The sequence below is a fragment of the Haliotis asinina genome, chromosome 12 (assembly GCF_037392515.1).
Source record: "Haliotis asinina isolate JCU_RB_2024 chromosome 12, JCU_Hal_asi_v2, whole genome shotgun sequence".
Taxonomy (NCBI): Eukaryota; Metazoa; Mollusca; class Gastropoda; order Lepetellida; family Haliotidae; genus Haliotis; species Haliotis asinina.
This window is the reverse complement of record NC_090291.1, coordinates 44,557,340-44,701,518: the sequence shown is the minus strand read 5'-3', so window position 1 is coordinate 44,701,518 and position 144,179 is coordinate 44,557,340. Positions and strand designations below refer to the sequence as shown.

The window sequence follows — 144,179 nt, the reverse complement described above, 5'->3', positions numbered from 1 at the left end:
TGTAAGTGACATGAAGTACGCTGTAAGTGACATGAAGAACGCTGTAAGTGACGTGAAGTAAGGTGTATGTGACGTGAAGTATGCTGTAAGTGACATGAAGTGAGCTGTATGTAACATGAAGTGAGCTGTATGTGACATGAAGTACGCTTTAAGTGACATGAAGAACGCTGTAAGTGACGTGAAGTAAGGTTTATGTGACGTGAAGTATGCTGTAAGTGACATGAAGTGAGCTGTATGTGACATGAAGTGAGCTGTATGTGACATGAAGTACGCTGTAAGTGATATGGAGTACGCTGTAAGTGACGTGAAGTGAGCTGTGACATGAAGTGAGCTGTATGTGACATGAAGTACGCTGTAAGTGACATGAAGTACGCTGTATGTGACATGAAGTGAGCTGGACATGAAGTACGCTGTAAGTGACGTGAAGTAAGGTGTAAGTGACATGAAGTGAGCTGTATGTGACATGAGGTGAGCTGTATGTGACATGAAGTACGCTGTAAGTGACATGAAGTGAGCTGTATGTGACATGAAGTACGTTGTAAGTGACATGAAGTACGCTGTAAGTGACATGAAGTACGCTGTAAGTGACGTGAAGTAAGGTGTAAGTGACATGAAGTGAGCTGTATGTGACATGAAGTGAGCTGTATGTAACATGAAGTGAGCTGTATGTGACATGAAGTACGCTGTAAGTGACGTGAAGTGAGCTGTGACATGAAGTAAGGTGTAAGTGACACGAAGTACGCTGTAAGTGACATGAAGTAAGGTGTAAGTGACGTCAGAGACCTTATAATAGATACTATAGATATTATATCTATTATATGGTCTCTGGTGACGTGAAGTGAGCTATAAGTGACGTGAAGTAAGGTGTAAGTGACGTCAGAGACCTTATGATAGAATATATAGATATTATGTCTATTATATGGTCTCTGGTGACGTGAAGTGAGCTGTAAGTGACATGAAGTAGCTGTAAAGTTCAAAGATGGAGGTTTGCAGAGGGATCAGAGCATTCCGGACACACTGGACACCTGATACCTATTGGAACTCAGTGGCATTTATTTTGTATAAAATTTTCCCCCTCAGCATATACCACTTTGGTAAAACCCATTAACAAGGGCCTGACCAGGTACTGTGCTGCGAACTCAGAAACGTCCAGAAACCCTGAAACATGATCCTGGGAAAATTGGATTCAAACTCACAATCATATGTCTCCGGTGCCTCTCTACACAATGGCATACCAAATACACACTAGCTGGAATCAAGTCATGTCCAGATTATGTGCTTGCAATGAAATGAATAACAGAACAGGAGAGGCAAATGTATTTCATGTGAACGTGTTGTCAGTCAGACATATATATCCTCTTAACAGTGATGTAGATTGTCACGGTTTTGAACGATATTTCGGTGAGCTTACTGTGTGGAAAGACTACCTGATGTGAATCTGGATAAAACGGTTTTACAGCTCCTAAAAGCGCATGAAACTAACTGGATGTAGTAAAGATCATCACGTATCTCTGAAATGAACGTATACAGAAAAAAGTGGTCATAGTAAGAGAGAGAGAGAGAGAGAGAGAGAGAGAGAGAGAGAGAGAGAGAGAGAGAGAGAGAGAGAGAGAGAGAGAGAGAGAGAGAGAGAGAGAGAGAGAGAGAGAGAGAGAGAGAGAGAGAGAGAGAGTTTTTACGTCGACCCAACGAATTACACTCTATGACACTCGTACCAAACCTGTGCAACATTTGATAGGTAAGGGCTATTACGAAGTAGTATATGTCCAGAACCGCTACGTCTGTGCATATTGCCAAGACATTTGAACACGGAGCAAAGCCTCTTCGTCGTCAGAGAAACTTACTGCTCACCCCTACAGCATAATGGACTACCCCATACAGCGATGCTCAGCAGTCAGGAGTTCAAGTTTGATAAGAAAATGTACTTGGTTTGACTATATCGTCGGGATACCGAATACCAGGTGTTTGGTCAGTTGTTCCAAGTTCATGATGGTGTCAAACAGGTAAGAATGTTGCGTTTAAAATAAGGCTTTGCATGTAAATGTATCGAAGGTCACAGCGCACCATTGTGCTTAAACTCCTGTACGTCTAGTTCAGTAACATCTGTTGAAATGTGATATCCTTCAGAGCGCCCTCCTTTCATCCTAAGCACCAGCGTCTTGGCACTGCCAACACTGAAACGTACGAATCAGACTGTAGACAGTAGGGCGTGAAACGCACTTACTCTACACGTCCCACACAACTTTCTCAGATAACAATTGCACCGTCATCCGCGACGGTTGATGAAGGCTTAGTCTCCGAATATATGTAATTTCGATAGGAACAAATAAAAATTGAATGGGAGCCCCAGTCTGATGGGAAATTGAACCTGGGGGAATTTAGACTTGCTTCATTTAGGGCTTTAGCATTGCATGGAGGCCCAGGAAGTAGGGAACATGTAGCTCAGTGACTATGAGACAGACTGGGCAAAACAGTTAATGGTTAATGCAGTTATATTACGAGTTTCGTTTAGTCTCAGGTATACAGATAATTTTGATAGACTTAACCAATTCACTTAAATTGATAAGTAGACATAGTGAACAGGGAGATTCCTGCCTGAACTGAGGAAATCTCGAGTAGTGCGATCGTATTCAACCAATGTTCTTGCTGCTGACATCAACAGCAATATGTTTCGTATAATCTGAACTGTCAAATATAGAAGACCAGTGCAAAAGAAAAATTAAAATCACTCTTAGGTAACTGAAGGAAAAAAAGAATGTTCTAAACTGTAAAGTGAAAAATAGTTGAAATTTCACGGACTGATCACTAAAATCGGTGATGACACCTGGTTTTCCGAAAAGGGTCACCCACCATTCACAAAATGTGTCTGAAACAAAAAGTGGAAGTACCAGCGCCATGCGACGTCCTTAAATTCCTTTACAGGCTAAATTTCTAACAACAGATGTTTGGTTAGTATATTAAAGTATATTACATTATTATAATAAGATATATAGCAAAATACGAGGTAGATTTACTGTCCAGACATGTACGCCATTCTTGTTCAAACATATGAACATTTCAGACGGAAAACAAACTCTGAAAGGAAAGCTTCAGCACAATCTACTTTTTGTCTGTCCCAAATATATCCAAAACCAGAAGGGATCTTACTGCTGAAGTCCATTTACATTTTCCGTTAACTGCAGCAATATATCATAACATTTTGGGGAAATCGGTAAACGGCCATATTAAGTAACTTTATCCAATACTTTGTACAAGTTTTATAGATGGTTATATAAAGTGGGTATCCACCACATTCTCCTCGCACAACATGGCTGTAAGTTGCGGATTAACACACAAAAAGCGTTTACACTCAAGAACTTGTACTGATTCAAGTTGCTTACAATATGACCTACCCCAGATCTCTACGCCATGCATTAAAATTGGCACCACCTTAGAATCAAAGATGTTAAAGAATTCCATCTGTTAAGCCCAAACCACATATAAATGCTTCTGAAAGATTATTACTAGCTTTAACACAGGCACGTGCTTTATCATAAATCGATTGTATACTACGGAACATTTTGGGTGAAATACCATCATGATTCAAAACCATCCGTAGCTTGGATAATTTATAAATAGAATCGAAAACATTTGAGAAATCCACAATAATGTGTGGATCATGAGGCAAAGAGGCAATGTTCTTGGTGTATACATGAAGCGAGAGTAAAATGTTCTTTGTGTGTACTTGAGGCAAAGAGAAAATGTTCTATGAGTGTACCTGTTGCAAAGAGACAATGTTCTTAGTGTGTACATGAGGTGAGGAGACAATGTTCTTAGTGTGTACATGAGGCAAAGAGAAAATGTTCTTGGTGTGCAACCGAAGCGAAGAGACAATATTCTTGGTTTAACCAGGGTCTGTTTATCGCCCTGAATTTCGTATTGTGATACCCTCTCCTACATTGCGATAGGTATTGCGATATATTGTAAAAGAACAGCTTTTGAGATGTGTCCTCTTTTTAACTTTCTTTTACCTTGAAATTGAATCACAGGATATGTGAGTAACCATTGTGGATTGTATGGCTTCCTTCAAAGTAAACACAGGGAAAACCAGAACATTCTTCTGTTTATATTTATATTTTAAAAACTTTGCAGAGATCGACACTCACTCTAAACTTTAAGTGGTCCTCTGGGCTAGTCGTTTTTTTTATATAGTCTTTATTTTTTATGTGATTAGTCCTTTCCAAAAAATAAATACCAGCCCAACACTGAAAGAACCCAAACCTGTCAAAAAGTCTTTTTTCAAATTGTGACTGCTTTCCAAATGAAAGTTAACACAGAAAACTGTATGAATTCTCATTTATGACAAATTCAACTGTATGATTTCTCATTTATGACAAATTCAACTGTATGATTTCTCATTTCATATATATGACAAATTAAGCTGTATGATTTCTCATTTCACATATATGACAAATTCAACAGTACTGTATGATTTCTCATTTCATATATATGACAAATTCAACTGAAACGAGCTTACACCATGTCCTCCATAAACCCACCCACACTATTTATATACTCTGGACAAAAATAGTTAGGGATACTTGTAAATTTTAAAATTATGATATGTATTTATTCATTGACATACAGATAAAACATCATCAGTATCCCTAATCTATTTTGTCCAGTATACTTGAACTTCTTTTAAGAGCAAAGGATGTGGAATTTCAAATAATTTAAAGAGTCTGTGCTACTTCTACCGACGAAACATTTATTTGCAGTCACGTTCATGTTCTTGAAGTGCACATTTAATGATATAAGCACCTGTGTCTTTGAATAAAAGATGTATTAACATGACCGATTTCATGAATGACGTTTGCCACACTTTTTCATAAAGAAATTTAACAAGACACTCAAGATAAGGAAAAGTCAAAGATTAGGTAAAGTGCACTTTCATAAGACCGAACGGAATAATGGAAAAAATTGAAAATGAGAAACATAGCTTTATAATATGATAGAAGCCTATGTTTATCAAGGAAAATATCAGCTCGTGGAACATAATTGCTACTATATGTCATACACAATTTAGAATTATAAATTTCTTTAGATAAATACGAAAGGTAATTTTATTCTGTATTTTTAAATAATACAACTTCAACTTACATACGCGTATGAAAAAAAATCGAATTATTTTTTACACTTTAATCTGCTTACAGTGTCCAGATAAACCCCGAAGTAATCCATTTGTAAGATGCCATAACACCCCCTTGCCTATTTCTGTTTTCATTTTCACGTAATCAGAAACAATTGCATAAAGATTAATTAAATCATATGAAAAGTCTCTTATTTTCCGACAGCCGTTATTTTTCGCCCGGTAACATGACACAACACCTCCGTTTTCAAAGCCCCGTATGATTATAAAGCACTCGAGAAGATTTATTTAATGGCCTGTATCGTCCGAAAGTACTAATCATAATATCACAGGAAGGTTGCCGGGAGTATTTTGGCAGTTGTAAGTGGCGATATTACTGGATAAAGATTAGTTTCTAAAGACGCTTTTTCGCGACAGTCTGCTATAAAGTTCATGATTGGTAAAAATCATACAAATAACCTGAGGCAGTCAATCATATTGCAGCAATGTCTACCTTCCTCATTAACGGAAACTTTTAGGCAAATGTTTTGGGCACAATAGTGCTATTCAGCAAATCACCTATCATTGGACCTATCATGCTAGATGTCCACCTATGACAAGTATTCTTATGCAATCGTTTTCGCCTTTAACATCGTGTCCGAGCTTGAAGATCGATGCGACGAAAGTGGAGATGTCACTTGACTTACATAACGTGATCGCACGAAAAGACGGAATTAGTGACGTTGAAGTAAACGAAACGACAAAAAAGGACAGGTCAACTTTAATTAACAGTGAAAAAGACACAACAAATGGCTTTGGTTAAATGTGCAATTTATGCTAGAGAATAATTATAGATCATCGTCTAATCACATTCTGACACATAACATGTGGGGATTTATGGAACAACGGTGGGGTCCGAAGTACCAATTTGCAGTGATATCTGAACAAGTGTACAAGATTTTTCAAGTTCACGAACAGTTCACCTTGGAACAATTTGAGTCTCAGCAGCGTGTGTGACCCCCCACGTGTCCCAATGTATGCTGTGATCCGTCGCCTCATCGATGACGTCAGACGTCTGATGCCGTGTGGTGGTATCCTTGGCCACTCTTCCCTCAGGGCACTTTCCAGCTCTTGTCTGTTCACAGGGGGTTGTTGGCGTCTTCTAATCCGTCTGTTTTAATGGTCCCACAGATGCTCCATCGGGTTCATGTCCGGTGAGCAAGAAGGCCATGAGAGAACGTGGACATTGTGACGCTTGAGGAAGTCCACAGTCAGTCTCGCTGTATGGGGCATGGCATTGTCGTGCTGAAACATCACCCCTTGTGGTTGGTTTTGCAGGAATGGAAACACACCTGGCTGTATGACGTGGTCTCGGTACTGTACAACATTCAGGTTCCCCTGCACAATCACCAGGCCAGTCTTCTGTTCCCCACAAATACCGCCCCACACCATGACACCTTCTCCACGGAATGGTTAGTCTTCTCGAACGCATCCTGGAGCTAATCTTTCACCTCTACGACGATAAACCCGTTCCCTGGCATCATTCTGAAACAACTTGAAGCGACTCTCGTCGGTAAACTGTCTCACTTGACAGACTCGAACTCTTCTTGCCCATCGCAGTCTCTGGAGTCGATGTTGTTCGGTTTGGGACATTCATCAGAAGGGACGATATGCTCTGATTCCTGCAGCACGAATTCGACGAAATACTGTGCGTTGGCTGATGCGATGTCCCAGGGCTGTTGCAGCCGTCACGAAGTGAATGATCCGTATTCGTCAGTCTTGTGTTGTGACTGGTGGTCTTCCTTTTCTGGGCCTGTCGTCTGTCCTTGCTGTCTGGCGGTATCGTTGTAGAAGCCTGGCTACTGTCAGTGGCTTTCATCCGAACCTTCCTGCAATTTGGACCTGTGTTGCTCCCATTTCCGCCATCCCGATGGCTCCTCCTCTCTCTCTCATCTCGTGTCAGTCTTGGCATATCTTTGTTGTGCTTTTATGAACTGTGTTATCATGCTATGAGATAACCATATTTATTTAACAATTTAGTATGTGCATCAGGTGCTGTATACTTAAAACATGATTTACCATTTTCCCGTGTTGGCACGGCACCATCATTTGAGCTGCGTTGGGGTGATGTTATTTTCTGGTCCCTGTGCCCGGACATTGATTGTCAGAATACTCACCGGTCACCAGGTATAACGTTTTTACAGAATGTTTAGTTTTGCCTACCTGTACTTTCTTTTGCCACCTAGCTTGACAACTTTTATGAAAACTTTTGATTTTTTTCATTAGCTTATTCGAATTTTATGATTTCCTCGAAACGTCCGTACTTTGACAACTTTAAAGTGGCCATGCTTGCCATGAAAGGCGACTATGCTTGTCGTAAGAGGCGACTAACGGGATGGGATGGTCAGGCTTGCTGACTTGGTTGGCATATGTCATCGGTTCCCAATTGCTCAGATGGATGCTCATGTTGTTGATCACTGGATTGTCTGGTTCAGACTCGATTATTTACAGACCGCCGCCATATAGCTGTATATTGCTGAGTGCAGCGTAAAACTAAACTCACTCACTCACTTTTAAGTAGATCCATTGCCAATCTTTTGGAAAGACTTCCGCCCAATTCCCACCCATCACCAACACCCCTATTACCTGAATATACATCAATATCTTTTTTCTCACCATTAAAATTTAGTGGTGTACGGACGGAAGTCGTCCGTGCGGTGTTAATTGAGTTAAAATTGGAGAGCTATTTTTGTCGGTATACCGGAACACCATAAATGTATCACGATACGTAATCGTTACAATTTCGCATTCTGGTATACCGGTATACCCATAATATGATGCAGCCTTATTGTGAACACGAGTTAAACAGACAATGTTGTCTGTGGGTACATGAGTTCAAGAGACGTATACACGAGGCAAAGAGACAATGTTCTTTTTTTGCACTTGAGGCGAATGTTACTACCCATAGTGTGTACATAGTGCAATTTTCTTAGTGTATGCATCAGGCGATGTGAGAGTGGTCTCATCAGACGATTTGAAATTACATGTAACCTTTGATAAACAATGTTGTTTAATATCTTTTTGTCTGGTTGAAACTCAGTTATTCACTCTCGCAAAATATACTTTCGATTGCTATTATCGGTTAAATATTTAGAACTGATTTACCTAGTTGATTCCTCGTTAACGTCAAGAAACTGTGAGTTCGCTTTAAATATTTGATGTTTTTCATCGAATGCAAGATAACTCAAAATAATTCTAATTTTAACATGTTACAGATGTCGTGTACGCCTTCTAAGACAAGTTTTCCTGTACGTCATTATACTTCTTGGGAGCATCGTGCTATGGATGACGTCACGGAGGTACCCACTAGTGGACAAATCTGACCAAATCACCACCAAGATCCCAGTAGCAAATCTCACGAACTACATCACATCTGATAAGCTGGGAAGTTTAAAATACACAATAGTGAGGGACTCCCACCCAATGACGTTAACTGACTATTTTAATCCAAGGGAAGAAATTGTAAATCCTTTACCGGACAAGTATGTGATAAAACCAAAGAATTTGTGTGACGACCCTCCTTTTCTGGTCATAATGGTCTGTTCCATGCACTCCCACACAAATGTCCGCGACGCTATCAGAGACACATGGGGAAGTGTAGGTCACGGCAGTGCGTGGCCCGGATCTGACGTCAGACTTCCGGTGAAGATATTGTTTCTGTTTGGAAAGGTCAAGATGCCAAGCATGGAGTATCTCATTCGGCGAGAAAGCAAAACATACAATGATGTATTGCAGGGTGACTTCATAGACAGCTACAAGAACCTTACCCAGAAAACATTGATGGGACTACATTTTGTGGCGACAGCATGCCCTGCGGCTGAATATGTTCTCAAGGCGGATGAAGACACATTCACGCATGTGCAATTGCTTTATCAATTCCTTCGAACAGCGCACCCTGTCAACAGTGTAATTGGGCACATTTACACAGCAAGTCCCGTACGGAGATACGGCGTTTGGGCTGTATCATTTGAAATGTATCCGTATCATGATTATCCGTATTATGCGTCGGGGACTACGTATGTGCTGTCACGTGACCTTATTGGATGCATCACTAATACCTCGAGTTATCTCCCTTACCTTCCGATAGAGGACGTGTTTGTGACAGGCGTCATGGGTGTTGTTTGTCGCGCCACTCTGGTTGATGTGGAAGGATTTACCTACTGGCTTCAGAATTCGCCGGACCCAGAGGAGTTTACCATTGGAAATAAGCTGTCGGGGAACAAAGTCTCTCCAGGACTGGCGAGGGAAATATGGAAGGAGCTGATAGATTTTGATGGAAAAATACCAGACAGGAATGTGTCATCTGTTTGATGTGTCTTTATTGTTCTTACTATTTTCATACTTAAAGATATAATTACAGCCAAGAGGAATCAGGCGATCCTATATTACTGTTGTTGTTCTCCAAGAGTTTAATAAAATATATTGAATCTCTTTTGGACTTGTTGAAATGGACGGAAAACCATTTCCCAGCATTCAGTTGTTTCCTTGTGGTAACGCCGGGTTCTGGGTAAGATGATTAAAATTAAAGAGTTGGGGTATTAATCGTAAAATGTTTTTTTAAGATATTTAGATAAAATGGTTAAACACGTCTATTTGACATGAAATAGATTGAATTGTACAAGCGCCTGTAAATAAACTAGCTGGAACTCGGCGCTATAGAAGTAGTTTAATTATAACACTATTAATATAGAATCCATTAATTAGCTTCTACAAACTAAGAAAATGCGATATCGTTTGTCTGGAATTCTCGGATTCATGGCTTAATTTTATGGCCCAGTGCTTGACTCTCTGGGGTTTTACAGCTAGTTTGAAATCCATTTAGGGGAAAATAAAAATATCTGCATAAGAAGGTTATCTGTATGAGATGGTTATCTGAGTAAGATGTTTACTTGTATAAGATAGTTGCTTGTATAAGATGGTTACCTCTATAAGAAGGTTACTTGTATAAGACAGTTGCTTGTATAAGATGGTCACCTCTATAATAAGGTTACTTGTATAAGATAGTTGCTTGTATAAGATGGTTACCTCTATAAGATGGTTACTTGTATAAGATAGTTGCTTGTATAAGATGGTTACCTCTATAAGATGGTTACTTGTATAAGATAGTTGTTTGTACAAGATGGTTACCTCTATAAGATGGTTACTTGTATAAGATAGTTGTTTGTACAAGATGGTTATCTGTATAAGATGGCTGCCTGTATAGGGTGGTTATATGTATAGGATGGATACCTGTATAAGATGGGTACCTGTATGTTGTGTGAAGTACCTAGGGGTGCACCTAGATCAATCACAAAGTGTCCATAACCGCATCACCATTGTATCACGTGCTTGCTTCCTTGAGATATACCGACTTGCTTTTATTAGACATTTCCCTGACGACGCAGCAGCCAGTCTTGTAAGTTGCTTTATCACTTCAAATTCAGGACCTACTGCCTTTCGGTTTTCTTTGGTCTACCTCTTGATCGCTCGACTCAAGCGAATACATCACAGTGCAGCTCGTCTTGTGATGAAGAGACGGAAGTATGATCATGTAACTCCCATGCTGCAGCATCTGCATTGGCTGCCTATCGCATTTCCATGCAAATACAAGATTGCAACACTTACCATACCATATCTGTCCAGAGAACTTTCTACTTACAAGGCTGCACGAACTTTCCTCTCTTCCAGTAAGAAAGTCCCCAAATACAACTTAAAGTCAACAGGACTGCGCTCTTTCAAATACAGTGCGCCCTCCGTTTGGAATGCTCTTCCAAATGAACTTCCCCTTCTCTAAGTTCATTCAAAACTGGTTTAAAAACAATCTATTTCAACAGGCTTTCCCTTAATGTGTAGCACTTTTCCATCCAGTTTTTTTGAGAAATGCGCAAAGAATATGTTTGAAGATTAGCGCTGTGTGAATGCTATCCATTACTATTGTTATATGAGATGGTCATCTGTGTAAGATGGCCACTTGTATGAGATAGTCATCTGTGTAAGATGGCCACTTGTATGAGATGGTCATCTGTGTAAGATGGTCACTTGTATGAGATGGTCACTTGTATGAGATGGTCATCTGTGTAAGATGGCCACTTGTGTGAGATGGTCATCTGTGTAAGATGGCCACTTGTGTGAGATGGTCATCTGTGTGAGATGGCCACTTGTATGAGATGGTCATCTGTGTAAGATGGCCACTTGTATGAGATGGTCATCTGTGTAAGATGGCCACTTGCGTGAGATGGTCACTTGTATGAGATGGTCATCTGTGTAAGATGGCCACTTGTGTGAGATGGTCATCTGTGTAAGATGGCCACTTGTGTGAGATGGTCATCTGTTTAAGATGGCCACTTGTATGAGATGGTCATCTGTGTAAGATGACCACTTGTATGAGATGGTCATCTGTGTGAGATGGCCACTTGCGTGAGATGGTCATCTGTGTGAGATGGCCACTTGTATGAGATGGTCACTTGTATGAGATGGTCATCTGTGTAAGATGGCCACTTGTATGAGATGGTCATCTGTGTGAGATGGCCACTTGTATGAGATGGTCATCTGTTTAAGATGGCCACTTGTATGAGATGGTCATCTGTTTAAGATGGCCACTTGTATGAGATGGTCATCTGTGTAAGATGACCACTTGTATGAGATGGTCATCTGTGTAAGATGGCCACTTGTATGAGATGGTCATCTGTTTAAGATGGCCACTTGTATGAGATGGGCATCTGTGTAAGATGGCCACTTGTATGAGATGGTCATCTGTGTGAGATGGCCACTTGTGTGAGATGGTCATCTGTGTGAGATGGCCACTTGTGTGAGATGGTCATCTGTGTGAGATGGCCACTTGTGTGAGATGGTCATCTGTTTAAGATGGCCACTTGTGTGAGATGGTCATCTGTGTAAGATGACCACTTGTATGAGATGGTCATCTGTGTGAGATGGCCACTTGCGTGAGATGGTCATCTGTGTGAGAGGGTCACTTGTATGAGATGGTCATCTGTGTGAGATGGCCACTTGTATGAGATGGTCATCTGTGTGAGATGGCCACTTGTATGAGATGGTCATCTGTGTGAGATGGCCACTTGTATGAGATGGTCATCTGTGTGAGATGGCCACTTGTGTGAGATGGTCATCTGTGTAAGATGGCCACTTGCGTGAGATGGTCATCTGTGTAAGATGGCCACTTGCGTGAGATGGTCATCTGTGTAAGATGGCCACTTGCGTGAGATGGTCACCTGTGTAAGATGGCCACTTGCGTGAGATGGTCACCTGTGTAAGATGGCCACTTGTATGAGATGGTCATCTGTGTAAGATGGCCACTTGTATGAGATGGTCACCTGTGTGAGATGGCCACTTGTATGAGATGGTCATCTGTGTGAGATGGCCACTTGTATGAGATGGTCATCTGTTTAAGATGGCCACTTGTATGAGATGGTCACTTGTATGAGATGGTCATCTGTGTAAGATGGCCACTTGTGTGAGATGGTCATCTGTGTAAGATGGCCACTTGCGTGAGATGGTTATCTATATAAGATGGTTCCTTGTATAAGATGGTTAAGATGGTTATATCTATAAGATGCCTGCTTGTACAAGGTGGTTAAGATAGTTAAGTATAATATGGTTGTCTGTATACGATGGTAACCGATAGTAGGTGGTTTTCTGGGTGGCATGGTTATTGAATAAGACTTGTATAAGATTGTTTTATGTATGGTATGGTCATGTGTATAAAATGATTACCGGCATAGGACGCTTGTACAAGATGGTTGAGATAGTTATCTATATAAGGTGTCTCTCTGTATAACATGGATATTGACAGCGAAATTGAAGTGGGCATGCTTAACTAACTTAAACTCTACAAGTAATGTGAATGGTTCAACCACTAAACAATTTACTCAGCTTCATTTAAACTTACTCTGTAAGTTTCTACCTTCCACAATAGAAGATAAATGCTTTCTTGAAGTATGCGTCCCCCCAAAAGGGGCGATAGGGATAAATGGGTTTATATCTTCAAAATGTGATGAAATATACTTGAAGTAACCATAAATATACCCATATATTTCGGGTTCTTCTATCTAAAATCGCATTATCTAATCATTATAATTATCTGGCATAACCTGCAGTTTTACAGGTTTCATCTTTGAAAAAGCTAGAACATTCCGGTAGAAACTATACAAATGTTTCCACATGGAAGCAGATATTTATCGAACAGCAGGAATATATGAATATTCTTGATAAATTTTACACCCCCGTGAAGACCCTTGTTTGATAAACTTTACACACCCGTGACGACCGTGGTTTGATAAACTTAACACATCTGTGAAAATCCTGGTTTGATAAACTTTATACACCCGTGAAGATCCTAGTTTGATAAACTTTACACACCCGTGAAGCTCCTGGTTTGATAAACTTTACACATCCGTGAAGCTCCTGGTTTGATAAACTTTACACACCTGTGAAGATCCTGGTTAGAAGAGATATCCAGAAACCCATGCTTGTCATAAGAGGCGACCAAGAGGATCAGATGGTGAGGCTCGCTGACTTGGTTGAAACATGGCATTGTATCCCGATTGCTTTGGTCGATGATGATGATGTCAATCACTGGATTGTCTGGTCCAGTCTCAATTACTGACAGATCGCCGTTATATAAAGGGAGAAATTCGGCGTCAAACAACAAACAAACGTGACAAGTCAGATTCTTATGTGTCATAACTCCTCCTGATATATTTCGTGCAGATGATCTCCTTGTCCCAGGCACAGCGAGCCTCCTGTGGTATGGGATCCGGGAAAATGAGAAATTGTCCTTATTATCCATGTTTCTGATCGGTGAAAATTATTCAATATTTTTGTTTAGATTTTTTTATTCAAAACATTTCCGCGCCCCTGTAAGATGCAGGTAGACTATTGGTCTTGTGTAAAGACGTATAACATATGATATATTAGGAATTGCACTTTCTTAGTAAAGTACAGATTCTATTACATTTTTGTTGGGTTGAGTCATATCCAGGATTCGAACCCAACCCTCAGAGTCAGGCACCTAATCGCCAGCACACAAATCAGCCGCCTGACCGCGGCGTAACTTTCGGTCATGGGAGCCATGCCATCTTACACTTCCCAGAAGCTTACAGTGGGTAGTCCAGACTACCAGCTACTGTTGTCCGACTTCCACCAGAGGATGTGGGTTCGATTCCTGATGACACTCATGGTGAAACACGGTCGGAAAAAAAGAAAAAAAGAATGTTTAATGTTCATCGTATATGAACAATGTTTCTGTATAGAGCCCATATTTTAACTGATCAAAGACGGCATTTTACGTCGCTTCCGGAACTCTCCTCAGTCGTAAAGGTCCCGCCGTCAACCAAGTTATCGAGCTTAACCACCCGACACATTTGATCGCTTCTCTGTTTTTATCACTGGATGTTCTGGCCCAGGTTCGATTATTTACAGACCGGCATTCCAAATAATTAAACAAACAAATACTATTTCCTGCTTGCATATTACAATTACACTTTGATAGTCGTGACAGTTTGGTCTAAAACTATAGTATGTCAACTTTACCCCTGATTTAACTTCATTCTCATCAAGAGGCTCAGAAATAGTGTCATGGGAGATAACTGTTTGCAGAGTTCTTTTGCAGATCTTGGTAGCATTAATTGTCTTTTTGTTTGTTTTTGTTTTGGTTAAACCACAGGCAAACTATTGCGCAAATGGGTTGCGCAGCATAGAGAAAATGACCAGTCTTCTTACATGCGAGCGAAGCGAGGAAAGGTTGGAAACGTACTTTTCCTCGCTTCGGTTCGAAACATATTTTTCATGTCAAAATGAAATATCGCCACCATCAAAGGCATACACCCATTTCTTCACTGGGTTGTGCTCTAACATTGCCAACCCCATGTTGAACAATTACTCACGTGAAATATGTTTTATTCAACAGTTTAAGCGCAACTCGTGGTAAATCAGACCGTTCTTCGCCTCCATTCCCTCTTCCAGCTTCCGTTTCAACGGAGTGAAGGAACAGGAGGATATAATTCTACAGGTTGGTTGATTTTACAGTTTTAGGGCGACTTGGGCCAGTACAAAGCCTGTTGCGCCCAACACATTGGCTTCATTTAAATAACAACCGTATGTAACTGCATTGTAATTTCAAAGGGAATCGTTTAATTAAAATAAAAGACACGGCAACAGTATCAATATTACTTTAGATAGATAAATAAGCATATCCAATAACCTCTGCTTAGTGTTACGGATTAAAAACCTTAAGTAACTACTTTCATTTATGAAAGACGAGATACTTGTTCATTAAAAAAGCAGTAGGTTCATATGACAGAGTGTTAAAATGTTTTACAAACCATAGACTTACATCAAAGCCATTCGAGAGCCTGTCTAGATAATATCATATTTTCCAGAAGACGAGACAAAATCTAAAACTGCCCGTTGCACAGACCCATACATGATATATTGGGCCCAAAACTGTTTCTAATGAAAATACATCAACAACCTCAAGTACAGCATTTCTGAGATTGTGTTGAAAGTTATTGTTCCCAGGGCATGTAATTAGAAAATGTTCGATATTCTGTGGCGTCTCCAAATTTCAATGGCCACATTCAGAACAAACCACCTTGCCTATAATACTCCTGTAAGCATTGAGTGTCCAAGTCTAAGAATAACCTCATCACGCCTTTAACGACGAGCTTTTATGACCAGCTTTCAAGGATGGTCTAAGTTTGTACATATGACGTCAGGTATTACCTGTATCCCACATCTGTTGCCAACTCATTGTAACAGATTTCAATAAAACATTTCAAAATCTTTGGGGACTGATTGAAATTCAGACAAATCAACTTGAGGTAACTGTAATCCAGATTTGGCTAAATTATCTGCCATCTCATTCCCATGAATTCCAACATGTGCTGGGACACACACAATATCGCATGCATTGTACTTCATGTTTAAAGACGTGTCTAACTGAAATATCTCATGAACATTGTCGTCTCTAGATCCATGTGCACCAGCTTCTATAGCTTTGATCGCTGCCATGGAATCTGTAAAGATAATCGCTTCATGATCATGTTCATCTACCCATCTCAATGTTTGCAAAATGGCCAAAAGTTCAGCTGCAAAGACAGAAAGATAATCAGGGAATCTAAACACCTTACCGATCAACATACTGGGAATCCAAAAAGCCCCAGCAGTACGACCATTTGATGGCTCTTCCGATGCATCTGTGTATATATGTGTTAAAATAGAATAGTTTTCAGAAAGAAAGTCTTGGGTCATCACTTTTATTATGTTTTGGTCCATTCTCTTATTCACTATTGAACTGAGTTCATAATTCAGTTCAGGTTTCAGTAGAAGCCACGGTGGTGTAACAGGAGGAGCAGAAGGATCAACTAGCTTACAGTTGAAAATACCATGTTGATCAGCCAATCTCTGTATATTCAAGCCAAAGGGTAATGTGCCATGAGTCCAGTCACACATGACAAATTCCACACAATCATTAACAATCTCAGTGACTGCATGGTGTTTGTTTTTGGTTTTCATTTTTTAAAAATATTTCAAAGATACCTGTTGTCTTCGAATGTGAAGGGGCATTTCTGAACACTCAACTTGAAACGCTGAGACTGGAGTTGTAACATACGCCCCAGTACATATTCTCAAAGCTTTAGACTGAATTCGGTCAAGCTTATTAAGGTGACACTTAGCTGCCGACATGTAGACCTGGCAACCATAATCAAGTCTTGACAAGATAAGGACTTTGTACAGCAATAACGTAGTTGACAACACATACACGGAAGCATCCCATACAGCAACCACTCCATGTAAGTAACCACTTTATACAGTAACCACCTTATACAGTGACCACCTAAAACAGTAACCACCATATACAGTGACCACCTTATACAGTGACCACTTTACAGAGTGACCACTTTATACAGTGACCACCTTATACAGTGACCACCTTATACAGTAACCACTTTATACAGTGACCACCTTATACAGTAACCACTTTATACAGTGACCACCTTATACAGTAACCACTTTATACAGTGACCACCTTATACAGTGACCACCTTATACAGTAACCACTTTATACAGTGACCACCTTATACAGTAACCACTTTATACAGTGACCACGTTATACAGTAACCACTTTATACAGTGACCACCTTATACAGTAACCACTTTATACAATAACCACATTTTACAGTGACCATCTTATACAGTAGCAACTTTATACAGTAAAAATATTACACTGCAGTATCTTCAACGGACGAGTAATAAATCCAGGTATTTACCACTGGCGGTTACCGTCAAGATTGCGGGATTTTACAGGACGCTTTAATCTCTCTCGCTGAGTTCTCACCCGATCGAACATTCGTCACCACCCGCCCCTATTGGTAATCTCGCAGAAGCTGCTTGTTCCGAAATTGCATAAGTTGGTCACGAACTCTGATCGAGTAGGTTAAATTGTTTATTTGGACTCGGACGGCATATTGATCTGTGGTATCAGGCTAAGGCTGACTAGCCCCGGACAACTGCCCCCGGACAAATGCCCCCCGACAACTGCCCCCAAGATCCCCCGGACAACTACCTTTCCCCCTCCCCCCAATCATAACAAAACACACAAACAAACTAAATGTTATGATGTTATTTTTATTTATAGCACTGCATAATACCACAACACATCATCTTTAGATTCAATACGAGTATCAATTCATGTAAAAGGACAGATTGTGGATCTGGATTCAGGGATGGTAGCTGTGTGAAAAACTGCTCATAACTCCACCCTGTAATCTGCATTAGGTGTATGTTGGTCAGTAAGGTCATTAGAATGTTTTTTCTATGACATCCTGTGGTTTTGAAGATGTGACTCCAGATTAAATGAAAGTTTTCACAGCAATTAATGATTTCAGCTCAACTGAACAACCTTCACCAAGATTAACTTTCTCCATATTACTGAACAACCATCTCCAAGATTAACTTTCTCCAAGATAACATGAGATTTCTAAACATTTTGAACATATGAACTCTAAATGAATCTGAAAACTGATATATTGTGTGGTATATAGGGCTATCAATTACATGTATTAGTTGGTGTTTTGTACAGTCAAAGCACAGTGTACATATATGCACAGTGTTATGAATAGTGTGCTGTGTGCTATGAGCTATGTACAGACTGTACTGAGTGAGGGAGTGAATTTAGTTTAGTTATATTCCAGGTATATTGCGGCGGTGTCTAAATTATCGAGTGGTGTTAAGTGACATGTCTTTACCGCCGAAATTGTGAATGGACAAATATTAGAATGTGTATTTGGCAGTGCAGAATTCTGTAAACAAATAGGTGGCACGACATTGTGTAGCATGTATGCAAGCATGTATAAATGCATGTGAGTTGACATGTATGTATGTATGTATGTATGTATGTATGTATGTATGTATGTATGTATGTATGTATGTATGTATGTATGTATGTATGTATGTATGTATGTATGTATGTATGTATGTATGTATGTCCGTACGTAAATTTACACCGTAAAGCAAAATGAACAGAATCACTATCAGTAAAATAACCTCTTTAAAGCAACAGTTCATGAACTATGCAGGCATAGTTCTTTATGATTCACCTTTTCTGCATTTAGTAACAATATAACACCGGAATCCGCACCATTCGACTCTTTCCGATACTTTCACGACATGTCACGAAAATATACGAATGATGGCAACTGAGATGTATAGAAGTTGTCCCTTGAATCTTATTCTGTAATCTGTCGTCTTTAGATACAATGGCCGTTAACACTCAGGCATATGACACGCACACTCATGTTTCATGACGGCTGTGACAGCTTTGTTGTACGGAAGCGTATTAGGGCCACGGTGAAAAAATTCTTTAGTCTCATTATCTCCTACGTAGGACTTAGTATCTCCTACGTAGGACTTAGTATCTCTACGTAGGACTTAGTATCTCCTACGTAGGACTTAGTATCTCTACGTAGGACTTAGTATCTCCTACGTAGGACTTAGTATCTCTACGTAGGACTTAGTATCTCCTACGTAGGACTTAGTATCTCCTACGTATGACTTAGTATCTCTACGTAGGACTTAGTATCTCCGACGTAGGACTTAGTATCTCCTACGTACAGTACATTTGATTCCATTGAGACCGATGAATTGCTCACTAACACAAAATCTAATTATTGCAACAAAACCAAATTTTGCACAGCCACATGAAATCGGCAGACCAACTCTGATGATGTTTCTCATAATTTGGGACACCCGAATAAAAAAGTTGTTTAACAAACGATCATCATTGTCTTGTCACCTTTCGCTAGTTTGTACGAGGGGAGCCTCTTGCTGGTAGAACAGCCAGGTGGGCAAGGTGCACGTGTGAAATTGACACGTGTGATTTGCTCGGCAAACCAGACATTCGTGATTGCAGTACCTGAAACAATGAGATTATCACACGATGCTAAGTCAATTATTTGCAGAGTATTTAGCTTTTAAAAAACGAAGGTGAAAGGGGTAGGCCTCAATATGCTTTGTCTACGTATTGTTCACGAACTGCACGTGCTGTTGGGATGACGGAAGGGAAGTTAAAAATTATCTTGAAAAACTGTACCGCGATTCCTGTTTCCTGTGAAACCCGACAACAATGGCAGACCTCGGTGTATAGCTAAAGGCGATCCAAGACTCTATCAGCACCCTCAATAGAAAATTTGATGATTTTACGAGTGAGTTTACTGAGAAACTCAATTTCTTGAAAAAGTGAAAACACTAACTTAACTGAGAAAATTGCGGTTTTTTTTTTGGTTTTTTTTTTTTGGGGGGGGGGGGAGATTGACAGACTTGAAGCTCATTCAAGACGCAACAACCTGATCTGCTATGAATTGACAAGGGTGAAACATGGGAACAAACAGAATCTAAAGTGAGATCATTCTGTAAAGATAAAGAAGTTATTGAAGATATTGACACAGTTCCAATCGAGAGGGCACATAGATTGAGTACTAAAGGAAACAACAGACCATTTATTTGTTAAATTTGCAAATTATAAAGACAAACAATGAGTCGTAAAATAATCCAGACAAATTCTTAAAGGTGACAAGCAATATCGTGTGTCCAAAGATCCACAGATATTACACAGAATGAACAGACTAAGCTGTATAACCCAGCCTTTACTAACTATAGTTGTTGTGTCACAACACAAACTGAGCAAATGCTAAATGATAAAACGTATAGGCAGTCACATGATACGGACAACACACAAACTAGTCACAGTGACGCCGGTTTATTATCTTTTCTCTCTTGGAATATTCATGGCCTACAATCAAAGATAGAAAACTATGACATATGTAAAACATTTGACATATTTTGCTTTATAGAAACCATGTGTCCACATTCATTTGACTTATCAGTTAAACTTAATGATATATTCCAGCATTATGAATGCTTTATTTCAGACGCTAGCCGTGTGGGTGATGTGGCAGATTCTCAGGAGGGATCAGTGTGTGTGTTAAACAAAATATTTTTTCTTACTTCCAGAGATTCTATGATCAATGGTCCAACATAATTGTTCTCAAAATACGTGCATTTTCTGAAAATACATTTATTTTGTTTTTGTATGTACACCCAGAATATGCAAATGAGCACGCAGATTCAAATGATGATGGTATTTCGTGTCTCGAGAAAAAGATACTACACATTATGTCAGACTTCGGAGATGATGTGAAATTTATAATTATTTGTGATTTTAATGCACGGACTGCTGAAGACCCAGATTTTACTTCAAACAATCATACTCAACATTTGCCACTCCAGGAAGACTATAGAGAAGACAGTTTTGACATGAAAAGAGTATAAACAAACAAATAATTTTGGTAGAGGTCTCCTCAACTTGTGCAAAGTTTTCAGCCTTCATATTACCAACGGAAGGAAGCCTGGTGATAAACTTGGTAATTTCACATGCATCACCCATTCTGGAGCCAGCGTGGTTGACTATGTACTGGTATCGAGTGAACCATTTACTAGAGTCCACGATATGAATGTAATACCGAGATCAGAGTCTGATCATCTCCCGATATCATGTCATCTTAGTGACGTCATCAAGCTTATGACAAGACAAGCTAAGCCTTCTTGAAAGTGCCAAGATATATTTATAGCAATAGTGATAGACAACATTTCACTGATGTGTATACTTCTGACAAAGCGATGGGGATGATCTCGGAATTCCTGAAGTATTTAGATGGTGATATCAATCACCAAACTGTCCACTATTGTTGCTGATACAGGGAGATACTCAGACCGACCTTCTTTAATGTTCGAACAACTCTCAAACAACCACCCTGGCTTGATAACAATTGCCAACAACTAAAAACCATTAAATATAGATGCCCTCACATTTTTAGGAAATTCAACTGTGACGATAATCGAAGGAAGTACTTAGAATCAAAAAGAGCCTTTAAAAAGTTGTGCTCTCTCAAGAACACTGAATTTGATAAGAAAGAAGACAGACGAGATCGCCTATGCAGCAAAACATGGAGATTGCAAAGAATTTTGGAAAAAGATAAAACAAGCATTTTGGCACAAGTAATGACACATGGATTCAAGCCCAGGACAGACAGTGTTACTTTAAGACGTTATTGAATCCTACATTATCCGAAACTACCTCTGTCTTTGATGAACATGTTAAATACTTTCTTCAACACCATTCGTGCCATGACAGTGATGGGTTAGCTAACCAGGACATCTATCTCGTTGAGGAAATTTCTGAAGCAGAGATCAAAAATGCAATTTCTAACCTCAAAAATGGGAAGGCACCTGGTACAGATGGGGTACCTCCGGAACTTTACAAACTGTCATCGGAACTGATAATCCCATATCTGAAGCTGCTATTCAATAAGATCCTAGATGAGGGTATATTCCCATCACACAGGAATATTGGAATGATCTTGCCTATATTTAGGTCTGGTGATAAGACTGAGCCATCAAATTACAGATATTTACTAAATATCATGGGAAAAGTCTTTACAACAAATATCGAGTCACGACTTAGAAAATGGATTAAACTTAATGAATTAATATCTGAATGTCAAGCCGGATTCCGTCCACAATATTCTACTACAGATCATTTATTTACACTACAGGCATTGTATTCCACGTATTTGGGTGAAACAAAAGGTCGTTTCTACTGTGGATTCACTGACTTAAAAAAAACCATTTGACTTTTAGGCAGAGATAAATTATTATATGAGCTCGTGCAACGTGGATGTCATGGAAAGTTATAATTTATCTTACTCAAAAGTATGTACGCATCGGTGAAGGCCTGTGTTAAAGTTGGTAATTCAAGAACAGTAGCGTTTGATACCTCCCGTGGAGTACGACTAGGATGTATCTTAAGTCCCGTATTCTTTATTCTGTTTAGTAATGAATTTGCCAACGAACTGTATAAGTCTTGTAACAGTGGAGTGTTCGTTACTCAGTATATACGAGATCTACTGCTACTAATGTTTGCCGACGACGTCGTCCTTTTCGCCACGAGTGTTACTGGTCTGCAACGGCAACTAAGGATCCTAGATTCATTCTGTTTAAAATGGGAACTGGAGTTGAACTTAAAAAAGTCAATATCACCGTATTTCGAAATGGCGGAATTCTGACGAAATAGGAGAGATGGTTCTATGGTAATCAACCTATGGAGGTTGTTACTTACTATAAATATCTTGGAATTGTGTTTTCATCACGATTAATATGGACAAAAGTGTGTGAAACCTTTGCACAACACAAACAAAGCCTGTCTTTCATTGTTTAGAATCTTTAGGAAAATCAGGAAATAACATACGCTACGGCACGGATGATATTTGACACGAAGATAGCACCAATACTACTCCATGGAGCTGAAATTTGGGGACACAAGTATTCAGATTCAAATGATGTATTTTAAAAGATTTCTCAAAATTGGAAAATTTGCCTCCAACAAGGCCATCCTCGGTGAACTTGGACGTTATCCAATGTATGTCTTCAGTCAGATCAAAGTAATCAAGTTTTGGTTCAGACTGTTACACATGAATCCACAGCGTTATCCCATACAGTGTTATAAGATGCTCAAAGTGTTTGACGATTTGGGCAAAATTAATTGGGTGTCGAGTGTAAGATCTATTTTATTCAGAAACGGGTTTTCACTTGTATGGCTAAACCAAGGCGTTGGCGACGTACAGTTATTCATCCTAACCTTCGAACAACGCATCAAAGATATAGCCAACCAGACTTGGCATAATGATGTTTGCAGCTCAACATTTCTAAAACACTATTCACAGTGCAAATATAACCTTCACTTAGAACCATATATCACTGAATTGAAAAACAAACACCTAATACGTGCACACTGCGAATTCCTAATTTCCCATAACAATCTGAAGATAAACAAATTTTGATGTAAGAAAGATGCCACCACAACAGACTTTTTGTGTACAGTATGTAATGCCGTGGCAGCTGAAGATGAGAATCATGTCTTTTTCAAATGTAAATATTACGAATGTTGGCGTGAACAGTATTTCGTACAACTTTGAAAAGCGTATAGAGGTCCATCAATCCTCAAATCAAGAAACAGTCGGGTAATATATTTTACTGCCGTATTTTTGCATAATATACTAGTATTCCAAACAAGATCTGCACCCAGTTGACCACTGTACATCGGTTAAATAAATTGTATAACTGCATTATTGGCCACAAGGCCGATATTACTCAAATAAATAAGCTGTCTGTCTAAAAACTGTCTAAGAATATTGAATGCACCGTTCCAGAGCAAGCAAATACAAAGGATGTACTTCAAAGCAAACTTTATTTCCGACTTTCTTATGGATGTCACTGACGGGTACACATGTTGGACAAGTAAATATGAAAATATTAAACACAACAAATCATGTCCTACTGACTGTTTTTGGTTTTCAACAAAATTCAGAATGCAGTCTGGAAAATCTACTTTTGAAGGACTTTTTTGTTCAAGGTCTGTGAAGTCACATGGGAAGCTTAAGCTGCTTCCTCTTCACCTTCTTCCTCGTCAAACTCTCCCTCTTCCTCGGCGGTGGCGTCCTGGTACTGCTGGTACTCAGACACCAAGTCGTTCATGTTGGACTCGGCCTCAGTGAACTCCATCTCATCCATGCCCTCGCCAGTGTACCAATGGAGGAAAGCCTTTCTCCTGAACATGGCCGTGAACTGCTCGGAGATGCGCTTGAACAGCTCCTGGATAGCAGTGCTGTTGCCGATGAAGGTAGCAGACATCTTGAGACCACGTGGGGGAATGTCACAGACAGCTGTCTTGACGTTGTTGGGGATCCATTCAACGAAGTAGCTGCTGTTCTTGTTCTGGACGTTAAGCATCTGTTCGTCGACCTCCTTCATGGACATACGACCTCGGAACATGGCGGCTACTGTCAGGTAGCGACCGTGACGGGGATCACAGGCCGCCATCATGTTCTTGGCATCGAACATCTGCTGGGTGAGTTCGGGTACAGTAAGTGCACGGTACTGTTGGCTTCCTCTGGAGGTGAGGGGAGCGAAGCCGGGCATGAAGAAGTGAAGTCGAGGGAAGGGCACCATGTTGACAGCCAGTTTACGGAGATCGGCGTTCAACTGACCAGGGAACCTCAGACAGGTGGTCACTCCAGACATTGTGGCTGACACCAGATGGTTGAGGTCACCGTATGTGGGTGTGGTCAGTTTCAGTGTTCTGAAGCAGATGTCGTACAGAGCCTCGTTGTCGATACAGTATGTCTCGTCTGTGTTCTCAACCAACTGATGGACTGACAGAGTGGCATTGTAGGGTTCGACGACTGTGTCGGACACCTTTGGTGATGGCACAACGGAGAAAGTGTTCATGATTCTGTCGGGGTACTCCTCCCTGATCTTACTGATGAGGAGGGTGCCCATACCTGATCCGGTGCCACCACCAAGAGAGTGGGTCAGCTGGAAGCCCTGAAGACAGTCACAGCTCTCGGCCTCTTTGCGAACAACATCCAATACAGAGTCTACCAGTTCAGCACCTTCTGTGTAGTGACCCTTGGCCCAGTTGTTGCCAGCACCGCTCTGACCGAACACGAAGTTGTCTGGACGGAAGATTTGACCGAAGGGCCCAGATCGGACAGAGTCCATGGTGCCGGGCTCCAGGTCAACCAAGACAGCTCGGGGGACATATTTGCCTCCTGCAAGACAAAGATATGAAGATTTAAAGTAAATAGATCCAGTTTCAGTGGTGTTAATTATTTTCTTTACACAATGTTACATAGGAACATAGTTAAAAGCGGCTTAAAACTAAACTCACTCACTAAGATGCCGAATACAAGAGGAAGGTGGGGTTGGAGAGGACCATAGCATTACTCCCTCGATTTAGAGGGAAGTGAATACCTCATATGTTGTATGCCTAAACGTGTGTATCTAAATAGTTAGAAGGTAAACACAACCAAAATTCCAAGAAATGACAATATTTTACTTCAAATGGTAAAATGGATTGCCCTTGTACACATGATATTGATGATATAAATAAACACCCAGGTTTCATACCATTCTATGGAATGCCCCTCAATACTCATGGGTCACCTATACGAAAACAGTAATGAGAATTAAATATTAAACTCAATTAGAGTACCAAGTGCGCTTAATTAACCCCATCTCACCCCCTTTCAATCAACGTGCACGAAGATAAGGTAAGCTCATGTTTAAACCATATATAAAGCAGCCCCCTCAACAAAGAGAGTATTTAAGTACTGTTGAGTTAATGAAATGCCTGGCTTGTTTATGGTGACTCAAGAGGTCTAAGCTTGACGTGGTGTCAATCTGTTTTGATCAATCGGAACTTTCAATCAATAGCCCCGGATCTCGAGTGTTCCAGCGTTACCGGTGTGTATTTGCCAATCCTTTGTTACCTCACAACGCAATACGCACAAGCGATAAGCCATCGATTGCAGTTTACAAGACTGGGCTTACGTTGCTAAGGAGTGCCGCAGCAGAGGGCGCCTTGAATGGTATTAGTAACATACACGTGACACGTATAATCTTGCTGATACCCAGTCAGGTTGTTCCCTTAGCCTTAAGCTGATAAGAGATAGCATTACTCAAACATACGAGTCCATGTATAAATGACTGGTTTGTCGCACATGCGTCGAACATAGACATTAACGCTGACGTTTCAAACGTGTGTGGTATTGGTGGAAACTGCTTTAGAAACTTGGGTTGTGCGGGTTTGCTTTCGTGTTACCAGTATGAGCGATAGGGTCGACTGTTCTCTGATTAAAGAGACAGATAGAGAACCAGTTTTCAGTCATACGGGTACTGGCTGAGACATGGTGAGGTCATCTCTTGTGTTAACATTTCATTGTTAAACCGTGTCAGTTCTCCTGGCTAGAATCTTGCCTGCACGCTAGCATATAAAATTGACTTGCAACCAAGCTAGAATATTCCTTGTAGACTTTGTATTTAACATAACGGCGACTGAAATTGTTCGTGACAAAGAAATGTTTGATTATGATGATATGTTCAGCGCTAAATCCACATCCTATTGCTTCAAAGTTGTCAATGCAGTATGTCTTCACTACGGCGTTCAGTGAATTAGTGTGCACTCGATTTTATTCGAGAGAGTGATCGTGAGTGAGTTTAGTTTTATGCCGCTTTCACTAGACACTAGAATATTTTCATTCGAAGCTCCATAGAGTGTATACACCCGTAGCTGGATGATAGAGCTGTCACAGTTATATCACATTCTCCTACCGGGTACCCTTTTACTGATGGGTAAACAAAGGCATATTTCAAACAAGGTCACCTGTCCCAGGAGACATGGCACGTACCATATTTGCTTTAGTGTGGATAACAGGAAAGTGGTAAATTTTATTATCTTTTCATCAATGTGCGACAAATTGTTACTTTTTGTTTCTTAGATGTCGTATATATTATTTTCCTGTCCTCACCTGTAGCTTCGTTGTAGTAGACGTTGATTCTCTCCAACTGGAGGTCGGAGTCACCGTGATATGTGCCGGTGGGGTCGATGCCGTGCTCGTCGGAGATCACCTCCCAGAACTGCAGACGAGATAGGAAAAGATTTATGATATCGTAAAATAAGATCTGTTTGAAGGGTCTACGTTTGTGGTCCTTATACAGGGATATATTAATGTGCGTAGCTAAGACAATCCTTCGAGTGCTGTATCTCCCATGTTGAAAGAGGGTGCGTATCCTCCTTACATGAGGAGTCTTTAAGACAAAGCCCTTGAGATTTGCTGTGTGTAGGTATAGCTTACGGCCTGTGTCGCTCGCGTAAATCTTACCTCACTTTAATGCCCAAGAAGATAAGACGGCCGGCCCTATTTAACTTCCGCGTTATTTTGACGATACTACTTACTATCATTAGTCACCCGTCAGACTTAACTAATTGGTCACATTATATTATTACATAAGTGTCGATATCTCTATCTCGTGTAAGTATCAACTAATGAGACAGTGAGAGAGAGAGAGGACGTAGTTTAATGAGTCAGTCACCCACAAACTGCCCCACCTCACCAAGCGGCAGTTGAGAATATCGCTAATTTAAGAACATGTTATCATCTACGTGCTGTGTCATATCCCGATTCATGCTTGTATTCTCAAGTTTTCCGCCCGTGTTTATCCTTCAATGCCCATGAATATGGTTTCTTCATGAAAACCCTTACTCTGAATCTAATCATAAACCTAAACGATAGAACTAACCTTAAACCCAAACCCCTTGAAATAATCCAAATAAATTGAATACATTTCAAGCGGGAGTTACGGGCGGACATCTTACCACTTGCAGCTGGATCTAGTTGTAGAACTGACTCCACATGATAGTCTTAAGAGTGAGTTAAGAAAACTAAATACAATACAATAAATCAATAAGAGAAAGTAGCTCACCTTGGCGCCGATCTGGTTGCCGCACTGGCCAGCTTGGATGTGGACGATTTCCCTCATGGTTGCTGTTGGGTGGGGGTAAATTACCTGTGAATGTAGCTTGCGTGACGCTCACAACTGAGTCCGTGAGGAAGAACGCCGACACGGGGTTTAAATACTTCCAGGCCAGGCTGGTCGTCACCCTTGGCAACACACAAACATTGACGCCATTCCAACGTGAAAGAGATCGAAATGAGATTAGATTCAATCAGCATTTTCGTTAATCCCGACCTCCGTACCTTTGATTAATCCGCTGATATTATTATACAAGCAGTTCACGTGACTTCTACTTGATTGGCGTGTATTGTGTTGCTTGTCGGTCTCGTGGGTAGTCGACCCGGCTGCCTGGTGATTTGGGTCGTATTGTGTGCATTTAATATTAATTGCTCTGTAAAGACTAATGGTTGTTAGTGTTATGGATACACGATGCCATTTAGAAAGTGGTCAAAGGTAACATTTGTTGTATTTGAGGTGACGCTTTCTCAGTAAAGTACAGATTCTCGTACTTTTCTTCGGTTGAGTCGCATCCCAGGAATGTACTAGAATAAATACTTCACTGATAAAGTGTTATCCCATATATTACACATATTATGGTTGTAAGTGTTGTTTTATTGCCAAAGCACAGTATTCCAGCTATATGTGGGAGGCCAGCAGTGAGTGAGTGAGTATAGCTTTATGCCGCTTTTAGCAATATTCCAGAGAGGTGGACACAAACAATTCGCATAATATATTGTTCCCATGTGGAGACTCAAACCCGGGTATGCGGTGTGACGAGCGGACGCTTTAACCACTAGGCTACAGCCATCACATTGCGAGGCCAGTAAAAAATCCTTTCCGGGTCAGATAATCCAGTAATTGATGTAAGTTAGGGATGCAAACAGTGGAAACGGGGGGTAATATCATATGTCCCGAACTTCTTTTTTGTTAGTGTAGCCGAGTATGGTGTTACAAATTAAACAGGGAAATGAGGATATGTGTGTTTAACTGATTCATAACATCATATGTATTCCCCTCTAAAATCTATAAATAATTCAAGGATCTTTGTGTAAGTATTCTCTGATATAATAATTAGTTTACTGATTTCTTTACGGTTCGATATGGGTTCGAATCCCACATGGGTACAATGTATGAAGCTCATATCTGGTGTCCCACGCAATGGGTTTTCTGAGAAGCGGCGTAAAACTAAACTCACTCACTTATATGATATTCCTACATGAACTCTTGATTGATAAAGGAGATAGTGTCGCCCCCGAAATGTCACACTCACTTTGACAAAGAAGTAGTATATCCGTAAGTCTGTCTCCCTCGTTCTTCATGGAAACTTCTAAATACCATTCACCGATCACTCTCACTCACTCACTCACTCATTACAGATCATAACAATGAAACGTCGTTAATACGTACTGCACCCTGCTCACTGAAACCGTCCAGTTTAACACATATACGTTTTGGAATAAACAAATAACTGTAAAGTCCCAGTGTATAGCTATTACATTGCAGGTGTGACATTTCAGAGCATAAATTTCGAAAAAATCGGAAACAATAAACATAACTTTATATCCAATCAGTCAATTTACCTCGCATTACCACACTCAAACACTCGATAGGTTAGTGTAACTATTTACGTTGTGGTGGGTGTAAGACTGTGCCTGTTTGTAGGTACAGCAAATGTACTGGACTGCACGGGACCAACACACTCTCGTGTTTACCTAACTACATAGTATGACGGTAGTGATCGCTGTTTGTACTAGTTTAGTCATAGACTACACGCCCTTATGTTTAGTTTAAATATTGTAGATTGTTTGATTTAGACTCACCTCAACAAAATATTTACATACACGCATTGAAAAGTACATAAATCTGAGTCAGTCGTTAAGGGTTACAAGATATCACAGTATCGACAGTATTGACAGTATGAATGTGGTAATGTAAATGAAGTGGATTGAATATAATGGTCCCATTAGTCATATAAAATATCTCTTCAGTTTAAAACGACCCGTGAAGGTCCCGGGGTAGAAAAGGCCTTCAGCAATAGATACTTGCCATAAAAGGCGACTATGCTTGTCGTAAGAGGCGACTAACGTGATCGGGTGGTCAGGCTCGCTGACTTGGTTGGCACATGTCATCGGTTCCCAATTGTGCAGATCGATGCTCATGTTGTTGATCACTGGAGTATCTGGTCCAGACTCGACTTATTTACAGACCGCCGCCATGTAGATGGAATATTGCTGAGTGCGGCGTAAAACCAAACGCACTCATTTTATACAAAGTTGTAACGTAAATTATAATGCAGCAATATTTTCGTTCATCCGCAATACTTTCATTGCACTGAAAATTCTCTCTTTCAGCCGCCATCGTATCCATATATTAAAAGCTAGAGACAACCAGTACCTGATCTTGATAGGGAGAAGAAGGTGGAGTGATAAGACCGATGCATATGCATAGTCACATAACCTTCACACTCATAAAAGTCTCTTTACATCATGTATGTACGTAATTTATTACTGCCTGTTATTCTGTCACACTTGCATTACAGTACAATCCAGGGTAACACATTTCAATCGGATATATTCAGTGAGACACATTTCAACCAGACACTTTCCAATCAGACACATTTCAATGAGACACATTTCAGTCAGACACATTCAGTGAGACACATTTCAATCAGACACATTCCAGTTAGACGCATTTCAGTCAGACACATTCCAATGAGACACATTTCAGTGAGGCACAGTCCAGTGAGACACACTTCAATCAGGCACATTTCAATGAGACATGCTCCAATGAGACACATTTCAGTGAGGCACATTTCGATGTAACATATTTCGCCCACTTTGTTATATTCGTATCCATTTATTAAAAACCTGAGAGAAGCAGTACCTGATCTTAATAGGGAGAAGAAGGTGGAGCCGTAATGAACAGGGCATACTTCAGTTCATTAACCTTCTCACTCATAAACATCTTTTTACATCATGTATGTACGTAATTCATTACTGCCTGATATTCTGTCAGACTCGCATTACAGTTCATTCCAATGCGACACATTCCAATGAGACACATTTCAGTGACACACATTCCCAAAGAGACACATTTCAGTGACACGCATTCCCATGAGACAAAATTCAATAAGCTGCATTTCAATAAGACACATTCCGATGACACACATTCAAATGAGACACGCTCAAATGACACACATTCTGATAAGTGTAAGAATATGATATATATTACATTTGACCACTTTCTAAATGGCATTGTGTCATCAAAGCTTTCGGCCGTGGGAGCCGTGCCAATTTACGCTTATCAGAGGGGTACACAAAGTTCACAGTCCAGACAACCAGTTGTCCGACTTCCATTTTTATGGAAGTAGCGGCGGTAGAGAGGGTTAGGCGACTGACCTTGTGTGCTGGTGATTAGGTGCCTGACTCTGAGGGTGCAGGTTCGGATCCCGGATGGGACTCAACCAAAAAGTACTAGAATTTGTACTTTACTAAGAAGATGTAATCCCAAATATGACATATGTTACATACAATGACATAAAGGTCTTTTGATGCATCAACATTTCAATGGCGATAGTGAAAAGATCATACTTATTCGGTCTGCTGTGTGTCACCATACATTTTGCCTTTGAACACATAAGTACTGTGATATTCATATCACACTGGTTGCATGTTGACCAAATACAATATCTACGTATGTCATTGGGCAGCACAGATATTGAGACAAACTGGCTACAACGCTTTCATCATTATTCTCCAAATAAAATGGCTAGCTAAGGAGCACTTTTCCTTTGTCAGTGCATGTTGAAGCGAAGTTCAGGAGGGAGAGAAAGCTTTGACGGTGACCACAGATCAGAAGGCGCTATAGGACGTTCAGGTGGCTGCTCTACAAAATACATTATAATATTCTGGATGATCGAGAACTTCCGTGACACGCAGCAGATACAGCAGGCATCTCTCACAAGAGGAAGACAGTCTGAAGAATTAACTAGGCAAGGTTTCTGCATGGTGGCTTCCACGTTTCTCACTTCTCATGGGAAAGGTCCACGAGTTCATCATCTATGGCAGACTTCGTTCTTCTTTGGCAGACAAAGGTAATTTTGTTCCGCCATTTGTATATAGGGGTGAGTTCTCGATTCTCAGCTTTCAGTAAGAGACCAAACAACAATCAAAGCAGGAATCTAACGTCGCCATCTCCGAGGGCGTTTGGGTAAGCTGCTGGTTGGAGCTGAAGGCCCGGGTTCGAGTCCCCACATAAGTACGCGTGAAGCTCATCTCTGGTGTCTCCAGATGTGACATTGATGGAATATTGTTAAAAGTGGTGTAAAACTAAAATCACTCATTCCTCCTCCAAAGGCAAATACCGACTTCAATTTTCTGGGATTCCACAGGAATCCAGCTGGTGGACGTCCTCCCGAAAAATAGCCAGTACTTTACTTATGTACGCACGTAACTGCAGGGGTAAACGCCCTGGGAAGAGTAAAGGTGTGACGTTCAAACTTGAAATCATCTGTATTCACTAGATTTGTCACCATCTAGCTGTAATCCCGTCCCAATTTGCCTCAAGGAACAGGACAGGCTGTAGTGCTAAGACGTAAGTTATTCATCGTAGGCGCGTGAAGGTCGTAGCCCTCTACCTGCCTTGTGGGTATTCAGTCACCTTCATTGGCAACAAGAATGATAAAGGACAACTAAACTCAATTTTTTGGTACTCTTTTTATCACTGCATATGAAAGACTTTTGGTTAGTCATAAACGAAACACCATTTCTTTTAAAAAAGAATTGTGGTTAATTAATAACAAGCGTTTAAAAGTTGCTAAAAGCCGTCTGCTTCTCTCTCGCCCGCAAACAAAACCGCAGACAGGTTACGTAACCCTGTCGCCAGAGCCCTACAGTGACGTCATAGAAGGAACGATTTCTCGTTAAATGTATAGAAAATGTGTAGGAAGCTCGTCATTTTTCTGATTTCTCGACGTCACCAAAGACATGCCGAATTGTTGTGTTGCCGTCAACTGTTCCTTGGGGTCGGGTGATGGTGTCACTATGCACAGATTTCCACCAGAGTCCGTAGTTTGTGCTTAAATTGGCTGTTAGTGTGTGCGAAGTGAGCTTTGTGGAAGCTTGTGGTATATACTAAATCGGATGGTTCGCCCCCAACCACGCTTCCAGGATAGAAAGTGGAGTTCAAGTTTCATAGAGTTTATATAATCAAGACTGCTTACTACACATTGCTGACCAAAAGGATTTTGCATGGATATATCGCTTTCTTCCTCGGAAACGAGGTTGTGGTCGAAGTGACATTATCGTAAGTAATATTATATTGACCCCTTATACTGACTGATTCCAAGACTGAAATTGTTATGTTATAAGCAATGTCATGTATAATCCTAATGTTCATCAATAAAATACATATTTTACTACCTGTAGAAAGTAATTTTGATTTTGTAAGTCGTTGAAAACAAACTTAAATAGCATTCATTCTCAGACAGGGCGCCGCCATTTTTGAAAATCGTGAAGTCACGGGCTAAAGTCCGTTAGAATTATTGAAATTATGATTTGTTCCCATCAAGTTAGAAAATCAAAACTACTTTTTACTGGTAGTTAAATATGCATTTGAATCATGGCCAAAAGGATTTTGCATGACACAACTTTTAACATAAGGACTTCTTCCAAGGAAGCAAGGTGGAGGTCGAAGTGATATTTATATTGCAAGCAATGCTATATTGACCTCCACCTCACTTCCAAGAGTGAAATTGTTATCTTATAAGCAATGTCATGCAAAATCCTATTGTCCATCAATGAAATACATATTTTACTACCAGTAGAAAGTAATTGTCCCTTTGTAAGTCGGTGAAAACAAACTTAAATAGCATTCATCCCAAGACAGGGCGCCGCCATTTTTGAAAATCGTGAAGTCAAATCCATTTGAATTAATGAGATTATGTATGGTTTGTTCTCATCAAGTTAGAAAATCAAAACTACATAAATATGTATTTGAATCATTACCAAAAGGAGTTTGCATGACACAACCTGTAACACAACCTAAGCGAGGTCGGGGTCGAAGTGAAAATCCTGCGCGATATATTTCTTCACTTGCTGAATTTACTTTGTAACGTTCACTCACCAGTATGTAGACACTTGTCAATATACGTCTTTATACTTGGTCTCATAATCCTAATTACTTTATAATCATACTTGCATGCATTTGCTTGCAACTTAATAAAGCGATCAGCGAATGTATTACAGGAATGTAATATGTAGGCATTTCATAGTTTTCCTATATGAATCATAATTCGCACGCACGCCCTAGTGTATGTCGTCTGCATCATTACACTTCACGACGAAAACAATGATTCTGTTGAAAGCTACTACAACTTATTAAAAACAAAAATGAAAATATTAAAATGAAAGTTATAGAAGCAATGTCAGGCTATTACCTTCTTCGAGGAATGTATCCATCAATATCCACAAAAACAAGTGATATATAATTTATCTGCAGATTTCCCAAGTGATGTGTCTTTTTACAGTCTAATACGAAAACGTGATGTATCGTTTCAGGTTTTTCACATTGCTGTATAGTTTCATTGGTTACCCAAGATAGCACACCTGGCAACTAATTGCATAATGTGCGTCATTCTTGTTAAAAAAGTTATTTAGTTAGCCAATAATGAGCAATCAATCGATGTATTGGCGGTTAATCCTTTGAAAGAAGGGTGTTAATAAGCTTTGACGTCAATTACGAAGAACGCGATTCTCAAACATCATCAATATTCATACAACATTTGCTGACACGCGAAACATACATGGAGATAGGGAAAGAAACTGAGCATTTACCGCTCCTCTATGATCTGTATTGATAGTCAGCTCTACTGTGAGTGAGTGAGTGATCTGGGTTTTACGTCGCTTTAGCAATATTCCTGCAATATCACAGTGGGGAACACCAGATATGGGCTTCACACATTGTACCTATATGGGGAATCGAACCCGGATCTTCAGCATGACGAGCCAACCCTGTAACCACTCGGCTAACCCTCAGACGTTATATGGCAAGTCGTTAGTCAGGATCTTTGACTTGAACAGGTGACATCTGATGTCATCGAATCAAAATTGCATAGATCCATGCTTATGATATTGATCACTGGATTGTCTGGTCCAGACTCGATTACTTACAGACAGCCGCCATAGAGCTGGAATATTGCTACCGGCTAATCAATACGATAAGCGTACCTCTAGTGACGTATGACATCAACGTAAGCCACACATTTAGTTAGTGAGTTTAGTTTTACGTCGCATTTAGCTATACGCCTGCAATATCACGACGAGAAATGGTCTTCACACACAGTACCCATTAGGGAAATCGAATTAGGTTCTTCGACGCGACAAGCGAAGGCTTTAACCACTAGTCTACTCAACGCCCCTTAAAAGTCCCTTAAAAGGTAATATCACCCATAGCACTGCTGTCAGTGAGGCTGGAGCAGAAAATCAAGTGAGACGCGTTCATTGATTTTATTGAAAGCAAACACTATCTGCCATATTTGAGTATTTTTTGTTGTGCGCCAATGAACGGATGGGGAAACGGTTGGAGTGTGCGTGTCCGTGTTTGTGTATATGTTGGGTAGTGGGCGCCTGTGTCTCTGTGGTTATGAATACTGGGCTGCTAGGGTGTCGTGGTGGGTGGGACGAAGTAAGTCGTCCCTCATGCTGTCGACCCCTGTGGTGTAGCAGGACAGTTACCTACCGCGGTCATAACATTTGCTCATGTCGTAGCAATGTCCTTGGCATCACTAGCATATTTCCAACGCTTGCAACACGCCTCGTGGCAACAACAGCGTAAAGGAAAGTGAATGAGTATTGATCAACATCACGACAAGGGATACCAAAAATGACCCTGACAGAATGTGCCTGTGCGGGGAACCAAAAACCGGGAGTAACTAACGGAGGCGGTGGATAACAGGTGGCCACGCCCAAGACCGTGTTCAAATCCACACATGGGTACAACGTGTGAATCCCATTTTCGGTGTCCTCTGCTGTGATATTGCTGGAATAATGCTAAAATCGGGGGAGAAAAACAAACGTTCATTCACTCACTCACTTATATTAATATACCTACCATGTAACTAACCTACGGGCTGTCGTGTCGTGTTAAAGGAAGTAAGTCATGAAGACCTCTACATATATTTCAACTTCAAAGCAAACTTTATTTTCAGACATGATTCAGACATGTAATGTAAGTACATTCGGTCATATATGGAGGTTTGTAAACAACAAGTAGATATAAACTATCAAAAGTAACAAAGCCTCAGGGGTGATTGTGTTGTGGGCAAATCTGATATCAAATTAGAAACACAAGCTGCTTGTGAAGGACTCTTTGGTCAGGGCCAGTGGCAACACATGACGCGTTTATGCTGCCTCTTCTTCTCCCTCTTCCTCGCCAAACTCTCCCTCTTCCTCGGCGGTGGCGTCCTGGTACTGCTGGTATTCAGACACCAAGTCGTTCATGTTGGACTCGGCCTCAGTGAACTCCATCTCATCCATGCCCTCGCCAGTGTACCAATGGAGGAAAGCCTTTCTCCTGAACATGGCCGTGAACTGCTCAGAGATGCGCTTGAACAGCTCCTGGATGGCAGTGCTGTTGCCGATGAAGGTTGAAGACATCTTGAGACCACGTGGTGGAATGTCACAGACAGCTGTCTTGACGTTGTTGGGGATCCATTCAACGAAGTAGCTGCTGTTCTTGTTCTGGACGTTGAGCATCTGTTCATCAACCTCCTTCATGGACATACGACCTCGGAACATGGCGGCTACTGTCAGGTAGCGGCCATGACGGGGATCACAAGCAGCCATCATGTTCTTGGCATCGAACATTTGCTGGGTGAGTTCGGGCACAGTGAGTGCACGGTACTGTTGGCTTCCTCTGGAGGTGAGGGGAGCGAAGCCGGGCATGAAGAAGTGAAGTCGAGGGAAGGGCACCATGTTGACAGCCAGTTTACGGAGATCGGCGTTCAACTGACCAGGGAACCTCAGACAGGTGGTCACTCCGGACATTGTGGCTGAGACTAGATGATTGAGGTCACCGTATGTGGGTGTGGTCAGTTTCAGTGTTCTGAAACAGATGTCGTACAGAGCTTCATTGTCAATGCAGTATGTCTCGTCTGTATTCTCAACCAACTGATGGACTGACAGTGTGGCATTGTAGGGCTCGACGACTGTGTCGGACACCTTTGGTGATGGCACAACGGAGAAAGTGTTCATGATTCTGTCGGGGTACTCCTCCCTGATCTTACTGATGAGGAGGGTGCCCATGCCTGACCCGGTGCCGCCACCCAGAGAGTGGGTCAGCTGGAAGCCCTGAAGACAGTCACAGCTCTCGGCCTCTTTGCGAACAACATCCAACACGGAGTCTACCAGTTCAGCACCTTCTGTGTAGTGACCCTTGGCCCAGTTGTTGCCAGCACCGCTCTGACCGAACACGAAGTTGTCTGGACGGAAGATTTGACCGAAGGGCCCAGATCGGACAGAGTCCATGGTGCCGGGCTCCAGGTCAACCAAGACAGCTCGGGGGACATATTTGCCTCCTGGAACAACGAAATTACATCTTAAATAGCTTTTCCTTTTTATCGTAACAGAGTTGAAACGGACTAATGTGAGTTAAGTGTGTGATAAAGTAATTTTTCAAATTAAAACAAATATTAATTTGTAAAAAATCGATTGTGTAAGTTAATTTTACTAAAGTATCTTTACAGCATGTACGTAGCTTCATGACCAGGTATTATACCTGGATGCAAGAACCATATAGGCTGATTATTGCTATTACTCCTGGCTCTTGAGAGATTCTAGGACTTCTGTCATGCCCAACAAAGAAACGCATGTGATACATGTGGGCTCACCTTAAGCAAGTGAGTTTGTTCAAACCTGCCTCTGGTCACCCAACAGTGGGATCGGTCGTTCGCCTATTAACCTTCTAGCGCCTCACAGGCAGGTTGAATTGCCAGGGGTAATAATAATCAGATTGTTTGGGCGCTTCAAGCATGCATTATGTGTGGAGACATGTCCATGATAAATGGACAGTTTCTACCATTATTTACAAAATAATACCCCCTCCTATCTAAGTCCAATCTGACACCATGTACCTTAGTGTTTGTGGATGAAGCCAACCTAGAGTACATTGTAAAACTATAGAGTGTAACACTATACAGCAGAATACCTTCACAATGGGCGGACACGCACACGCAAACCTCTAACAAACTGCCCTATTATTGACAAGTACGCATGGATGGGCATACATTGAACATCATGAGCTCGTTGTAACCGAGCCTCTTTTTCTGAAAAAAGACTCACTGGACCATACTGAAATACAGAAGTCGAATGCACCGACAATAAGTCACCCCTGTGTATCCTCTACTTTGTCCCACCCATGCGTTTAATCTCCTATTTACTCGCTGTGTGTTCCAGGGACGGGGCTGACCGAACGCTTGTGAATCAAATAGCTTTACACAATGGCGTGACCATACATGTTAAATGTTAATGCAGGTCTGTGTGGAGGTCTGATATCATTGTGACGGGGTCGGGGGAATGAATGCGTGACATTTGTAACGTGCTGTCACTAATGCTACAACAAAAGTCGACAGGTGTGAAGGTGATGACTGAGATTTCATTAATGAAATACCTGTAGCATGTTTGGCATTGGTTAGTTACATAATGTTAACGTCGTCACAAAATGAAAGGTTTTGTCTGATTGTTATCCGAGCAAACGCTTTGACCACTAGCCTTCCACATCGCCCCTTAAGACTTTAACTTTGCTTTGCAAAGAGGGAAAATAACGCTGTTCGGGAACTTTGAGACAAGCGACTGAAATTCTTAACGAGCCTTCTCGTGTAACTGTATTCTATTCACATGGGTCGATGGGGTAGCCTACTGGTGAAAGCGTTAGCTCGTCACGCCGATGACCCGGGTTCGATTCTCCACATGGATACATTGTGTGAACCCCATTTCTGTTGTCTCGTATTAACGCTGTAACATTGCTAAAAGCGTGGTTTAACTACACTCACTCACTGTATTTACCCATTAATGCATGAATATATACACTCTCCATTCTGTTGTAGTTATGACATTCTCGATACCCTGAACACTTTAACCCAATCCGTACTCTTTCCACCCTTCTTCCCGACAGCTTTCATCAATCAAATCTGTCCCTATATTTTCTAACATAAACATCATTGATTGTAGGAGCTGTATTTCCGCTTTGTGTTTCATTTATGCGTTTTCATGTCTCACCTGTAGCTTCGTTGTAATAGACGTTGATTCTCTCCAACTGGAGGTCGGAGTCGCCGTGGTAGGTGCCGGTGGGGTCGATGCCGTGCTCGTCGGAGATCACCTCCCAGAACTGAAAAAGAGGAGATGTGCCCATAAGTTGTACAAGTGAAAAAGAATACACACGGGTATTGACACATGAGATACTTTGGTATTTCAAGCCGATTTTGAGTTATAAAAAAATCATTTTTCATCATTTACAGTGTAATATAATAATAGAAGTCTCGACAATAACTTATTTTAGTCATAATCATTGATGGATCGAAAATACCTATATAGCCCCCTAAATCCGGACTGTCCATATATCGGTAAAATCTACCGAAATAATGAATTTTCGAATACAGGCTTACTAATAAATACGAGGTATTTGTACTTTCGTTAACGTGTCGAACATTCATGGGACAGAAATTGCTTAATCTGATAGTTATGGGCTTAAATGACGACCTTACCACACTTCGTCAAGAAACACTAGCCAGGAATAAAAATACAGTAAAACAGTAAGAGAAAGAAGTTCACCTTGGCTCCGATCTGGTTGCCGCACTGGCCAGCTTGGATGTGAACGATTTCCCTCATGGTTGTTGTTGGGTGGGGGTTGAGTCTTGAGTAGGATGTTCTCAGGTTAGAAAACACAGTGCGTGCTTTCCAGAAGGAACACCAGGTTTATATATGTGTCCTGGCCACCAACTCTAGTCTGTTAGTAGCAACGGTAAACTAAACAACACATTATGATTGGCTCGTCGGCAGTGATTGCCTCGCTTCACTGACTAAGGCATTAGTTACATGTCCTATTGTGTTCATATACTAAACTAATGAATCCGACATGGCGCCTGGGTCATAAACATGTCCTGGCGAATGACCATACTATTTAATACAGTAACGAAGTCCATTTTCAATTAATCCTTTCGTAGACCGGGCTACATTTGATTCGAATGACTTCGACAATATATAACAAGATATGATTACATGGCTTCTTTTATACATAAGAACTTCTTTTGTACTGTATAACAACATATCAGAGCTACAAAGATCCAAATAGTCTAATAAAATATTTTACAGGGAATTAAAAAGTCCATTTCAGTAACCAGCAAGTTGTAAAATCAGACGTCCGTTTACCTGAAATCCTGCTTGACAACAGTATAACGATCGATACCGAAATGTGGCATCAGCGAGTGGGTATAGTCTTACGCCTCCTTTACCGTGTATCCTAGTAATATCATGGCAGGGACAGCAGGAATGAGCTTCACACATTGCACCTTGAGGGGAATCGAACCCGCGTTTTCAGTGTCACGAGCGTACTACCTTACCGCCCCAACGTTGCTTTATAACAGCACAAACAAGGTTTCAGACATAAACATATCTTGTCTTTATTTAGACTTTAAAATAGTTTGCTTGTTTTCGTAAGTATCAGTTTTGTTGTTAACCATTGCTCTAAACCAAAAAGGCTTGCTCCTTTGTTTACACACAATACACCAGTTACAATGTTAAATCTTCAACAAAAATATGCCACTGGCTGGTAAAGGTTCCTGTCTGATTAAGTCCCGATAAGAAAGCATTGGCATTTGGCTTGCTATAGTTTAGAACCGTAAATTGCTTTGAATGTTATTGATATGTAATGACCCAAGTTTATATCCTTTAATAACTTTGTTCTAACCTTACACCTGGCAAAGGTACCACTCTGCGAGCCAACGGTTTGAACAAAAGAAGCTATGGCAACACTCCCTGGGGTAGGGCTTACCATGTAGGTCCGAGTCCTCAAAGCAAAGATCAACGGCTGTCGATAGAGCCTGTGATAAGATATATCAGCAGGTATGATCGCTGTGTAGTGCAGTGTCGTTCAGACACGCAGCCATTGGGGCGAATCGCCTGATCATCTTGTCAAGATCACAGATGATTTCGTTTATATAATTAGTTTATGGTACTGTAAATAGATGTAGTATGGTATTGTTAGAGTGTGTTATATATTGTTGGGAGTTGTTGTTAGATTATGTTCGGTAATACTATGGGAACAGGGTTATGTTCAGGGAAGCGTGACCAGGTATGGCCAGAGAGCTGGGGTGTTAATTTGTAAACAATAGAGAGGTGTTGAGTAGCTTGGGTATGGGAGGTCAATATAAATAGTGAGGAAGGGTAGTAATCTGGACAGTCAGCCAGAATCACCACTGTGTTCACCTGTATGGGTTCAACTTTTGTATGGGATTGCATCTCACGCTGGCTGGCGTAAGTTTTTATTATCATTATTACTTTTGTATTTATTGATTGAGTAGATGTAGCAAGAAATTGTTTTACTGATGTAGTATTTCTAGATATATGTGCATATTGTAACACTATATAGCCACAAAGCCATTCAAAATTTGAATGTTATCGTTCCACAAAAACTGTTCCACTTTCAAATATGTAAATCGGAGTAAAGTACATGCATAAAGTATAAGACATTGACACATGTCTTACTGAGTAACTGTAGTTACTTATATTGTATTGTAGTGTCCCGGAACTGGCCGGTTATCCTTAAAGTAAGGAGAGGGGTATTATCTCCGCCTGTAAGGAGACAGACAAGAGTCTTCCCTGTTGTACAAGGAGCATGTATCTCCTAGTAATGTGAGATGTGGATGGCACAGCCATCAACCATTACACAGGCCCCTTAAACTCCGTGAGGGAAACCATCGCCTGGGTGTGAGGGATACCACACAAATACCATGACGTCACCAAGTGGAACCACAGTGCACTGACATTCTGATTACATTGTAAAGAGAAAGTGTTCTCTCTGAGTGGCTAATTCCTTTATTGTTATTTAGTTCAATTGTTTAGTTTCTGATTGGGATTATATGTAATCATTATCTATATTAGTGAGGGTATTAGGATTTTAGTGTAGTTAGTAGTAGTAGTAGTATTATTAGAACTTTAGCAATATAAGTGGTAGACAGAACTGTATATGTAGCTAGGTTAGGTAATTAGATTAGTTAGTTGTATTTGCACCTGTAGAATTAGTTTAGTATAGGTATTGGGGTTACTTATATCTTAAGGGGAGGAATAAAGTTTTGCAAAACAAACTATTCTTCTGTTGTGGTTACTTTGGTATGTGACATTTTGGTGGCAGCGGTGGGATAATTAGATTATTTGTCACTATCAAAGGGAACCCTAGTTGTGTTCTGTAGCGCATTTGATGTAGCGTTGTTGATTGTATATCGCTGCAGAATCTTTGTGTCCATAAAGAAGGGTTAGAACATACGGCACCACTTCTGCGTCCTTGAGTGTATGATTTGGAATTCAAGGGTGGAGGGTGTATTGTGGTTATTGGTCAGTTAAGGCCATTGGTTCGTCGTGAACATTTTGAACATTGGGATATATGGGAAATCACCTCCGGTTTTATTCTTGGTAGGATCCCTATTTATTCCAGACAGTTTGACTTTTTGTGTACCCTGCTTTGCCCTCATACAGACAATTATGGACATTGACAAACTTATCAAACTGGGTCAGAGTTTAGGGTATGAGAAAGATGATTTGAGAGTGTTTGTGAAAGAGCAAATGGAGTTGGAGAATGAGAAAGAAAAGGACAGGCTCGAACGGGAGGAAAGAGCTAGGGAGCGGGAGATTAAAAAGTTAGAACTGGAGGAAAGAAAGGAGAAAGAAAGGTTAGAATGGGAACGAGAGAGAGAACGATTAGAATTGGAGAAAGAAAAGTGTAAAATACAGTCAAATGAAAGAATAGAACTAGCCAAGTTAGAAAAGAGTGCGGCAGGAAATCAAGAAGGGCAGGTAGGAGAGAATAGATCGGCAGCCATTCCCAAGATGCCTAAAATGCCTCCATTTGACGACCACAATGACAATATTGATGCATATCTGCAAAGGTTTGAACGTGTAGCTACAGCGCAAGGCTGGGACCCGTCCCATTGGGCAGCTTACCTGTGTACTCTGCTGAAAGGTAAGGCTTTAGAAGTATACTCCCGGTTAAATGCCTTTGAGGCTGAAAATTACAATGCAGTTAAAACTGCATTACTTAAACGCTATGAAATGACTGAGGATGGATTCCATCAGAAATTTAGGACTGCTAAAACTGAAACAGGTGAGATTTTCACACAATTTGTAGTTAGAATTGAGAACTATTTCAACAGATGGATTGAACTAAGTGGTACACAAAAGACGTTCGAAGGTGTGAGAGATTTGCTGCTGCGTGAACAGATTTTGAATGTGACTGGAAGGGATCTGGGTATATTCTTGAGAGAGAGAAAGCCAAAAGACGCGATGGAAATGGCTAGACTAGCAGAGCAATTTATAGAAGCTAGAGGTACGAGTCATGGAAGATACAATAGACCAGTTATTCCAGGTCAAACTGACAAGCAGGTTTCCAAAGGGAAAATAGTCGAGGGTAGCGCATCAGGTAAACATGGTACTTGTTCCAAACAATTTGTTCCTATTAAGGAAAGGACATGTTACAACTGCAATCAAACTGGGCATTTGGCAGCACAGTGCAAGAAACCCAAGTTTAAAGTGGCAAGTATCCAGGTGAGTGAAGACAACACAAACATGTCTCTAATACATCCAGATAACACAAAAGTAGAGCCCTGCATACATGAAGTTCTAGATGGTGATGCAGCAACTTCAGAGGAGGTTACTAAAGCAGATGTAGCCTCAGGGAGTGTGCTTACCAAAGATCACCGCATGCCATTTTATCAGGGAAAGGTAAACGACACTCCAGTAGATGTGCTTAGAGACACGGGATGTAACGGTGTAATAGTGAGGAGGTCAATGGTAAAAGATACATGTTTGACTTCAGAAACACAATCTTGTAAATTAGCAGATAGCAGGATCTTGACACTTCCGGTAGCATGGATTACTGTAAATACGCCCTTTTACACGGGTATGGTGAGAGCAGCATGTATGGACACACCAATCTGTGACTTAATATTAGGCAATATTCCCGGAGTTAGAGAGCCAGGAGATCCAGACTTGATGTGGGATAAGCAGGACATTAAAACAGTAGGTGCTGTAGAGACAAGGAGCCAGAGAAGAGTACGCCAAGTAGGCATGGAACCCTTGAAGACATTGGAACCTGTTGGGTTGACACTGAGTCGAGGTGAGTTCGTATCCCTACAACATCAGGATTCAAGTCTGAACAAAATAAGAAAATTAGTGGAAGAAGGTAAGATTAGGGAGAACCGACATAGTACTTCCTCTTACTTTGTGGAGAATGATATGCTGTATAGGAAGCATACTTCCAATAAAATGGACAATGGTAAACAAGTTGTACAGGCAGTAGTACCGGTTGGATTGCGCACACAGGTAATGAAGGTATGTCATGAAGCACTGATGGGTGGACATCTTGGAATCAAGAAGACTCTAGATAGGGTAATCTCACAGTTTTATTGGCCAGGAGTAATTGGTGATGTCAGAAGACATGTTCAGTCTTGTGATATTTGTCAACGTACCATGCCGAAGGGAAAGGTAAGGAAAATACCACTGGGACAAATGCCATTAATTGAAGTGCCATTTGAGAGGGTAGCTGTTGATTTGATTGGTCCATTGTATCCTGTCACAGACAAGGGTAATAGGTATATACTGACGGTGGTTGATACCCAGAAGCAGTAGCTTTACCCAGAGTAGAGACGGAATATGTTGCCGAAGCTCTGTTCGAGATATTCAGTAGGGTTGGTATCCCCAAGGAGATATTAACAGACATGGGAGCCCAGTTCACGTCAGGCGTGATGAAGGAGGTAAGTAGACTATTGTCCATACATCAGCTTACTACTTCCCCTTATCATCCAATGTGCAATGGCCTAGTGGAGAAGTTCAATGGAACCTTGAAGACGATGCTGAAACGGATGTGTGCAGAACGACCAAATGACTGGGACAGGTATGTACCTGCTTTGTTATTTGCTTACCGAGAGGTACCTCAAGAGAGTTTGGGTTTTGCCCCATTTGAACTCTTATATGGACGCACTGTGAGAGGACCAGTACAGATTCTGAGGGAAATCTGGACAAGAGATATACCAAATCCAGAGGTAAGAACCACATATGAGTATGTGCTAGATCTTCAAAACCGTCTTGAGGAGACTATTCACGTAGCACAGCAAGAACTTCAAAAGAAAGCATGTAAATACAAAAAGTTCTTTGATGTGAAGTCCAAGCCAAGAAAAATGAAGGTTGGTGATAAAGTATTAATTCTGTTGCCCACTGATTCAAACAAACTGTTGCTGCAGTGGAAAGGGCCATATGAAATACTGGATACCTTTGGCATTGGCAATTACAGAATACAGGTTGGTAACAAGATTAAAACCTATCATGCCAATCTACTGAAAAGGTACATTGAGAGAGAGGAGGTCAAGGACACAGCTGTATGTGACGTCAGCATAGCTCAACTTGTGCATGTCAGTGCTGGTCTGGTGGATGTCAAGGCTGAAGAGGTGAGTATGTTAGACATAGCTTCACCTTCTTTAGTTTCTAAGGAAACGTATCAGGATGTAGACATTTCTGAAGATTTGACAGAGGAGCAACAAAATGAGGTGAAGGAGCTCATAAGTGAATTCAAAGATGTACTGAGTGATTTACCAGGGAAGGTAGATTGTATGGAATATAAGATCAAGCTGACATGTAATGAGCCTATACGATCCAAGCCCTATCCACTTCCTCATCATATGAGAGATGTTGTAGCTAAGGAGATACAGCTAATGTTAGACATGGGGGTGATAGAACCTTCTCAGTCACCATATGCATCCCCCATTGTACTTGTGAAGAAGCCTGACTCGACTTACAGATTTTGTACCGATTTTCGCAAACTGAATCAGGTGACCGTATTTGATGCCGAACCAATTCCATTAGCTGATTCCATCTTTGCACGGTTACGGAACTGTAAATATCTTACCAAAATTGATGTAAGCAAAGCATATTGGCAGATTCCAATGGAAGAGAGTAGCAAAGAACTGACAGCATTTATAACTCCTGATGGATTATACCAATGGAAGGTGATGCCATTTGGAGTAGTTAATGCACCTGCAGTATTTTCCCGACTGATGAGACAAGTATTGCACAACATACCAAATACAGACAACTTCATAGACGACATCATAGAAGGAACTGAGAACTGGTCACACCACATGGTAAGTCTGAGAGCAATATTTACGAGGTTAAGACAATTCCATCTTACAGCTCGACCTTCAAAGGTAAAAGTGGGATATAAACATCTGGACTTTTTAGGGCACAAGGTGGGTAGTGGTCTAATTCGACCAGAAGGTAAGAATGTAGAAAAGATCCTAAATGTGGAGCGACCTCAAACCAAGAAACAAGTGAGAGCGTTGTTGGGACTGACCGGGTACTACCGGAAATTTATCCCAAACTATGCAGCCATAGCAGTTCCGCTAACTGATCTCACAAAGAAAGGAAAGCCAAACAAGGTAATATGGACAGAAAGCCAGGAATTAGCTTTCACTACGTTAAGAACCCATATGTCAAGTTTTCCTATCTTGAAACTACCCGACTTGAAGAAACCATTCTTGGTAAGAACAGACGCTTCTGACGTTGGAATCGGAGCTGTACTGCTACAAGAACAGGAAGGTGAGCGATTTCCAATATTGTTTGTGAGTCGGAAGTTAGTAGATCGTGAGAGAGCGTATTCTACAATAGAAAAAGAGTGTTTGGCTATTGTGTGGGCAATACAGAAGTTAGAAAGATATCTGTATGGGAGAGAATTTATTTTGGAGACTGACCATCAGCCCTTAATATGGATGACCAAGGCAAAAATGACCAATGGACGAGTGATGAGGTGGGCCCTGACTTTGCAACCCTACAGATTTCTAATTCGTGCAATCAAAGGAAGTGAGAATGTTGGGGCTGATTTCTTGAGCCGGTGTTCACCCTAGTCATACTATGTGTATGGTAGTGTGTAAATAATGTACTCTCTGCATATCCAGATTATTTGTCAGCAGTTATTTCTTATGTATTACTGTGCTATGGTACATTTAGACAATTGTGTTTTATGATATTTATGCATTAAAACAAACTTAAATGTGATCTTGAGTGTAATATATAATTGTACTTGTGTACAATTACTTGAAGAGGGGAGTGATGTCAAGATCACAGATGATTTCGTTTATATAATTAGTTTATGGTACTGTAAATAGATGTAGTATGGTATTGTTAGAGTGTGTTATATATTGTTGGGAGTTGTTGTTAGATTATGTTCGGTAATACTATGGGAACAGGGTTATGTTCAGGGAAGCGTGACCAGGTATGGCCAGAGAGCTGGGGTGTTAATTTGTAAACAATAGAGAGGTGTTGAGTAGCTTGGGTATGGGAGGTCAATATAAATAGTGAGGAAGGGTAGTAATCTGGACAGTCAGCCAGAATCACCACTGTGTTCACCTGTATGGGTTCAACTTTTGTATGGGATTGCATCTCACGCTGGCTGGCGTAAGTTTTTATTATCATTATTACTTTTGTATTTATTGATTGAGTAGATGTAGCAAGAAATTGTTTTACTGATGTAGTATTTCTAGATATATGTGCATATTGTAACACTATATAGCCACAAAGCCATTCAAAATTTGAATGTTATCGTTCCACAAAAACTGTTCCACTTTCAAATATGTAAATCGGAGTAAAGTACATGCATAAAGTATAAGACATTGACACATGTCTTACTGAGTAACTGTAGTTACTTATATTGTATTGTAGTGTCCCGGAACTGGCCGGTTATCCTTAAAGTAAGGAGAGGGGTATTATCTCCGCCTGTAAGGAGACAGACAAGAGTCTTCCCTGTTGTACAAGGAGCATGTATCTCCTAGTAATGTGAGATGTGGATGGCACAGCCATCAACCATTACACAGGCCCCTTAAACTCCGTGAGGGAAACCATCGCCTGGGTGTGAGGGATACCACACAAATACCATGACGTCACCAAGTGGAACCACAGTGCACTGACATTCTGATTACATTGTAAAGAGAAAGTGTTCTCTCTGAGTGGCTAATTCCTTTATTGTTATTTAGTTCAATTGTTTAGTTTCTGATTGGGATTATATGTAATCATTATCTATATTAGTGAGGGTATTAGGATTTTAGTGTAGTTAGTAGTAGTAGTAGTATTATTAGAACTTTAGCAATATAAGTGGTAGACAGAACTGTATATGTAGCTAGGTTAGGTAATTAGATTAGTTAGTTGTATTTGCACCTGTAGAATTAGTTTAGTATAGGTATTGGGGTTACTTATATCTTAAGGGGAGGAATAAAGTTTTGCAAAACAAACTATTCTTCTGTTGTGGTTACTTTGGTATGTGACACATCTCGCGTGTCTTGTTCTGTAACTGAATACACATTATTTTTTATCTGGAACCAATGAAGCCTGCATGCAACACATACCTACCTTAGTGAATGCAACATGGCGTGTCCAGTTTAATGTCATTTCTTTTTATTTTCGGATCGAATTGGATTCATAAAACGTAAAACGCCCTAAATACTTTTATTACCAATCACCATAATTTTCATTTATTAAATAATTATTTAATTTCATTACAGAATTTGTAAGCATATATGTAATACTTTTGGATTTATCAATAATTATTTCTTATATCAATCAATTATTCATTTTCATCACAGAATTTGTAAACACAAATTTGCCAAAAAACAAAACATAAATACATTATTACTAATCAATAATTATTCGATTATTCATTAATTATTAATTATTTAATGCCATAACCAAATACCAGCTTACATAAAAACTAACGATGACCCAGGGTTCGATTCCCCACATCGGTACAATTTTGAAATTTTGACTGATTTGTATACGACTCGTTGATGATGGCCTGTAAGGCCTATATTACAATGACATAAACACACTAAACAGGCGCAAGATTTACATTACGGACATTAAACATTTTAGCTTAATAGAATGCTAGATCTTTGAAAATAGTGGTATCTTGGCTGACCACCAACTGAATCATTATTTCCTAAGATGGAAACCTATGGTAATATACTTTTACATACGTATCTCTTAAATGTGTGTATAATGGACACATTAATAAGGAACAGTATTCGCATTCAAGACCATTCCCACAAAACGGACACATTATAGCAATCGAAACGGCCCGTCTACATGATGAAATTTTTTAATTCGGACGCAGAACATCGGAATTTAGTAAGAAAATGGCGACTGTGATCAAGTAAAGAACAGGAGAACCACATTAATGTTCAACTACACACGGTTGGGCTTGTTTTTCAGGTGCTCTGTTCTGATCGTTCTAACATGCACATCAGGTTACTATTAGACAACACCACAGCGGTTGCCAATGTCAATAACACGAAGAGCACAAAGTCCCTAAAGATATCACAAGGAAATTGTGGAGATGGTGGATGGTACGAGACTTATGGATCTCAGAAACTCACCCCTCTGGAGTGAGCAACACCGAAACTGACTGGCAGTCAAGAAATGCCACAGATGATAGGGAATGGAAAATAGACTCTTCTGTCTTTGGAAGACTAACATGCCTCTTTGACATACCTTCTCGCTATTCATTTGCCTCTTGACTAAAGAGACAACTTAGTCGTTATGAGTCAAAGTACCCTGACCCAGAAGCCGAGGTAATAGATGCTTTTTTCATTGTTTTGGGGACATTCATATGGTTACGTGTTTTGTCCTTTTAGTGTTATCGGGTCAGTCCTAAGGACGATTCAGGGATAGCCGCCGTTGTACTGATGGTGCTTCCAATCTGGACAAAACAACCCTGGTTAGCAAAGCATTGCAATTACTGACCGACTGCTCGTGGATACTACCAAGATCACCAGGCCATTTTACCTTTAGAACATCGTCCAGCAGGCTTCCCCTGTACAAAAGACCCCCCGAGACTAGCAGTTGTCAGGCATGCAGTACAAATGTAAGAATTTCAGAACAAGCTGCAGACCTCATCCAGCAGTCAAGGAGAGATTCCACACACAAACAGTATGGGGCTTATCTCCAAAGATGGATGCTATTTTGCACTCAGAAAGATGTTGATCCCTTTTCACCCGCTTTAAGGATAGGGTTAGATATATTGGTGGAACTGTATAAGAGGGGCGCAAATTATTCAGCCGCAAATGCTACAAAGGCAGCTCTGTCTAGTCTGACAGTGTTAGAAATTTGTGTAATGTTTGGACAACACCCAACAGTTGTGAGGTTAATGAAATGTGTTTTAATCTTAGACCAGCCTTCTCTGATAGTTTGGAATTACATGAAGGGTTTGGGATGTCAGTGAATCCTTGAAAATGTTGCCATGAAAGTTAGCAACAGGACTGTGGCTTCTTTCAGGACAGAGAAAACAATCCCGCCATGTTACTGAATGTACCGAATGTGAATTTGTCAGACAATGATGTAAAAGTTAGATTTGTTAAATCAATTCAGTTCTGGGTATCACCAATCTGAGCTCACTAGTAATAGCTACCCAGACCAAGAACTGTGTATTGTGAACACTATGAATCAGTACTTGAGAAGGTCAAATCAACTTCGAAGAGCACAGACGGCTTTCATTACCACGACTGATCCACACAGCGTAACATCAGCTTCTACAGGGAGTGCATGTAGACAGAGAGTGCCTCTTGAGACTGTTTTGCAAACTGCAGGTTGGGAAAGAAATTGTGTATTTGCTAAGTTCTTTTGCAGACATGTTCCTCAAACTGGTAGTTTTGGTGATGCCAATTTGGTGAGTCAAGTGTGGACTAAAGTACGTTGGTTTGACGTGTACACAACTACTGATATGTTCTGATACGTTCGGTCAGTTGTGTTGAAGCCATCTTAGAGTTGTGTAGACTGATTATTATGAGTTGAGCTACACATAACTGTGCACGGATATTGATAATGTTGTGGATTTTGGATGCATGTTTAGGTATGAGTAAACATACTCTGCGAGATTACAAGTTTTCTTTCGTGAGGATAATATGATTCTTGCTCTAAGTATCTCACAGGATTCCAAAAGTACGGAAAAGGAAAGTGGAATTTAAAATTTGTACGAGACTTACAAGTAAGACGAAGTTTGATATGAATTCCACTGATCTATGGAGTACTGTGAGATCCAGTGCCCTGCCACACCAGTGCTGTCTCTTGTGTCACGGATTGAGTATTGTAATTCCCTACTGCCTGGGGCAAATAAACAGCAGCTTAACAAACTACAACGATTCCAAAATACTACAGCAAGGATTTTAACACTGACTAAGAAATCGGAGCACATCACTCCTGTGCCTCAGTGGCTCTCTGTACAGCGTATCACCTTCAACCTCCTTGACTTCCAGTCTCTGGTCATGTTCCTCCCTACATATCGGATCTGATTAAAGTCTACACACCATCCAAATCTAAACCCAAAACACTGCTACACGTAAATGTTAGAACATCCCACAGTAGGGAGGGAATATTGGCATATACAACCACTAAGACCTGGCACTCTCTGCCCGAGTTCCTCAAAGACTGAATTTGTCATCGTTTAAGACCAAGCTCAAAACCTTCATGTTCAGACTTGCATTCTCTGTGTAACTTCTCTCATCTCCTCTCGACTTGTGCGCTTAGCATGAACTGTACATGGATTCAGTGTGTTACAAGTGGATTTTTACTACTATTATTAATTATAAATATTTACAAGTAAGTCTCACATGTCATGGCTGCATAGTTTCTTATGTATAGAAATGTTTCAACAATGGCTGTCCTGAATTAGTCGCTGTAACAGTATGGATTTCCGTTGCCTAAACCATTTTTATATGGTGACGTTACTTTTAATCGTCAGTGTGAAATATAGATACATCGAATTCATCAGATGAAAGACTATTCATCTGGTCATTGACCGCAGAATTTCACGGATCATGGTGTGTACTGTGATTTGCTTGTTCTGGTGCTGTTGTTCATAAAAAGACGTACTATTTCAAACATCTTTATTTCCCGCAGATAAAGCCTAAGAACACTTTGACCATCATAACAACAAGGAGATCATGAGGGTGGGTTTCTTCATTCTCAAACGCAACTGTCATGTCCCAAACATCAAGGTACATCACCTGGTCATAAAGATTTACAAACTCCTTTTTCAGGATATTTTCATATGCAGGTCCCCACATGCCACCAAGAGGTGTTATTGGTGTAGGTACGGAAAATTTATGTGGACCTTTGATGACAATTTTGACATCAGGAGAACGTTTCAGGAGGCTTTCTATTGCAATTCTTGTTCTGTGGACTCGAGCTCTGTAGATGTGGATTGGAGTAAAATGAAAATGAGCATACAGATTAATAAGAATGATATCATTAGATCCGGATGGTATGTCATCCAAGCGAGCAAACACTGGCTTGGTGATTGTTCTATTAGCTTTGGCAAACCATAGTGGAAACCCATGGGGCAACAAGTATACTGTATAGTTATATTTGGGATGGTTTGCCTCGCATATTGTTGGCCCTTCGTAAAAGTTTCGTTTCTTGGTCCTCTTGCCTTCCGGGGGACCTTTTGTAATGGTGAAACCTAACATTGAATAAAGCGCACCAAATATTTGTCTGACGGTAGAGTCACCAAACAACTTCACAGTTTTGTTGGCCAAACATTGATTATACGTATCAACGGGGACGCTGTTCCGACATGATAGAGGGCGCCATGTCTTGTTGTAGGAGAAACCGACAGGTGGCGTTGCTAACCAGGTATCCCGGAAGTTCCTTCGACCACAAGGGATTTTGGGAGACACGGCGAGGTCTTTCTCTGCTGACCAAAATACGAATGCACTTTGAATTATATACATAACAAATGAAGTAAATGTATACACAATGAATGGTGAACTTTGCCCTGAGAAATAAATAAGCATGTTGGTATATGTAACCAAAATAGAGACTTACAAACTCTTCACAAATTAGACGCCCTCAGAAAGCGTCCACGTCATACTGAATATTAGCTATTACACACCACCAGAACACCAGTCTGGATTTTCTCCTGGTGCCTCAGCTGACTGCGTTTGATGATCTAGTTCTCAGTAAGCCTTTATGTTAAAGCACGTATTATCAACAAATCTTAGTTAATGTTTGAAAATAACAACAAACTCGCGGACAACTTCAGAAACTTTCAGTTAACACTGGCAATCTGATCGGGATCTGGGGAACTGATGCTGGTATCATCTTAAGCCTATGAATTCTTATCTCATTACGCTTTGTAATCTACTCCATCTATCATAACCAGGCATGACTTTTCTGGAATCAAACCACTGACAGTACCGTAGCAACGGTCGTCAATCCGGACACGATCACCACCCCTTCACGCTATCTGTGTTTACCCTGAAAGTAGTCACTAAAATTTGCATATGATCTGTCTAATCTGCATCGATATCCGTGTATGATCCCAACGGATATCGAAAATATCCGCTTTATTCTTCTGAGGACACTATCCACTGTATGATAAAATGTTTCATTAAACGCTCCGAAAGTTTATTACGGTAGAACATAGGATTTTTTAAAGTGTTGGCACCGCGACAACTTGCCACTCACCACTCACACACCACACTGATATAAATGATATATATTACAAAACAGGTTGTATACAATTAATGGCACATACAAATATGCAAACATACCGTGCCGTTTGGACGATATATTTATTGTGACAAAGTCCGATAGGTACTCTGTGGATCTCCACCTGAAACATATTGCACTGCTCTGTTCAACAATGAACATGTAGGGTTATATGGATTGCGGCGTAAAACGTAACTCACTGAAGGACTCTCCAAACCACCTTTGTGAAATCGTGAAGCACAGACACAGTACGAACGACTAGTTACTGTGGGATTCAATCTGCAAAACAAGTTACGGGTGATTTGACACTTGCCCATAACCAAATCACCCACTCACTCACTCACTCACTCCATGTTCTGTCACCTTCAGGCCAAGCTTCAGATCTTCGGCAACTCACATTTGTCGTAAGAGGCGACCAGCGGGATCGGGTGGTCAAGCTCACTGACCTCATCTGTCATCGATATCCCGTTTGCGTAGATCGATGCTCATGTTGTTGATCACTGGATCGTCTGGTCCGGACACGATTATTTACAGACCTACGCCTTATAACTGGAATATTGCTGAGTGTGGTGGTAAACAACAAACCAACCGACCAACTAAGAAACTAGGCCAATCGTCAGACAGAATAACAATAAAGACAGCATGTTAACGAGTCTGAGTATAACGCTTGTGGATATTACAATAACGATATACTCTGGGATCTATAAAAAGGCCTATACATGAGATCGCTCTCTATTCAAAGGTACACTGCCGCCCCAAAACCGAAATCGTGAAACATGAAAAGAGAGCTAAAACGGTTTTGTTATTCTCTGGTCTAAGATACTGTATATGGAGCGTTGAGCTTAAGATCGAGTGTCGAGGTAAAGATCGAGTGTCGATCTAAAGATCGAATGAGTGAGTGAGAACTACTTACGCTGAAAACCATTTCGTGTCAGCATCAAACGTCATATAGTTGTGAGGTAAAGAAGTTTCTTTCCAGTCCTTACATCCAATCCCCTTTGTCTTTGGCTTCCCACAGTAGAATGGGATGCCGAAATAGTCAGCAGTTAGATTACAAAACGGGCGTATTTTCATATACTTTACTTCCATGTGACCGCTTGTAATCTCACTTGAAGTATTTGATTTGAATATACATTGAATTCGTTTACCAAAATATCCATTCTCGAAAGCGAAATTCAAATGCGCCGTTCTTTCATTTGATGAAATCATGGCAGCCCGAATTATGGCTCTTCCTGTCCACAAGGTGCGCAGAACTCCAGTATACGTTCCATTTCCATTGTCGATAACACTTCCGGCGGAAGCAGCGCCATGTTGGGGATCTTTCATCCACACGACTAACACATCACCACCACAGGTTTTTGGTCTCTTCCAGTGATCGAACAGAACAATTTTTACGTGGACCGTTTCATTGAGTCCATACGTCTTGTTTATACCAACTAACGATATATGTGACATGGGTCCTGAAGCGTGGAGACTTGTTATTTCATTCAACACACTGAAACCAAACAATGCAACAGAATGTCTTAGTACAAGTATTATTCACAAACAATGAGTCTTCGGCTTGACGAACGTTAAAAATATTTTTATTCATAATAATAAACTGGGATTGGTGCACAAGCTTTACAGCTTATATCAAATACAGATGCCACTATCATCCCAGTAAACATAAATAGATAGAGGATATTTTGTTAATGTCGTCAAATAACATGTATGTTTCATCGAGTGGTCTGACAAAGCTAATATGTTCTCGAGTGGCACAGTAAGTCTGCAAAAGTGATATTCTACTCTGTGAAATAACATGTTATTCTACTCAGCGAAAATATCATTTTTATTTTCATCAGTACTTACAGTATTTCACTCTTAAAAATATAATAGAGAGTTACGATTTGGAGTGTCCAACGAGCCATTTGTAGGCACATAGAACAATTATGAGAAGGTTATTTTTAAGTTCAGTTAATTATTTTTATGTGAACACAAGAAGCGCTGTGTCTTGATGCTATTCAACAATTTTCTGTTTCTCAGTTTTTTGTTTCCTTTCATATTGGTATCAAGGATATAACCGGTCGTGTAAAAATGCATGTTAGTTCTTATCTGAATATAGTTACATAATACTAAATATGTGCACAAGGCTATCACACAGACCCAGGATATACGGCTATCAACGGAACTGATCAAGGGGAGGTCAATGTTCACTGAAAGGCATCTCTTGTCAGTGACAGAGACAGCTTGTCACGATCAACATATTTTCCCACGTACCCACAGACACGTATTAAAACATGTACTAGAAAGCTGAGCATTTTTAACAATGAAATTAACTTTTCTAATGCTACACTTTCTTGAAAACTTGGTTTGCAAATTTGCAGGCATGGGACCAGAGTATATTTATTACTGGAGACGAAGAAGATTTCACTATTGCGTCACATGCTAAAATTTGGTACATGTCACGGTTAAAACGCATTACATAGCATCCGGCCATTCGGCCTATGAGACACATGTAACCACATATCACGGTCATCAGTTTATTGCATGAGGGCCAGTGGCTCATGTACAAAATATATATGTAAAACATTTAAGATAAATAAAAATGTAAGATATTACACATACATAATAATTCTTGCTGACAAATGTACATTCATGTATACATCAAACTCACACAGACACCCGCACAGTTATCCTTTCTTCCTCACACCCAGACCCAGTCCCACCCATCCCCATCCTAAGAGGTACATGTATTCAGACTCCTTCTGTACATGCGGTTGACAAGCGCGGCAAGAGGTTTAAAGGTTACACGCAACCAAAAAATCAAACATAATTAAAACATAATTATCACTTATCCATGACATATAATATACATTGCTGCTTGTGAAAAAAACCCAAATAAACAAAATTATAAGCGTACAATCGCGATTCAAAAGTGCAATATTTTGTGCTTGGGCTTACTTCCCTCGAAACGAAGCCCTCGACAGACCGAACCCAGTCATAGCGGGTAACTGTGTAACGACGGCTGCCGATTGACTGGTTCATTTTGTTGATACGCTGACGGCTCCTTGTGTGTACAGAAAGATGATCTGCTTGATGGGCATTTTAGAAGCATGGCGAGTCACAAGAAAGTAATTCATATACCGTTGTCAAACAAAATCATATACACTAGAAGAAGTTGTTATCCACAAAGAATGTATATAGACATGCTGGGTTTGTAAACACATGTTATCTGAATTAGTGTTCGATCCAATCAATTATCGTCTCAGTAGAGATGGTAAACTACTGCGTGGCTGGAAACTGTCATTCGTCCAAGTACAAAGCAGGACTTGAAACTGACAAGAGTTTGCGCTGGTTTCCGTCAGATCCAGTCATCCGAGAAAAATGGATGTAGTTTGTTTGCAGGCAGCAGCGAGAAAGCAGAGTCTAGCTGGTTCAATTCCATGAGAAAACTGCAAGGTAAATCTGAATACAACGGGCAAGTGATCAGAAAATGAATCTCATCCTCCACTGAGTGGTAGTCATAGAACTTACATTACCAACGTTCAACTTCTAAGGGGAGAGAACTACAGCGCAGCTTCGCCAGAGCACTGCGATGAGATCTGGGAATAAAGTAGCGTACGGTTCATCCACCAGAGTACTTTTGAAAAGTCTAAGTCCTAATGTTACTTCCATCACAGCAGACCCAAGATGCGTTTAATCGCAAGAAACATCTCTTATTCTCCAACTTCGACCGTAGCGACAATCCTTGCGTGCATCACTTGCTGTGTTAGGACGAATCGCCTTCCCGGATGAAGCCGCGCGAACGTCACTGCACATGCGCTATGTGCCGCGCAGCTCAACTGGTGAAACCACTTCCCCGCCCCCTGCGCTGAGGGAAGATTAGTGATTTTTCAACTTTATCACTTGGATTTGCGTTTTTAAAGATTTGTCTCTGATGCATGTGACTCTAAAACTAACATGTAGTTGATCTTCTCTGTTCATCATTATATCCAGTTTCCAAAAAGGCCTGACTGAAGAAATTATTGAAGAAGTTATTCAAAAAGTTCATCAATTAAATACCATGTTTTACTCAAAGATTAAACGTGTGGTACCAATGCATTCTGCTACTTTATAGTCAACTGATTTGTTTGTAAACAGTGTCCGTGAATATGAACATGTTTGGGGGACTGAACTTGTTTGCCAGGCCCTTTTCCTTCTCTTGAAATAAAGGATGTTTAAAAAATGGGCACATGTATACTGCCCATCAAACGTTTAGTGTAAATGTAGCCACTTGCTTAAGTCAACTGTTCTAAACTAGATTTTGCTAAATATTCCAGACTGTTTCAAGGTACTGTTTACACATGAACTGATGTACAGCTTAGCAAATTTGTAACGTTGAACAGATTATTGTCATGAGTTCAATGAATGATAAAAAAAGCGCAGCTGTACACATGCACGATATCTGCACATGTCTTTGATGAACGAGTCTCGTGTAATTCATCTGCATAAGGTTTGCAGTTGGTTCACCTAAGTTATTGGGGAAACTCATCTTCGATGTAACCACATGTACAATGTGTATGTAACATCTAGTGAGTGCTGTAACTGAGTGTAAACGTTTGATGGGTAGTATATATAACAGATCATGATCTAAACCAAACAGGTTTTTGTCAAACATAATGAATCATTTTCGGCAGTATTTTTACCACAGTACAAGTGTCACCAATTCTTTCCTAATCAGGACAGACATGCCACCAGACAGTCTCCCACAGTTGTAGATTCGTTTTCTAAAGGAGAAAACTAGTCTGAAATACATATTCTAAATCTAAGTCATCCGCCCAAGTCTCATTTAAACCTATTATGGAAAATGAAAAAAACGTGTGCAGGTATCTAAAGTCATATTCACAGAGTCTATGTATGATATTTGATGTATTCAAAGATATAAAAATAATGTCTTGTTCTGATATGACTGGGTTTAGAGGTATATCACTCTTGTGTTCACAATGATGCGCTGTAAAATTGATACTTTCGGCCTGGGCTTAACCCCCATCTATGCTATAAAATGAAGGAACGAGGAAATGCAAACCTGGACTGCTGTTGCCTCTGTTGTTGTTGTTGTCGTCGTCGTTGTTGTGGCTGTTGGTTGCATTTGTTACCCGGGTAGGAGCTGTTCTCTCTAGAGCTGTCAGTGGGGATCACGCTAGATGTGTTAGAACTTGGTTCACCCATCAACTTACTCCCATAAAAGGAAAGCCTTCTGTCAGGATATACGAAATACACAGTTACTTCGTGATATGATATACAACAAAGAAATAGGTACAGCAAAATGTAAATACATACATGCTTGAAACAAATGATGAATTGCACTAAGAAATGTAAATACACACATGCTTGAAACAAATGATGAATTGCACTAAGAAATGTAAATACATACATGCTTGAAACAAATGATGAATTGCACTAAGAAATGTAAATACATACATGCTTGAAACAAATGATGAATTGCACTAAGAAATGTAAATACACACATGCTTGAAACAAATGATGAATTGCACTAAGAAATGTAAATACATACATGCTTGAAACAAATGATGAATTGCACTAAGAAATGTAAATACATACATGCTTGAAACAAATGATGAATTGCACTAAGAAATGTAAATACACACATGCTTGAAACAAATGGTGAATTGCGTTATGAAAATGGAGGGTATAAAAGGCTAGGATCTTAATGAATAGGTACAAACTGTAGTCCTTGAACAAAGGCTCATGACTCAGTGGTTAATGTTAATTGTCCACCTCATATCTCTCCCAGAGCTATAGCGCAAAGATGTCTTAAAGGTCACATGCTACGCAAAACACAACTTTGCAGATTCTGATTCCTTTTGGTGTGGACGTAAAGTAACAAATTATCAAAAATGCAAATTTAAGTTATAATGGTGGAAAAACCCCGCGAAATCTGAGTTCGAACGAATTTTTCCCCCAACGCTGGGGGTAAAATTGATTTCACCAGCTGCGCTGTATCCACAGCGCATGTGCAGTGGTTAGGATCCCTCGGCTTCAACCGGAAAGGTGACTCGTACCAGCACAGCAAGTGATGCGTGCAAGGATTATCGCTACGGTTGGAGAACAAGCGATACTGTTTAGTGATTACAAGCATCTTTGGTCTGCAGTAATGAATATACATGTACACAGGTCCCATACCTGCAGATTTGCAAACCAAGTTCTCAAGAAAGTGTAGCGTTAGAAAAAAACTAATTTCAGTGCCAAAACTTGCTCTCTTTGAAAACTGGAATGTTTTGATACATGTCTATGGAAACATAGCAAAATATGTTGATGTATTGATTGTGAAAAGCTGTCTCTGTCTCCCACGGAAAACCTCAATGTCTGTTTTACTGAGTTATGTGTCTGCCTGCCTGTGTGCTAATGACAATAAGCAATACACAACTTCAGTCATTGACCATATGCAATTTGAACTTATCACTTATCAGGCTATACACCAAAAAACAAAATACATTGATTTCTGGTTCGTGCGCCTGGGTTCTGTCTCACATTATGCATTTTCACAGACAGGCATGGCATGCTATCATGTCTGTGAGTTGCAAACAAACTGCATCTATTTTTCCCGGGTGACTGGATCTGACGGAAACCAGCGCAAACTCAGACTGTCAGTTTCAAGCTCTGCTTTGTACCTGGACGAACGACAGTTTCCAGCCACGCAGTAGTTCACCATCTCAGTATGTGTTGATTTGATCGCACGCCAATGCAGACATCATGTATTTCCAAAACCTGACATCTCTACATACATTGTTTATGGATAAAACATCTTCTATTGTATATGATACCGTTATCACTCTTGCTTGACAACGGTATATGAACCCATACCGAAACCTCGCATCATATGCAATAAAAGAAGTTGTTATCCATAAAAGTCTTACTTTCTTATTACTTACCATACTTCTGAAATGCCAAGCAAACAGACCATCGGTATAAACACACAATAAGCCTTCTACGTATCGGCAAATGAACCAGCCAATGAAAAGTGTTCGTTACACTTGAGTGCACACCTGGCCGCTTTATCCGGGTTTCGGTCTCCCAGAAAGTAAAACCAAGTACAAAATATTGCACTTTTGATTCGCGTTTGTACGCTTATAATTTTGTTTATTTGGGGTTTTTTTCACAGTTTGCAAAGTATATTACACATCATGAATAAGTGATGATTGTGTTTTAATTATGTTTGTTTTCGGTGTTGCATGTGCCCTTTATACCAATACCTTTCTGGGTAGACTCTGCCTAAGTGAGAGTGAATCCAAGAGAGTTGTGTTTGTGGAGCCATAAGGTCACAGTGAAGGTAATTCAATTCCCACATAGAGACAGAGTCAGCCATGCAGTTTCTGTTGTGACAGAGTGAAACAGACAGTTTGTGCTGTGACAGACTGAAACAGGCAATTTGTGTTGTGACAGACTGAAACAGGCAGATTGAAAGAGAGTGGAACCGACGATTTGCGAAAATGCCCCCATATCCCCTGTTTACCTGTAAGGCCACAAACTGTATGCAAGTGTCACCACAGAAACACTCACAAGAAGCAGAAATATTCTAGGTCGGGTTTCCATGACACTCTTTGGAATATGCTGAAAGAGAGGGTTTACATAAATGTGTTTGTTTTGTAGATAAGTATCGGATTAAAAACGGCAGATAGAATAAGATAGAAGTAACCAAAACGAATCAAGGTGCTACACGGCCTAAACGTGAAAGCGATCTTCAGCAATCTAGAGAAAAGCAACACAGCCCTGCCAATAATGGCAATAAAAAGTGACTGAGTGAATACGCCGCACTCAGCAATATTCCAGCTATATGGCGGCAGTCTGTAAATAATCGAGTGTGAACCAGACAATCCAGTGATTAACAGCATGATCATAGATCTGTGCAACTGTTACAACCAAGGCAGATAGTCTGACCACCCGATCCCGTTAGTCGTGTCTTACGACAAGCATGGGTTAATGAGGACCAGTTCTAAATCGGATCATCACAGGTAATAAGGGCAAGACATCTTTGCTAACATATGAATCAACTATATGAATATTATTTTTACTTTGACTGTCAACAGATTGGGATGATTCTTGGTATACAAGGTGTAACGTTTGCGTAGTTGTTCGGACAAATACTGACTATAGACACGACCAACAAACAAAACCAGTTAATACGAATTATAACTAACAGAACTGGCTCTTACATTGATAGGACAGTGAGCATTTCACCCGGCGAAGGTGCTAACTTAAAACTAATTATACAATCGTTGCAATGCTGACATATAGGTGGTATCAGTAGCGAGTTGTAATTACCTTGTAATGGACACGCGTCAAATCCTAGACCAGTATTAGCAGGCGTCCTCAAAGGATCATTTTGCAGACGACACGTCTTTATACGTTATAATTGATTATCCTGAAATAGATGCAGCCTGCTTAAATAATGACTCAGCAGGAATTCAAATTGGGCCAAAGAATGGAAGGTTTCATTCAACCCTAACAGAACAAAATCAACACAGTTCAGCAGAAAACTGAACAGAAACCTGATCTTACAATGAATGGTGTGAAATTGAAGACGTAGATAATCATAAGCATCTAGGCTTGACCCTTCAAAATAACCGTTACTGGGATACGTACCTACTTAAAGTTAGCCCACAAACTGCTGATTTAGCCCTGATTAACTGCTTAAGAAGTCTGAAACATCGATTATCGCGTAAAAGTTTAGAAATTATCTGCAAATCTTTCATCTTACCGATTTTTGATTATAGTGGCAACATTTGTACTCAGGAACAGTCCATCGTACTAGAAAAATTGAACCTATATATAGACGAGTTGAGATCAATAAGTGGTGCAGATCGAGGAACAAGCCGCATCATGATATATGAAGAAACCAACCACAAACCGTTGAAGGAACGTCGACGTATCTTTAAGCTGACAACATATTACAAAATGAGGTATAAACTTTCACCTCAATATCTCTGTAACCTCTTACCTACAATACCTATTACCAATGATTACAAACTCAGTCGATCAGTTAAATGTAGAACAACGACATATGCCAGATCATTTCTACCTGAAACTATGGAATTCCTTGAGTTCTGATATTGATACTCTATCTCGAATCGAAATCTCGATATTAAGACCTAATAACAAGACTATTATTTTTTTATATATAAACAGTGGACCATGAATACGTCAAATTATCCACTCTCGCCTCAGGCTCTGTTCTAGGAATCCGAATGCTGATAGATTTGATAGACGCATCATCGACAGCCCGGTCATCCATTCAAAAATGTTGTGCATTGTTTTTACATGTAATAAATACTTAATAAACTTACAGGGGTTTAGTATCAACACTGCACTATCGGAATGTGCGTCCCTCATTAACAATGTTCCACACAAATTATTTAAATCTATTCATGATTACATCAAAAGTTCTGATTGAGTTCATGATTCATAAATACTGATTTTGACTGTCAAACAAATGAATGGATGTGCATGCATTATCCTTATCCGTATATTGATTGCTGATAAACAAGACTTGTAATAATGTTCCATCTGCTTCTACATTTACTTGTATATGTATTTGTTTATGAGAGCAGCCTTCAAATAAGCTTGAAGGCCAATCCATTCATGACTTCATGAATAAATATGTTTAAACCAAATGGTTCAGATTGGAAATGACGCCGCTGACACGCGAGAGATCGACTGAGATGTTTAATGGCTTTGCAAATAAATTATCCTGTGGATAATTTGGCAACGAAAATAGAGCGCGGTAACAGCCTTACTGTACAAATATTGGGGGTGGTAGGACAATAGGCCCTCAAAGACAAAACACTCCTCCTGTAAATGCACTCATGACAAAAAGCCCTCAATGGGTAGGAAAAAAGGTCCTTAATGAAAAGATGTAATAGACCTTTTTGCAGTATATGAATTTTTTCGCACATGAACATATTATTTAAAATATAATGTAAGTATCAGCACTAGCAAAATGGGGATGTATATAACAGCACATAATTCACAAATGTAAATCAAACACATAATACAGTTTATACATGCATTACAGTTCTTACAAGTCAAATATTTGTGTCCACCGCGACCGCCTTTATTGTTCCTAAGAACCTCTAAGATGCAGTATGATAATGTAGACTTGACCATCTTTACCCCTTATGTACTCGTGGGGAAGGATGATTTGATAATACATCGGTAACTGATGAGCTACTCCAAACTTTGAAGCAGGACGCAAGAAATCAGAAAATCATTGTTAAAATAATAACATAGTCACTAAGGAGAGCCTGGGTGCATGTCACCTATGATACTTGCCTGTAACAACCGTCAACAGTGGGATGAATTGCTTAAAATGAAAAGATCATGGTGTCACTGATCAACTCAAAATCAACTCAAAGGGTACCTATAATGGGTCCTATGGGCTTTGCAAGGGCTTTTTGTCACGGAGACGCCTAGCTTGTCCGAGGGTTTATTGCCTGCCCGCCGTTTGGTGGCTTTCAAATCAATCATACTGTGGATAACGAAAATAGAACTGAACTATCCAAATATGTAGGTAGTTTTCGGCACCCCGCCACCCCGCAACACACCTCATATCAGCCTCGCCATTCACAATTTACCTTTGGGTCAAATTACTCTAATGGTTGCTGGGGCAAGGGCAATGACCCATTTTCGTCGACTGGTTGTTGCTTTTGTTATTGTTTTTCTCCCTGGGGTAACTGGATGATGTCCCAGCATTCGTGGCTGGTACGTGACCTCTACTGCGGCATCCCCATGCACAGTTGATAGTATAAGTATAGACTAATGAAAAAGATGAAGTCAGTTCTATTTCATTATCATGAAAACAAATGAAAACACCTTGAAGTTTAATCATCTACTAGTGGTAGAAACTGTTTGGACTGAAACATAACGAAGTGAATACACATCTCTATGCTTTGTCTTATAATCCTATTTAGTTGGCTACCATATTTGTATGTGTTTTGAAACTTTGTTTAAAGAAGCATATGATCTGCTTATACCTATAGTGAATTTATAACATGACTGTAATATGTAAACATTGTATAGATTGCCAACGTGAATCATATTTCACACAGTCCCTATGTTGTCAGTGAACAGAACAAAATGCAAATATTAAATTTATAACACCCTAAAGTTATGGCAACAATGTTAGGCCTTTACGTTCATGAATGTAAGCATTAATATCCACATAAAAGAACGATATGCCATTCAGATGTTTGATAGGCATTTAGAAGTTGTTAGGGTAATACTAGACACTGTTATGGATATGCAACTTCTGAATGCACGACGTTTCTGGGTAATACTTGCCCCTTCATTAGGTGAATGACAGAGAATAATTACAGAGGCATATATATACGGTATGAACAGGAAGCCACACAGTGTTTTTACAAAGGTGTGTATAGTATGTGCATGAAGCCACAGAGTGGTTTTACATACATTTACCAGTGTATTCCAGGAAACCGCATCTTACGCTAGAACTGTGTATCACAACAGACATAACAAGAGTTCTAGTGATAAATCTCAACCTCCATGGTGGGATGAAGAGTTGGAACGATTATAACATGATAAATATTTTGCAGTTAGAGCTCATAGAGATAGTAATCAAGGTCTGGATACATTTAGACAACTCTGTAGTTTGCTCAAGAAGACATTCAGTATCAAGAGAGATAATTACATGCATATACAGAGACAGAAACTTGTTGAAGCCAGCAATGATCCTAAGCATTTTTGGAAACTACTGAACCAGTATAAAATGTCTAGTGATATATCTGCCACTGTTTCTTGTCAGCAGTGGTTTACCCATGTTTTATCCTTACTTTGTGTCAGTCAAACAGATGATGTAAATGTTGGGGACTCTTATTCCATTTGCGATGCGCCACTACTTAACGCAGCAATTACCCAACAAGAAGTTTTGTTTCATGTTATAGACATTTCTTCTAGTAATCACCAGGACCTGACGGTGTATATGGAGAATTTCTTAAAGCTTCTAGATATTACACTGTACCCTTCCTCACTTCCATTTTTAATGAAATATTTGTCTGTGATAGTTTCCCTGAAAGCTGGCGTAAAAGTATAACATGCCATTTATTTAAATCTGGTTGTAAAGATGACCCCAATAACTATTGAGGTATTTCCCTCATTGACTCTGCACGTATTTACTTCTATTTTGAATACACGCCTTCAGAAATGGTGTGATATTAATAAAGTATTAGTGAGTCCCAAGCAGGTTTTAGAGCTAATTATTCTACAGCTGATCATACATTTTCTTCCCATGCATTAATCCAGAAATATTCCTGTATTGTCTTTTTATTGATTTTTCCAAAACCTTTCACACGATTTAGCATGGTGGTTTACTTCAATCCCTTTCTGAAGTTGGTACATGTGGTAAATTTGTTAACGTTGTGGAAACAATGGATCAGAAATTAGCAGCTTGTGTTAGAACATCAAAAGGTTTGTCTAAACGTTTTTCTTGCAATATTGGTACCCATCAAGGATGTGTTTTAAGCCCTTAATTGTTTATTATCTTCACTAACAAGTTACGTACTTTGATGGAACTGGAGGGTGGTTCAGCTGTAACAGGTTCATCAGATTTTAATAATGTATGCTCGCTGATGTTAGCTGATTACACAATGTTCTTGAGGAATTGTGTAAACTCAACGGTATGACAGTAAATCTTAAAAAAGATTTTTGTTTCTAAAAATGGTGGGCATCTAAGAGATTGTGAAAAACGGTATTACAATGGTAAACAAATTGAATCTGTATCTTTTCATAAATAATCAGGACTTATATTTACACCAAACTTGCACTGAGTAAAGCCCAGACATGTCTTGTTTCACAGGTCAATAAGGCTTCATTGTATACATGTATACATGTATATGACTAATGTTATCACATATAGGTGTCATTTATTGTACTTACCCCCAAACAGACTCCCAAAACACTGTTACAACATGCCGAAATGATTAGATTATGTTGGACGGGTAATTCGGGCAACAAATGTTAAACATTTTATTTACTTATGGTTCTGGTTATGTATGGGTCAGTCAGGATATTGGTGATGTTCGGTGTGTTATGTTTCTTTGTAAACAAAGACTGGCTGATAATTTGAAGCAATCATGGTATGCTTCCATCAGAAATTTCTCATAAAACTGTTTATTATTGTCGGTATAAAACCTTGTTACATGTAGAAAAATACTTAAATTGTAATATGTTTTAATATTTGAGATCTGCCCTTTCAGAATTGAGATGTGGAAACTTTAATTTAGCGACAGAGATTTGGAGGTATGAAAAGATTGCTTCTAATGAATCTTTTGTATTTTGTAAATAAAAAAGGTATTAATGTTGTTGAAGGTGAGTGGCATACTTTCTATATTGTGAATGTTTCTCTGAAGTTCGAGCGAAATATACTGTCAGCCTCCTACGATAAACAATTTTATAATCTGCCGGTGTCAATGTGATTAAGAATGTCTCTTTATTTATATATTATGTACAAATTAGAAGTAGGAGCAGAATATTTTCATCAATTATTGTGTACCATTCATGTAATGCGTGACCCTTTTACTGAATAAACTTGTCTGTCTGTCTCAATCATCAGTGACTCTTTGTTGTAACTGTACAAACAGCTTTAAATTTTGACATTAACCCATATAGTTACCCTCTTGAGCTGTGCACACCCAGACTCTATTTTTGTTTTTTATACAAAGTGTACACTCCCTGTCTTTGTATGCATGACTGAAATGATTACAAATATTAGAAAAAAACCCAAATAAACGTGTCGACAGAATGGTTATCGAGATTGATACATATATCACACTGAAAATACTGTTCCGTGAGGTGTGTATCAACACTTTATGGTCATGGAGAATTAAAGTGTTTCCCCTCTAGATTAATGTTTAAGCTAGAGTGATTTCATATTGGGCTAAATTAGTACAACCCACTCATATCATATACATCCTTATGTACAATTTGACAGTTAATAGCAACAATTCTAATTATGTTTTGTTAAATAATGTTAAAGCTATGTTAGATGTTCTGTTCTGTTCTGTTGTCTGTGGATCAATTTACCATCAATGGTCATCAGCCATCTTGGTTCAGTATGGATCAATTTACTCATGGTGGTAGCTGTAGCAATACACGGTAACAACCCATGTATACATGCATGTACCGAGTTAAGACAGACATTTATCATGGTTGTAATCTCATCAACATTATTTCGCTTCATTTGACTTAAACATAAATTAATGACATCCTTTTTATGCCAGCCTTAACGCAATAGCAACTGCAAGCAAGGGCCGTATGTTATTTTGCAGTATGGCACCAAAGAATGAACCCACAGTACCTGTTTGCAGGATAACATCTCGCCGAACCTGTCACCGGTGTCAGTAGCGAAGATACCTCAACCGCCCTTGGCACTGGACACGGACCTTGACACAAAGAACAAGTTCAGTCGCGTCTGTACCGTATTGCTTGGCCAGAAAATAACGGGTCTCGGTGCTTTTGGCGGCCATTTTTAACCCTTGCGGTGGCAAAGGCCCAGTCTAGCGGTTAACTCTCACTTAGCCAGAGTCTAACCTGAAAGGTCTTGTTAAAACAACATTGCACTATGGCTACGTGAGAGATGCCAGCCAGGTAAAGCGTGAGCCTTTGTTTAAGGGCTATAGTCTGTATCTACAATGTATGCAAATATGTGTGGGTTTCTTTTTCCAATATTAAATTTTGGTTTAAGCATATTTATTTCTGATATATTTTTCAGAAACGTCATCGACAAACAGACAAAAACCAAATAAAAAAAACTTATAATAACGCCTCTCCAGACAAAATAACATTTATGCGACTTGCGTTTCATAACCTGATTACCAAAGTACATGATATCATAAATGACGTTATGCATACAATATACATGAATATAAACATTTATACAGCAAACGTAATGTTAGGTCTGCAAAGAGTCAGACGAAAACTTTAATCTTCTTGAAGTGGCAATAAACTTATATACTCATTTGATAATATCATGATTTATAGATGTGGGTAATTCGAAGTTACCATACAGAGCATCATGTACAATAATTCATATCCATGTTTGAAATAAAATGAATCGTTTCCTATCACATCATGGTTGGGACATTATAAAAACGCAATGAAGGATGTCCTGGGAGGCAGCCCCCAAAAGCATGATGAGTCATCGTACTCTATAGGCATTTGAATCACTGCATTGTAATGAGAGTCTGCAGTGGATTGTTTGACAGAACCTGTTTCCAATGCTGATGTCAACCACAAATGAATTCAAAGTATTGCAATATGATGCAATCCTATTCCTGAATGCACTTGGTGACTGTACATATATCTGAGGTCTTCAGGCAAAGAATTCTAAAGTTCAATAGCACTGGGTAAAATGATTTTCCTTGAAAATCGGTATTTGTAACTACTTCAACAATTTATCATTGGTGAGACTTTATAAAGTACAGAATTTACCTTTGCGTCCTTTTGAAACCACAGACCTAAATGTTTGCTCTCGGAATAATAATTATATTTACATGTATACTCTTGGACTAGTTAAAATCACTAATATCAATGATTGAGCATTTGCTGAAATTCTTATCAGTATCAATACCAAATCAATGTATCTCACCTTGACACAAATGTCATGAATGTCACCGATTGAACATTTCCTAAAAAAATATTCAAGTAATACCATATCAATGTACATGTATCTTACTTGAATACAAGTTCATGAATCTTACTAACTGAGCAGTTTGTTGAAACAAACTATGAATCATCTTGAATAAGTGTTACCCAAACACTAATCCTAGTCAGCTAAATCCCACTCTGGCTATGAGAGGGATCAGTTTTGTATATGGTCTCTGTTTTGACAGAATCTGGTTCATGGTCGGGAAGACTAAAATCGTGACGCTTCTCATTTTAGTGAGCGAAGCCTCTATTTTTGGGAGTGCATAGCAAAGTATTTAACACAGCCTAATCTATCTGTAAATCTATGTAAATAATACTTCGGCATGTCCTTGTACTCTCCCTCGGAGGAAATAAAAGAATATATTATGTTTTGAAAAGAATTCTCTCTACTTACGACATAGATTATACTTCCCGGCTTCCTATCTTTAGCTTTGGCGGTACTTCCCTAATGTACTCTCCCGGGAAAACCAAACTATACATTGTAGCCTTCGCGTGACATCTGAAAAATAAATTCTAGCCTTCCCGGTACGACATCATACGGGCTAAATGAGAGAAAACCCAGCTAGCATCCACACGGCTGAGACTTGAGCTCATTAACTCAATGACTATGATAAGAACAGATATTCAACATGATGTACGTGCTTGGGACAAAGGATTCACGACCTTATTCAGTCCAGGTATAATTGTATGGGTACTTCCCTGAATGAAGGCAGGTCATGTCGTAGGCAGGCTAAGCATTAGTGAAGCGTGGGGGGACATCTCATAATCTTAGGTGACCGAAATTCAGAAATTCCTGAAGTTCAGATCGGACAATTGTAATCTTGTCACAAGCAGAGACCATATACCGATATATGGTCTCTGTCATAAGTAAACGAAAGTTTACTATTTGTTGGCACTGATATAATGGATTAAACCAGGAATAATCTGCAACAGGGATAGATCACTCGCTTGCTTCTTTTACCACTTGTACTAAATATTAAGGTGTGTCTCGTCAAGCTCCAACGCACACAGTGACTTAGCTCGTTCCCAGTGCAACTTCAGCTGTGTTTAACAGGGCACCCGTGGCGAGCCACCTCCTCGTGGTGGGTGCTGGGTAACGCCAAGAGCTCGCCGACACCCCCGAAGTGGACCCGGAAGAATATTTGGTCCACCAACCCGTTTGCCGTGGGTTGCGTCCCGTGTCGGTGGGGGACAGTAGTCTGGTAGTTGAGGGCAGGAGGGGCCTGCAACCGTGCTCCTTTTGCTCGACACACCACTTTGGCCCTTACTTCACCTAGATGGGTGGTAGAATTGACCAGATTCTATCAATCGGTTGGTCACGACAAGCCCTGTACATGGTGACTGTATTTTGCACATTTTAACTATTATTGGGTATTGGCTGTTTCTGTGTCAAATATATACACTATTTATTTATTGAACTGCCTAGAGTCCAATGCCAGAAGGCGGTGGCTCATGGGCCAGTCTGGCACTATTGACTTCCAGGTTCAAGTTGTCATCAAATAAATGTAGGGTCTGAACCAACCTGACTTTTATTCTGTTTGGCAATACCTGTGTTGATATTGATTGAGCATAACATCCTTGTAGCCCTAGTGTTTGTCACTGGTTTCCACTACAGCACTGTCCTCGTTGACACTCGGTGGCGGGTAGGGAGCAGGGATGTCGAATGTTTACCTTCAACATGGCTTCCCCACAAATCACTGGTTCTCGGTATTCAACTAAAAGACGTCATATTGATATAGACACTATTTCGTCTTCTGATGATGAAAGTTCTGTTTAAAATGCAGAGTCATGGCCATGATTTCTGGTTGTGGAAGGTGCTAACGGTCTCCCGCTTAAGATAAACCCTTTTGTTGTCTCTAAGGCTGTGGAAGGAATATGTGGCACTGTGCAAAATATTATCGTCTCCGTTCTGGCTCTTTGTTGATTGAATGTGCTAAAAGGCAGTAGTCTCCAAATTTGCTCAAAGCAAACCATTTTGCTGATCCTGAGATTGTTGTATCTGTCCACAAAACATTAAATTCGTGTCGAGGCATTGTTCGAGATCGTTCAAAATGTTTGTCTGACATGTCAGAAGAGGAGATTGTGGCAGAACTCAAAACTCAAGGGGTGACATCCGTGAAAAGTTTCACTAGAAAAGTTAATGAAAGGGTCATCCCTACTACCACCTATCTGTTTACCTTTGCACTTTCCAAACTACCCAAATCCATCAAAGCTGGATATCTTAACATCGGTGTGGATACATATATCCCAAATCCACTCCGTTGTTTTAAATGTCAACATTTTGGTCATGGGGCTAGTTAACAACTCCCCAATTTGTTCCCGCTGCAATGGAAATCACGAGAACACTGATTGTACAAATGCCATGAAATGTGCAAACTGTAGTGGTGAGCATATGTCTTACTCTAAGCAATGTCCAGTGTTTGAGAAAGAATCTAGGATTATTAAAATCAAATATTCAAACAACATTTCTTTCTCTGAGGCCCCAAAATTCGTTGCCGACCAGACACATAACAACAATTTAACAAAGTCATATTCTGTCGCAGTTTCTTCTTCTATCCAAAAAGTGGATAGTGTGTGCCAGACAGCCATTAGCTGGGTCACCGATCAGCAAAAACTCCTCTACTCGCTCAGTGCAGTAACTTCAACAACTGACACGCAGACTGATGTACCATCTACCCCCCAGTCTCAAACAATTGATCGTAGACCAGAATTTGCGCCAGAACCCCATACTGGGAAAAAACTGAACCAAACAAAACTATCTTTTCCAAAGCAGAAAGAAAACAACACAAAAGAAAAGAAGCAAAAGCTCTTAAGCACCTTGACGTATCTTTGAACAATTCTGTCAAGGTTCGTAATAGCTTTGAACCTCTGGATATGGAAACCTCTCCATTACAGTGCAGAGGACCTTCCCCTCATTCGCGATCTCCTGTTAAACCACCATGACTTCCCCCACCTGTTTATTACAATGGAATGTTAGAGGACTTCGGAGCAATTACAATGACCTCCAGCTATTAATCCAGGATTACAAACCATCAGCTTTTTGTTTACAAGAAACCTATCCTCAAAACAACTGATACATTGAATTTAAGACAGTACGACTCGTACCATTACTTTTCACCTGCAGGTGACAAAGCAACCGGAGGTGCTTCTGTTCTGGTACGACAGGGGGTAATTCACAGTCCAGTTTCTCTGAACACCCCTCTCCAAGCTGTTGCAGTACGTTTGACACTGAATATTGTTTTCACTTTGTCTTCTTTATATATCCCACCCTCCTATTCTCTTCACCAGTCTGATCTTCAGGCACTTTATGACCAACTTCCCAAACCCTGTGTAATAATGGGTGATTTGAACGGTCATAACCCACTTTGGGGCAGTAATGACACTAATACAGAAGGAAAGTACTTGAAGATTTTTTTTTCAAATAACAATTTATGCCTTTTTAACGATGGTACTAAAACCTATCTACACCCTGGAACTGGCTCGTATTCCTGCTTGGACCTATGAGCTGTTGATTCCAATTTACTAAATGCATTCGAATGGTCAGTTCATGATGACCTTTGTAGTAGCGATCATTTTCCTACTGTATTAAAGTCAATTACACCATCTGAAATTCTTCAAAGGCATTTAGAAGTTGGTGAGGTAATACAAGACACTATTATGGACGACAACTTCTTTAATTCTTTTAACACGACGTTTCAAGGCTAATTCTTGCCCCTTCGTCAGGTGGATAATGAGCATAGGTAGAGATGAAAAGGAGGAATGTTTGTAATCAACAGAGATCAAGGCGTGTACCTACCCTCTGCCTGGTGTGTCAACAAGGACTCATAGACTCCCAATCTATCAGCTGTGTAAACAACCATGTACTGTTAAAACATTCCTCCTTTTCATCTCTCGTACATACCTAATTACATTTATGTGCTTGTATATACATCTTACCTCCCTGGCTTCATGTATACCTATATATATTCTGCAATGTTACCTATACTCATTATCCACCTGACGAAGGGGCAAGAATTAGCCTTGAAACGTCGTGTTAAAAGAATTAAAGAAGTTGTCATCCACAATAGTGTCTTGAATTACACCATCTGGTGTTCCTCCGTCTTCGAGATGGAATTTTACTGAAGCAGACTGGGCTCGCTATGAAACTCTTTGTTCAGAAAAGCTAACACCAGATGTTTTCATTGATGTTCCCGATTCTATATAGCTCTTTTCCGATAGGCTTCACAAAATAGCTGATGAATGTATTTCCCACATACGTAAACCTTGGTTTACTGCAAACAAGCTAGGAAGGCACGGAAGAAGGCTGAGCAATATTTCCGTCGTCATCCAATGGTCCATAATTCAAATAAATTTAAAATACTCAATGCAAAAGCCCGGCGTACTTTTAAGCAAAACAAGCGCCTTATCGTAGCGAAATTATGTTTCGAAGATAAATTCACGAACCCCAATGTCAAAGGTATGGAACATGATCCAGAGGATTAAAAGTAAGGGTAGCAAATCAAGCATACACCATCTCAAATGCGGAGATGAACTGCTGACGGATAAATCTGATATCTCAAATAAATTGGGCGAAACACTTGCGAAACATTCTTCCTCAGCTAACTATATTCTTCAATTTCAAACATACCAAAAACAGCAGGAAAAGACAATTCTCAATTTTTATTCAGTTATGGGGAAGATTATAACGAAATCTTTTCTATTCATGAGCTTCATACTGCTCTTGAACAATCCCATAATACTGCTACAGGAACTGATGGTATACGTTATCAGCTCCTGAAACACTTACCAGAAGCCTGTTTGGAGACACTATTGAATATTTTCCATGAAATTTGGACATCCGGTAAATTTCCCCCATCCTGGCGTGATGCCATAGTTATACCTATTCCCAAACCTGGACGTGACCATACCGATGCAGCAAATTATAGGCCCATTTCTTTGACTAGCTGTGTTTGCAAAACCATGGAACGCATGGTCAATAACAGATTAACTTGGTACCTGGAATCTAATAATTTAATCACAAATATCCAATGTGGTTTTCGTAAAAATCGCAGTACCGTTGACCATTTAGCTCGACTGGAGTCATTTGTCAAGAGTGCCTTTTTCAACAAGCAACATGCACTGTCGATCTTTTTCGATTTAGAATAGGCTTATGATATCACCTGGAAGAACGGCATCTTAAAAGACTTGCATGACTTTGGTTTACGGGGCTGTATGCCTCGGTTTATATCACAGTTTTTAACTGACAGGCAGTTTCAAGTCCGAGTGGATTCTACCCTATCTGATCATTATAATCAGGATCAGGGTGTCCCACAAGGCAGTATTTTATCTGTCACTTTATTTAGCATTAAAATCAACAGTTTATCTAAGGTTTTAAATGATTAGATTGATGGATCACTTTTTGTGGATGATTTTAATATTTCTTGTCGCGGTAAAAATATGCATATTATTGAACGGCAATCGCAACTGTGCTTAAACAAAATGAAAAAATGATGTCTTGCAAACGGTTTTAAATTTTCTAAATCGAAAACTAATTGTATACATTTTTGTAGAAGATATAAACCGCATAAGGACCCTGAACTATTTCTAAATGGCACTCCCATCAAAGTGGTAAAGGAAGCTAAGTTCTTAGGTATAATTTTTGACTCCCAATTAACCTTTTTACCGCATATTAAGTCCCTTAAAACTAAATGCCTAAAGTCCCTTGACGTGTTGAAAGTCATTTCTAATTGTAAGTGGGGAGGGGATCAAGCTACCCTCCTGCAACTTTATCGATCATTGATACGTTCAAAACTTGATTACGGCTGCATCGTCTATGGTGGAGCCTGCAAAAGCAACCTAAAACTTTTAGATTCTGCTCACAATCAAGGTCTAAGACTTTGTCTTGGCTCATTTCGAACTTCACCCGTCGACAGCCTGTACGTTGAGGCTGATGAGCCATCCCTTAAACAAAGCCGTATAAAATTATCTTTACTGTATATAACCAAATTATATTCCAACGAGTCAAACCCTGCATTTAACTGTGTCTTTAAACCTCTGCATGAGGATTTGTATAACAAGAAGTCTTCCCTTGTTCCGCCTCTTGGACTAAGAGTGAAACCATTCCTTTCTGCTGCTGGCATTACGCTAGACAACATAGTTCCCTCCCGTCTGATTTCCTCTCCTCCTTGGCAGTTGGTGAGGTCACAAGTGGACCTTACACTGACTACATTTAAAAAATCAGAAACTAATGAATTACAATATAAACAAGAATATAATCAACTAAAAAATAAATATTGCAATTACAAATCCTTGTTTACAGACGGATCCAAGGACGGTGACGCAGTGGCTTGTGCTACTGTCATCGGATCTAAAACAATTATCTTCTAGATTACCCGATAGCAGTTCAGTTTTCACGGATGAAACAAACGCAATATTGACGGCTCTTAAATATATTCAAAGACACCCTAAGCATCAACAATATATAATCTATTCAGACTCCCTTTCTTGCCTTGAGGCGATTAAAAACGTATCATGTAAACATCCACTTTTAATAGAAATTATTGAATTATATAATGATCTTGCTACTGGCCAATAGGACATCGTCTTTTGTTGGTTACCCAGCCACGTTGGTATTACTAGGAACACAATGGCCGATCGTGCACTGAACAAATCTGTGACATCACTTCTTATCCCCTACTCCGATTATAAAGCTGTTATCAGATCTTATATCCGGGATATAATGCAGAAGAGGTGGGACACTCAAGTAGGTATCAATAAATTACATGCGGTAAAACCCTGTGTTGGTTACACCTACTTCGGTTGTCAGTCCAGATTTGAGGAGGTCATCATCCGACGATGCCGTATTGGCCACACTAGGTATACACATCAATACCTATTGAAAGGCGAAGATCCTCCGTTTTGTATCCCTTGTGATGAACGAATCACAGTCAAGCATCTCTTGCTTGATTGTGTAGAATATTCCATCACAAGGGATAAGTATTTTACATCACGAACTTTGCAGGATCTTTTTATTAGTCATAGTTCTCATTTAATTATTGCTTTTTTAAAAGAGTTGGATTTGTTGTCTGAACTGTAAATAAATAAATATTTTACGACTGGAAGTTTCAATTAGTAACTGACATTGATAGTGGCAGTATCCTCAAGTGGGGTTAAAGTACAGCAAAATTTTTGTCCTCCTCAGAGGGTACGTAAGACCCATAACATTCGCAGTAAATTAAAGCTCTCCACTGTTTTACTCGTAGCATACGTGTAGTTTTAATATATGGCTAGATATGACGAAATTGCTGACGGCTGAAGGGATGATGTAAATCCAGCTGGGGTCCATGCAGGTAGCAAAGGTACTGTAAGTCCCCATGGTCCCTAGTATGGTGATCTACCATCAGTTGTTGGCGATCTATAGCCCGTTTTTATATTGTAGTGTCCTCAGTAATTAAACTGTTTTAGATATCATTACTAGATTTAAATGAATGTCTGTGATATACTAGTGGTTTTGCTTTTCGTTGTCAACAGGTTTTAGATTGTTTCAAGTATTATTGCTATATATCATGGTTTTATGTGTTGTTCTCGTCACGATGTTCCTGAGATATTGCCGATGTGACGATAAATATTGACTCACTCACACACTATGTTAAGTTAAATAATAAAATACGAAGAACTTTCCTCTTTAAATATCAGTCACAATTACCTTTCTCAGTAACGAACGTTTCGCAGGAGGTGACGCCATTGTGATTAGTCAGTGGTTGTCCCGGTAATGTCAAAAAAGGAATGTTCGGGGCTTATCGGTCCGGACTGGATCGGTCTATTACCCAGACAGCACTCCCAGGTATGCAATTCAACCCTGACTCCTCAATCAACGTATAACAATCAATGGACACGGCATGGCCTGTGTAAAACAGTGTAACCCACCATGGAACTGTGCCATTCTTGATCACATTCCTTCTGAGATAGCGATAGCCATCCAGAAGCATGTCGTCACCCTGCTTTCTTCCATCGAGTATGGAAGTTCCATAAGTGAAACGAGAAATTCAGCTTCCAACCCATATACACTCTCTTCTGGTATGTGAGATGAACTTCCCTCTTTCATCTACTCCGGGAATTAGTTATCTCATTATACAGCCGCCTTTCATAGTATGTGAGATGAACTTCCGTCTCCAGAAATTAAAACATCCTCAGTGCTTAACTGATCCTAACGGTTCTAGTTACCACCTTACCGACGAGACCTAACTGATCTTAACTACTACTACAAACTACTTACTCTACAAACACTCTCAGTGCCTAATTGATGCAGTAGCAAATTAGCTACCACCTGACTGACGAGCCTAACACCTTACTGACGAGATCTTAATTGGTCACACCCGTTGTCTCAATTTTGGCAGTGAGATCTAACACCTGCATGGTCCTGTGCACAAGAGATTGCCAACCATGGGAAGTTAACGTGTAACAGATGCAGTGGTGAAGAGTTTTCTCATTCTGATAGGTGTCCCGCGCGCAACATTCAGCGCCAATTTGAAAAAAAATAAACTTTCAATGAGAATGTGCTGGACAAGGTCTCAGTCGTTACCCCAACTGTCAGATAGCAAGTACAGTTAAGACCACAAGTACAATTTTATCGTTGTGGTGAAGATATGTTTGGCAATATTTATTTGAAGTCACAAATTTGTAACTCTCCTTGTAACAACCAGCCTAAATCTTAAGTTTTGCAGCCTACATCTGAAGTGAAAACAGACTAGCAATTTGGGGAGAGAAGTTAGTTTAATCAGCGCTGGTTTAAGTATTTTCAGCTTTGGCGTTTTCAGTGATTCAAGCCTATGGTTGGAAACTCGTATTCAAAAGTCAGATGAGTCATCTATTCAAGGGTAAAAGGGATAGATCAAAGTATAATGCCATTACTAGGACAAGTTGTACTTCCAATCACTATTGGTGACTTTCCAGTTTGTTACGGTTAAGAATTTGCCGTGACAAAATGTTGTAAGAAACCCCCTGTGAACCAGCAAAACAGAACAAAGACATGTCTAAAACATTCAAATAGTGTATTATTAATAAGCAGAAAGCAAGTTATACAAAGTCACAGGTCAATTTCACAATACTGATTTCAAATACAACACAAGTGAGACAAAATCTAAGGCAATGGGCCACAACATATAACATAGCAAACTCACCAAAGTCTTAGTGCGACAGAGAAACAGCTATGCAGAATGTAACACAGTGATCGGTCTGACGGCCGCTATGATGATCAAGCGTTGGCAGCGATTTATGATGCTACTCCAGTAATGTGTCCGTGTCTCAACATGGCAACCAGCCTTTTTATATATTCAGTCATTTCCCGAAAGTTCGAGCAAATACGACCATCGCCACTAACGTGATAAGCTCTAGAATAATCTCCCGGAAGTAAACAAATAGAGAGTCAAGGGCAGATAATTTCCAGAAAACCTGCTGCCAGAATCCTAAAAATGCTTACCATCTATTATACGAAATATGACCCATCATAATTATTATTAAAAAAAACTAAACGTTGTGACCCAATAATAATTATTACTTAATTAAAAACAAAATATACAGAAAATACACACAGGTAACAAACTGAACAATGTTTTTAACTTGTTGTAAATTTTGTGTCTCATCATCTATATCCTCCTTGAATAGGGACAGTGGGAGTATGTACAAATAAGGTGGGAGGTTTCAAGTTGCTGGTAGTTAGTAAGACAGAATGATTGTTCACTGGAGTGACTTCAGTCCCAGTTGCTGTTCACGTTTTTTACGGTGATGAGGCGCTAGTATACGGACATTGCAGACATAAGAAAAACAATGGAGAGGTTGTGAAAGATGAGGAGCACCTCTGCATCAGTGAACACACTCTGTGGACGATCCATGAGCACCTGCAGGAATGTCTCGTCATGATGGCGATGTACACGTGGCTTCAGGGGGTAGATAATCCAGCTTGTTGTTCCAGAATTTGTCACTGATGGCATACAGTGCTGGCCATGGGTATCCGCTAGAGACATGATGGAGCAGGTCCGTGTATATGAGCTTGCACAGGACACAGATCGCCTCACTTGGTTCAGGGAGTGCAATCCACATCTGCGCTAGAAAGTGGGAGGCCTTGACGTGCTGCCTGCTTCTGATGTGGATCCAGTCGAGACACGGAGATGGTTTCATGTGCAGAGATCCAAACTCGTCGGATGGCATCGGCAGAGGTTATACGATATTTCCATTCAGTTGTATACTTTTGGGCGACTAACGGGATCGGGTGGTCAGACTCACTGACTTGGTTGACACATGTCATCGGTTCCCCATTGCGCAGATCGATGCTCATGTTATTGATCACTGGATTGTCTGGTCCAGACTCGATTATTTACAGACCGTCGCCATATAGCTGGAATATTGCTAAGTGCGACGTAAAACTAAACTCACTCACTCACTCACTTGTATACTTTTGGGTTAGTCGTTCTGTGGTCATTTTTTGCCAAGATTGCTTGCTTGGTATTGGTAGACCATTAATGAAAGCAATGAGGTAGTGTCCGAGATTGTCGAGCTGAAGAAGGGAGACAACCGAGAGAGAGACTCCGTGTACAGTGTATGAGTCAGCTGTCTGGACGTAGAGAAAAAGTCTGGGACTGAACAAGCTGCGTCATAAAGCTGATTGAGGTAGAGTGATTAGTCTATAGGAGAATATGAGCTACCGACGAGTTATCTCCTCTTCGAGCGGAAGTCAGCCGATCGTGCTGACACACATATTCGTTCGGTATGCGTTGGGGATATGCGTCGTTTTACGCCGCACTAAGCAATATTCCAGCCACACCTTGCATGATGAAGAAGTGTTCTGACTGAGAGCTATTAAAGGTCACATGCAACCAAAAAATCAAACATAATTAAAACAAAGTTATCACTTATTCATGATATATGAAATACAGTGCTGATTAAGAAAAAAACAAATAGACTAAAGTATTAGCATATAATCGCAAATCAAAAGTGCAATATTTTGTTTACCTCCCTCGAAACGAGGCAGCCGCAATACCGAACCCAGTCAGAGCCGGTGGGTATGCACTCAAGTGTAACGAAGCCTCTTCATTGGCCACTGGTTCATTTGCAGATACGCTTAACCAGCTCTTTGTTTGTGACTCAAAAGCCCTATAGGTGTTAATCGCATGTGGTCAGTGAAGTTGTCAACAAACAAGACATGAGAGTTTTCTCTGCTTATCCCAATCAACATGGGTTTCGTTTATGTATCGGGTAGATTATTTGCTTGTTCGTGTACACAACCAAGATTAGACTACTGGTCACGACCTCATAGGCATACTGTTTCAAGCTCTGCGAACCTACTTACTGCGCATGCGTAATGAGCGCAGCACAGCATATCTGTTGAAATCACTTTTTCCCCCAGCACTGGGTGAAAATTAGTAAATCGTTTGAACTCCGATTTCGCGGGCTTTTTTTTCATCGCGTTTTTTTCAGCTTTATACGTTGAATTGGTATTTGTGATGATTTGTTTTGGTAACTGCATAGAAAGGTATCAGAATCTGCAAACTTGTGTTTTACGTTGCATGGGACCTTTAATCCTTCACATCGCAGAAAGAAGTTCAGCAGAGTATATCTTGGACGGATCCGATATCGACTCAACAAAAGACCTGCGTACACTGGAAGTGTGTCCAAGGCGACTGCCTCTGTAAGTGTACAACTGTCGGGCAGTTTGCTAAGACCCCACACGACCACCCAGAGGAAGATCGGGAAGATTTGAAGATCATCAATAGGATCCACAGATGGATAAGACGGGCAGCAGCACTTCCCCTTCTCCCAGTAGTCATGGTCCAAGACGCTTGGATTAAAATCGTGGACGACACCACTGCCATAGACAGAAAGATGATTCCAAACTCGATAACTACCTGACCAGGACCTGGGTTGACGATCATGCCAAGATTCCTGTGGAGATTGGGGAATCAGCATGAAACCCATTGCCCGAGGACGAATAAACATCACGTATCATATGATCACATGATCATATCTAGAGTTCATCCCTTAAACCAACATGCACCGTCAGTGCCTCAGACGTTAAAGGATTTTTCTGTAATGACAAATGTCTACTTCCAGGTAAGATAACAGCATATCCAGCCGTATCATTCATTTTTCATTATATGGCTATGGATGCTTGCACGGGGCTTCAGAACACATTCATGTTTACAATGTCGTTTATGTAGATCTTTTATGGATTTTCGTTTCGCTATGGAGCGTAAAATCGACTGCCAAGTTTCTTTTGGACATGCGTCTACATATCCTGATTGCATATGCATGTTTGGATGGTCAAGCCGCATTTTTTTTCACATTTTGGCATTTACTACAAAGAAGAAAGAACGTGTCTTGGTTGTATATCACCTTCTGCATAAATCATTGTTGTGTTGGAACTGTGTGTTTTGCCTCGATTTAGTATGAACGTCTGTTTTTCATTTGTTGCCAAAACCACTGCACATGGTACTGTTTCTTCAAATCGTTTGTCTAGAATATATATAAAGCGCATCCACTTGGAATGAGAGACCATTGATCTGTTCATTGTGCTCAGAAGGATACGAATTATGCTTTGTTCTTTTGCATTATGGGGCAGTGGGGTGGTCTAGTGGCTAAAGCGTTCGCTCGTCGTGCTGATGACCCAGGGTTCAATTCCCTACATCGAAACAATGTGCAAACTCACTCACTTTGGTGTTGTCGTTTATAAAAAGATCTAACATTTCAACCACATCTTTATTTCCAGCAGATATACCCTAAGAACACTTTGACCATCATAGTAACGAGAAGGTCATGAGGGTGAGTATCTTCATTCTCAAACGCAACTGTCATGTCCCAAACATCAAGGTACATCACCTGGTCATAAAGATTTACAAACTCCTTTTTCAGGATATTTTCATAAGCTGGTCCCCACATACCGCCTAGAGGTGATACTGATTTACGTACGGAAAATTTATGTGGACCTTTGATGATAATTGTGACATCAGGAGAACGTTTCAGGAGGTTTTCTATTGCAATTCTTGTTCTGTGGACTCGAGCTCTGTAGATGTGGATTGGAGTAAAATGAAAATGAGCATACAGATTAATAAGAATGATATCATTAGATCCGGATGGTATGTCATCCAAGCGAGCAAACACCGGCTTGGTGATTGTTCTATTAGCTTTGGCAAACCATAGTGGAAATCCATGGGGCAACAAGTATACTGTATAGTTATATTTGGGATGGTTCGCCTCACATATTGTTGGCCCTTCGTAAAAGTTTCGTTTCTTGGTCCTCTTGCCTTCCGGGGGACCTTTTGTAATGGTGAAACCTAACATTGAATAAAGCGCACCAAATATTTGTCTGACGGTTGAGTCGCCTAACAACTTCACAGTCTTGTTGGCCAAACATTGATTGTACGCATCAACGGGGACGCTGTTCCGACATGATAGAGGGCGCCACGTGTTGTTGTAGGAGAAACCGACAGGTGGCGTTGCTAACCAGGTATCCCGGAAGTTCCTTCGACCACAAGGGATTTTGGGAGACACGGCGGGGTCTTTCTCTGCTGACCAAAATACGAATGCAGTTTGAATTATATAGATTACGAAAGAGATATATGTATACACACTATATGATGAACTTTGTCTTGAGAAAGAAAGAAGCTTGTTAGTATATGTAAATGAAATAGAGACTTACAAACTCATCCTACATTAGTCGGCTTCAGAAAGCGTCCACGTCATACTGAATATTACCTATTACAAACCACCAGAACACCAGTCTGGATTTTCTCCTGGTCCCTCAGTTGACTGCGTTTGATCATCTAGTTCCCCGTAAGCCTTTATGTCAAAGCACGTATTGTCAACAAATCTTAACTAATGTTTGAAAATAACGACAAACTCGCGTGCAACTTCAGAGACTTTCAATTAACACTGACAGTCGACTTTATTTGGGAAACTGATGTTGGTATCTTGTGTTCGTAAGCCTATGAATTTCTCATTTCGCCTTGTAATCAAATCCATCTATCACAGCCAGGCATGAATTTTCTGAGATCAGAGTACTAAGAGTATCGTAGTAGTCTGGACACGACCACCTACCCTTCACGCTATCTTTCTACACACTGACAGAAGAGTCTGGACACGACCACCTACCCTTCACGCTATCTTTCTATACACTGACAGAAGAGTCTGGACACGACCACCTACCCTTCACGCTATCTTTCTATACACTGACAGAAGAGTCTGGACACGACCACCTACCCTTCACGTTATCTTTCTATACACTGACAGAAGAGTCTGGACACGACCACCTACCCTTCACGCTATCTTTCTATACACTGACAGAAGAGTCTGGACACGACCACCTACCCTTCACGCTATCTTTCTATACACTGACAGAAGTCTCTATAATCTGCCAGCCTGGACACGACCACCTACCCTTCACGCTATCTTTCTATACACTGACAGAAGTCTCTATAATCTGCCAGCCTGGACACGACCACCTACCCTTCACGCTATCTTTCTATACACTGACAGAAGTCTCTATAATCTGCCTGTCTGGATTGTCCCACAAAATCCATTGGACATATAATGTTTCATTATACACTCCAAAAGTTTATTACAGTAGAATATGTGAAACTTGTGATTTTAGAAAGTATCACCATGACAGCTTGCTAATCACCACACTCACATAACACACTGATATACTAGTAGCTGTTATAAATGATACGTATTACAAAACAGTTTCTTTAACAATCATATATGCAAACATGCAAACATGCAAACATGCAAACCTACCGTTTCGTGTGGACGATATATGTATTGTGGCATAGTCCGACAGATACTCTGTGGATCTCCATCTGAAACACATTGTGCTACTCTGTTGAACATTGAAATAATGAGAATGATCATTGCGCTACTCTATTGAACAATGAAATAGTGAGAATGACCATTGCGCTACTCTATTGAACATTGAAATAGTGAGAATGATCATTGCGCTACTCTATTGAACATTGAAATAGTGAGATGGGCATTGCGTCACTCTACTGGACAATGAAATAGTGAGAATGATCATTGCGCTACTCTACTGAACAATGAAATAGTGAGAATGATCATTGCACTACTCTATTGAACAATGAAATAGTGAGAATGATCATTGCGCTACTCTATTGAACAATGAAATAGTAAGTGATTATGGGCTACTCTATTGAACAATGAAATAGTGAGAATGATCATTGCGCTACTCTGTTGAACAATGAAATATTGAGAATGATCATTGTGCTACTCTGTTGAACAATGAAATAGTGAGAATGATTTAAGGCCACATTTAACAATATTGCAGAAACATCGCGGCGAGTGACACTACTGAGGAGAAGTATCGAACCTGTTCTTTGGTGTGACAAGTGAACGCTTTAAGCACTGGACAACCCCACCACTCTCAACCATGAATCATGTGAGTGCGTTTGTGTGCGTGCTCAGGATGTGGCTCGGGATCGGGTGGTCAGGCTCACTGACTTAGTTGACAAATGTCTTCGGTTTCCAGATCTATGCTCAAGCTGTTGATCACTGGATTGTCTGATCCAGACTCGATTACTTACAGACCGCCGCCATATGGCTGGAATATTGCCGAGTGCGTCGTAAAACTAAACTCACTCACTTAAGATACTGTAGAGTGTTTCGCTAAAGATCGGGTGAGTGAGTGGGAACTACTTACGCTGAAAACCATCTCGTGTCAGCATCAAATGTCATATAGCTGTGAGGTAAAGAGGTTTCTTTCCAGTCTTTACATCCTATCCCCTTTGTCTTTGGCCGCCCACAGTAAAATGGAATGCCAAAATAGTCAGCAGTTAGATTACAAAAGGGGCGTATTTTCATGTACTTCGCTTCCATATGGCCGCTTGTAATTTCAGTTGAAGTATTTGATCTGAATATACATTCAATTTCTTTCCCAAAATATCCATTCTGGAATGAAATATACATATGGTCAATTCTTTCTCTTGATGAAATCATGGCAGCCCGAATTATGGCACTTCCTGTCCACAAGGTGCGCAGAACTCCAGTATACGTTCCATTTCCATTGTCGATAACACTTCCGGCGGAAGCAGCGCCATGTTGGGGGTCTTTCATCCACACGACTAACATATCACCACCACATGTTTTGGGTCTCTTCCAGTGATCGAACAGAACAATGTTTACTATGACCGTTTCATTAAGTTCATACGTCTTTTTTATACCAACCAACGATATGTGTGACAGAGATCCTGAAGCGTGGAGACTTGTTAGTTCGTTCAACATACTGAAACAAAGCAATAAAACAGGTTGTCTTAGTTCAATTATTCCCCAGAAACAATTTCAGCAACAAAACAATCCACACAGGTTTGAACGACGATTACTTGTGTTCTGTCAGAGTGAAGCAGGCATTGTGTTCTGTGACAGAGTGAAACTGGCAGTTTGTGTTGTTGCAGATTGAAACAGAACGTTTGTGTTGTGACAGAGTGAAACAGGCAGTGTGTGTTGGAACAGAGCGAAACGGTATTGGAACAGAGTGAAAGAGGCAGTTTGTGTTCTGACAGAGTGCATGAATGAATGATTTATTCTCATGAAGATGGTTTAAACATATTTATTTTCAGAGGAGGAATCAGATTGGTAAACAAGCAATATATTGCTTATGTTAATGACGCTCCGGGAAACAAATAACTTAGATATAACAGTCGTGAGGAGAAAAGCATGCAACTATCAAACAATATGCTATAGCTTTCTGAAAATGGAACAGTCAAAACCCGATAACATAGTCACCTATAACATTAGGATCATTCGCGTCGCAAGTGCAATTTCGTTTTTCCTATTACAACCCAAATCTGTCTGAGAGTACAATGAAAGAATGGATACATTCTAATAGTTCATGGTTATCATTAGCAGATCCTTTAGAGTGTCCGAATAGTATTTATTTGATATCATATCCTTTGGTATGGAAGTGCATTTTATGTCTTATGTCAGTGTAATTAATGCACGAAAAGAAATAGTGAATTGGATCTTCGTTAGAGTAGCCACAAGAACAAGATGGATTTGAAGATAAAAATCGTTGATATTTATGTGCGTTTAAATCGCTGCAACCGAGCTTGAAGCGCAAATGGATAATCTGACAGAATCTTGAGTTTAAATTAAAGTAGTTTTGATTATCATTATTTGACACATAATTTTTTTCTTAAAACTACCCAAAATAACCGATTCTCTATGATCAGTAGACAAAGAATTCCACAATCTTACAGTATCTGGGAGAAATGACTTAGCATAGATTGCATTTTTACTATCGATAGTTTGGGGCTTCAAACGGTCTCGGAAACTGTAGTTTGCAGTGTCAGATACCTTACGAGGGACTAGATTGCTCAAATATTTTGGAGTTAAATTATTAACCATCTTATGGAAACAAATGTTAGCTTTTGGATGTGTCTACGAGCACATAGTGGTTGAAAATTTGTCTCATCATCACTTTTCTTATGACTCGTACCGTGAACAGCACCGCAAATAGTTCTAAGTGCATCAAGAATACGTTTTTCAAGTGTTAATGCTTGCTGCTTGGTACAGTTGTCCCGGATGTGACAATAGTCGAAAATAGGCAAATAAATTGTTTGTACATTGTTTTTAAAGTTTACCGTGAGAGACGATAATTAAAACCTCTAAGACAGTTTACCATGGGTGCAACCTTTTTAGCGATGCGATGGTCAGGTCAGTCCAGGAGCAGTCATACTGTAACGTAAGTCCCAAATGTTTATGGCTATTAACACCATTAATGTTATAACCCTTCATTGTTAAATTTAGCTTTATGCTGGGTCGCACTTTACGAGAGAATTGTATAGAATCTGTTTTATTAGGATTAAATGTAACTTGCCATATGTCAGCCCAATCAGACATTTTACGAAGATCATTATTAAACGTTTAAACTGGTGTCGGGCTCATGAAAATCAAGATTGGGATAATGTTTTCTTTTCGGATGAAAGTTCTGTTTGGCTTTTCCCTGAATGTGTGAAAATTTGGACCAAAGATACTGTCAAACCTATCTACCAGCGACCAAAACATAGCCCGAAGTTTCACATGTGGGGTGGCATATCGGCTCGCGGAGTGACGCCATTGTGTGTTTTCACGGGAAACTTGACAAAAGAAAGATACGTTGACATTCTAAATGGTCACCTTCTTCCGATAGCACAAACATTGTATGAAGATGATTGGATTTTCCAGCATGATAATGACCCAAAACACACTGCGCGCTACACAAAACAGTGGTTGTCGGGCGAAAATGTTCAAGTTTTAGACTAGCCCAGTTACAGCCCAGACCTAAACCCAATTGAGAATGTGTGGGGAGTCATGAAGGACAGAATAAACCAAAAGGGACTGAGAAATATTGAAGATATGAAGGCCGAGGTGGTCCAATATTGGGATACCCTGTCACACGATTACCTACAAACTTTGATGGGTAGTGTGCCTAGGCGTATTCAGGCATGCATTGCTGAGCGAGGAGGTCTAACAAAGTACTAAAACAAGACTGAGACTGTAAAAGGATGATGTTTTAACATGTTTATGTGAGTAAAACGCCAGAAGTTAATAAACGTAATGAGTTACATGACGCAACATGATTCTCAATAATTTCTGGGAATACTATATGTGTGCATACACACACACACACACACACACACACACACACACACACACACACACACACACACACACACACACACACACACACACACACACACACACGCACGCACACACGCACACACGCACGCAACACACACACAACACACGCACACAAACCCAATTAATGCTTGCTGCTTGGTAAACACACGCACACAAAAATATGTATGCATGTATGTATGTATGTATGTATGTATGTATGTATGTATGTATGTATGTATGTATGTATGTATGTATGTATACAGTTACTGATTCTTGAGCATTCCAGCGAAGTATCGAAGCTGTGCGATCAGCCTATGTTTACCAACAGTCAAAAAACACATACTCATATGCAGAAGAGCGCTTAACGGGAGGCAACTCTAAAGCGTAGAGTCGCTAAAATACTATTAAGGTGATACGAAATATGATGCGACCTATCAATGATTTGATATAAATAGGATAATGAGCAACATTAAACTTTTTGCTGATGATACCTCCTCATATGAAACTATTGAACACCCTGAATTCTCAACTGCTATGCTGAATAGGAAGCTAGATCGTATAACCGATTGTACTGATAAATGGCAAGTGAAATTTAGTCCTACCAAAACGAAAGCCATATTATTTTCGACTGAAACTAATTCTAGTCCTAAATTACGTCTCCGAATAAATGTTGTTCTTATACCTGAAGTAAGTGATCATAAACACCTAGGACTGTTATTTCAGGAAGATGGAAATGGCACACACATATTGATTAACTTGTCCATAAAGTGGGCCCACTCATTAATTGCTTGTGTTGCCTAAATTATAGGTTGAATAGAAGAACGCTTGAAATTATGTACAAATCTTTTATCTTACTCATATGTGACTACTGTGATAATATGTGGGATATTTGTACTAAAGATGCTAGAAAACCTACTCTTGGATGCTCTTGGAACAATATGTGGTACAACACGACGAACCATTCACGAAAACAGGGAAAACAGGTTATTGCTCATTGTATGATAGACGACATTACCATAAACCATGTATATACTATAAAATGGTCAGTGGGCTGACTCCTAAATACCTATCTTCACGGGTCCTGACTTCTGTTGTTCAAGCATGGCATGCTCATGATATTAATATTAGAAATGTAGATTCTTTACCTAGGTCGATGCAACTGATCTATAAAGAAATTAGGCTTTCTTCAAAGTTTCATATATTGCTAGTTATGGCCATTTTGTCAAGACGTAACATGTACTTTTCGCGGAGAAGTATTGATACGAGCCTTATGGCTTGTCTGCTAATCCAGTTTCCTAATATGTTATGAGGTGGCATATGGAAATAAAAACCTAAACATTACTGGAAATAAAATATTAATTAGATCCTATATCAAATATTCTGGTGTTGATTGTCTAACTTTTAAAATATATTTACAAAATATTTAATGACCCTCTTTCTTTAGGGTTTATCGACGAGTTTAAAAAAGTTGATAGTCAGTGGAATATCTATCAAACGTAGTTTTCTAAAAATCGCAAACATTAACTGTACGTGAGGCTTGCTCGGCAATTCTCTTTTGAGCTTTGCAGAATCTACCAGTGCGAGTAATACAATACCAAGATACAAATTGTGAGACCAATTCAATATTTGAATATTTGATGGTGTATGTTATCAGACCTCCTCCAAAAAATGAACGTCCTTGTGTGAGAATCATTTACAGTTAATTTCCCTCTTTTACCATACTCATCAAATAAAAATAACGATTGGCTTAGATCAGTAGGGGTTTCTGCGAATAACTCTTTGTCATTTGCAAAGAGTAACAGAAGTTTTAAGCAGATAATGAGATCATAATGCTTGTTACTATTGAAATCTTCAAGGCAATTATAAATTAATTGTTGGTTAATAGTCTTCCAGGTCATTCAGGTACAAAGCAAAGTGAAATTCGGAGATATTTTCGCCTTGTCAAATATCAGAACAACAATGAAAATAATCAGTGGTAATACCAGTATATGAAACACACGACTTAATACTTTTGTACATGTTACCGATGAAGAGGAAACATTTACCTGAAATATATACTAGACAGTTTGTGTTGTGACAGTGTGAAACAGGCGTGTGTTGTTACAGTTTGAAACAGAGAGCAATAGTCTATTTTGTTAAAAATAAAACATACACTCTGTTTACCTGTGTGGCCACAAGTAGTATGCAAGTGTTACTATGACAACGCCCACAAACAGCAGAAATGTTCTTTGTTGTGTTCCCATGGTAAGCTTTGGAATAATCTGAAAGAGAGGATACGTAGAAACTTTTGAAGGAGGATTAGGTAAAAAACCGGCAAAGTGTTTACAGGATAAAAGGAACCCAAACGAATAAAGATGCATTCGATGCTAGACGGTCGAAACGTGAAAGTGATCTTCAGCAATCTAAAGAAAAGCATCAGAACCATTCCAATAATGGCAAGAGCGAGTGAGTTTAATTTGACGCCGCACTCAGCAATTTGTCAGCTATGTCAGCCGTCAGTAAATAAAACAAACAATCCAGTGATCAACAGCATAAGAATAGGTCTGTACAGTCGTTACAACCAGCCTGACCACCAGATCCCGTTAGTCGTATCTTACGATACGACAAGCATGGGTTACTGAAGATCAATTCTAACCCAGATAGTCAAGGGTAGTAATCGCAATACATCTCTGCTAAAAGAAGAATGTATAATTGTATCTATTTCTACTTCGACTTTGAACAGATCGGGATGATGCTTGGTACACAGGGTGAAGCGTTTGTGCGGTTGTTAGGTCAACTACCTGCTCTAGACAAGATCAACAAGCACAACCAGTCAGTACGACTTATAACTAACAGAACTGTCTCTTACATCGATAGGGTAGTACGCATGTCACCTGGCGATGGTGGTAGCTTAAAACTAATTATCATCAATATTGTGCTCTCTCTATATATGTACACTTGGAATATTCAAAATAACTTTCAGCCAATGAAACTTAGTCTGTTTGTATTTTGGCAATTCCAAATGACCAATGAACATTGCTGTAGGAAATAGGAAACCATGTGACCATCTGGGTACTCCTAAATAATTGTCCCGCTTTTGTGCGGAAATCGAGTTTTGCTATAAATCTCAAATTCTGCATTTGTATTGATCAAAAACGTTAATAAACTGATACATTTTCAATTCAAACTAATTTTACACGTAATATAGCACACTTGTTGTAGTTCAGTGCATACTGTCCAACTGCAGAATCTGAAAGTCCCTTCCATTTTAGTAGCACTCATCAGACTTTCCTGGATATACAATAAACATACAACAGTTACATGGCGCCCACATGTGGGAGGGAATCCCCGAATCGACACAGGTCACGAGATTGAAAATGGCGCCACTGACATGCGAGAGATGGACTGAGATGTGTGACGGCTTGCAAGTAAATTATCCTGTGAACAGACCGCGCTAATAACCTAACTGAACAAATATTTAGGTGATTTCTACGTCGCCAGGCCGCTGCACACACCATGTCAGCCTCGCCATTCACAGTTAACATGTGGGTCAAATTACACTAATGTTTGCCGGAGCGTTCAATACTTGGGACATACTTGTGCCGATTTCGGACATCGTCAGATGAACATGACACGCTAGCCTTGTTTGTTTCACTGTTCTCGAGCCTATAATCTCTTCAACATTGTTAATTAAACAGAAATTAATTCACACCCTGCTAACTGTTATTGTAAAATGTTATTGTAAACAATATTCAACTTGTGCGACGAGTAAACCTTATCAAGACATCTAGAGTAGACTATCTGCAACTCTGTTTACGCCTAATCACAGCCTAACCATGAAAGGAAACCATTGGTCCGCGTCCGGAGACAAGTGACAATAGAAAGGACGGCGCCCCTTTCTATGACAGCCCTAACGCAATACTAATTTCAGTACCCTGGTTTCAGTATCCTAGTGATATGGTTGTACATGAACAATGATCACATACTACCTGTTTCCTGAGTAACAATCCACAGATCTTGTTACCGGTGTCAGAAACGAAGTTTACTTGAACAACCATTGGAGTTGGCTACTGAGCCGAACAAGTTTAGTCGTGCCTTCCTGAAAAGCGTGGCGGTAAAATTGTCTCGGCTTCTTGACGTCACATCGGCAATATTTCATTGTGACGAGAACACGTTTGACATTAAGATTAAAATAAGAAAAGTGTCGACAGTGGATAGTAAAACAACTAGAATATCACAATTAGAATTAAAACTAGCGTGGAACGTTAACACTAATAGCACTGTTTGGACAATACGACAGAAAAACAGGCTATAGATCGCCATCAACGGAACATTCTTTCTAGAACATAGTTGTTGCGTCTATACACGCCTGCTTATTATGTTGCCCCTGAGCCTTTGGCAGTGATCTCTAACGTTTGTGATGACAGGCAGGATCGGTCTATTCTGTACTGCAATAATGTCAACAATAACAAATTTGGGTCAGTTGACATTCACCCAGTCGACACTTGACCTCAGGGACTGCGAGCTTCAGTTATCGATTAGGGGTAGGACAAAGCACGACGCCGAGGTTGTGGTTGTGAAAATAAGATCGAGAGCGCATACCCGTGTCCCTAGCGAAGTCACTTGAGCAACCCTTAAGGTTGGCCACTGGTAGAACTTTAGTATCAATATCCTGCTGATATGATTGTTCCGGGTACACACATTACCTGTTTCAAAGGTAGCAAATTGGCTTGAGCTTTGTTTTGACAGCAGAGACCATATGATAGATTTTAGTTTTGGCCACTGTTGACACACAGTATACGTTCTGTCGCTCGATCATGCTCATAGCCCGAGTGAGTGGCCTGCCGGTGTGTATAAATGGCCGGTTGTAAGCAAGAAGGCTACAGAACAGCAGAACAAATACAAACCGGTTTTATTAATGCGTAAGGATTGTGTCCCCAGGGACACTACCCTCTCTTGATTTGTGGCGACCAGATAGTGAATAACCAGTCTGTATAGTCACAGTTATTGCGAAACATACTGCACTAGGTATATATAGCCCCGTCCCCTCAGGGGTACGATAGGAGCCTTGTAATTGAATGTGATCAAACGTTGTATGATCCAAGCCTCTCACTGGTCATGCTCAAACTGGTGTGATAAAATTTGGTGGACTTTGCACTACAGACAGCAGTGTTGTTCTAAATAGCATCACTGATATACTGAAATCTACTGATCATAAAGTGTGCCTCGCGTATAGTGTCTAATCTAATCGATAGTCTGTAATTCATATAATTAACTGAGGCAACATATAATTAAATGAGAAGGTGTTCGTCAGGGTGAAAAGCTGCGACCTTTGCTGTTTGCTGTTTCCAATAAGAAATATTCATTTTGTCTTTAGAAACATTCATGCAGCAAAATAATTGCGGTGCCTTAATTCTGACGTACTTAGATCTTTTCTCTATGCAAGACACAGTACTTGCTGCAGAGGTTCAAGTAGATTTAAAACATTCCTTGAATATGTTTGATGATCACGGTATTCCGAGCCAACTTATCAATATGCGGAAAACAGAAGTTGTCAACCTTGGTACATCTACAGCTACTAGATTTATATGTGACGGTTATATTTAATCAGTAGGCTTAAAAGTCCAAAGTTGAAAGTGTAACCAAGTTATATTGTACATGTGTATAAGAAAACTACTGCTAGACACATATTAGATGATCCTGCGCACTAAACGCCTTTGTGACAAGAGAGGCGGTACAACGAATTGGGCGAGTACACTTGGCTGCTACAGGTAGCTTCACGATTATGCACGTGCAATACATGCTAACCGTGACATGAAATCATCACCGCATATTCCTTCGAATGATAAGGCTGCAGTTCAGGCATAAGATACTGATATTTCACGCTAACCTTTAGTTAAGACGAAGACAAATAGATGATTGGGGCATTGACAAGCATTTTAGATATTCAACAATTTTGTGAAAAAACCCCAGGAAAATGTCATTTGCTTAGTGAAATGGATCGGTGGTCCTAAAAATATTTGCTCAGTATATTGCGTTGATTCAATTCGTTGGGATTGTACCTGTTCCCAAATCGAGTGTTCTATAACAATTCATGCGTGAAACGCACGGGGAAAATGAACTTCTCGATATTTATCAGACAACCTGCCTCCCTCTTGTTTCAAGTGGATCGTTCTGTGGGGCGTTCCCAAGTATGCAAATTGGGGTCATTTGTCAGGTCGTGGATCATCTTATATGTGTTTACCAGTATAATTCTACAGAAGTGTTATTTAAATATTTAAAGAAGAGTATATGTTTGATCCAAGACATCTGTTTTTTTTCTGTGTAAATGGGACAACTGTATGTGAAAGTCCCAGATAATACTTTACTGACAATGTCTTATAGAATTTGTCAAAATTTGTGAGAATGTGGTCAAAGGGGAGTCACTCTTGTCAAAAAGCGCCTATCGCTACTGTAAAGACGAGGGTAGACAAACTCTTTGTCTCTGACCATATATTTATGATTGTAACAAATTAACCCATTTAAATTGAAAAGGAACCCGGGGAGACCAAAGATCCTGAACCCGCTGAATCTGGTGAAATCTAGCATTTCTTCTTTCAGGCTTTTAGCATTGCAGAGAGGGTTAGGCGGTATGGAAGATATTGCGGTTCAGACACAGTGAGGCAGACAAGGATGAGGGTAGTAACTGTTCTCTTCATTAAACATGGAGATTGGGTGAGTCCGTGTGCGACAGTTGTCTGTACTCACCCGACAGACAGACAGATATTTTATTTACGCCTCACCTCATGGTCACAGTTGACACATATATTAACATGCTTGATATAACGTATACATACTTAATATATAACGTATACATACTTAATATAACGTAAAGGTGAGCCACCCTTAAAGGGTTATGGCAGACAATAATGCACTATGAACACTAGAAAGAAGCAAATAAATAAAGGTATGGTTTAAATACAGTATAAAATCTATCCATATAAAATAATATGTTTTTCCTTTGTAACATATACAAGCAGGTTTGGGCACTGAAATATACATGATGTTAAAAAAATAAGACTAATTTATCATTATTACAGAGATCTAGGAGGTTTGGATAGCTAAAACTCATTTTCATATAAATTTTCAAGCAAATCATCATACATATGGCACTAGAACACAATATGTCTTTTATCCTCAACACTCTCACTACACTGAAAACATACCCTCTCATGCACATTCACACTCACATTCACATTCACACTCACATTCACACTCACATTCACACTCGCATTCACACTCGCATTCACATTCCAAATGCAGAGGAGCTGTACCTGATCTGAATTTGGAGACGGCAGAGCGCTAAGAACGGGACATACTCATACTCACATAACTTTCACAGCCATACACAACAGTCGATACGTCCCTGGTTTATTACTTCCGGGCCTACCGCTCGGATTGCATCATAGCTCATACCAATCATTCACATACTTCTGCATACAAATATCTCGCACACCCTCACATACCCGTTTAACATCAGCTTCCACACTAAGGCCCCTCTACTTGACTTTGCTTCCGCTACTGAATTCCAGCTTCTCAAACGTCCTCTCGTACATCTCTCCGACCACATAAATACATACTTATTTCTTATAAAGACATTTTTATAAAACGGCAGTATTGTCTAACAATACATACCCATTGTCTAACGATGGAATGAATCCATCCCATGTCACCATTCACAGCAACGTTTAGATCTTATTTACCTTAACATACAGCCTAAAGAGCTACGAACAGTTTCCCTTTCACACCAATATGACTTACTCTCCTCAACAGCACATTTCTATCGACACAGTAATACGCTTTCTTAAAATCAATAACAGCAGCAAAAGTATTCTTTCTATCACATTTTCTATTTTCAATATTCAAACAGAGTGAATATGATCAGTAGTGGATCTCTTTTTCCGAAAACTGTTTTGCATATCACTCAAAATACTAGTAGAGTCAGCCCAGTAAGCGATTATTCAGAACATTACAAGAATACAATTTGTATATGGAGTTTGTAAGGGTCAAGCCCCAATATGACATATGATCCATGGGATCTAAAGTTGAACATTTGGGTATTGGGTTTATGATACCCGTAGCCCAGGTTGCAGGTATTTCGCTGAATTAAAACTTACATTGAAAACACGATGAAGTGCCTTGATAACACTTTGTCACTTTAGGCACTCAGTGGAGATACCATCAACACCATATTTATTACTCGTAGTCTCGATACCAAATGTTCCAAATAATGAAAGAGCTGAACATGAAGGAAGATTCATGTTCATATTAACCTTTCGTATTTATCTTATAGTTAGTACCATTTGGGGTCTCTGGAGTAGCCTAGTGGCTAAAGCTCGTTTGCTCGTCTCGCTGAAAGGCCAAGATTCGAATTCCAAATTGATCATTTGTTTATCTATTACTCGAAATTTCAGTGATACTCGCGGATATCACTTTTGGTCAACGACCTGTATAATTTTAATCCGACATGCCGCAAAAGTGATCTAATTCTACAGAGCAGTGATCTAATTCTACAGAGCAGTGATCTTATTCTACAGAGCAGTGAGCTAATTCTACACAGCAGTGATCTAATGCTACAGAGCAGTGATCTAATGCTACACAGCAGTGATCTTATTCTACAGAGCAGTGAGCTAATGCTACGCAGCAGTGATGTAATGCTACATAGCAATGATCTAATGCTACACAGCAGTGATCTTATTCTACAGAGCAGTGAGCTAATTCTACACAGCAGTGATCTTATTCTACAGAGCAGTGAGCTAATGCTACGCAGCAGTGATGTAATGCTACATAGCAATGATCTAATGCTACACAGCAGTGATCTTATTCTACAGAGCAGTGAGCTAATGCTACGCAGCAGTGATCTAATGCTACACAGCAATGATCTAATGCTACACAGCAGTGATCTTATTCTACAGAGCAGTGAGCCAATTCTACAGAGCAGTGATCTAATTCTACAGAGCAGTGATCTAATGCTACATAGCAATGATCTAATGCTACACAGCAGTGATCTTATTCTACAGAGCAGTGAGCTAATGCTACGCAGCAGTGATGTAATGCTACATAGCAATGATCTAATGCTACACAGCAGTGATGTAATGCTACAGGGCAGTGATCCCATTCTACTCAGCATTGATCTAATTCTTTTCAACAGTAATTAAATTCTACACAACAGTGATCAAATTCTACACAGCACAGCACACAATCACTTTGACTGGCAACGAGAAGAGAAACGGGTAAGACATCAAACATTTCATTTCAATATGTATTTTATTCAAAGAGAAACAGATCAAGTAAAACGTTAAATATTTACCAGAAGAAATAAAGAATAAATAAAGATATCATGTCACTCAGTCAGCAGTTTGTTCCAATCATACACATCGCAAGTGTTGCGCACTGGGCATAAGAAACAACACATTTCAGTGTTTCCTTTTTAGGACGAAATTTTATGCATCCGCATCTCCTTCGCCCTCTTCCTCGTCAAACTCTCCCTCTTCCTCGGCGGTGGCGTCCTGGTACTGCTGGTACTCAGACACCAAGTCGTTCATGTTGGACTCGGCCTCAGTGAACTCCATCTCATCCATGCCCTCGCCAGTGTACCAATGGAGGAAAGCCTTTCTCCTGAACATGGCCGTGAACTGCTCAGAGATGCGCTTGAACAGCTCTTGGATGGCAGTGCTGTTGCCGATGAAGGTTGAAGACATCTTGAGACCACGTGGGGGGATGTCACAGACAGCTGTCTTGACGTTGTTGGGGATCCATTCAACGAAGTAGCTGCTGTTCTTGTTCTGGACGTTGAGCATCTGTTCATCGACCTCCTTCATGGACATGCGACCACGGAACATGGCAGCTACTGTCAGGTAGCGACCATGACGGGGATCACAGGCCGCCATCATGTTCTTGGCATCGAACATTTGCTGGGTGAGTTCGGGTACAGTGAGTGCACGGTACTGTTGGCTTCCCCTGGAGGTGAGTGGAGCGAAGCCGGGCATGAAGAAGTGAAGTCGAGGGAAGGGCACCATGTTGACAGCCAGTTTACGGAGATCGGCGTTCAACTGACCAGGGAACCTCAGACAGGTGGTCACTCCGGACATTGTGGCTGACACCAGATGGTTGAGGTCACCGTATGTGGGTGTGGTTAGTTTCAGTGTTCTGAAGCAGATGTCGTACAGAGCTTCATTGTCAATGCAGTAACTCTCATCTGTGTTCTCAACCAACTGATGAACAGATAGAGTGGCATTGTATGGTTCGACGACTGTGTCGGACACCTTTGGTGATGGCACAACGGAGAAAGTGTTCATGATTCTGTCGGGGTACTCCTCCCTGATCTTACTGATGAGGAGGGTGCCCATGCCTGACCCGGTGCCACCACCCAGAGAGTGGGTCAGCTGGAAGCCCTGAAGACAGTCACAGCTCTCGGCCTCTTTGCGAACAACATCCAACACAGAGTCTACCAGTTCAGCACCTTCTGTGTAGTGACCCTTGGCCCAGTTGTTACCAGCACCGCTCTGACCGAACACGAAGTTGTCTGGACGGAAGATTTGACCGAAGGGGCCAGATCGGACAGAGTCCATGGTGCCGGGCTCCAGGTCAACCAAGACAGCTCGGGGGACATATTTGCCTCCTGAAAATGTGAAGAAGAAGCCATTTGCAACAATAGGCGAAGTAAGTTTGGGTGAGGTCGAATACTCTTTAACAATGCTTTAACAATGACATAAATGCACCGACATACGCGTATATTTGTCTGTGTTGGTACGGTCTTAAGTGTTGTAGTGCTAATACAAAGACACATCATGACGCAATTTAATCAATACACTGACTCCGAGTTGACCAGTCACTGTTACAAGTAGTACATCCTTCTAGTGATTTTTGATGTGAAGAGGCCTGGGATAGAACCAACAACTTTCGCTCTACGTGTAGACGATCTATCCACTACGCAATGGAGGCGGTCTTTTGCAACCTTAATGTTTCCATGATGAAAGATTTGAAACAAATGGAGATTACGTGTTTATATTCATCTTTCGTATTTAGCTTTAAGTGCTATATAAGGTCGGTGGGGTAGCCCGGTTGTTACTCACTCAATCATTTCAGTACCAACAGGATGCAAAAATGTGCAAAACATGTGCTTGTTATACTTTGTTCATAAAGAAAAAACAAACAACTGGAAAAAAGTGTTTCTTTTTTTCCTGTTTTTTTTTTCTAGGAAAGTCTCTTACATTTTTTCCTGTAACGTTTCCGTCAGTCACTATACCATCCAGGCATAAGAAAAAAACCCTACACTGCTGGGATAGTTTATTATAATCAGACAAGGAATACCTGGGATGTTTACAAATAACGGTATGTGATGGGCATTCCACCCCCCTCACTGCTTAGGTTGAAAAAATTCTGCCCCCGTCCCTGTGTCCGTCGCGGTCGAGGGAGCAGGTGCTGACCAACTTGCAGCTTGGTTTCGTAATTAGACCGCTAGCAAGAAACATAAATCGCTCCGCATCAGTGCCCCTTTAATATTAACCCACCTACCTCATATCAACTATCGTATGACTAACGCTATGTGATCATGATAAACCTCGTGACGGTATCTACATATCAGCAAGATTGACTAAAATTAGATAAGAGTGACGTAACGATAACAGTTGCCCGGGGCAACGAGGATTTGGACGTAGCTGCGGGCTAGCTTCCGGGTGCGCAGAGGATAAGAGATTAGTAGATGTTTGAAATGCATGAGTAAAAGATAAGAGACGATAATGTTTGTGTTGTGAAAATCCTTATTTTTAACGCCTACTGGATAAATGAATAAAAGGTCTCAAACAAATAGGAATATTTTTAATATTTTTCACCGTCGTTGGGGTCATTCTAAACATGCCTAAATCGAATCATGTATCGCTGAAAAAAAGCAAAATGTTTGGCGAAAATATAGGGTCTCATACTATAAGATTTAACAAGTTTGTCTGTACAAGAAGGCGCGCGTTGGTTGTTTTTGTGTGTGTTTTATGCACTATCTGCCTCTTCCACATTTCACAACGGTACACGACCCGTTAAAGTCCCGGGAAGAATAGGCCTTCGTTGACTTGGTTGACACATGTCATCGGTTCCCAATTGCGCAGATCGATGCTCATGCTGTTGAACATTGGATTGTCTGGCCCAGAGTCGATTATTTACAGACCGCCACCATATAGTTGGAATATTGCTGAGTACGGCGTAAAACTAAAGTCACTCACTCGGTATATCAGATCAACACGAACCCTGGTTATTACCATTGCTTGCTGTTCTATAACGGGAAGAGGGGTTCTACGAAAGTTAATACGTTAAGGCGATCAATGGGGTCATGACGGATTATTTGCCGCTGACAACATTACAGTAACTGGATTTGAACCCTACCGCCCCTGTATTTGACCTTTATTCCTAAGTGAACTTAGAACATTTTTTGTGAATGAAACATTTGACCGTTTGCGTTCATGTCAATATTAAACACATTCTATCAGAAAGATGTTCAAATGTTACTGTGAAAGGTATAAGGTTGTATCATTCACTCCGAGTCAAAAGTTTAGACTCACTAGTGTAAATGCAGCCACTTACTTCAATCAACTGTTCTAAACTAGATTTGACAAAATATTCAATACTGTTTGAAGGTACTGTTTACACATGAACTGATGCATTGTAAAACAAACGAAAAGGATTACTGCCTAGAGTTCAATAAATGATGAAACTCGGTGAAAATTTGTCAATTCATCATAAACGTTTACACTAAAACTGTCCACGTGTACGATATTTGCACATGGTTTTCAGCAATTTGATGCATGACCCTCATGCAATTCATCTGCGTATGGTTAATGGAGAAATTAGCTTTCAATATTACCACATATATATCTATACATGACATATAGTGAATGCCTTTAGTGAATCTAAACTTTCGTTGGGTAGTACAGTTCTAAGCAGATCCGTTTGGAGGACTTTGTGTACTTGGTTCCTTCCTGTAACAGTGCGTAGATCGATGCTCATGCTGTTGATCACTGAATATCAGTTTCTGGATTGCATAGTTCAGGCTATTTATCATTTATTTATATACCGCAGACATGTGACTAGAAAATGAGTGCAGCTAGAAACAACAACAAAAACAAAATTCGTTCTGATCTACATACAACGCTATTTTCCTATCCTCACCTGTAGCTTCGTTGTAGTAGACGTTGATTCTCTCCAACTGGAGGTCGGAGTCGCCGTGGTAGGTGCCGGTGGGGTCGATGCCGTGCTCGTCGGAGATCACTTCCCAGAACTGGTGACAAAGGAAATTTTATTTGCAATTCATTTTCATACAATTTGTCACAGTGCACTAACTTTCGAATATTTTATTTAACAGACATAACTCTAAAACATACATCTACAGGTACGGGGTACAAACGATGCGAGAAGGGTAAACAGCTACAGTGATAGCGTTGTAGCGTTATCTCATAAATATAGTTTTAGAAATACAAATAATAGCAAGAATATGTCTGTCAAGACTGACTCGGTGGTGTTTTTTTTCAATACTGGGTATTGAGTTCCAATGCTGAATCACCTCATTTCAGTATGCATTTGCCAGAGGAGGGACGGATTTCGTAATTAAGATATAAAACTTATTAAACGTTTCATAAATTTTCAATTTTATTATTTAGATGTTATATACACATACAGAGAGTATTCAGTTGATCACCTTGCCATCAGTCTGATTGCACCACTGGCCTTACATGACGGTCTTAACAGGCACTGTGTGTAAAGAATGTTCATGCAAGGACTAAAAATGCAATAAAACGATAAGAGAAAGAAGTTCACCTTGGCGCCGATCTGGTTGCCGCATTGGCCAGCTTGCATGTGGACGATTTCCCTCATGATTGTGGTGGTGGCGGTGGTTCTGTTGCGACAGATCTAGAGCAAGGCGAGGTGAAGAACTGAGTGATGGGGTAGGTCAAGGGTGCCTTTTTATACCCCCTTCATCTCATACGTGTGTGATGGCAACAGTATCGAAGCATACAAATTGGCCCGGAGTCAGTGGTGGTATCAGTAAGCCGGGGTTTATCTGTAAGTGCTTTAGGGAACGAACAATGGTCTACGTAATGGTGTAGGCTTCGGTGGCTACACTGAATAGTCCGTTAACAAGCGTAATACAGCGGCAAAATCGACGTTGAAAAGATTCACTGCTCTGTGAACAATTCTTGCTTGATATATGCTCTCGTTAGCTATAGAGCAAACGCGGGGTAGGGGTAGGTGTAAATTGCGTGATTTTATCAAAATATGTTAAGTGAGTGCATTATTTTTACAATACAGTATACCTTGGTTATAATACCACCATTTGTCCTGGAGTAATGTGACATTATATCCAGTGTGGTATTATATCCACGGTCTACACCAGGTTTGCCAGTGGATAATTAATGGTAACAATTAAGTACTTTATTTAATACAATAAATGTAAATGGTTGTTTGATAATGCTATTTCGGGTATAGTAGTCAGGTTATTTACAGTTTCACTTTTTTCAGGTTTGGATGTGCAGTTTGATACGTTTGAAATTATTGGGTGAAAGTAGATGTTCAAGCGTAAAGATAATTTGCCATCGATTGTTTCATGTCTTTGTGGGATATTGTCCCGTGAACGTCTTGAAGACATATACTCTCTCTACATATACATTGCTGAAAGTGCTACGTTATACTGAATTTAGAAAATGTAAAAATTCTCAGCCTAAATTGTTATAATGGTATATTATCAAAGTTATCCTTTATATTACTTATCATTGTGGGTGCGCGCACTATTGTTTTCCTGTCAGTTTCCTTGACAAGGTGTAATTCCTGTTTTTATCGTACGTGTCTTGCTCTTTTCAGATGAATATTGATTTCGATGGTTTGCGACAGCTGCTACATGTGGAAGAGGGCACGAAAACACTTTGTAGCATCAATATTCGATATGACATATTGAAATAAATTTATGAAAACGATTACTTTAAAGTATTGTGTATTTTCTCATGTGTTGTGATCACATTAAGTAAAGCCCGTCTCCATGGGCAGTGTCATGAATGAGGTCATGGTATGTTGTCAAACCCTCTCATTGCGCAGATTTCAAAATCTTGACCTCGACGTCAGTGATAATGAGAAGACTTCTCGGGGCTATAAGATAAAGGTGTACGCAGCAGTGAGTGTGCGAGTTTAGTTTTACACAGCTGTTCGCAATGTTACAGCGGTATCACCATTAATGGACTTCATGCATTGTATCCATGTGGGGAATCGAACCTGGATCTTGTGCGCGACGCGCTTTAACCACTAGACTGCAGCAGTAAGAATGTGGAGAGGTACAATCTTCGTAGAAAACTACACATAATGCGCACTTTATTATTATCATACATTTTAGTAAGTAATTAACTGGCCAAGGATCTTCATCGCACGTACCAAAACATTACTGGAGAGAGAGTGCGATAAATATTCAACGCCACTTATGCTATGGCGCCACTTTCAGGCTATATTCGAAAGTATATAAGCAATAGTTTACATGTATACGCCTCCTGGGTGTTGTTGTACAAAACACCATCAGAGCTAAGACTACCTTAAGTCTAGGTTAAGGTATGCGAGTTGCGGTCACCTTAGCACTAAGACTACCTTATGTCTAGGTTATGGTATCAGAGTTGCGCTAAGACTACCTTAAGTCCAGGTTATGGTATCAGAGTTGCGGTCACCTTAGCACTAAGACTACCTTAAGTCTAGGTTATGGTATCAGAGTTGCGGTCACCTTAGCACTAAGACTACCTTAAGTCTAGGTTATGGTATCAGAGTTGCGGTCACCTTAGCACTAAGACTACCTTAAGTCTAGGTTATGGTATCAGAGTAGCGGTCACCTTAGCGCTAAGACTACCTTAAGTCCAGGTTATGGTATCAGAGTTGCGGCCACCTTAGCACTAAGACTACCTTAAGTCTAGGTTATGGTATCAGAGTTGCGGTCACCTTAGCACTAAGACTACCTTAAGTCTAGGTTATGGTATCAGAGTTGCGCTAAGACTACCGTATGTCTAGGTTATGGTATCAGAGTTGCGGTCACCTTAGCGCTAAGATCACCTTGTATAACGGCACCCTGATCGGACACAGTGTGTGTTCCTCTGAAACTGATCTTAGCAAAGGTCAAATAGGAGTGAGTGACGTTTTAAGCCGACTTTATCTCGGCGAGGGCCATAAGCAATGGGCTTCACGCACTGGGCCCTTGTGGGGAATCGAGCCCGGTTCTTCGGCACGACGAGCGAACGGCTTAACCACCAGGCCACCCAACCGTCCCTTTCCAAATTTGGACCAGATACCCAGTGATCAACGGCATGATCTACACACAAACTTACAATGCGAACAATGGTGTTATACAACGAATGTGGCCAATCATACAAGCTCTTATCTGGGGAGTCCAGATTACTTGTTTCAGGAAAAGAGTGAGTGTTCCAGCAATATCACGGCGGGGAACACGAAAAAGGAGCTTCTCACATTGAAGCCATGTGAGGAATTGAATCCGGGTCTTCAGAGAGCCGACCCAACGAGTCAGATCCCGTGTAACGTCTTTTTGATATGTAAACAGTGTATAATTTAGTGATTCTCGACGTTGATTGGTCGATCGTGTATTTGTACATTTTCATTGGATGCCAGAACTATTTTCACACCACTAAGTTCATTCATTCTTTTATCTCATATTATTAGGTGTAATATCTTCTGACATACATCTCAAGTTGAATAGCTTATGATAAAGTATATGATAAAAGAAAATAGGTTCACCATTCTCGAGATTTTTCCGTGCTTCTTTGCAGATTTTTAAGTTTTATAAGTTAACGTTTTAAAAAAGACCCCTGACTGGGCTGGGCTCTTTTGTGTCCACTAGTCACCCACCTTCTGAGTTCTGGCACGAGTTTCGCCAAATTTGCGTTGTACGACAAAACATTGAGTATGTGATTGTACTCATTGACTGTGAACTTAATTGCGGTGGCGGTGGCTTTGGCGTAGCCTTTAGAAGGCGTGTGGTTAATAACATCGTCATGAAACGAATATGGACACCTCTTTTTCATACCGTTTTCATCAGTACTATATTGTGTTTTATGCTTGATTCCATTAGGCTTGAGCAGTTTGGTTTCATCCACGCATTAATACAGATTTTTTTGTAAACACATGAGAAAATGCGCCTTAAAGTACTTAAATAGTGTTTTCCTGGCTTAGTTACAGAATGGGTAAAATATAGAATAACCCACGAGGCACAAGTGATTACAAGAAATACGACCTCAGTTGACACTAATGTTCACTGCCTCGAGATTTATTGCTTTAGTTTAATACCTCTTGGGTTATTGTTAAAATGAAAGAGTGAATGAGTTTAGGTTTACGTTTCACTCAGCAATATTCCAGCCATATGGCGCCAGTCTGTGAATAATCGAGCCTGGAACAGACAATCCAATGATCAACAGCATGAGCATCGATCTGCGCAGTTCGGAACCGATGACGTGTCAACCAACTCCGCGAGCCTGACCACCTGATCCCGTTAGTCCCCTCTTAGACGAAAAGCATAGTTGCCTCTTATGGCAAGCATGGGTTGCTGGTGACCTATTCTAACCCGGATCGTTACGGGTCTATTCTCTAAATCACTGAGGTCCTGTACGTACCACTTTGATTGAAACACACAGCACAGTTATGGCACCGTCAAAAGTAGAAAGCCTGTGTGAACCTGGATTCGAACCCATATTTCACAAGTGTCTGACAAGCTTAAGGGCCGTAACTATGCATATCAAAGAGCGATGTCTTGGACAAGTTATGCACTACCAATGCTGCAGATGAGTAGAGTTAGGCGCAACACAACTTCAAATTACATTCATTTAAAACATGACTGTTGAGTGAACGAGTGTGTGAAGTTTCTTTGTACCCATGTGTGGAAAGTGACTAGTGTCCTCTGTATAAAAAGCGAACGCTTTATCCACTAGGCTACCCTAACACCCCTTTAATGAGTGGGGTAGGCCCCTAATAAAAGGTTCCTGTGTGTGGTGTCCACACCCCTGAAATCAGGGTGAAAAGCAGCATCAGCTCTTTAAAACGTTTCTGCACAAGGACTTGGGAACACCTTCAACAGCATAGGTGATTACTCAGGTCACTGTTGTGAAATGAACATGCACCTGTGAAATTACAGCATTAAACACTTCTCACAGGCAGAACAATGGAACATATATATGTCGCCACATAGCTTTTAAGTAACTGAATCCAGAATCTGTCACTGAAGACAATGTTGTTAAATATAATTACATACCACTAAAAAGGGGCATATTCCTTTTTATAAGCATTCCACTTGCCAAAGCATACAATAAGCAATATATATCCATATAGATAAAACATTTCGAAAGGAATGGAATAAATTGTCATATTTACACTTAATGTCTCGTCATTGTTTCCTCCTTAGCATTTGCATGTTATCCATCTTGTAAATTCCCTACCTTTTTCAATTATATAACAAATTCCCTACCTTTTTTCAATTATATAACAAATTCCCTACCTTTTTTCAATTATAAAACAAATTCCCTACCTTTTTTCAATTATATAACAAATTCCCTACCTTTTTTCAATCATATAACAAATTCCCTACCTTTTTTCAATTATATAACTCCTCTTGAGCTCATTTCAGGCAAGTGACTGACACACAATATGTTGATTTCGTAAGGAAACATGAACCTATTACAAGCCCCTTAGAATCTACTTGTCTCGAACTAGTGGAACATATGTTGTGTCTACCACTGTAATATGCAACAAAAGACATTAATAATATTTCAACATATTTATTGCTGTAACAGCATCAGACCTGTTTAATGCAATCAAATTAATCCAACAGGTAAATTGAGCAGAGACATTGCACAATAACTGATGAGTAAACAACATGATTGTCCAAAACAGCTGGAATTCAGCAAGAAAGATAGTTTCCAATCACAACACATTCTTGGAATGATTACCACATTGGTAAGAGGTGATAAAACAAGGGAAAACACTGAATATTTCACATTGAGTGTCTCACACCTTAAATTTGATTAACCTATTAGTTTTTGGCACAAATTTGAAAATGAGAAGGGGACACGCCATATACATGTTGTTATGTAATACTGATTAAAGACAAAAGTAATGAAACATGAAAGCCTTGAGAAGGCTGACCAGAAATACTGCTAAGAAATGGACCCTTAACTGACATTGATTCAAAAACTCTTGCCCTTCACTGACAGACTGTACATGAGACTGAAATGACAGGATCTTTCAAAGAAGAACTGATACAAATTAAGCCACTTCTCCCTCTTCCTCCTCATCAAATTCTCCCTCTTCCTCAGCAGATGCATCCTGGTACTGCTGGTACTCAGACACCAAGTCGTTCATGTTGGACTCAGCCTCAGTAAACTCCATCTCATCCATGCCCTCGCCAGTGTACCAATGGAGGAAAGCCTTTCTCCTGAACATGGCCGTGAACTGCTCGGAGATGCGCTTGAACAGCTCTTGGATGGCTGTACTGTTGCCGATAAAGGTAGCAGACATTTTGAGACCACGTGGTGGAATGTCACAGACAGCTGTCTTGACGTTGTTGGGGATCCATTCAACAAAATAGCTGCTGTTCTTGTTCTGGACGTTGAGCATCTGTTCGTCGACCTCCTTCATGGACATACGACCACGGAACATGGCAGCTACTGTCAGGTAGCGACCGTGACGGGGATCACAGGCAGCCATCATGTTCTTGGCATCAAACATCTGCTGGGTCAGTTCGGGCACAGTGAGTGCACGGTACTGTTGGCTTCCTCTGGAGGTGAGTGGAGCGAAGCCGGGCATGAAGAAGTGAAGTCGAGGGAAGGGCACCATGTTGACAGCCAGTTTACGGAGATCGGCGTTCAACTGACCAGGGAACCTCAGACAGGTGGTCACTCCGGACATTGTGGCTGACACCAGATGATTGAGGTCACCGTATGTGGGTGTGGTCAGTTTCAGTGTTCTGAAGCAGATGTCGTACAGAGCTTCGTTGTCAATGCAGTAACTTTCATCTGTGTTCTCAACCAACTGATGAACTGATAGTGTGGCATTGTAGGGCTCGACGACTGTGTCAGATACCTACAATGATATATCATGAATGATACAACTGATTTCAATAACTTTAAACGAACACATTTTTGATAAACTCACTGCAACTGTTAACTTCAAAATGTATGACACCACTATTTCACACCACTACGAAACAAATATATTTCAGTTACATTACAAACTGTCTGAAACGAAAGAAAGCAGAAGATATGCAATGCCATCTGCAACAGTATGGTGCTCACAAATGGAAGGGATGGTCTAAACTAATATAAAATATCTTGCTGGTAAATTCAGAGATGCACTCATTGGTAACTAATCTTTGTAAGCATGTACCTTTGGTGATGGCACAACGGAGAAAGTGTTCATGATTCTGTCGGGGTACTCCTCCCTGATCTTACTGATGAGGAGGGTGCCCATGCCTGACCCGGTGCCACCACCCAGAGAGTGGGTCAGCTGGAAGCCCTGAAGACAGTCACAGCTCTCGGCCTCTTTGCGAACAACATCCAACACGGAGTCTACCAGTTCAGCACCTTCTGTGTAGTGACCCTTGGCCCAGTTGTTACCAGCACCGCTCTGACCGAACACAAAGTTGTCTGGACGGAAGATTTGACCAAAGGGACCAGATCGAACAGAGTCCATGGTGCCGGGTTCCAGGTCAACCAAGACAGCTCGGGGGACATATTTGCCTCCTGTAAAGTTGAAAATCAAAGCTTTCAAGAGATACTTTTAACATTATCAATCACTGTCCTACAACATACAATGAATAAAATGGTTTCCAAAGCCAGGTTTCATTTCATTTGTATCATTGACAAATTTGCCATTCACAAATCTATCCCAAAACAAAAACAAAAATTAGAAACGAAAAAAAAATAATCCCCAACCCCTCCTATCACAAATATCAATTATCTCATATTGTCTTTTCAAGACAAAACATGAATAGTTTTCATTTACTAGTCATCTTAGCGGCAATTCTAATTAGTGCAAAGGTTGACAGCAGAAAAAAAGGTACCTTTTCGTCCCCATGTACAAAATCATGTGCATATAAAAGACTAACGTTTTGGATTGCAAACAGTCCAGAACGAAAGACCTCATCAGAAAAGTTTAAACAGCACATATGTGCCAAATGTGAAGACATTCAGACACTAAAATTGGCAACAATCCCCTACATTCGGCTTGTTGGCATCAGATACCTAAATCCCAATGAACAAACACATCTTGTTGTATTGTATTGTTCGTTGTCCCAAACCATCGGCAGATTTCTACCACAAGGCCTAGGTGTTGTTACCCTGACTTTGTATTTTATCTTTTCCAAAGTTCTTATTATCTTAAATCAACGAAACTGAGATGTTTCTGATTCAAATTACCATATTTTGAAGAACAAAGTAGCCAACATGGAACTGAAAATAGCCGCTAAGCAGGTTCAGATAAAACCTGATGGCCATATCGTACTTAAATATCTTTGATTCAGAGGAAAAGTGATGGTTCTTTTAAATGAGACACATTTATGGTGACAAGCCCTGTGTCAAGTTTATGAATAGTGTCAACTATCTATTGTATCTACCAGAAGCTTCGTTGTAGTACACGTTGATTCTCTCCAACTGGAGGTCGGAGTCACCGTGGTAGGTGCCGGTGGGGTCGATTCCGTGCTCATCAGAGATTACCTCCCAGAACTGTAAAGGAGACATAAGCATACATTTATACAATACACCCACATTCTTGCCATTCAAACTGTACCACTAACTGGTGATGGATAGCAATTCATATTCTAAGGAGGGTTGTCATGATACAGGTATGTCAATACTGAGGTCATAATATGACAACAATGCATACCGTGATTCAGCATTTTCAACATTTTGTGCACAACAAGCAGCCAGTTACACTGACAGTAAGTTGTCTGATGTTGAAACCATAGTTCAATGAAAACCTGTAAACAACTAATCCCAGTCATTTCTGTTATAGGTAGAGATTATTAGAGAAAAGACAACGACCCATCAGTCAAGTACCCATCACTGACACTCTACATTAGTCATGTTTGTTGTTTTCTGTCAAAATACAAGAGACAAATGAGTCAAGACTTGAAACAATAACTGACATGTAAAAATAAAACTGAGAAAACATAAATTACATGAACCATGCATCATATCGTGCAAAGTTTGCATCAGTGCATCCATCTTACATGCAGAAATACACTTTTCACTATTTTAACATAATAACTGCCTTGACCAGCAATTCATGGGCATCCAGTAAGCTCAACTGTAGAGAATCAAAGCAGAAAGAATTCATGGCATCTAAGACACACAAAATTGTTCACTTTAAACTGTGAACTCTAACTAACAATTGCAATAGCTATTTTGGCATATGAACTTCCATGTCCATACCATGCATATTTTAAAGGTCACATGCAACCTCCTAAAAAAAACCAAACATATTTAACACACAATTATCACTTGTTCATGACATATAATATACATTTTCTATTTTGGAAAAACAAATAAACAAAATTATAAGTGTAAAATCACGAATCAATAGTGCAATATTTTGTCCTTGGGTTTACTTCCCTTGAAACGATGCACCTTGAGATGGAATCCAGTCAGAGCAGGTGGGTGTGCACTCCAGTGTTACGAAGACTTTTCATTGGTTCATTCATATGCCGATATGCAGAAGGTTCATTGTGTGCATACAGAGAAGATGTGTTTCAGAAATTTGGTGAGCAATAAAGTAAGATTTTTATCAACTTCTTTTATTGTACATGATGCAACGTTTTGGTATGGATTCACATACCATTGTCAACCCAAACTCTGCATCATATACAACAGAAGTAGTTGTTATCTATATAAAATGTACATAGAGATGTTGGGTTTTGTAAATTCATTTGCATTCGATCCAATCAACAAATACTGAGATGGTGAACTGCTGCAAGGCTGGAAACTATCGTTCATCAGAGTACACAGCAGAACTTGAAACTGACAATCTGAGTTTGCACCCATTTCCACTGATCCAGGAAAAATGGATGCAGATGTGTGCAACCCACAGCTATAATAACATCTCATCTGCACAAGGATCACACCTGCCTGTCACAATATGACAGAGGCAAAACCCAGGTGCATGTGCCATAAATCAATGTATTCTGTTTATGGTGTATAGCCTGATAGGTTTTACGTTCAAATTGCATGTTGTCAATGATTGAACAGGCAGGGAGACACATAGGTGTCAATAAATGTTCAACATACAGAGAGTTTTGGCAGTGACAGATAGCTATTCACAAACAACATATTTTTCTATGTTTCCATAGGCATGTATTTAAACATTCCAGTTTTCAAGCTGAGCAATTTTTAGCAATGAAATTAGTATTTGTAACGCTGCAATTTCTAGAAGACTTGGTTTGCATATCTGCTATATGGGACTAGTGAATATTCATTACTGCAGACCAAAGATGCTTGTAATCACAAGAAATATCTCTTGTTCTCCAACTCAGACCGTAGCGATGATCCTTGTATGCATCATTTGCTGTGTCCTGTAAAAGTCCCCTCTCCGGGTCAAGCCGCACTGACCTAACCTCTGCTCGTCAGCTATGAGCACAGCCCAGCATAGCTGATGAAATCACTCAAAGGCTGACATGTTCAGTAGATCCTTGACAGGGATGGAAATAATTCTTGAATTGCTAATATATATACCCCGGTACAGTGGCACTTGTAAAATCACTTGCCCTGACAATTTTTTCACTACTCCAGCCAATTCTCTTGTTGATTACTTAAATAAACAACATAATTAACAATGGAAAGTCCACTGGTACAGAGTGATATACAAATTAGCTTGCCTGACAGAAAAAAAAATAGACTGGGACGTCGGGCAACGGGTTATTTCCACCCCTGCTTTGAGGAAGTGTAAGGACGACTGTAAACAACCATTATCTCACTACCAGGAAGTTTAATTAAAACTGAATTTGGACAAATAGATTAAAGTCACAGTGCCTTTTTTGGTAAGCATGGATTGCTGAAGGCCTATTCTACCCCGGGACCTTCACAGGTTGAGACATCAGAATTGGTCTGTCAACCAAAACCAAAATTCGGTTTCACTGAATTTAGTAGATTTTGTGTTTGTGAGTAAATCATCGTTTTCAAATGAAATCAAACGGACTATAATTACGAAGACTTAAGATGGAAAATAGTTTGAGTAATGATCAGGGACACCAAATATTATCACATGGAATAGTCAAATTTTACCAAGACAGAAATACATAGCTTTCGCAAACGTAATAATAACTGGGTTTCTGGCTAATGAGTGACAGTGAGTTTAGTTTTACAGCCACACTCAGCACTACTCCAGCTATAAGGCGGTTTTCTGTAAATAATCGAGTCTGGACCAGACAATCTAGTGATCAACAGCATGAGCATTGATCTGCACAAATGGGAACCAATGACATGTGTCAATCAAGTCAGCAAGTCTGACCATCCGAACCACTTAGTCACCCCTTACGATAAGCATAGTCGCCTTTTGTGGCAAGCATGGGTTACTGAAAGCCTATACTCTCCTGGACCTTCAAAGGTCTTCTGGCTAATGAACTGGTTGTGCTTTACATTTTCATAAATTTGTCCATGATGCCTGGAGCTAAGTTATAACCAAAGGAGCAATTGCAGTTAGAGAAAGGTCCAGAAATAGTCCAAGACCACTAAAAATGCTGAAAGAGTCTAGTTTGAGCTGTGTATTGAATAATGCTTATTCTTTGAAAACATTTAATTTTGATGGAAGCTACCACTATAGTTTAATTTGAATAGGCAATTCAGAACCTAAGAATATAAAGGCTTCGTTTACACCTTTAGCATTGACAAAAAGGTTAGACAGAAGGGTGAGTGAGGGAGTTGAGTTTACGCCACTTTCGGCAACATCATGGCAGGGGACACCAGAAATGGCTTCACACATTGTACCTATGTGGGGAATAGAACCCAGGTCTTTGGTGTGACAAGTGAATACTCTAACCACTTGGCTACACCACAATGCCTCGGTTAAAGGCAAAATAATGCAGTTCAGAGTCTGTGACAGACTCAGCAGTGCACTGCCAAGGGGTGGATAGATGTGACCCGTCTATTTATGCAAGTGCTGAGAATTCTTACACGTTTTTCCATGTCATTGTTTAAAGACACAATGTCAACACTGAGGATCTGTTTTGGTACGACAGTTATTTTCATAACTGAAAATATTTACTACTTAATCTACAAAAAATGAAAACGCTTGACGACACAAGTTTGAGATGCATATACTTTCACAATTCAAATATTTTCAGACCGACAACATATAGCTGGAATCAGTGTTTCCCATGACACAGAAAATCTGCGTATGTGACTCCCATAAACAAGTCCATGACTCCCACTCATGACACAAGGGAGTCATGACCACTCTTAACATTTTATGTCTAGGGGAAACACTGTGGAATACGGCTGAGTGCTGCCTTTAACAACATTGCAACTCAAGGTTACAGACATGTTTTTGAATAAGAAACCTAGTTTGAAGTCAGCCTACACTGCACTATCTGAAACACCAGAAAGAGTTATCCACGTATATATCCATTGCTATCTGTGGGTGGGGGAAATAAATAATTTTATGGAGAGGCATGTACAATATGAATGATTCTACCCCCCCACCCCTTTCCTAAAAATTATGAACAAAGCAAGTGAGCACAGACGAAGAAAAGACAGACAAAGACAGACACACCCCTAGTAAGACCGGTCACTGCCATTTCTAAATTTTTCATGTTAATCACCAAATGTGCCATACATTTGGCAAAAAACCCATTGTGCTTCAAAATATGACATATTGAAGAAATTTCATAATTGGAATTCATTTTTAAAAAAAAATGACATATAAACGAACAAATCTTGCTCTCATCGCTCTCGGTGTTGAAGGATGTGAATATTAGCTGACAGACGTAAGGAAATGTCGCAGCACAGTTGAACTGATCAAAGATGACTCTTTGAGTAGTTGGCAATTTTGGTAGCGTCTGTTTTATCAGGGAAAAAAGTAAAGAAAAAGGTGAAAATGTCCCCTCTAGTTCTATTTCGTAAGTATCGTCTGCATGGTATCTGTCAGGTCCATGAAATGGAGAGGGAAATTTAGAAATATTCAAAGTTTACTGATCGAGTGTTGGCATTAATAAAATCTACACTTTTCAATGGACTGAACTGTAATATGTCATAAATTCTCAACATAGCCAGGGTGATTTTCATTCAGTCCTCACCATTTATGAAATTATGTGTCAACACACTATTAGGGCATTCGTATTTGTAATGTCTACAATGCAAAATACTTAAAGGTCACATGCAACCAAAAAATCAAACATAACTAAAACACAGTTATGTGTTTAAAATATATAAAACGCATTGGTAATTGTGAAAAAACAAATAAACAGAATAGGCGTATAATCGCAAATCAAAAGTGCATTATTTTGTGCTTGGGTTTACCTCCCTCGAAACGAAGAAGCCACAGTACCGAACCCAGTCAGTGCCAATGCCAATGTAACAGGCTTTTTTCGTTGGCCACTGGTTCATTTGCCAGTAGGCTTAGCCGGCTCTTTCTTTATGGCTTGTAAGCCCGATAGGTGTTAATTTCAAATTGCAAATGGTCAGTAACTGAAGTTGTGCAATGTATATTGTCCTCAGCAGACAGGCTAACAAGACATATATGAGTCAATGAACCAGACATTGAGTTTTCTCTGTGATAGAGTCTGCTTATCACAATCAACATGGTTTTTACATGTAACGAGTAGATTATTTACTTGTTTATGTGCACAACCAAGATTAGACAACAGCTCACGACCCCATACTCCAGGCAGGCATACTATTTCATGTTCCGCGAACCTACTCCCTGTGCATGCGTTATGAGCGCAGTGCAGCACAGCTGTTGAAACCACTTTTTCCCCCAGCGCTGGGGGAAAACTATTGAATTGCAAACTCCAATATCGCTTTTTGTCTACTTTATTGGTGGTTGAATTGACATTGATGATTTCTTTCGGTAAGTGCATACCGAAAAGGTTTCAGAATCTGCAAAGTTGTGTTTTACTTTGCATGTGACCTCTAAGTGATTTTAACTCTCACAGCCCATAGCATTTGTGATGTGTCAATGTGTGAAATACTAAGGCAGTACATGTCAAGCTGTCTGTGCAAGCGCTTCAGACACGTTTTGCAGGTAACTTGTACGCGGCGATAACTGGTCGCTGGCCCGTAGATTAGACAGTACAAAACTGATAGGCCACCCGCCCAGAACAAAATGTATGACCCCCTTTAAATTCATCATCACCCTGAGCGAAGCCCACACACGTCTTATTTATCAGTGAATCAGCGATTAATTACTATCTCACATTCGATCCCAGACTCTGATTCTCAGAAATACTTATTGCTTCCTGTTAGACAAGATAAAGAGAACGATTTAACACCTGACACTGGCCAGTGAACATTGAAAAAAAAGCGCGAACAGGCCACATCTCACGGGAGAGAATCTAACTTGCGGCCTTATCAGTGAACTGTCTCCGTACAGATGCCTGACAAAATGATGTCTGTGTCATGATGTACTACGGTTAACAATGTTCACAAAGTTTTAACTCAATACCCAAAACCATCATCTGACAGGCAACTGAGTCAAATTACATCATATTACAAACATGGCTGACTCACTGAAAGGTCACACGCCTGACGTTTCTAAGACACGTGCGTTGCTATCAGTTCCCGTCTGGAGACAAATGCAGGTGTACTAGTGAAATTTCGAAACGATTTAGTCTACTGTACCTTTGAACCAATTTGGTTGCCGCATTGGCCAGCCTGCATGTGGACGATTTCCCTCATGGTTCTGAGATGCCCCTCTGTCTCAAGGTGTTTGCAACCGCGATTTGGACGTGGCTGAGGGTCTTGAACCTACATAAGTTACATTGAAACTCTCCCCGGCCACAGTGCAAATCGTCATTTCAAGGGAGGTAACTACAGTAAAACTTTTGAAATTACACGTTCCCGTCTAACCCGAATCAGTCACGTTTGTCACAGAGGGAGTATTCGTTGTATTTCGACATTATAATAAGGGGAAGAAGACGTACATGGCATTTATGGATGATAGTGTCTCGTCTGTGTTCCGTTATCTCACCATTTTCGACCATAGGGAGGAAAATAGTGAGTGGGTTTAGTTTTAGTTTCAGCAATATTCCAGCTACTGCATATGGCGGCGGTATGTAAATAATCGAGTCTGAACCAGGAAATCCAGTGATCAACAACATGGGTATCGATCTGCACATATTGGGAATAAACTAGTGAAAATGTTAAAAAGACGAAATTATTATGAAACAAGTCATATTGGAGTAGTCTTGCACCCAGTAGTTGTAAACACCACCCAAGACGACGACATCTGCGACAGTGGATAACTCGGACGACTGGTTTCCGCCGCCATGATATTGCTTGAATATTATATTTACAAAGTGGCGTAAAACCATTCTCATTCATTGTGCTGCGTCAGAACGCTTTAAGTGCCAGCGAATATTCAAATCAATTCACACTTACAGGGCCCGGGGTAGAATAGGCCTTCAGCAACCCATGCTTGCCATAAAAGACGACTATGCTTGTCTAAAGAGGCGACTAAGGGGATCGGGAGGTCAGGCTCGCTGACTTGGTTGACACATGTCATCGGTTCCCAGTTGCGCAGATCGATGCTCATGTTGTTGATCACCGGACTGTCTGGTTCATACTAGATTATTTACAGACCGCCTCCATATAGTTGGAATATTGCTGAGTGCGGCGTAAATCTCACTCACTCACTCACTCACTCACAATAAAAATAAAACTATGAAATATTTAACAAATAAACTAGTGCCCCCAAAACGCCACCAAATATTTTTTCGGGCTATAACAAAACAAAAGCAAATTACGGTGACTTAAAATGTTTTATTGTAAAAAGCAATCATCCAACAACAGTACTGAATGGATGACAAGAAGAAACACAACGCAGCTCGTGATCTTTTGGCTCATGAATGACATTGGGGTGCAATATCCAGTATTCGATCACCGCAGCAGTATCGACTGGGAGCTTTTACAACTTTCTTGGAAGCACACATTCTTCAATACCGGGTGTGGCCAACCCTAGCAGTGATGCAGGTCTGACCCCGACGTAGGTGAGATTATGGGTCTGACGCCAATCCTCTTACAGGGCAGCTGCCAAAAGCGTTCCTAGTCAGTGGTTGATTTTGGCGTTTCAGAGTACCACGTCTCAGTTGGTTCCAAAGGCGCTCAGTTAGGGACAGATATCGAAGAGCTAGGGCCTGCCTTCGACTCAAAAGGAGCACTCTTCGCCAGTTTTGCTGTTGCCAGTGTGGCACAGTCCTGGCCCATCTCAATCTGGCACGTCGGTGTTGGCACGTCAACGTCATGTCATTGTAAGATCAATAGGCACGGAGACCATGATAGCGGAGTCGTCTGGCCACAGTCAGTCTGCTGACTGGATGTGGAAGGCCGTTGCGCTTGATGAAGTCACAGTGACGTATGGGCTCCGTAGGTGAAATAAATACCGTAAATACCGGTCATCTTGTTGGGTAGTGACCATTGGTCTACTGTCTGTAGTACTGTCAGTCTGTCGTTGCCGTGTGACACGTCTGGTGATGACGGATTTGCAGCATCCCATGGTCCTATAGCCACATGCTCTTGAGTTGCATACCTTCTGCAGCATACTCTCCCCCCTCTTCTGCTGTTAAGTGAGGTATGTTCCTGGTTTTCAATCGATTAATATGATGTAAGAGAATAAACCTGATCAGCATTTATACCCTAATTTGATACGGGTAACTTTGTGCACAATTTCCAGTTTTTGCGAGCCAAGTCGGGTTGTTTTTTTCACAATATACAAAATGCAACCGCAAGTGTTCATTGAAAATACAGATGTGTTCGAGAGATGTGGTTCTAGCAATTTCGAACAGACTGACGATTTTATTGTAAATTTGCAGTCATTTGTATTTTGGTCGCATTTCCTTTGGACGCTAGTTTATAATAACACGGGGCAATATTTACGTAATATATAGACGCTTAAGGCGGTTGTTTTACGGGTTGTTTTTCGAGCGGGGTTGGAGAGAGGGTCAGGTTATCTTATGTAACGAGCCACAGACTCATTCGTCCATCATATAGACCCTGACAGCCCAGTAGAGCTCATGCATTTCGGAATGTGTGAAACCCGTGAAGGTGCGGGGTAGAATAGGTCTTCAGCAACCCATGCTTGCCATAAACGGTGACTATGCTTGTTGTAATAGGTGACTAACGGGATCGGGTGGTGAGGATCGCTGGCTTGGTTGACACATGTCATCGGTTCCCAGTTGTGCAGATCAATGTTCATGCTGTTGATCACAGGATTGTCTGGTCCAGACTCGATTATTTACAGAACGCCACCATATAGCTGGAATATTGCTTAGTGTTGCGTAAAACTAAACTCACTCACTCACCCAGAATGTGTGGCAAGTTCAGATTACTTTGGATACTGGCGATTAGGTACTTGACTCTGAGGGTGAGGTTTCCAATCCCGGGTGGAATGTGACGTGTTACACTTGACCATCTTAAAAGATGGCCCCCGAGCTTGTGCTTAGAATCACGTTAAAAGATGGCTTCTTTGAGTCTGGAAACACGTCAAAGACGCCTTCCTTGTGTCTGGCAACACGTCAAAAGATGACGTCCACGTGTCTGGAAACACGTCAAAAGATGGCTTTCTTGTGTCTGGAAACACGTTGAAAGATGGTTTTCTTGTGTCCAAAAAACACGTCAAAAAATGACTTCCCCGTCTCTGGAAACACGTTGAAAGATCACTCACATGTGTCTGGAATTACGTTGAAAGATGCTTCCGTATGTCTGGAAACACGTTAAAAGATGGCTTCCTTGTGTCTGGAAACACGTGGAAAGACGGCTTCCTTGTGTCAGAAAATCGTTAAAAGATGGCTTACTTGTGTCTGGAGACACTTTAAAAGATGACCTCCTTGTGTTCAGAAATACGTGAAAAGATGGCTTCCTTGTGTCTGGAAACACGTCAAAAGATGACTTCCTTGTGTCCAGAAATATGTGAAAAGATGGCTTTCGTGTGTCTGGAAACACGTGGGAAGATGGCTTCCTTGTGTCAGAAAATCGTCAAAAGATGGCTTACTTGTGTCTGGAAACACTTTAAAAGATGACTTCCTTGTGTCCAGAAATACGTGAAAAGATGGCTTACTTGTGTCTGGAAACACATTAAGAGATGGCTTCCATGTGTCTGGAAACACGTCAAAAGATGGCTTTCTTGTGTCTGGAAACACATTAAAAGATGACTTGTATGTGTCTGGAAACAGATTAAAAGATGACTTCCTTGTCTCTGGAAGCACGTTGATTGATGGCCTCCTTGTGTCTGAAAACACGTTAAAAGATGGCTTACTTGTGTCTGGAAGCACGTTAAAAGATGGCTTCTTTGAGTCAGGAAACACGTCAAAAGATGGCTTCCTTGAGTCTGGAAACACGTCAAAAGATGACTTCCTTGAGTCTGGAAACACGTCAAAAGATGGCTTACTTGTGTCTGGAAGCACGTTAAAAGATGGCTTCTTTGTGTCTGGAAACACGTCAAAAGATGGCTTTCTTGTGTCTGGAAACACATTAAAAGATGACTTGTATGTGTCTGGAAGCACATTGAATTATGGCTTCCTTGTATCTGGAAACACGTCAAAAGATGGCTTCCTTGTGTCTGGCAATACGTCAAAAGATGACTTCCTTGTGTCTGGAAGAACGTTAAAAGATGGCTTCCTTGTGTCTGGAAACACGTCAAAAGATGGCTTACTTGTGTCTGGAAACACGTTAAAAGATGGCTTCCTTGTGTCTGGAAGCACGTTAAAAGATTGCTTACTTGTGTCTGGAAACACGTCAAAAGATGGCTTCCTTGTGTCTGGAAACACGTTAAAAGATGGCTTCCTTGTATCTGGAAACACGTTAAAAGATGGCTTACTTGTGTCTGGAAACACGTTAAAAGATGGCTTCCTTGTGTCTGGAAGCACGTTAAAAGATGGCTTACTTGTGTCTGGAAACACTTCAAAAGATGGCTTCTTTGTGTCTGGAAGCACGTTAAAAGATGGCTTCCTTGTGTCTGGAAACACGTTAAAAGATGACTTCCTTGTGTCCGGAAACACGTGAAAAGATGGCTTCCTTGTGTCTGGAAGCACGTTAAAAGATGGCTTCCTTGTGTCTGGAAGCACGCCAAAAGATGGCTTCCTTGTGTCTGGAAGCACGTCAAAAGATGGCTTCCTTGTGTCTGGAAACACGTCAAAAGATGACTTCCTTGTGTCTGGAAACACGTTAAAAGATGGCTTCCTTGTGTCTGGAAACACGTCAAAAGATGGCTTCCTTGTGTCTGGAAACACGTCAAAAGATGGCTTCCTTGTGTCTGGAAACACGTCAAAAGATGGCCTCCTTGTGTCTGGAAACACGTCAAAAGATGGCTTCCTTGTGTCTGGAAACACGTCAAAAGATGGCCTCCTTGTGTCTGGAAGCACGTTAAAAGATAGCTTCCTTGTGTCTGGAAACACGTTAAAAGATGGCTTCCTTGTGTCTGGAAGCACGTTAAAAGATGACTTCTTTGTGCTGTAGAACGCACCGGGAATGTGCTGGACATACACATGATCTGATCTGAAAGCGAATACTGTTGACTAAATGTGACGACGGAGATCACTACAACTTCACTCAACCATCGCAGCAATCAGTCACAAATGACATACAGAACATCTTATCATAATGTTTAATTTCCTTCAAATAAAAATTAAATGGTTAGTAAAGGTATTGAAAAGATTTGAAATTTGAAATAGAATGAACAGTATGAAATCGTTGACGATTGCGCAAATAAACCCAATGGACAAATCCTGAACGCGATGGGTTAAACTGGACTCGCAGCATATGTTCATGCTGCAGGGGTTTTATATATGCATCTACGCCAGGGATTCGTAAGTACAGTGCGTACTTAAATATTTCCAATATCTTGTTTGTTCAATGTTTCTATAAGGAAGCGAACAAGCGCATGTAAATGACCATATAGATGCACCTACAGCAATATATTAAAACTATACTAACAGCTAAAGAAACGAGAGTTTCGAAAATAATGAACTCTCATAAAAGTAAGAGTTCATGTTTATGTCCTCAAACAAGAATTGCGTTTCTTTTTCTGGTCGGTATACATGAGCTTGTATGTAAGTGACCATATTGCACGTTTTACATGCAGATGCTCTCGTAAAATCGTGCAATATGGCCTATATAAGGAGAAATTGAAAACTGCTTCTCTCACGTTTTTACCTGTACAGGTGCACATAGGAGATGAACAAGTACATGCAATAGTTTACCTGCAGCAATATATAAAATGTATGTGCATATATAACTGAGAGAATTGATAACTGTTTTCACTTTTTTACCTGTGCAGATGTTGCATAAAATCTTAAGCAACCCATTCTTGTCATGAAAAGGCCACCGCCAGGACCAGGGTCTTCATTCACGGAGCAACCTTTACTAAGTTTAACCTTTAAGTTAACTCCCATTCTTCAACATTGCACTAAGGTTACCTTAGTGACTTATGATCACCTTAGTGCTTTATCAAAAGAGGCCCTGGGTGTCGTTGTAGACAGCAACCTTAACGCTACGACAGTCGTAAGTCTATGTTAAGGTGTGGGAGTTACGATCAACTTTAGCGCTAAGATCGCTTTGCAGAACCACGACCAGGGCCTAAATGTTCGAAGCTCTCTTAGCGTTACGATTGTCGTAAGTGTCATATACATTAACATTAACTTACGACTATCTTAGCGCTAAGAGAGCTTCGAAAATCTAGCCCCAGGACCTTGGAACTGGAAATTGCTGGTGGTGACGGCAAACAACAATCACAATGTTGACATTCTTGAGAGCGGATGTGCCGTGGTGACTGAAAGGTTCAGGGCCCAGGTTTTCGAAGCTCTCTTAGTTCTAAGATAGTCGTAAGTGCCGTTCATTAACATTAACTTAAGACTATCTTAGCGCCAAGAGCGCTTCGAAAATCTAGGCCCTGAGGTCTTACTTCTTACGTACAGCATTGCTAGATGCAAAACATTTTTCAAAGTTCATAGACCTCTGTCAAAGAAGCTAATTTGCTTCATCCAGGCACTGTAACATATCGTTAACAGAAAGGCATTATCCTAGGCGGGCGGTAGCATAGCCAAGTGGCTTAGTAAACGTTGCCTCGCGAAAGGAACCCCTGAAGTCGATTTCCCATACGGGTACAATGTGGGAGGCCCATTTCTGGTGCATGTCCCTCGCCGTGATATTCCTTGAATACTGCTAAAAGCGGCGGAAAATTTTCTCACTCTGTCGTCAAGCAGGGCGAATACGGGTGTTGGAGGATGGGGCAGTGTGTAATGGTTTCAAAGGTACAGCTGTTCATTTTAACACCACTGTCACGTGTCTTCCAGGAAGAATAACCCATTTTTCGTGGGAGTTGGGCATGGATCTTGTTTCTGACGTTTTCAAAGCTGACACTAGAGACCCCTACCAAGATGTGTCTCATGTTTTGATGACGTTTTCTTCGTCTTCGTACATTTAAAGACGATTCTCTCTGAGGACAAATTCTGTAAACGCATTTTATATGTTTTAAAATAATATAAATACAGAATGTCAATTTTAATCTCGAACCCCACCCACGTCTCGTTACATGAGAGGTCATTGCCACATCGAATCCTTTTGGACTTAGTAGTTATGCATATCCTGAACACTGAGCAGCCTTGCAATTATGTTTGACAATTTAACCACGGAATAAAGTCTCAAAAGACGTTTGATTATGACAACCAACAAGTGACGCCGTGAATATTTGAATACATATATGTCATTCCAGGTATGGCATTCCCTAATGGCAAATACTAATATGTTTTATGTTACATCAAACTTTATGTTACATAAACTCATGTAACCATATATTGACAACAAAAGTGCGCCTCTTTTTTGTGTTGTCCGAACTTGTCGGTTAGTTCTTAAGAAAGTGTCAGATATTCAGGGAGAGAGGCTGAGATTTGATTTTAATTGAATTATCTTTGAATGTGTACATGTCGGTCGGTATTAGAGAGCAAGTTCACCTTATATAATTATTCTTGAAAAAGTTTCATAGTTATTCAAGAAACAGCTTTGAGTAGAGGTAGGATCGAATGCAAGGGGAACGCATGTCCTTAAATGCACAATGGTCTTAAGTGCACTTATGCTCTGTTCTTAAAGGATAATGCTAAGGATTTTGTATATATATGGAAAAACGCAACCTAAAAGTCACTTTATTAAAGTTTCACAAAAAGTGTGTAAAATCGCAATAACAACGTGAAACACGCCCATTCCGCGGGTCTGTTAGGGAAACAGCTAACGAGCAGAATGGACGGCGCAGCCATAATTGGTGACAGGATGAACACACGTGTTTGCACCTTTTCCATGCATTCATAATGTACAGACCCCCAAAACGTCTGAACTATGTAGTAATACAGGCATGGTTTTACTATAAAAAAATATTACAGGTAACTCTGATGAAATATGCGCTTTCTTACGAAATGATCAATTTATGGAGCAAATTAGCTGACTACTTTTAGGGAGGCAGTTTGACCACTAAGTGTTTTTGACCACTTCAGTGATGATGAGAACAAAACACCAAGGCAGCTAAAACAAGTTACAGTTTTTACGTCTTGGTCACTTGATGTCACCATCGGAAGACTCTGGAACACAGATTGGTAAGTTCGTTTTATAAACAACTATCAATTAATCGGTTTCATCGGTTCAGTTATATTTGTCAATATGTCAGACCATTTTAGAAGTTTTCAATATGTTTCAATATATTTCTTAGGTGTGACTGTGGCGAGTGCATCCCGATGTCAAACGGTCTTGAAAGTAGGTGTTTTACTACTGTTGCGTTTGGTCTTTGGCACATTTGACGTCACCAGCGGCAAGGTCACGTGAGTTCCAGCGGAATATGCATAATGGCCGGAACACAGACAACAGAACCCGTTTACGCGATTAATCCATGAATGTACATACTTGAAAATTAGGGTTTATGTTTCAGATGACTTTATCTTTCACCCAGATCATTGCAATTCCCTCGTGTTGCAATACTCCTTTAACGGTATAGCGAGGATGCAGAATCAGGTGTTTACTGGAATCCCAGGCTTTCAGGGTGTGGCAGATGTTTGAATTAAATCAACACGGAAATGGGGAAGCTTACAAAAGCGGATGTTCTTCATAAATTGCGTAATTTCTGTTCTGTTGTTAAAGAAGCACATTCACACTGTGATTTCGGATCAATGTGCCGGATATATATAGACAAATGTGAACAAATTATCAGCACGTATTTGCTACAAGCATTCTGAGCATAATGCTAGGGGGTGTTTGAACTCGCACAAAGATACCCACCGCGCTGAGCAACCTGTAATATAAGATCAAAGCGGTAGGAAAAATGCTTAAATCGTAAATGCATTTAATCCTGGTAAACTCACGACAGAAAATATTGTTGTCGATCATGTTTCACACTGTGTCTGCTTCAGGTACCGCGGGGCAGTGGGGTAGCCTAATGTTCACGCGGAATAGGTTCGATTCCCCGTATTGGATACAATATATGAAGCCAATTTCTGGTGTTAATCGCCCATAAAACAATATCGCGGCGGAAATGACCATGTCCTCCGAGGCCCATAAATGTATCATTTTGTTTTTATTAGTCACAGGTCATGAAGTCCCTACAGCATGGATGACACCCCAGCCCCTCTTAAAAATCACCACTTTCATAATCTGATATCCAAATTTAACAGTTGTGCAAGACTTGATTGGACTTCTTGTTCTTACACTGGAGGCCCCCAAACCATGATAGATCACATACTAATGGACAAATCCAGCATATGCAATGTAATCAAGTCTCAGATTCTCAGATGTTTTATCCTCCTTATCAATATGCCACGTTTGCGTTATTCCAATGTTGAACTCACAACAGGCCCGTATATCATGGGAACGTGAAAACAACACAATGTACTTAGTCACTACACATTTGCTGTATCACACATGCTATGGCCATCGCATGTTCTTGAAGAACCCTACACAAGCTTTAAAGTTGAAGGATACTGCTCTAGCATAGTGGACACATTGGTGAGAGCTGTGGCAGAAACATTACCAACAAAGAAATATAATAATGCTCTCAAACCTTACTGGTCTCAATCTTTGAAAGCACATAATAGTGATATGAAGTTGGCGAGACGTGCTTGGATCTCAGATGGTCAACCGAGAGGGACGGAGCACGATTCCTTCCGTCATTACAAGCATATGAAAGATACTTTCTGGCTCAGGGTTGCTACAGCTGGGCATACTAAGTCTACATTAGATGCGTTGGACCCCGTTTGCCGTGTAACATAAATTCAATCAAAGTGAGAAATCTAAATCAACAACCAACGAGAGAAATGTGAATAACAAGGAATCAGCTCCCACATATTATGATTCTATCGTCATAAAACATAAACACAGGCGACATGGCATATCTGTAAGTTTCGACACAGATAACACAAGAATTAAAAGACCTTACTAAATCTAGTTCAAAACAAAGTTTTGTAAGTAACACAAGATGTCGCGAAAGACAGACAGTGCACAAGCACTATCCAAGGCTAGCTGGATTCTATGTTGGTAATATCAGTGAAGATACGAATGAAGATGAAGTGGGAGAATTACTATCAGATAGGGGTAGTCATGCCACCTCAATAAAATATGACTACAATCCCCATCGACGTGCTTTGGGGGCACAACTTAACATACCATTGTCTGAAAGACTAGTTGTGGGTGATTCACGTTTCTGCACGTTTCTGGCCCAGCAGAATGGTCATTAAACGACGGATCCCTCGACACTGGTAGAAGTAAGCGAAGTAATTAAACCCAAATGTCTCCGTTCAGCATTATGACGTGGAATTGTCGAGGTTAAAAGCAGAATAAAACTTCATTCACCCATTTAGAAGCATGCGCTTGATTAGTAACATCGACAGGAGAGCAAAATCCAATCCGGCCAGTAAATCTCCACAGTCACTGGCCCGACTGGATACTTGTAGTGAATTTTCATGGGCAGCCTAATGAGGAAATCCATGCCGACAATATTTTATACTCATCTGTTTTCGCATTCTTTTTCTGAGTTTTCACATTCAGATTTCTGGCAAGTGATCGAATTATTTTGTGGGCTCGTAACTCTTGGGCATAGCTAACCCGACTGGCTAGCACACAAGCCATGGGTTGAACCCTTGCCCTCAGAGTCAGACACCTAATCACAAGCACACAGAGTCAGTCATCTAACCCACTCAGCTACCGCAGCTTCGACAAAAATGGAAGCTGGACACGTGGTAGTCTAGACCACGAGCTTAATCTACCCATCCACTTATTTTAGCTGAAAATTTTAGATGGCTGACTTTGTGTGCTGGCGATTAGGTGCGATAGTGGAAGACCAGCAGTAGAATGACTTTTCAGTCAAATTATTGGAAAATGATTTCAGTTTGTAAACTAATCTCCGCGCCATGGGTATGCTTGTGGCTGGAATGGACCAAAATGAAGTGGCCGGCCAGACATTTCAGTGCCCATCAAAACAAGATCTCTTCCATGTGTCGGGGTGTTTAATTCTCTACTTACAATTATTGTCATTAAATTGATTTTACGTGCGCTTCAGTTATTGTTATGTAGCAGCATTAGTGATCATCTGCATTGTAATTACCCATCATTGACGGTATATATGTTTCAGAAAACACTCCTCGGGAGAAAATAAATAACTGGTAATGTGTAAATGGCATGTTAAAACTCTAGCAATACTTTAAATTCAAGTATTTCCGTGGTCCGATAACACAGCTGTCACATCTGGTTTGTGGGAGTATCCGATCACACTTTGATGTACTGTTATAATTATCGACACATGGTGACGTGATAGCCACGAGGGAGCAGCTACAGTTAAAGAGCTGCATTATTAACCAGTCTAAGTAAACTTAGGCTCATTGTTATTCGTATACTACGTAATAGCACCGTAGCGTGTAGTACCGAGCCTAGGTTTACTGCGACATGTATTAACGTGGTAATATTAATATTAAAAGAATAACACTAAGACAAAAGAACACTTAGATAAATAATTGAAACATAAATATGGTTATGCCCAGCAATGAAATAAAAAAAATAACAGAAAATCAAGATATGTAAAACTTGTATTACATGGAAAATATGTACTCGAAGCGCTTAGTTTTAGAAATAAACTGGTGTAATGAACTGAGAAAAAAGTCATGATGTATGTTTAAAAATGTTCGGGTCTGTGGAGGAGAAGTGTGCATTCTGGTTTTTAGTAACTGTCTTTTCTTGTTAAGAAGAATTTATCGATCAGTAATAAACAACAGTAAGATGGACGCTATTGGTATTTGTCGTCCGGGTGTTTCGGTGGTTCGATGTCTCCTTCTTCAAGAACGGTAGTTTACACTGTCTTACGTTTTGTTGTGACTAATCTTCAGTATAAGTAGGCTTATAGGTATCAGTATCATACTGAGTTTATATTTTACATAGTTTAGTTAGACAGGACTAAGCTTCGGCACTTTCTCATACCGTTAAAAACTGTTATATGTTGATTTTCGTATGCATGTATTTGAAAGTAACAACAATGCATAGTACTGACAATTTCAATCTGATCAAACAGCTTCAGTGCACCAAAGATCGACCACCCAGAGCAATATGTATGTTTGTGCGTATGTGCGCGCGTGTGTACTTATGAAAAAGTGAGACGTGTGTGCGTGTGTGCACGCGTGCGTGTGTGGTGGTCGGTTGGTGGCAGGTTACCCATAAGCCATAGAGGTGGGTTAATTCTTACAAAAATGGTAAATGGTGCAGTTTCGGAATCTAGATTAAAGGTTTGTCTCGATAGTATCATGGGGTTGTCTTCACTATATCATAACAAAATCTTTATCAACGCCAATTATAAGTGAGTGAGTGAGTTGAGTTTAAGCCGCACTTAGCAATATTCCAGCTATATGGCGGTGGTCTGTAAATAATCGAGTCTGGACCAGACAATCCCGTCATCAACAGCATGAGCATCGATCTGTGCAACTGGGAACCGATGACACTTGTCAACAAAGTCAGGGAGCCTGACCACCCGATCCCGCTAGTCGCCTCATACGACAAGCTGAGTCGCCTTTTTATGGCAAGCATGGGTTGCTGAAGACCTATTCTACCCCGGGCCTACACGGGTCGCCAATTGTAAGTAACTGAATATCATATCTGCCTTAAAGTAATCCTGTACCTGGAGGGCCATTAAAATGGCGTTCAGTCTTGTCGGATAATTACACGTGATTTGATGCCTGGAACTGTTTAAATGACAGACCTGCATGTGTGATTCAAATAGCAAACTACATCTGTAAATAAGAAACGCTTATTTAATTACCTTCCTTAAAAAATACGTTTGAAGGATTTTCATTACCGAAAGGAATAACAGTACTGGGTGTGATTATCTAATGCAGCTTTTTTCACTGAGCAAGCGAACACAATATTACACACAGATGTACTTATTGACTGAAAGCAGGCATAATGCATTAGTCGGATGAGCTTTGTTACGCCGCTTTTAGCAACATTCCCGCAAAATCACGGTGGGGGGAGACACCAGAAGTGGACTTCACACATTGTACCCATGTGGGGAATCGAACTCGAACTTTCGGCGTGACGAACGAACGCTTCTATCACAAGGCTACCACACCGCCTCGTATTACCTTGAATATTGAATGGATGCGAAACATATCACTTGATTTAATTTAGTCGTCGGGGTCTAAGGCCAATGTCAATGATAACATGAGAGCCAATCTATATTATCGACCTGTAGTCCTTTTCTCCCGCTCATACTTGTCTAAATACCTGACAACCGTTTGAAGGGACAAAATTAAGTCGCTTGTATACACTAGTTTGCTTTGAAAAAACCCTGATAGGTAGGAGCTTAGTAGGTAATCGTGACCAACTGTTAGTCTATACTGCGTAGTTCGTATACCCCTCTGATATGTGTAAATTGGCACGGCTCCCTCGGCCGAAAGCTTTGATTACACAATGCCATTTAGAAACTGGTCAAATGTAAGATTGTCACATTACGCTTCTTAGTTGTCCGACTTCATGTCCGCTTCAGAAATACTCCTATTTCAAATAATAATACACATAAAATGGAATTGAAGATTTCAGCACCTATTGCAATCATACGTAATGTATTGAAAATATTCTTTGAACTAGAATTATGAGTAACGTTTGAATTCATGCATCGAAACGTCTACAAATCAGTTCAGAGGATAGATGACAATTGTGTTGATTTATAAGGCAATATCTGGCGAGTATCTGTTTTGAAGCTGCAGTTTCAAATAATAATACCCAGCAGTAGCCTATAACAGGTAACAGCTGTTAGTCGCATATGTCGATGTATTGCAAAACAATGTCCTTCGCTGAAAAGACTGCTATCATAGGTTCAATAAATGCTGAAAATTGGAGAATTCTTAACAAAGCTTTATACTAAGACGCAGCTGTTCACATGCACGATATTTGCACATACATGCACAGCAGGTGGATGCATGATCATCATGCAATCAATGCATCGGCATAAGGTTTGCAGTTGGTTCCCCCAAGTTAGTAGAAAATCCCCAACTCGTGAATACTAAACTTTTAAAGAGTAGAGTATATTTGATTTTTCTTTTCACACAAAACACACCATAGCCATAGACTATTCATTGTGGGTGTACATGTATTTTTGAACACGAACAATCCTACCCTTAACCCGGAAACAAATAAATGTTTCCTTACAGAGTAAGGTTTACTTTCCCCATTTATTCGATTTTAACACACCTCATCCAGGTCAACCGATATACGAATTAGTGTTTGTGTTTCAGTGCTCCTTTGAAAAGAGAGGCCAAACGATGCCACCCGAAACCGTTGAAACATCTCTGCGTCTTTAGGAGTAAAATTATTTAAAATCATTTACTATTTAGTTTAATTATTTGTTTCCAAAAGAATATTCCACGTCATCGGCGTCCTGCAGCTGTAGCCTATCGTCACGATATTATTGCGCAGCACTGAAAATACTTCCTGTCAGACCGCGCGCGGAGTCGGTTTTATGAATTTATGGTTCAAAGATTTAATGTCATTCCCTATTCGTCCCCTCATTATTCATAATATATACATTTCAGTTACACGGTGCGACTTCTGGAAGGAAGCTTAGAATGTGTGTGAGTGTGTGTGTGTGTGTGTGTGTGAGAGAGAGAGAGAGAGAGAGAGAGAGAGAGAGAGAGAGAGAGAGAGAGAGATCTGGTATTCGAACCAAGAGGACGCGACCCTGCTCTACGTGATGTTGCAGACGACATGGCTGCACGTACCCTTTCAAATACTGTGACGATATGGAGACGCAGGGTCTGAAGGTAAGGTGTGGTGAGGTGAAATAGGGTTTAACATCCTACTTAAGAATATTTCGCTCATATGACGACCGATCTGGCGTTCACGTGTGTCTGTCTGTAGTAATCCAGGCTTAAGCTGGTATTGTAGTGCTTGCTCACTGAGATACCACGTCGCAGTTCAGAATGAAGAACCGATTCAAACACATTATACCGACTCCGATCCGTCCTTTTTGTACCCATTTAAGCCGAACGCCAGACAGGGACCAACAAGTACCACATTTTAACGGGGTCTTTTTTGTATGATGAGGCCGGGGATCGTACGCGCGACCTTTCGCTCTCCGGTGGACGCTCTAACCACTACACCACAAAGTCGGTTAAACACTCAGGTTCGATAACTCTTGGTTCGATTTAGGAGTAACGCTTCACATCCTTTTCGAACTTTCATACTGAGAAACAAATACATATGACTTACTAGTTTGAAAATAAAATTTATTCAAAGCAAATTCAACAAAATCCACATCTCAAATGTAGGACATTTGATCACTTAATGTGATAAAATAATACAATTCTTTAATACAAAATAATGCTGGCGTGACAACATACCATATGGAATAAGTCGTCAAAAACGGAACAAATACATATTTAAAATTAAAACACAACCATCGAAACACATTCGATAAAGTAACAGAACATTCGTAACTGAACATTCCTCGTTAGACGACGAGTGACAATGTTTCGAAACTCAGTAGAACGTCGTTAAGGTTTCAAAACGCACCGGAAATGAGTTTGATAAGAAACTGGTTGGAGCCATCTTCGTTTAACAATAGTTTGGATTAACACAGGCTCTGCTATCAGACTGAATGCGGATATATACGTACCGCAGTAAAACAACGAACACATCGTTACTGAATGTAGTGACCAGTGTTTCAAGGTGAAAATTGCATTCGTATACAAGAAACGAATTACACATCCATTATTGAGATTTGCGGTTACTTTGCCATAGCACCAATACCATTACTACTGGGTAATATATTGAGGGATGGAAACAGGGAATCGTCAGAACAGAGCAATCGTCAAGTAGCAATTCAAGCTGAGTCACTAATTAGAATTAAGGGAGATTTCCAATCACCAGGTACGACATGAGACCAGGGAATGATGTAACTTCTAACGAATCAGATAGATTGTAGAGAGTCATGTGACAAGGGTGGAGCAGGCTCGAACACCTTAAAAAGATACCACCAGCACTAAAACGTGTGCGAGGTGCGGTGCGGGTTGAAGAGTCAGCAGAACGTTCACATCCAGACTGATCAGTAAAGAGCTTGTCCTACCCTGTCCAGGCCGAGTCAGACTGTTATGAAGAGAGGGATCGAGTAAACCGATGTGAGTATAGAGCCTTGTGTTGAGTTATTCATTGTATGCCAGAGTGCCAGTCCATGAATGCTATGTGTTAGTTAGGAATCCCGGTCGTCAGACCACTTATTCCTAGATGTGGCACCCCGGACGGACCAAGCGAGTATGCCACCAGAACTTACAGCACCCCCCAATAATGCAGAACGGCCATCGTAACAGGTAACTGGTAAGAGGGTTTACTAACACCCAAATCCCAGTTACGACATGGTGGAGATGCGGGGTCAGATGGAGGCAGATTCTGGGGATCCTGGGGGCTGGAAGGTCGTAACGGTGGCTGTATTAAACCAAGGCCGGCCGATTTAGTAAACATATTGGAAGTGATGGGACAAAAGACCGGACTGTCATATGACGTCGATAAATCAGAATCATTTGTTTGAGACATTACACGTCCAGAGGATTTGAAAGAATCCTACACATATCATACTCAAACCGCAAATCTCAATAAATGGATGTTTAATTCGTTTCTTGTATACGAATGCAATTTTCACCTTATAACACCAGTGTGCGAAATAGCCTCCAAATTTGCTGGCCTTTTGGGGTAGCTATACATGTACCTGAAAGTTACTGGAAAAAAAATAATTCTCTAGCCAGGTCTTTGGACCCGGGTTTCATGATTAAGCTGCTAATATATGATAAACATTCTTATCAGACAAAAAGCTTGCGTGCTTTAAAGGTGTGTTATAATCTAACACGTCTGAGAGAGGCAAAATGACCTTATGTGAATTCACTAGCCAGTAGGACCAGCGACTGTGGAGATTTACAAGCCCGACAGGACTTTTACCAGCCACCGATTCTAGGGCCAGTAGCTATTTCGCACATTGGTAGTAACAGTCTTTCAACTAGCGGGGAATCTCAGAAAATTAATAACATTCTGTATTCAGAGTCAATATGAGGATAATCAAGACCTGACATACAAGCTTAGTTGTTGTTTAAGGCTGTGAAAGGATCCCTCTTTGCTAGTGCGTGATTCTTATGTGAGAAATACGCCCACATGCCTTAGTTTACCGTTATCAACTGGCAAGTGACCTTACTGGGTCATGACGTATCTCATTCCAAGCACACCCTGTCTAGCTTAGGGCGAAATGTTTGTCGTGACACAGTCATGGACCCCCTGAAGATTAGGGGCACAATAGGTTTTCAGCAATCCATGCTTGCCACAAAACTTGAAAAGGCGACTATGCTTGTCGAAATAGGCGACTAACGGGATCAGCTGATCAGGCTCGCTCACATATGGACACGTCATCGGTTTCCAATTGCGCAGATCGATGGTAGAACTGTTGATCACTGGACTGTCTGATCCAGACTCGATTACTTACAGGCCGCTGCCATATTGCTGGAATATTGCAGAGTATGGCGTAAACCTATACTCACTCATATAGTCACGACTGCAATCCGATGAGACAATGCTGTCTTTCCCGAATGTTACGGGGCGTACCTACTGTCGGGAGTGATTGGCTGACCTCTCTGGACCTTTACTGAGACGCAAGACTCTTTTGCAGACGTATAGGACTGCATCTATCTTTTAGTGTTATTACAGGATACCTCCGTCCATCTTCTACCTCTGGTTAGTGGCTTCCAGATGTCCACTTCTCGTCACTTAACACTACTTAACTGTTAAATGTTGGCGTCTATTCAACGCTAATAAACTATTTAATAGCTAACTTCAATTTGTTCCTTTGTTTTGCATGCATCTTGGTTGTCGTATTACTTTGCTGTTCTTACATGTACGCATAAATGCTAACTGTCGCATGCCATTCATTCATCCGATGAAGGAGACAGATCAGTGAGGATAGCAATCCGACCAGACCATGACAGGACACATCAGTGAGGATAGCAATCCGACCAGACCATGACAGGACAGATCAGTGAGGATAGCAATCCGACCAGACCATGACAGGGCAGATCAGTGAGGATAGCAATCCGACCAGACCATGACAGGACAGATCAGTGAGGATAGCAATCCGACCAGACCATGACAGGGCAGATCAGTGAGGATAGCAATCCGACCAGACCATGACAGGACAGATCAGTGAGGATAGCAATCCGACCAGACCATGACAGGACAGATCAGTGAGGATAGCAATCCGACCAGACCATGACAGGGCAGATCAGTGAGGATAGCAACCCGACCAGACCATGACAGGGCAGATCAGTGAGGATACCAATCCGACCAGACCATGACAGGACAGACCAGTGAGGATAGCAATCCGACCAGACCATGACAGGACAGACCAGTGAGGATAGCAATCCGACCAGACCATGACAGGACAGATCAGTGAGGATAGCAATCCGACCAGACCATGACAGGACAGATCAGTGAGGATAGCAATCCGACCAGACCATGACAGGACAGATCAGTGAAGATAGCAATCCGACCAGACCATGACAGGACAGATCAGTGAAAATAGCAATCCGACCAGACCAATCCGACCAGACCATGACAGGATAGATTAGTGAGGAAAGCAATCCGACTAGACCACGACAGGATAGATCAGTGAGGATAGCAATCCGACCAGACCATGACAGGACAGATCAGTGAGGATAGCAATCCGACTTTATTTCACTAGTCGTGTAGTATCGCAGTCTGATTTAAACGGGAGCGATAGTCGGCACTGTGTGAACGCGGCATAAACGAAATAAGTCTATATGTTTCAATCTCCCATATCACTGGGGCCCTTTCCAATGTAAAAGACTATGCTGTCTATGAAAGTTATACATCTATATTCTGAGACTTTTCTTAGTCTAGGTGAAAGCACAACTGAGGATTCCAGCATTTTGTTTGTGAAAAATAGTAAATATATTGAGGCAAAGACGTGTCAGTGTAAACCATTGAGTATAACAAATTTATCAATTATTTCATAAAACATATCGGGATAGGGAGAAGGTGATTTGTAAATGGATGCTTAAGTTCCAAGCAAGAGTTAAAAAGGAAAATCGTGTTTGTTTTGTGCGGCGTTAATCATCAGCCAAACTCTGATGTGTATATCAGAATCAAGTCGTTAGCATCCACGATGCTTAAAAAAGACTGAAGAACGATTTAGCCATCTTACCTATACATCCTCTAGGAAGAAGACGGTAACACGCACCCGCACGCAAGTACTGTTCTACCATCTCTTTGGCATAAATTCTGGAGAGGTGTAATTACATTTAGTGAGTTGTCGATTCATAAAGCAATATAGATTGTCTTCTCGTTGTCTAAAAAAAGCTGCTATCCTGCCCAGACCACTGTTGGTGATCAATAGGGTGTCACAATGACTCAGCGCTTCTTGATCCAGTATCACCTTTCGGAAGCCCTCACACCGAGGTGACTTGTCCACGTGCGCAATAACACCCGGAACTGTCACTGAATTATTTGGGAAAAGTCGAAGGCTTTCTTTCCACATATTTTCTGAATCTGTTGACACAAATATTTTATATTTTGATGTATCGTTGTACTTTTCTAGAAATTTCCATATTGGTTTCACACTTTCATTAGTATTTCTTGTCTCGCTGTCATTTGGAATGTTTGGATTCTTACCCATACGAATTTGTGCACAAATAAGCGAGTAGTTCCTTGGAACGAGAGATAGGAATTTATCCAGATCCTTTTGCAAATCATCCTTTAAACGAAACAACGTCCTCCACGATTTGGCATAGATTTCACTCAGAGATGCATTCGCTATCCAACCCAGAGTTTTCCTATGAATATTATTCCTCTTCAAATATTGAGCAAATTCAGTATTAACAGTGAGGTAAGTTATATTTTCTGTGAAGATCTTGCTGACGTCATCAGTAGCCAGTTTCAATCGCAGTGGATGTGCGGACGCGTCAAGCTTTTTCAAAATCTGCGATTTGAGTTTGTGTATCTCCGGATTGACTGTCCAGTCCACTTCATTCGGGCGGAGAAAGTTTGACAACTCACAAGGTTTGTTCAGCTCAATGCCAAACCCTCGACCCGTCATTACCGACATAACGTAACCAGCAACGATGCCTTTCTGGCGATCAGCATATCCACCGCAGAGTTGGCCCTTTAAACATCTGTAAATTATGTAAGGAGTTGGTTTAATCCTGTCCCTCTTATCTGGCCCTGTCGTGTGGACACTTGGAGGCTGAGTTGTAAAAACAAAATGGTGTGGCGTGCTGGACTGTTTCTGCTGACCTGTAGAAGACCGTTGGATCACCCGAAGGTGGTCACTGGTGGCGTTGATGAAACTCTGTGGCGTTGCTGCTATGACAGCTGCAGGTAGGTACCTGGAGACCACGGACATTGTGATGAAGGCATGGTTGGTCTTCACTACAACGCTGTACAGGACTAACGCAACGGCGCCCGTGACGACACCAACGACGACGGCGCGACGGAACATCTGCTGTTAAACAAGACAAGGAGAATTAGTTAAAAACTGACTGTGCAAACGTACATGCAAACGTACCTACCTACCTACCTACCTACATACCTACATACATTACGTACGTACGTACGTACGTACATACATAGCATAAGCATACATCATTACCCATACAACAGGGTTGTATTTTTCCCGTAAGGCCCTAAAGAGGTTACACCTTTTGGTGAATGTTGATTGGCCGATTTCAGCCAATGAAATGAAGTCGCATCACACGCTTAGTGAAATTAGGATTCCTGACATCGGGCGTTCCTTTATAGAGAAACAGCTGTTTAGGGTTTTTTTAAATCGAAAACTAATTGGGCAATCAAACGAAAAACCAAACCCTCGTTATATTAATACGTAAAATTCTCGGGAAATGACAGTGAGTGAGTTTAGTTTTACGCCGCTTTTGGCAATATTCCAGCAATACCACGGCGGGGGACACCAGAAAATGGACTTCACACATTGTACCCATGTGGGGAATCGAACGCGGGTCTTTTGCGTGACGAGCGAACGCTTTAACCACTAGGCTACTTCACCGCCCCTCGGGAAATGACAGATTATCTTCGCCCGCTTATATTAGATACGTAATTATCGAGCTCTAGCCTAGATTCTCGCTAGTTATTATATTGTCTACATCAGTGTACGAATGGAACCAATATCAAGCTGTTACTGGAGTGTGTCCCAGAAAATATTCGACGAAGACTCAGGAAACAAAGATCGAGTTAACAGGTGGTTCGAATACTGGATTATTTTTCAGACGGGATCATGATTTTTTTATTCTTATTCTGTGGTGTTTGAAACATACATACATAGTGACAACCAAAACCTCTTATTAACCTGTGAAGGACCGGGATGGAATTGGTCTTCAGTAACCCATTCTTGTCGTAAAAGGCTACTGACGGGATCGGGCGGTTAGACTGGTTGATAAAAGGCGACTATGCTCGATACGGGATCGGGTGGTTAATCTTACTGACTTGGTTGCCACATGTCATCGGTTCCCATTTGCGCAGATCGATGCTCATGCTGTTGATCACTCGATTGTTTACGCCATATAGCTGGAATATTGCTGAGTGCGGAATATTGCTCACTCGCTCACTCACTCAGGCTGGCTGCCATCCGTTTCTCAGGTGTGTATGTGGAAACTCATGCTGTTGATCACCAGATTGGCTAGTCCAGACTGGAATATTTAGACCGCTGCCGTATAGGTGGAGTATTGCTGAGTGTGGTGTTAAACAATAAACAAACAAAAAAACAATTATGTTTATATATATCTATCTATCTATCTATATATATATATATATATATATATATATATATATATATATATATATATATATATATATATATATATATATATATATATATATGTCCGGACCGTAGAAGAACGCTCTTGTTAGAACTAAAGGAAAGCAAGTGAACATACAATGTTAGCAATGTTCAAATTCTGTCATAGCGCTAAAGCTCACCTGGAAAACCGTCATTTATCAATATTCTGTTACGATAGAAATATAAACCTAGTAGACGACCCATGCCTGAGAATTAAACCGTCAGTTATTCACATCTGGAATCACTAACATAGGATATAGAATATCACATCTATCTAAATCAGAGTATATACCTGATCCAACACAAATGAAGCATCAAATATATCAAGAAACAGATAAAAGTCAAATATTATGTAAAAGATATTTATACAAATTCAAAAATAAAATGAACTCACGTTCGATTCACGTGTTCCCATCATTTCATTCCACTACATATTGACATAATGCACGTGCTAACGGAAGCTGCACGTGCAAATTTTGAAGTCTTAATTAATCGTGCGAGGGAAAACAGGAAGGACGGACACGTGGGATTGTTGTGGCTGGTTATGGATGCAGATATTTCTGGGCATGTTGAATAAAAAGAATTTGTTTAAAACCTAGAAACAATTTTTTTAAAAAGACAGGGATCGATCGAACATTTTTCTTCGATTATTTATCGTCCAGAAAGGACAAAATACGAGTACATAACAACGCGTAGATAACAACTATCATTATCCTTCCCCCAGCCCAACGTTTTTTAACTAATAAATACACTCGTGGCAGACAATATTTTCTGGACAGTTTAAAATACTTTAGAGTATTAATTTCAAGAATATGGTACACAAAATGAAATGGCATTTTCTTGATATTCATTCTGCAAAAAAATAATGAATTTAAACCTGTTTTGATACTTGTATTACCAAACAAGCTGTAAACAGTAGAAATCTTAAATACAAGGTAACAGCATGATACTCGTCTTCATCATTAGGACAAAAAGTATACAAACACGTATTGGATGTCCAGCGTCCCTTCTTAGTGATTAGAACATGGGAGGTCATGGGTGAGTGAGTGAATATGTTCACTTTCAGCAATATTCCAGAAATGTGCCAATTGGAATCGAACACGGGTATTCGGCGTGACGAGCCAACGCTTTAACCACCAGGCTACCCGACCGCCTGGAACGCAATGCGTTGAGGCCCCTGAATATATGCTCAGGGAAACGAATAAGGGAACGCATGAAAGCTCAAGTGTCCCTTTATTCTGTTCTGTTTCTCCACAAGGTGTGCATTGAGCTGTGAGTTGAATTCTGGAAACGAATTAATGAACAATTGTTCTTTCATTGTTCCCTCATTCGTTCTATGAGCATATTTCACGACCTCGGTTTACTTCCGGTTCTCCTGCCTAGACATTGCTGGAATTCTTGTTAAGGCGAAGTGGGGCGGTGGGACAGCCTAGTGGTTACGGCGTCCGCTCGTCACTGAGAAGACCAGTTCGATTTCCAATATGGGTGTTATGTGTAAAGCCGGTTCCTTCTGTGGTGACATTGCTGGAATATTGGAATAAACGGCAATACCAAACTCACCCGCTTACCAAAAAGCGGCGTAAAATAACTCAATTTATTCAAATATTTTCCATGGTACGATATTTTTTTATTTTATTATATGTCATTACTGACATAAACCGTCAGTTACCGTTATAACAAATGTAACCAGCTAAACACACAACACAGATCTGGGTATTGCGTGTGTTTGTATATGTGTGCGTGCGTACGTGTACGTGTACGTGTACGTGTACGTGTACGTGTACGTGTACGTGTACGTGTACGTGTACGTGTACTTCTTTAAACCATAGCTGATTACTTCCATATTAAATCAGGCATACAAAAACAAACGCATAGTGCCCACTCCCACCGCCTCTCTCGGCGCTTCATTCACATCCCTTTTGTGTATTCAGTACCCGCAGTATCTGAATCTAATATGACAGAAATACTAAATTTGCTTCAAGATATTTCCAACATATGAAAACTGTCTCAAATGGTGTCCATGCAAACATCGACTGAAAGGAAAATGTTTTATCGGAAGGAGAAATCACAATGATCAACGAAAACAGGAACCAATAGCTCCATAACGGAGACCGTTTATAATTTATGTCACAGGTAAACCAACCCCCTTCCCAACCACCAACAATTCAAGTTGTCATGTGGCCATCTATAATCTACAAAATCAATAACACTCACACACCCGTAACTATTAACCAAAATAATTGTCATGTTATTGCGTACAAATCTACCCCCTAAAACCCCACTCCCTAACACACGCACACAAATATTTACACCTCCCAAGAACAAATAGGGTGGACACCCTTCCCTTCCCCCTTCACCTCAAATCATGATTTCACCACTCTCCCTAAATCCATGCACAGATACTGGGACAACTAATCGAATCAGCCCGACCCATGTTCAACATGTTACAGCGTCGCCATGAGAAACAACGTCCTGCGTCCTTCTATGACGTCGTAAACCTTATTCCTGTGTTTGCACAGTCGTGTCAAGTGATAAGCGCAAGTTATATAAAACCTTCTGGTCTCAGCATGCAGAAGTGTTCCCGGTCGGTAGTTGTGTTATCATTCAGCAAGACATTGTGGATGGTTCGATGAAGTACATAACAAGTTATATTTAGGGACCGGTCATAATTTATCACTAGGGGAGGCGAGGAGGATTTTTATATTTTTCTGTGAAAAACAAAACAAACAAAAAACAAACAAACCCAAAACACGAGAACATAAACGGAAAATGTTCAATAACCTGTTTGTGTAGAGTCTGCAGTGTGTCCAAGTTGTTGGCTGTTGCATATAACACGCAGAATCGCCACAGTGCCTCCAAGCGCACGTTTCTCCTCCTCGTACCATCGAACAGCCACCCATGAACCCATGAACCCTCAGGTTAGAATTGTTCTTCAGTAACCCATGACTGTCGCAACACGCTTGAAACCAGACAAGATGGTCAGACTCGCTGACTTGACCGATTCATGTCATCGTATCTCATTTACGTAGATAAATGATCATGCTGTTGAGCACTGGATTGTTTGGTCTACACTCGATTGTTAACGGGTGTTCGGTGGGGTAGCCTTATGGCTAAGGCGTTCGCACATTACGGAAAGGGTGCCGATTCGATTTCCCACATGGGTACAGTGTGTGAAGCCCATTTGTGGTGCACCCGCCGTGATATTGCTGGAAATTCGCTAAAAGCGGCATAAAACACAACTCATTCACTCGATTATTTACAAACCGCTGCCACATAGCTGGAATATTGCTGAAGTCACTAAGTTCATTCACTGAATGATCCAACCAATTTTTCGTATACTAGTATACTATTAATTAAATACAGGTCATTATTAGGAAACTATATACTGGTACAATTTTGTTACAGCTCAGGTTCATATGGACAGCCATCGAGTAACAGTTCCGTAACTGATTTATGTTCAGTCACTGTCAAACTGAGAGAATGCTTTGTTTTGATTGACGGTTTAGCATACACTATGAACAGTCGGGTCACTAGTTCCGAGATCATACGGCAACAAGAAAATACATTCCTGTGGCAATTATCTGAACGTTTTGTAGTGTTGGTATTATTATTTCTGTACTCACGGACATTCTGAACCGTATGGCTTTCTCCTCTTCACACCACAAAAGGTCCACAGCAATAGGCACCCGTATCTGAAACAAACAAATGTTCTGACTATATCTGGGGCGGTGGGTAGCCTAGTGCTTAAACCCTCCGTTCGTCACGCCGAAGACCCGGATTCGATTCTCCACGTGAGTACTGTGTACGAAGTCCATGTTTGGTGTCCTCCGCCGTGATGTTGCTGGAATATTGCTAAAAGCAGAATAAAACTTCATTCACCCATTTAAAAGCATGCCCTTGATAAGTACCATCGACAGGAGAGCATTTAAATATTCTTTCCACCAAACATAAAATGTATTTTCAGATCATGAGTAGCAACAAAAATAGGTTTATGATAATCATTAACGCACAAAAAATATGTTTGTTTTTTTTTCACACAAAACAATTCGCAACTACGTACTGACCATTCACTTTATGTATACTGACACGGTGGAAACACTGTCCACGCGAAATGTGGAGTTGCCCCAAATGCAGCCTGCTCCATTTCTTCGAAGGACAGTGAAAGAAGAACATGTGACAAAAACGTAAAGGTAGGTTTTCCCTCATATTTTCATTATTTTGCTTGGATGGCAGGTTTTGTCATTTGGTAAACAGGTCTAGAAATTTGCAGATCTTTCTGCAATAGCTTGACACCATCTGCATTTATTGCATTTGCGCGTAAAGCGAGGGCACCCTCCTGAGTGTCGAAAAATGATCATTTCATCAGCAGAAGCGCCTCATTTTAGCTGCCAGTTCTTAGATATGGTCATTTTAGATCTTCATTCGCAGTGCAGGCTTTATTGCGTCAGTAATTCTTCAATTATCGTCGAAAAACCAACTCTACATTTTACATGGACTTGGTGACATTTATCACTAAATTGTGTAGTTTTAACCGCCATGTCATTAAACGTTATTCTAGGTATTTGTTGTGAAGAAGAATGTTTTGTTCGTGAATGTTGTAGATTTTGAATATTAACATACTAAAAAGTCGAGCAACCCCCAAATTTTGATCAAGGAAGTGCCATTTTCACCGCTAGCGCTTTGTGATAACACTTATGTTAACATATGTCTATCAACCAATATTTGAATGCAACTAAACATCATTACTAGACAAACTCCAGTCATTTTGGTGTAGTTTTGATCTGCATAATGTTGAAATGGTAATGTAAACTATGCACTGTGAGATGACAGTTTTCACTGGGCAAAATTGACATAATGACCCTCATTAATGGGAGTCACCTGAGTGAGTGAGTGGGCGAGTGAGTTTAGTTTTACGCCGCTCTCAGCAATATTTTAGCTATATGGCGGCGGTCTGTAAATAATCGAGTCTGGGCCAGACAAGCCAGTGATAAACATCAATAGCATCGATCTGCGCAATCGGGAACCGATGACATGTGGCAACAAAGTCAGCGAGCCTGACCACTCGATCCCGTTAGTCGCCTCGTACGGCAAGCATAGTCACCTTTTATGGCAAGCATGGGTTGCTGAAGGCCTATTCTACACCTGGACCTTCACGGGTCTGGGAGTCACCTCCTGACATCTTTGCCTCATAGAGAGCACGAGATTATCTAGAAGTCACACTGGCAAGTAGTTCCAAGTATTCAGTACCGCATATCCACTTCTTGTAAGTTGGTCAGGGTAGATCACACCGGTTTTCTGTCCATTCCAAACATGTTCTATCGGGTTGAGATCCGGACTTTTACTTTGCCAGTAGAGGGTATCAATTCGGTGTTTTCATTTGACTTCCTGAACAACAATCTCAGGATGAGTTCAAATATTGGCATCTTGGATGCTGTGTCCGGTACAGCATGAAGGAAAGGGGTAATTGTCTTTTAAAAAATCTCATTGAAATACCCTGTCGTTTGTTTTTGTTCCTTGGACAACCTTGATGTCCACCTTCTGGTCATATGTGAGTCCAGCCCATATCATGATGCAACCGCAACCCCCAGCGACTGTAGGAAGGACACACGTTGGGGTCAGCTCATCATCTGCAGTCCGTCTGACACGTTGACAACCGTCAGTGACGTGCAGGTTGTATTGTGACTCCAAATTACCCCTTTGCCAAGTTCAAATGTTCCTGTTTTGAATTTGTCTAGCCGAGAGTCATCGATCTTGCATATGGCTAGATGTCAGCCGTGAAAGTTTGAGTGCTCTTCGAGTTTTGAATCTACCTGCCACAAGACGTTTTTTCACTAACTCACGTGACATGTCGACGCCTCTTGCATGTGTCCATTCTTTGCGTAACTGGCTAGCTGAATGGAAGGATATCGGTTCGCCATCCTACAACAGTAGGATTTCGACAGTTAATGCTCTGGAATCCATGCATCTACATAGACAGTTACTTCAACGTGAACATTTATCGCAATGGACGCTTTCAACGCAGCTCCATACAAAATATACAGTTTGATTTTTCAACGATAATAGACGAATTTCTGACGCAATAAAGCCTGCACTGTGAATGAAGATCTAAAATGACTACATCTAGGAAACGACAGAAATATGTCATATTTCGCGTTGGAACGATCATTTTCAACGATCTTGTTTCGACACTCAGGAGGGTGCCCTCGCTTAACGCGCATATGAAGTAAATGTAGATGGTGTCGAACTGCTATGGAAAGATCAGTAAATCTGGCAAAAACTGCAAAATAATGACAATGCGAGGTAAAACGTACTTTTTCTCTTGTGCCACTTCATCTTCTTTCACTGTCCATCCAGGACTGCGGCTACTCCATACTTCGTGTGCGCATCACTTCCACCCT

The 144,179-nt window shown here is 40.4% G+C and overlaps 9 protein-coding genes across 10 annotated transcripts; 2 read left to right on the top strand and 7 right to left on the bottom strand.

Moving 5' to 3' along the window:
• The first annotated feature begins 1,894 nt into the window (after positions 1-1,894).
• LOC137258948 (beta-1,3-galactosyltransferase 1-like) lies at positions 1,895-9,595 on the top strand. Its single transcript, XM_067796645.1, has 2 exons — positions 1,895-2,003; positions 8,383-9,595. Exons 1-2 carry the CDS (start codon positions 1,987-1,989, stop codon positions 9,476-9,478), a joined length of 1,113 nt encoding a protein of 370 aa, XP_067652746.1. The 5' UTR covers positions 1,895-1,986; the 3' UTR covers positions 9,479-9,595.
• Positions 9,596-23,947: 14,352 nt separating this feature from the next.
• On the bottom strand, positions 23,948-28,234 carry LOC137258942 (tubulin beta chain). Its single transcript, XM_067796640.1, has 3 exons — positions 28,043-28,234; positions 27,088-27,196; positions 23,948-25,329 (listed from the first exon to the last, which is right to left on the bottom strand). Exons 1-3 carry the CDS (start codon positions 28,097-28,099, stop codon positions 24,155-24,157), a joined length of 1,341 nt encoding a protein of 446 aa, XP_067652741.1. The 5' UTR covers positions 28,100-28,234; the 3' UTR covers positions 23,948-24,154.
• An 8,017-nt stretch (positions 28,235-36,251) lies between these two features.
• LOC137258943 (tubulin beta-4B chain-like) lies at positions 36,252-40,104 on the bottom strand. Its single transcript, XM_067796641.1, has 3 exons — positions 39,901-40,104; positions 39,349-39,457; positions 36,252-37,649 (listed from the first exon to the last, which is right to left on the bottom strand). The coding sequence occupies exons 1-3, from the start codon at positions 39,955-39,957 to the stop codon at positions 36,475-36,477; spliced, it is 1,341 nt and encodes a 446-aa protein (XP_067652742.1). The 5' UTR covers positions 39,958-40,104; the 3' UTR covers positions 36,252-36,474.
• A 12,140-nt stretch (positions 40,105-52,244) lies between these two features.
• LOC137258249 (NXPE family member 3-like) lies at positions 52,245-68,423 on the bottom strand. The gene is made up of 7 exons (XM_067795850.1): positions 68,213-68,423; positions 62,167-62,266; positions 61,358-61,455; positions 58,910-59,080; positions 54,779-55,360; positions 53,928-53,989; positions 52,245-53,065 (listed from the first exon to the last, which is right to left on the bottom strand). Exons 3-7 carry the CDS (start codon positions 61,435-61,437, stop codon positions 52,260-52,262), a joined length of 1,701 nt encoding a protein of 566 aa, XP_067651951.1. The 5' UTR covers positions 61,438-61,455; positions 62,167-62,266; positions 68,213-68,423; the 3' UTR covers positions 52,245-52,259.
• Positions 68,424-82,276: 13,853 nt separating this feature from the next.
• Positions 82,277-92,646, bottom strand: LOC137258938 (NXPE family member 3-like). 2 transcript variants are annotated; one of them, XM_067796635.1, is made up of 5 exons: positions 92,169-92,646; positions 90,364-90,461; positions 85,244-85,825; positions 84,328-84,389; positions 82,277-83,099 (listed from the first exon to the last, which is right to left on the bottom strand). In XM_067796635.1, exons 1-5 carry the CDS (start codon positions 92,235-92,237, stop codon positions 82,291-82,293), a joined length of 1,620 nt encoding a protein of 539 aa, XP_067652736.1. In that variant the 5' UTR covers positions 92,238-92,646; the 3' UTR covers positions 82,277-82,290. The 2 variants fall into 2 exon arrangements, with proteins under 2 accessions (XP_067652736.1, XP_067652737.1); XM_067796636.1 differs by having other exon boundaries at positions 82,277-83,096.
• Positions 92,647-97,661: 5,015 nt separating this feature from the next.
• LOC137258941 (tubulin beta chain-like) lies at positions 97,662-102,093 on the bottom strand. Its single transcript, XM_067796639.1, has 3 exons — positions 102,022-102,093; positions 101,377-101,485; positions 97,662-98,839 (listed from the first exon to the last, which is right to left on the bottom strand). The coding sequence occupies exons 1-3, from the start codon at positions 102,076-102,078 to the stop codon at positions 97,662-97,664; spliced, it is 1,344 nt and encodes a 447-aa protein (XP_067652740.1). The 5' UTR covers positions 102,079-102,093.
• Positions 102,094-106,993: 4,900 nt separating this feature from the next.
• LOC137258945 (tubulin beta chain-like) lies at positions 106,994-116,413 on the bottom strand. The gene is made up of 4 exons (XM_067796642.1): positions 116,058-116,413; positions 109,844-109,952; positions 108,616-108,971; positions 106,994-108,312 (listed from the first exon to the last, which is right to left on the bottom strand). The coding sequence occupies exons 1-4, from the start codon at positions 116,112-116,114 to the stop codon at positions 107,497-107,499; spliced, it is 1,338 nt and encodes a 445-aa protein (XP_067652743.1). The 5' UTR covers positions 116,115-116,413; the 3' UTR covers positions 106,994-107,496.
• Positions 116,414-117,709: 1,296 nt separating this feature from the next.
• On the top strand, positions 117,710-120,887 carry LOC137257524 (protein rtoA-like). The gene is made up of 3 exons (XM_067794850.1): positions 117,710-117,804; positions 119,606-120,430; positions 120,494-120,887. The coding sequence occupies exons 1-3, from the start codon at positions 117,710-117,712 to the stop codon at positions 120,885-120,887; spliced, it is 1,314 nt and encodes a 437-aa protein (XP_067650951.1).
• Positions 120,888-135,192: 14,305 nt separating this feature from the next.
• On the bottom strand, positions 135,193-141,467 carry LOC137258946 (uncharacterized). Its single transcript, XM_067796643.1, has 2 exons — positions 141,405-141,467; positions 135,193-136,434 (listed from the first exon to the last, which is right to left on the bottom strand). Exons 1-2 carry the CDS (start codon positions 141,408-141,410, stop codon positions 135,193-135,195), a joined length of 1,248 nt encoding a protein of 415 aa, XP_067652744.1. The 5' UTR covers positions 141,411-141,467.
• Positions 141,468-144,179: the final 2,712 nt, after the last annotated feature.

What these genes read in the sequence shown, in the direction of transcription:
- LOC137258938 (XM_067796635.1), bottom strand. Translation starts at nt 92,237, where the DNA reads ATGGTTGTTCAAGTAAACTTCGTTTCTGACACCGGTAACAAGATCTGT. An exon ending in GACACGAGATGGTTTTCAGC is followed by an intron (nt 84,390 to 85,243) that starts GTAAGTAGTTCC and finishes AATGTGTTTCAG; the next exon opens with ATGGAGATCCACAGAGTATC. An exon ending in TATATCGTCCACACGAAACG is followed by an intron (nt 83,100 to 84,327) that starts GTAGGTTTGCAT and finishes TATTTTGGTCAG; the next exon opens with CAGAGAAAGACCCCGCCGTG.
- LOC137258249 (XM_067795850.1), bottom strand. Translation starts at nt 61,437, where the DNA reads ATGGAAACCCGACCTAGAATATTTCTGCTTCTTGTGAGTGTTTCTGTG. An exon ending in CAGAGGCAACAGCAGTCCAG is followed by an intron (nt 55,361 to 58,909) that starts GTTTGCATTTCC and finishes GTTTGGTTTCAG; the next exon opens with TGTGTTGAATGAAATAACAA. An exon ending in TATATCGTCCAAACGGCACG is followed by an intron (nt 53,066 to 53,927) that starts GTATGTTTGCAT and finishes TTTGGTCAGCAG; the next exon opens with AGAAAGACCTCGCCGTGTCT.
- LOC137258943 (XM_067796641.1), bottom strand. Translation starts at nt 39,957, where the DNA reads ATGAGGGAAATCGTTCACATCCAAGCTGGCCAGTGCGGCAACCAGATC. An exon ending in GCAACCAGATCGGAGCCAAG is followed by an intron (nt 39,458 to 39,900) that starts GTGAACTTCTTT and finishes CCTCTTTTTCAG; the next exon opens with TTCTGGGAGGTGATCTCCGA. An exon ending in CTATTACAACGAAGCTACAG is followed by an intron (nt 37,650 to 39,348) that starts GTGAGACATGAA and finishes TCGTTGTTCCAG; the next exon opens with GAGGCAAATATGTCCCCCGA.
- LOC137258945 (XM_067796642.1), bottom strand. Translation starts at nt 116,114, where the DNA reads ATGAGGGAAATCGTCCACATGCAGGCTGGCCAATGCGGCAACCAAATT. An exon ending in GTACTACAACGAAGCTTCTG is followed by an intron (nt 108,972 to 109,843) that starts GTAGATACAATA and finishes TCAACTTTACAG; the next exon opens with GAGGCAAATATGTCCCCCGA. An exon ending in CCGTTGTGCCATCACCAAAG is followed by an intron (nt 108,313 to 108,615) that starts GTACATGCTTAC and finishes ATATCATTGTAG; the next exon opens with GTATCTGACACAGTCGTCGA.
- LOC137258942 (XM_067796640.1), bottom strand. Translation starts at nt 28,099, where the DNA reads ATGAGGGAAATCGTCCACATCCAAGCTGGCCAGTGCGGCAACCAGATC. An exon ending in GCAACCAGATCGGCGCCAAG is followed by an intron (nt 27,197 to 28,042) that starts GTGAGCTACTTT and finishes TCTCGTCTGCAG; the next exon opens with TTCTGGGAGGTGATCTCCGA. An exon ending in CTACTACAACGAAGCTACAG is followed by an intron (nt 25,330 to 27,087) that starts GTGAGGACAGGA and finishes TTTGTCTTGCAG; the next exon opens with GAGGCAAATATGTCCCCCGA.
- LOC137258941 (XM_067796639.1), bottom strand. Translation starts at nt 102,078, where the DNA reads ATGAGGGAAATCGTCCACATGCAAGCTGGCCAATGCGGCAACCAGATC. An exon ending in GCAACCAGATCGGCGCCAAG is followed by an intron (nt 101,486 to 102,021) that starts GTGAACTTCTTT and finishes CTTTGTCACCAG; the next exon opens with TTCTGGGAAGTGATCTCCGA. An exon ending in CTACTACAACGAAGCTACAG is followed by an intron (nt 98,840 to 101,376) that starts GTGAGGATAGGA and finishes TCACATTTTCAG; the next exon opens with GAGGCAAATATGTCCCCCGA.
- LOC137257524 (XM_067794850.1), top strand. Translation starts at nt 117,710, where the DNA reads ATGATAGCGGAGTCGTCTGGCCACAGTCAGTCTGCTGACTGGATGTGG. An exon ending in GTGACGTATGGGCTCCGTAG is followed by an intron (nt 117,805 to 119,605) that starts GTGAAATAAATA and finishes GTCTGGAAACAG; the next exon opens with ATTAAAAGATGACTTCCTTG. An exon ending in TTCCTTGTGTCCGGAAACAC is followed by an intron (nt 120,431 to 120,493) that starts GTGAAAAGATGG and finishes TGTGTCTGGAAG; the next exon opens with CACGCCAAAAGATGGCTTCC.